Source organism: Aythya marila (assembly GCF_965140915.1).
Source record: "Aythya marila genome assembly, chromosome: 1".
In the NCBI taxonomy this organism is placed as follows: domain Eukaryota; kingdom Metazoa; phylum Chordata; class Aves; order Anseriformes; family Anatidae; genus Aythya; species Aythya marila.
Window position 1 is genome coordinate 164,915,815 of NC_139042.1, and position 144,179 is coordinate 165,059,993.

At 40.3% G+C, this 144,179-nt stretch overlaps 4 protein-coding genes and 1 long non-coding RNA gene across 15 annotated transcripts in view; 2 read left to right on the forward strand and 3 right to left on the reverse strand.

Moving 5' to 3' along the window:
- Positions 1-35,227: 35,227 nt before the first annotated feature.
- LIN7A (lin-7 homolog A, crumbs cell polarity complex component) lies at positions 35,228-86,122 on the forward strand. Of its 2 annotated transcripts, none has more exons than XM_082751434.1 (6): positions 35,228-35,634; positions 52,707-52,825; positions 71,189-71,260; positions 73,623-73,832; positions 79,557-79,769; positions 81,964-86,122. In XM_082751434.1, exons 1-5 carry the CDS (start codon positions 35,316-35,318, stop codon positions 79,767-79,769), a joined length of 933 nt encoding a protein of 310 aa, XP_082607560.1. In that variant the 5' UTR covers positions 35,228-35,315; the 3' UTR covers positions 81,964-86,122. The 2 variants fall into 2 exon arrangements, with proteins under 2 accessions (XP_082607560.1, XP_082607559.1); XM_082751433.1 differs by having other exon boundaries at positions 79,557-79,765.
- Positions 86,123-106,349: 20,227 nt separating this feature from the next.
- Positions 106,350-107,596, reverse strand: MYF5 (myogenic factor 5). The gene is made up of 3 exons (XM_082752071.1): positions 107,072-107,596; positions 106,695-106,770; positions 106,350-106,574 (listed from the first exon to the last, which is right to left on the reverse strand). Exons 1-3 carry the CDS (start codon positions 107,576-107,578, stop codon positions 106,390-106,392), a joined length of 768 nt encoding a protein of 255 aa, XP_082608197.1. The 5' UTR covers positions 107,579-107,596; the 3' UTR covers positions 106,350-106,389.
- A 4,951-nt stretch (positions 107,597-112,547) lies between these two features.
- On the reverse strand, positions 112,548-113,862 carry MYF6 (myogenic factor 6). Its single transcript, XM_082784540.1, has 3 exons — positions 113,142-113,862; positions 112,904-112,988; positions 112,548-112,800 (listed from the first exon to the last, which is right to left on the reverse strand). The coding sequence occupies exons 1-3, from the start codon at positions 113,658-113,660 to the stop codon at positions 112,682-112,684; spliced, it is 723 nt and encodes a 240-aa protein (XP_082640666.1). The 5' UTR covers positions 113,661-113,862; the 3' UTR covers positions 112,548-112,681.
- Positions 113,863-114,368: 506 nt separating this feature from the next.
- On the forward strand, positions 114,369-118,370 carry LOC309891625. Its single transcript, XR_014319533.1, has 5 exons — positions 114,369-114,765; positions 115,608-115,664; positions 116,371-116,436; positions 116,948-117,112; positions 117,768-118,370. It is a non-coding gene; the product is annotated as an uncharacterized lncRNA (long non-coding RNA).
- Positions 118,371-134,663: 16,293 nt separating this feature from the next.
- PTPRQ (protein tyrosine phosphatase receptor type Q) overlaps positions 134,664-144,179 on the reverse strand; it is a 136,446-nt gene continuing 126,930 nt past the window's right edge. For all 10 annotated transcript variants that reach the window (XM_082778171.1, XM_082778174.1, XM_082778173.1 and 7 more), the window contains 6 exons: positions 143,383-143,517; positions 143,154-143,279; positions 141,100-141,248; positions 139,340-139,475; positions 136,975-137,098; positions 134,664-136,691 (listed from right to left, as the gene is read on the reverse strand). In XM_082778171.1, coding sequence (XP_082634297.1) covers positions 136,654-136,691; positions 136,975-137,098; positions 139,340-139,475; positions 141,100-141,248; positions 143,154-143,279; positions 143,383-143,517 — 708 coding nt within the window. In that variant the 3' untranslated portion in view covers positions 134,664-136,653. The remainder of the gene's footprint in view (positions 136,692-136,974; positions 137,099-139,339; positions 139,476-141,099; positions 141,249-143,153; positions 143,280-143,382; positions 143,518-144,179) is intronic.

Here is a 144,179-nt window from a genome sequence, read left to right on the forward strand (position 1 = left end):
CATAACCCTTACACATCTGAAGCTACAAAGAGAAAGCTCCATATGACAGACTTGTTCATGATCAAATTTCACCCCTTCAGTTATACAGAACCTATCCTTTTTTTTTTTTTTAATGTATTGCAAATGGTCACCATTGCAGTGCAGAGAAAAATGCATAAGCTTGAATATGCCTCTGAATGCTTTCCATATATTCAAAATGAACTGCCTATTTGACACACAAAAATATTGAATTTTAAATGTCAAGGTTATCTTAAACAGCAACATTCCATTCTGAATGCCTTCCATTTGAGGACCATAACCAACCTATAAACAATAATGAATTTATTTTCTCAGTAGCCCTATGAGTTAGGAAATATGCATTAGAACCATATTTATGCTAGGGTAAAATAAAATATGAAATACTGTGGTGTTATATGAATATAGCTTCACTGGGCATCATGATTTTTTCCCAATTTACAACCATCACAAACTAAATCAAATCAGGCACTTCTCCTTAGCTGAAATCAAACAGGAAGGATTATGTCTAAGAAAGCATTTATGTATGTATCCAAATAAATATTTAAGTGGAATCTCTGCATCTCAGCTCAAGAGATCAACCAAAGAAAACCCTGAAGGTCCATAAACTGTGCTGTCACATTGCCCAGCATGGTTACTAATGACACCATATGTATAGGAGACCTACACCCTTCTCAAAGGCTCTAGGTAACCTGTTCAGTTACTTGAAATACCTGCTGCACATGTTGATTTTGAAGACAGGATTTGAGGGTCAAAAAACAATGTCAGCATCAGCCTACAACCTTGACCTAGGTGTCTAAATTTCAAGAACAGGGAGGGAAAGGGATTTCAGGCATACTTTGCTACTCATTATTTCCTTTTGACTTTCTGTTGGAACCTATTTTGTTTTGGTGGTTGTCTGAAGAAAGGAAAGACATTAGGACAAAGGCAATTAAATAATTTCAATTAAAGAAGCCTGTTTTTCTGTAAATCAAAAATAAATAAGTCAGTCCCTTGGCACTCTGAAGTGGCTCCAGCCCATACCTCCTCTCTCCTAGGAGAGCACTCTGGTTGCTAATACTGACCTGCGCACTGCAGACGGGAGACATGACAGGAGGAAAAAGAACCCTGCTTTTGCTCTCCAAGGGTTGGATAACAAATATGATCTTTATATAAAAGCCACTACAGGCAGGAGGGACAAAGCCATTCCCCACCTACTCCCTTGTCCACAAAAGGCACACTCATGCTTGTGAGACACAGTGCTGGAGATGCATTGGTTTCCTTTGCAACTCTTCCTGTGTTTCCCCAGCTTTGAAGTGGAAGAAGTTAAGACTGCAGGTTTGGAATTAATTACCTCATCTGCCTAGATTCAGACGTCTGATTCAGACATCTCAACTTTTTATTATTATTATTATTATTTAAAACTTATATAGCCCACATATAGTTGCACTTAAGTCAGTTCAACTTAAGGACTTGTAAATAGAGGGGTGACTGTTGAGATGGTCTGTTGAACTGGAGCTCTCAGTAGACCTGTAAAAAGGCACACAACACTATCAGGTAAGAACGTGTCCTCATTATAAACAGTACAGCATTTGTACACCTACTTTGCATGGGTCTCTTGTGGTTAAATAAAGCACAAAGCAATAACAAATCAATCCTCTTTTCTTGTTGTTGTTGTTTCTGAGGGTGTGATATAGAGATGATTAATGTTCACCCACTGATCAGGAAATTCTTTATTTCACTCAATTCTAAGACTTATGTTCTAATAAATCCCTCACAACAAAAACACATACTGCTTATGTGATAGCTGTATGTGCTTGAGAGTGTGTTTGTGCTTTGTTGTTGCTTTTTAATCATCTTTATATTTGCTACTTCTTATCATGGACACTTGTGTATTTATAACAATATTCTGTTTACCCCTTAGATTATTCATGCCTGAGTGGCTAGCCTGCTGCAGAAAAAGGTTTAATGAGTTTCAAGGGGATAGCACTGTAAAAACAGGAAAAATATAAAACAAGTGTCTGAATGCTAATGTAAGCCACTTGCTAAAACCTATTTTCCAAGCATATGATAATGGATAGTCCTGCCATGATGTGCCTCATTTTTGAGTGAGATACTTTTATTCCTAATTCTACACAATCTCCTTACCTAATGTCTCTAAATGAACCATGCTGTAGCTAAACATTTCAATAAAACAAACCCCAAAACTGAAATGGTTGCCCCTACACTGCATCTTATATGTGTAACAGCTCCACGTATGGGCAGGTTTTTGACTTTCAGAAAATTCAGCTGTTTTGTCATGGTAACTCCTATGGACAACTGACATAATGAAACCCAATATTACCATATTTATTTCTGAATTGGATGCATAGTATCATAATTTGAATTGAATGAATCTCCTCCAACTGTTTTTATTCAAGGAAACACAGGTTTCTCTTGACTACTTATTTCTTTTGGTAAAATATGTTGATCATTTCTCCCAGTGCTAAATTTGTAATTCTTTTCTAATTTCTTCACAGCATTTTATCTAACTGTGTTTGCACAGAGATCAATAACTTTTTTTTTTTTTTTTTTTTTTTTTTTCACTAAAAAATGCAAAATGAGAATGTCCAGTCTGTCACAAAATTAAAATCTACATCCTCACACAGGTTGTTCAGACTTCATATTGAAGTCCTTCTCCCACTAACCTAAACAGATTTTGAGACAATGTCTTAGAGTTTTCTCTATTTCTACTCTCCTCTAGGATTCCTGAATTCCTCTCTGATCTGGCTTGTGCTATTGGCTTCTAAAGTAGGCTAAATATTTTATCAAAGCAAATTCCTCTGATTCTGCATTACTGAAAGTTCAAGAAAAAAAAAAACAAAACAAAAAACCCAACCACTTCCTCCACTGTTAATCTGGCCTCTCATCCTGCTGCCTTTGAAATTTATAGTTTATCTCTACTAACTAGACAAAAAGTTTCATTGTTCATGCTGTATCTTCAGCTTTTCTTAAATTTATTACAGCTTCTCCTGTTTCCTTTTGACACACAGTTTTGAAAATGATTGGAATGAAATCAACTATACAATATTCTGTCACCTACTCCTTTCATGGTCTACCTCTTCATATTGCTGAAGGGTCTTTCTCACATTCTCTAATCCTTCAGTAAACCGGTGTAAAACTGAAGCTATTCTGCCCCTTGTCCTGGGTTACTGAATACTTCTTTCTCCTTTGCACACTGAAGGCAGGTACTGTGCATCTGAATAAACAATGTTATGAAGGACAAATGGAAGCTTTGGATATTACTCAAGCCAGATGTAAGATCTAGTGTGCACCTTTCACTACATCCTTTCAGATCAATAACAAGGGTTTGCATATTTATGCATTTAGAGGCGGGAAAGAAAGACCTTTATTCCACATCATCCACACACTGATCCAACAAAAGTAGCTAACGTAAGTGAACAGAAAGAACAACTGAAACAATGACATACGTGTCATATAATGTCACCTTCTGTTTTATGTAGATAAAACTGGAATGGCTCATGTGTCTATGTAGACAAAAGGATAGCAGAGGCACCACAGCCTTAGAAAAGCACAACATGGAGAGTCCTCCATATCACCCCCATATCCTGGAGACCTTGTCAGGTTTTTGTAATTTACAAGCTGAAGGAGTGCCTACATTGCATGCAGAGCATGCAGGAAGGTTTTTAGCCCCAGAACACCTTACCATTGTTGGAAGTGGTTATGAAAAGACCTGTGTGCTATGCACAGGCTTTTCTTTACCAGGCCTATGTCATAATAACTGTCATGGCTTCCTGCACTGGGGTAAGCCTTGGGAGAGCTCCAGACAAGACACAGCAGTGTCAGTAGCATAACAAACAGACAATTGATAGGACTCAGGGGACCAATGTTTACCACAGAGATGCTTGTAAGTCATTTAAACTCTATGCTTTTGCTTCTTCCTCTATAAAATGCTGTCTTGACAGTAATTTCCCCTGAAAGTTTTTTTTTTCTTTTTTTTTTTTTTTTGTGGTTTTGTTTGTTTGTTTGTTTTTCAGAGCAACTGGTAAAATCTGAGTTATTAACTGTCAGCTCTATACAGCTGCATGGCAATAATTGTGCCCTCCATCTACAGGTTTCAAGCCATGATCCTGTTTCTTATCTTTCCCCTAGCTAAAAGTTACCAGGGGCCACTTATTTTAAGACTATGAAAAAGATAACACTACGAGCTGAGATACCTCTCTGTCTGCTTGGCTTTCTGTCTTCGTGCTGTTTTTACATTAATGGTGCTTTCTGATATACCATTTTCCCCTTCTTTCCGCCCTATTCGTACCAATGTAGCCAGACTCGGGGATAACCGTAATGACAAAAGGACTTCTCAGCTATCATATTAACTGGCTTTTGCTTCTGCAAGCATTTAGTACAATTGACAAATAATTGAAGCCAAGAAAATTCAGTCACAAACTAGATGACAGATCCATCATTTTCCCTAGAACCAGCTGCATTAAATAACATGAATTGAAAAAGCATCAAAATACATTGAGTATGACAGGAACCCAGCCTTCTGCTTACACAGCTGAGTATCCTCTACAGGAAGCTTGACTCCAAAATTATGTTCTATATCTTGTCTGGGATTCAGGAAGTTTTAATAGATATTACCAATATCTATATAAGTGAAGTGAGAAAATATAAACACAATCTGCAATTACAAATGTTTTAATTTTAGGAGCAAAAAGTTAAAAGATGTGTGCAGGGCAATGCATACAAGTATTCCAACATGTAATACATTATTAACAACGGTTATTAGGACAACCTGTCTCAGGCAATAGAGGCTTTACTTAAATCAGCAAGTCATAGGGCGTAATAGGACTGGATATATAGAAGGAAAAATTCAGCACTGAGAACATTAATGGCTAAAATATACAGAACTCTTATTTTGATTGTCTTTACACTGATCCAAATTGCTGTTAACAATTGAGATGTATTATGTACATGTACAGCTGTGACTGCTTCTTCTACTCCAGCACCACCTGAAGAATTCCACTTGCCTGTTCAAGGTCTACTCTGTTCTGTGCACTTCCAGGAACTGTTTGTCATGGAACAGGCTGCACTGAATTTCTTTATGAAAATGTTACAGGTGTTCTGAACTTCAGCTTGTGGCTTTGCAAAATACGTTAGAATAAGGTCTTGAAAGGTTTTGTGGTAGCAGCCTTCTTCTCTCTAACAGAACAGACATGCTGTCCAAGGCCAAGCACAATTGCTAAATACACTATTGACCTACTTGTGCTTAGTCACTGCTCAAGTGCGCAACATCAGAAGGCACACTGCCAAAATAGTTTAAGGACTTAAATGTACTGAATTGTTTTCTGGTTGATTAAGAAATACTCTTCTGGTTGTACAAAAAAAAAAACCAACAAAAACAAACAAACAAAAAAAAAACAAAAACAAGCAAAAAAAAGTTAAACAAAGCTATTAATTTTAGAGTTCGTTTTCTGTTCATGTGTTTAACATGAGCTATGATGTTAGTAAATAAATCTATTTCAGTGCAATTCTTTAAAAGGAGACTGATAACAAAAGGCAGTTTTTTTCCTGCAGTTTATTTTATCACCCACTTTCCTCACGTTTGTTAATACTGAGCTGGTTTTATATAAACCAGCAGCTGTATGTGGTAACGGAGCATTTATTTGATAGCTGCCCTAGTTTTGATACATTCTCTTTTAAACAGTGCAAAAACCAAGAGATACATTGATCCCTCTTAGTTCTGATGGAATAACAAAAGAAAGTGACAAAGAAGCAAGAACCAGAACTTTTTCTGACAATGCAGGCAGCTAAAGCTTGAGAAGTCATTAATTAAGAGAATGGATAATTGCATGTATTTAGTTGTACTGAAACAGAAGAAAAACTTAGTGAATCTTGTGTGGTTGCAAACAAGAGTACATCTGACTACCCTTCCAAAGAACAAAAAAAAAAAAAAAAAAGAAGAAATGAAATACTCATTTATCCACCCTTCAGCAAGTACCATAAAAATATGTCCAACCACAATGAAAATTAACACAATCAGAAATAGGCTTTTTCTTTTTCCTGAAACGCATTTTCAAATAGAAAGATAAACTTCAAAAGGCTTTTTGTAGAAATGACTTTTTTTTTTGTTGCAATCAATGACTTTAGTATCTAAACTGATGCAATTTGATTCCTATTTGTGAAGAAAATGCTTAACTGCAAAATTGAATGTTATATTAAGATAGCTTTATAGCCAATCATAGCAATTATTTCACTCACATTAAATCATCTGCTGCTGTTTTTTTATCCCTGACATTTTATAGGCTATATTTGAAGTATTTTTTATTCCTAAAAAAGTCCTGATGAAGTGATGTGACCAGGAGAATTCTTATCTAATCAGGCTTCCTTTGGCTAATATCTGCAAGATCTCACTTAATCCAAATGTAAGTAATGTGAAGCCTGTGCATCTACAAAAAGTAATCTCTCTCTCTCTTTTTTTTTTTTTTTTTTCCTCTCTTTAGATGTGACATTCAATTATAAGACAAATCCTTGTAGTGAGTAAACACAGGACTTCTGTGGAGCCCAAAGCTGCAAAAAGTACACATTTATATACAACATAAGGAATCAGATGTCATAATCTTTCCTCTCATATTTCAGGCCTGACTTAGAAGTTGGGCACTTTCCAAGGCACTAGCTCACTTCCCCAGCAAGACCTAGGGGGCACTATGCTAGCCAAAAGAGCTCAGCTTTCTAACACCCATTAATACTGGTCACAACTGTTTATGCATTCCAGCTAACTCTTTTATGGCCAAGACACTATCAGGATATAGGATACTGCTTTGTGGAGTTCAGCCAGTGCGAAAATGAGATGTTATTGTGCTTTTCTCACCAAATGAGGTCTCCCATAAATTCCTCACTGAGCACTCTGCGTCATTTCACAGCAATAAATTGCATTGTCTCAGTTACAAATTACTGATTCCCATGATACTGATATCACAATTGTGATCTGAGAACTTCAGAAGAATGTGATGAGCCTTTCTGAACAGCAAACCAAAAAAAAAAAAAAAGAAAAAAAAAGAAAAAAAAAGAAAAAAAAGAAAGAAAGAACATGCACAAATAATCATAAAATGCGTACATCCTATGCCAAAGGACTTAGGTAAGAAAATTCATGAGTTATCTATGAGCGAGTGAGGTCTTTAGTGCCCATCACTCTACTGAAGGTCAGAGCTGAGCAGTAGTGTCTCAGGGCAACCAGTGTCACATGTTGGATGCTCAGCTGGTTCACTTCCTCCTGCAGCTGGGGGTTCACAGGGTTCAGCAGCTTTCTAGTTATCACAGTGCTACTGGCAGTTACTGGAGCTGCATTTGATCTACATACGCAAGACACACAGAAGGGTCATCTGTGATTTTTGTGTTGCTCATGTAAATCAATGAATTTCTTGCCTGCAGAAGGAACATATGACCATCCCATACCAATGATGTTCCAAAGGGTCTGTTTTCAAATCAGCGAGCTATATTGGATTGGGTTTGGCACAAGAACAGGATGCACGCCTAGTGGACAGAGTGGAGTGGAAGAAACAGTCATGTTTTCTCTGCCAGAAACCCTTTAATCCTTGCTATTCAGGGTAGTCAGGATATAGGAACGGAACACTTTTAAAAGTGTAAGTTGTATGTTTGTAGTTCCCTAGAAAAAAAAAAAAAAAAGGAAAGAAAAATATACAAACTTCTATCAAAATTAATTTACATTTAGAATGATAGAAAAAACATACTTATCCTTTCCTATTTTAAACAGAATACTGTCATGTACTTTATGACAGTGTTGTTTATACTAAATCAATAGAAGAATAATCAACATGTTCCTTATGAAAAAAATGAAGGTTTCATAAAGACCAGGCATTATTTAAGACTTCCATTTAAAAATGGCATAAAATCTAACTTTGAAAAAAGTAGTGTCAACAAACCATACATCTTTAATTAGATTGTTCATGTATTTGCATTTAAAAAGAATAAAAACTTTTGAGATAGTGTTTTTCTCATTTGAAATTCTTGAAGTGTTTCTAAGGAAGGACTGGCCTGCTGCTTTGATAATGTTGTTACTTATTCAGAGAATAAAGCAAAGAACTCAAGCCGTAAAAACTTATTTTTTTCTAAAGTATAACAACTTTTTTTTTGAAAAATATTCTGATCTTAATTTAATGCAGCAGAAAATCTTTTAATATAGTAGAGCAATAAAGTAGAAAAATAAAAAAGTTAGACTTGCTTATTTTTAAAATATATTGTATTATCCATCAAGACATACAACAAGAATTAACATAGAAATGTATCTATTTTCTGAAATCATTAAAGAAAAGTCAAAGTAAACTGATTTCATAATACTGTACTTAATTTCTATTTAGTGGTATAGGACAATTTTGTATTTGTTTTCTTCTGATGTTTTTTCTAAGTCTTGTGTGTTATGTTTCACTGGTGACGTATTTGACTCAATTATAAATTTCCATGTTGCACTCTATGTTATTTTTACAAAGAAGTTTTATTTAAGGTCATCATAAAAATACCAATATGTTTTATTGTTTGTCACTTTCTAGATATTTTTGTTCTTTTCTTTGTTTTATAAATACAGCATAGCATAAATATTTCACAGACCTAAACCAGATTTTCTCTAAATATCCCTGGAATACAGATGCAGTTGTTCATGTCTTCTGATTCACTTGGGATGCCTAAACTCTCATGGACAAAAAATGACCCTGCTAACTTTTGTTAGTCTTATTTTCAAGTTTCCTTACAATTCTCTTGTTGATGTGGGGTTCTTTCAGTTTGGGTTTAGGTTGAGTTGGTTTTCTTTATTGTTGTTGTATGGGGTATTTTTTTGGGGCTTATTTTATTTATGGGGCTTCTCGTCCCTCCCTTGCCCCATGATGTTGTACCTTTTATTTTTTGTAACAAGCAAAACCACATTTCTTCTCCTGACAGGCTGCACTATGTTTTCCCTGTCACTATCCACCAAAGCACAGCACAGGATGGCACAGGGCCCTCAAGCATGTTCCTTTACAGCAGCTGCTCAAGGCTTCATCATGACTGCTCAAGCCTTAAAAACAAGGTCCATCTTTAACATGACCTCTTAAAGATCATCAGGTACTGTAATAAATAAATACATAAAAAATGCAATTTTGCAAAATTTTCACAAAATGTGTTTTTCTTTCCAGCAAATTCTGAACTACTCCAGAGAAGATAAGCATTACAGAAAAAAGTTGCAAAAAGTGTTTGTTCTTATTGGGTATATATTTGTGCATTAGCCATTGAGCTTCTGTTGTTTAAAAAGATGTCAAAAAACTTACACAAAAAGAAAATTGAAAAGCAGCATGTGCTATTCAATAACCAATTGCAATGTGAAATACAGAATGGATTAACAGGGTGGTTTTGTTTGTTTGTTTGTTTGTTTGTTTTTTGGTGTGCATGTGTGTGTGTGTGTTGCTTGAATCTAGTGGCAAGCATCCTACAAATTGCATCTTAACACATATTTAGCTGAATCAGGAAACAAGGTCAGCAAAATTACTGGTAGAGAAAGGGGATCAGCTCATTAAATTATGCATCAAGTAAGAGAATAAAAATGAGCTGTAGTAAGGAGACTCCTCAAAGAAAGGAACCTCACAATTCTCACCATCCTAGGACAGAGAGGCCATACCTGTGTATATACTTACAAAGTAAAGGGGGCTGGTACAATACCTTGACCTTAAGGCTAAGTGGCACAATCTGGCCAAGTCCACACTAAGCTCTTAGTTCTGGGATCCATGCGATATTTCTTTTGCTTCAAGAATTTTCTGTATGTGTCTTCTTGGCTCAATGTATGTGGGGGCTGTGTTACAGCCTATCAGAGTAATAAATTCATAGCATGAACCTTGGAGAATGTGTGGCAGGTCTTAGGATATGGGCAAAAGGGCATATTGGAGGATGAAAAACAGATACTGTGGGAGAGTGGGAAGGATGCAGGGAGGCACCTTGTACTTTCTACTTGCAAGGGTCAGTCCACAGCAGGGGTTATCCCCTGCACCATCCATGCCTGGGCATTACCTTGAAGATTGTTAGTTGGCAGAGGGAAAAAGTATATGGTGAACTTTGCCAACAATTTAGCAGTGAGGACTGCTCAGAGATAAAATTAATTCCCTGCTCCTATTATTTAGTGGCACAGACACAAATACTGGGACTTGTCAATTAATAGGCTAACTATTTGGATAACTATGGTATTAGCTGTCTGGAACTCGCACATGCTGTCTCACTTCTGTCTTGACAGAAGAGTCCTTGTCTTCCTTCAGAAGAGAAACAAGAATACCTGAGTTTCTTAATTTCTTAGGAAAAACAAATAAGTAATAAGAAAATGACAGAATTTCCAACAAATATTAACTCTAGTGTACAAGAAAATAATGATAGGTAAAATTTGATGTCAGCAAATCCATCATAATATCCACACAATATAAAATGAAAGAACACTTTTATGCATTGCAATTTTGTATTTAAAAAAAAATCACTAGGGCAATGTATAAGCATGTATATAGATAGAAAATACTAAGAAGAGCGTATAAGATAGTAAGAAAGAAATTACATTATATAAATTAAAATATATACTTTCACCTGCAATATCATCAGCATCAAAGGACACTAGAAATGGATGCAGTGTGCTATAAATAAATGTGAATTTTATAAGTCAAAGAGGAAAAAAAATGTTAGAAGTATAAAAGAGAATGGATATTGTAAGTAGGTTACTTAGATACTCCTATACATGCTTTCACACCATAAGTGTAAGTAATAGGTGTTGAAAATGAAAGAAAACAACTATCTTGTTAAGGATTCATTTTATTCTCACCCCCTTCACAAGAACTGTCTTTCCAGACAGAAAAACTCCTATGATGCATCAATTTTTCACATGCTCTTGCAAAGCCTTGATGCCTGGTCTCTGCTGTGCCTATCCACACACCTATACGTTGCCATTAGCTCCATGACTACAGTGAAAGATTTAGCAGTAAAAGGGCCTTGAAATGGCACAAGGAACCCTTTCATCCAGTTCTGTTGAGTAGCATGATCAGATTACAACTGGCCTGAGAACTTGGCATTTCACTGTTTATCCTGCTTCATGTACCTTTCAACCATAACATTCTTTAGGGGGGCATCTCCAGTTTTGTTAAAGAACTGCAAAAAGGTAACCCTCAAAGAAAGCTCTTTTCTGTATTTTTCAGCAGTGTCATCAACAGTTAACATCTTCACAATGTGATAGCACATTGGTCTCCCCAGGTAGCACCTGTTGAATGGTAGAAGGATTTTTATATTTGGGGACAGCATTTTTCCCTGCATGGTCTTGAGTCAAAAGTAATTGAGCTGCTTCAATGCAGACTGACAAGATTATTCTTTGGTCAGAAACCAGAAATAGAAAATTACAATCTGAATACTAATGAGTCACAAATTCATTATTTGAAATCATTTTTTTTTTAGCAAAATACACTTTGCAACCTCAGTATCACTACTGCTTGTGGAGTAGTACAATTTATTAAAATTAAAAGCACAAGAAAGAAAAACAGGACAAGCAAGACAGGTTGTTTTGAACCTAGGTATCTGTTGGTGGTAAACAACAGCACAAGTATTGTTAATAGATATTCTCAGCTGGAAAAAAAAATGAAATCGTTAACACAGATTTTCTCTCCTCAAAACACAGCAATACATGTTTCATTGTGGGGGATTTCTATGAACAGTTTTAGCTCTGTTTGAGCATGTAAGAATCAAAACCAGAGTTAGTGAAAGAGAACATTTAGACAGGAGCAGTAAGACAAACACACAAAAGGATTTTGGTACCTAACATGAGATGTAGGCTGAAGTGGGAGGCTAATGTATTTGCTGTTGTTAATATTATGTGGAATTTATGAGACAGACCGATCCATACAGACTGTCTACTTTTAAAAATAAAATAGTTTTTCAAATGAAAAGCACAGCCAGCTGAGTTCCATTATTCTGCTATTTCTATTTGGTCAGATCATCTTACTAACACCCAAACTTTTGAATCTCCTAAATATTTTTACAGTACTAAGATAACCCTTGGATAATTTCTGGCATTAGGATGATATTAGAAGGCTACCAGGACAACAAGTTCATGCAAACCAACCAACCACAACAAAACCAACCAAACATGAAAAAACAGTCATTCAGTCATTGAAAGAATTTCAGACATCTCAATATCCAGCCAAAAGAATCTCAGTCGCAGAAAGCAATATGTTGTGGTAATGATGTAAGGAGTGTTGAAAGGGGACCGACTAAATGACATTCATTTGTTTTGAAATTAAAAGAAAATGAAACCATTTCTCCCTAAGGATTGGTGTTTCCACTTCAAGAATCTAGAAGTAACATTAAATCTTCTTTTAAAGCACTCAAACCCTGCCACACAGATATGAAGTCACAAGGTTTTATAACACAATCTAGACCCTTCTGTTTTATCATTGAACCAAGAAAGGAAAAGGGAAGTATGTAGGTGAATAAAATATAAAAATGAAGATTTGAGGAGGCCACTGGGAAGAGTGTATACCATTTCCTAAAATTTCCATTACAAGCTTTTTTCAGCTTGAAGAGACTACTCTTGGAAAAACTCTCATCAAGCTCAGTTGTGCCTGCTTCTTCAGACTGCATGTGGAAGAGAAACATTTTAAGCAATTTAGAGCAGCAAAGTTTACCTTTCTCCAACTGTTCGGGGAATACTTTCAGTCTTGGCTATGGTTACAAGGTTTGTCAGCCTAGGCAGGAAGTATATTAATGATGAGCAAGAAGTCATACTCCTTGTTAATGTACTAATGGGTGAAGTCTCACTGCTGCTGACAGGTGCTAGATAACTCAGTACTTCACAGCACACACTTACTCATCCATTTGTCTAGACAAATCTACTGTGATACAGGCTGGAGAACTTTCCTGTGGCCATTAAAAATGTATAAATGCAGGAAATGTAAGATTTTTTTTTTTTTCACTACAATAACTTTTCATGATTTCCTTTCTAATTAAAAAAATAGAAATACAATCATGTTGTATGCAAACATGCCAGTGTTTGCCTCAGGTAGTGACCTTGTGCATGAAATATCTAATTGTTTGGGACCATTTTCAAGGATAGAAAATTACAAATTTGTTTTTAAGTCAATTATTAATACTTGTGCTGCTAGGTCAACTATGCCCACAATACTTTCAGAAAATGCTCTCTATCTTACTTTTCACTTCTGAGAACCATATGTGGTGACTTTCATTTTATTCCTCTGACTGCCAATATAGAAAACATTTAAAGATTTGTATCAGTGCAATGATTCCTGCATGACAACCTATCACTCTTTCAAAAAATTTCAAGCATTCAAAAATGTCCACTAAGCAAAGATTTGCCATATTCCTTGAGTGCAGAAATTTTTCAAATAATGCATTTCTTCCCTCTGTTTTGAGATCCTGGTTTGTATTTTCATAAGAATTTTGTGCCAGAGATTTTCTCTGTCTTATGTTAAAAAAAAATCACACCATTCTTTATCACCTCTTAGAAACTTCTAACTCTTCTTTGCCTTTTATTTTCAGGCACTTCCATATTAGTTTGAGTGCTGTTCTGTCTCATAAACCTAAAATCTTGTGTGAGACATGTCTTTAGCTGTTCCAGGTGACATAGCCAACATTATATTAGTGATCACATACATTACAGAAGGAACCTCTCTGTTCATAGAGAATAAACATGTAAAGGAGAGCACAGTATTATAACTTGAATAACATATAAAATAACATGGCGATTGACTGGACAAAAAGGCCCTTGCTATGTCTGAGCATCCCTGGAATGAATTTCTAGTAGAGAAAGAAATGCCTCTGGTCTCCCATTCAGAGAGCAGAGCAGAGATGTTAAGGGAAAGGAAAATGACACTTAAAGGCTAGAAAGAAGCTGTATTTTCTATTGATAGCCAAGGTAACACCATTTAGTGCAATGAACAGATAATATACTAAATTCTCTCTTTACTACCTTTTCCAAGTCAATACAAATGTAGTCAAACCTTGATTACTATTTCAGTGAACCATTAATAGGTTTCAGGCAATGTAAAACAAAAGCATGACTGACTGATAAAATGAGACAAGAAAGACATTGCAGATGCTGAACTTTGAGGGGGATGATGATGAGAACAATAATAATAATAATTTCATCTGGGATTTCTTCCATGATGAGAGTTTTAAAATTATCAGATAGATTTTAAAACTAATTGTGATTTGGAAGTAGAAACCCATCAAAAGAGAGATTGAATACACGCAAGATGAGAAATGACAACAGCTGACTGAACATGTTCCTTCCTCTTTCTCTTTCCTACACTTCTTCATTAAGTTTGGCACAAGGCCAATATGTTTAGTATCATCAGAGTGGTCTACAGTCTTATGATCAGCATCTGTTTATATAACAGTAGCATTTTATGTATGTATTTTGATTTTCGGTTACTGATTAGGACTGAGATTTTCACATTATGCTCATGAAACTTAAGCACGCAACAAAATGGTTCACAGTTCTACCCATGATTGATGCTAACCCTATCTTCCTTACTGCACAGGATAACAAAGCCAATTCACATGATTACACTATCAGAGGCAAGTGAGAGACCTGACCTGCAGGTAGCTACCATCTCCATGTGATTTTTTTTTTTTTAAATCTTTCCTTTAGAAACAAAAGGAAACACCACAGATAGAAAACTTGATTATCTGGAATTCAAAGGGATTGTGTGTCAAAGCAGCACTTCTGCTGAACTCTGGCTCCCTATGAACCTCTTTCATAGTTTACATTTGTAATTTCCAACTCAAGGCGCTCAGTTAAATTGTTTCAGCTGTTCATCTTAAGAGCCACCTACTCAGAAGTAAAAATGAGTACTACAGAAATAAAATACTGACAGGAAATTAATGAAATTCATAACTCCTAGAACAAAACTGGCGTTTTATTTTCAAGATTATCTTTTTTTAAATTTCATTTACTACTTGACGTTTTCTCCATTAAATAAATATTAATTATGGTATTTATTTATACAAGAACTTCATTCTGTATTACCCAGAAATTGCAAAGTTATCCTCAGATTTGTATGAAGAGGAGTGTTTTACACAGAATTCTATTTTCTTCCATATGACTTAACCATTATCGTATAGAAGATAACGAAGCAGGCAATAACCTAAATCTATTTAATTAAGTCTACCAATCTCTGAGTCCTACAGCATTCACCTTTAACTGCTTTCATTATATAGCTTGATTGTGTTTGACATAGTTAGGCTTCTAAACTTAGTGTGTGCTGTAAATGGTGTTGTCCATGGAACAGGTCTCGTACTATTCCAAATCAGCAGATTTGCAGTTGTTTTGCATCATAAAAGAAAAAGATATATTGAAAGCTAACCTTTCTAGACTATACAGATTTTCTAAATCTATTCAGAAGAGCTGATCAGATATAGCATGACAGTTGTGTCCCACAGGAAATTATTCACATCAAAAAACTGGTAACATGTACAAAATATCTTGATATGTTCAATCCTTTTTGGCGGTTAAAAAATGCAATGAAAAACCAAAGGCAGGATTTATTCCAATGCCTGTTAATGATATTTGCAAAGAGCATTTATGAGTCAGAATGCAAAGTTTGCTCCACAGTGACTTAATTTGCCAGCCAAGAAGCGCTCTCAAGCTCTGCTAATGAAAAGACTGAAATGCAGCCTTTGGGATCAGGCTGAGCCTATTACTCAGAAGCTGAGAGAACTTAGAATTTTGTTGAGTTACCAGACCAGACTCAGGTTTTTGTTTTTTTTTTTTTTCAAAATACAGTTAAGTAGTTTTTATGTTTTGCCACTCTAGTACTGAAATCTCAGCACAGTGCAAGACAGATTAGACGTGCAAATGCCTATTAACAATAAAGACAGGTAGGAGTTTAAGAAGCATTTGGATTGTGCACTTAGTCATATGGTCTGAATTTTTGGGTAGACCTGTGTGGTGCCAGAAGTTGGACTCAGTGATCCTTACAGGACCATTCCAACTCAGGTTATTCTATGATTCTATGGTTTCAGCGAGAATTCAGGTCCTCACATCTGAAGTTTCTTCTGTATGGTGTTTCTTGTGAATATGATAATTTCATTTCCCTTTTGAAGACTTACAAGGATGTAGTAACAAAAACAAAGGCATAAAACAGTACCTGAGGCATAGGCTACTTTTCAGCCTGCAGCAGACTATAGGTATGATATCATTTCAGACAAATATGATCTATGTAATGTGAAGTGTTCCGGCATGCTTACAATCTGCCCAAGGCCAGAAAATGGGACCTTCATTTTAAGACTGTACAGAAAAGAAAGCAAAAACAACAACAACAGAGAAGGAACTTCTCCTTCCCCTAAATTTTATTATTATTTTGCAACTCCTTCTTTGAGGCTTGGAATATACTTGGCATTCATATCCTACAGAACTACAGACTTTTTTTTAAAGGAAATTAAGCAAATACTGAGGTGCAATTATGAAACTGTTAGGAAAAGTATTTCACTTTCATTAATTCTGTAATGAGAAAAAAAATCTGAATGATCAGATAGCTATTTTGTGGGAACAGGATACCAGTCTACTCATATAAATCACTAAGTTTGATCATGGGATAGATTTAACTGAGACATGAACTAGGAAAACAGAAGGAAGTGGCAAATTCCTGCAAAAATGGTTCATCCTAGACCATCCTAGGTGTGAAAATAAGGACTCTCATCAATTTGGCAACCTGTTTTAAGTGTTTTGCCATTCTTCTGATGTGGGGAGTATATCATCAAACGCACTACAATCCAGTTAGCTGCTGAAGCACCTGAAAAGCCAGACTGGAAATTGACTATGTCCTTGTCACAATTTTATCCATAAGAGATGGAACTGTGGGGTGATCTGTTCCTCCAAAAAGTAAAATTCTGTTTTATGCTCTGTACCAATTAACCTTAACTTGAATTTCCTCACAGGAGAGTAATTAGCTCAGAATGTGCCATGAATTTGCTGTGAATTTGACAAGCATTGTCTATTTCCATCTTTCATACTGCTTCTAGATTTTTCATTTATAAGGGTCCACAGGAAGGTACGGCTAGGACAGACTTCAAGAAATGCTGTAGTTCAGTCCTCTCTGAAACCCTTCCACTCTCCCTTCTCGCCAGAACCTACTGGGTAACTTGGTTGTTACTCTTATAAAGCAGATCCTATTAGCACAGTGATTGGTTTTCCTTTGTACTTTGCCTGGCATCTTTGTTCCAGAACAGCAAACCAGAGAAAAAAGGGGGAATAAGACTGCATACAACCATTTCTCTGCCTTCTGAAATAGCTCCAGACTAAACTTATGATTCAGACCGTAGCATCAATTAAAATGAAATTATATATCACTCACTTTTAAAGAAATGAGCTTTACAACTTGTAAATCATTCTGTTTTGAAACTTCTTAATTGGATATAAAATTCCTTACTGAAGATATTTAGACCTCATGCTTTTGGGATTTTTGTGGTGTAGTTGTCTGTATTATAGCTCCTTCTGTGATAGAAAAGCAGTATAACAAAATCGAATTTTCTGTACTTTTTTTTTTCAGAGAAGAATGTCAAGGGAGCTAGAGGTGGCATGAGGATCTAGAGCTGATTCTCATTTGTAAAGCTTTTTTATAATACTGAACAAAGGTGTCTGCAGTTTTATTCTCCTTATTAATATAACAACTACTGGGAGACTGAGCAAAATACTTATTTAAAGTTTAGTTTCTTGGCCTTTGTCTTTAAATGCAGCTAGCCAAAAAGTGAACAGCTGTGCAAAGAAGAAGCAGGTAGCTTTGATTTCATCAAAAGAACCATTTTTCTTTTTCTATTTCTTTTTTTTTTTTTTTTTGCTGTTGCTGAGCAAGTCTTACATAAATTACATACATACTAGGTGACTTTTTTCCAGCTAGCCAACTTTGAGGCCTCATGTTGCCAATGTTAACTGCACTGATGTCTTACCAAAATTGTGCAAAACACTTGGTTTAATTAAGTTTCTCCTATATATTCATTAGTAAATCAATTTCATTGAGTAATGATTACCATTTGTGACAAAACTAGCATTAATACTGCTAATTAATTATCAGAGAAACATTTCTCCATGTCTTTCAGTAATCTGAAGTTTAAACATGTTAAATAGGTGAGAAAATTTATCCTTCCATGGTTTTGGTGAGCTTCTCTACCTTGTATGTATTTGGAAAGAATATATTCAATTCTTTTAGTTTTAATAACTGATTTTAAAATAAATGTTCTCTGTAAGCCATGCTGATCTTTCTATAGAGATGTTCTGCTGTCTTGTTAGGCTTCCTATGCCAAATAATGAGGAGCTTTGGTATATTAAAGTACAAAATGACTTGTACTGCTTCTTAATGTACTATGTTCTACAAAGTTTCATATTTATCTAGCATCCAATCAAAGTGTGAGGCGAACTCAATCATTTGAGGTCTGAATACCTCTACTTTGATAACTCTCCTTGCTGCATAAACCCTCTGAGTTTATGTTCTGTAATCATTAACTGTCTCAACATTTCTACTTTTTTTTTTTTTTATATTATTATTATTATTATTGGCAGGAAAATAAATCTGGAGATTTATAAATTTATCCATATTTATCTGGAGATTTATAAATTATTTATTAATAAATATGGACACAGTACTCCAGGTGTGGTCTCACCATTGCTAAGTAGAGAAGTGGGCCACTCTACAGTATTTTGCACTTTAAGCATATACCAGCATCTTCTTCAGAGCAGATGTGGTATAGATAAGAAACTGATTTGTTGCTTCTGGATCTTAGGACCAGTGTTTTAAAATTTCTCTTTCAATCTTTATTTATTTATTATTTACTGTACTCGATACGCTGACAGCAATAGTTTTAATAAAATAGATTGTGTGGTATATTCACCCGTCACCTGTAATTTTATACATATCTATATGTACAAAATGTATGTACATATCTATATTTCATACAGAAAAGAGATAGTCAGAAGACCCCAGTTAGGCTGAATTTAGTGTCATTTTATGCAGTGTCAGCATGCTCTGTGCTACCATTGGGTTTAAGCTTTTGCTGAATAATTCAATACTATATTTTTCACTGCTGGAACTTTCATTTATGCTTCTGTAAGGTTCTAATCTGGACAGCTATGGTCCTTGTAAGTCTCTTCCTATCAGAAAAAGTAATTTTATTTTCTTACCTATTGGTCATGCCAACCATTCCTATCATTTCCCTTGTCTCTCCTTCTGTAAAGACATTTTTTCCAGACATTTACCTCTTGGATTTCCTTATTTTATAGAAGATTCACGTCAATGACTACTTCAATCATCTTCAGGTATATAAATTCTCCAGCAACTGTTTCTACTTAGCCTTTTGAACTCTGAGAAATGGTCTATGTGAAACCTGTAATTTTTTTTTTTTTTCCTTTTCTTCTTTTTTTTTTCTGCTTATCCAGAAAATTGTGTACTTACTTGAGTTTAACTAGCTCCTGGTTCACGCTTGCGCATCACAGCAGAGAACTCTTATTCTTGGACACAATTAAAAAAGGGTTGCAAAATTAACATGTAAATAAACAAGTAAGATACATCTTGTGTACAAAGAAATCTTAACCCTTTCCATTAAAAGCCACCAAATGAAGCCCTATGAGTATTATGCAACTCTCAGGAAACAAGTGATCTGAAAAACAAACCATAGTGGAATTTTCTTCTTTGAGGACTGCTGTTGGGCATCTATGTCATTTAATAAATGCCTAGGCAAACGGCCATGATATGTGCTTACAGGAAATCATCCTCAAATGATTTGTCAAGGTTTCAGTAATCTCCTGCCAGCTGTGAATACCTAATCTGCCTTGTACCCCACGAATGCTCAATAATGCCTAGCTGATTTTTATCACATTTAGATCACTGAGACAAAACTTTGTCAGCAATGTGTCAGTAAATATAGCAATGAGTGAAACTGGAATTTCATGCATTTCAGATTAGATCTGTCAATGTTTTATGTTTAAATACCTACTGCATCAACCTATCTGTGGTGAAGCGATATTCTTTATTACATCAATTTTATGAGAGAAATATTTGCTACAACAATAAATTTGGATATGTTTGAGACAAGCTTAGTAGCAGTTTATTCATATTGATTTCAGGGCCATGTAAACATACATCAGACTCATCCTCTTACCAGAAAACTCCCTGCTATCAGAAAGTTTTCTTCAGATGTTTGCTACACTGCTTTGACTATATTAAAACAAAAAAACTCACTCATTTTTAGTGTTATAATAAATTCTGTCAGGAAAGGATCAAGCAGGATTTGAATCTTAAGCAGAGGCAGCACACAGGTTTTATATTTCAAGTTCTCTCACTTTTAAAAATTAAATACTTTGATAATGGAATAGTTCAATGAAATACCCAAGACTAAAAACACCACAATAATTAATACAGCTACGTGTTATGAGGAAATAATATAAACAGGACCAATAAGGAAATGATATTTTGTTCTCTTCTAACAAGAACTGAAGAACAAGTCCTGTGGGTCAGGACTTAGAGAGACCTATATTCAGTGAGCATAGAGAAGGTAAACCTACCAAGCTTCTAATTCCAATAACTTTGACCCCCAAAGTAAATCATATTGAAAGCTGAGTAAAAGTTATCAAGCAGTAAAAAAATTAAATATCTCAGCAATAACAACTTATTGATCATATATATATATATTAGTGAAATGGCATGGCATCTGGAAGAAAATTAGAACCAATTCCAGACCTTTGCTTTACTAGACAAGTTTGCTTTACTAGTTGCTATCTGCACAACCACGGCCACTGACCTTCTATTTTAAACCCCATACAAGATCTGCATTAAACTATGAAATAATAACACAATCCATTGTGGAAGAGATCAAGTTGCTACACACACACATATATATATATACATATATAACATTTATTTATCTTGGCATTTTTGAATAGCTGTGATCTTTGTTATTAAAAACTTCCACAATAAGGGAAGAGTTTTACAAAAGGCATATTAAACAAGACTTAAAATTATGCAGGAACTGGGTATCCAATATTTTAACACAGAGAGATCTATACAATCCGTCCTCCCCAAATCCCAAACTGCACATTCTCACCTGTCTTTGGCCCAACACTCAGCCTGGTAGATATTCTCAAAATATGTGCACAGCTGAACCCCTAAAGGTCAGCCCACATCTGACCTGGGAGACTTGTTCAGCCTAAGATGTGTTCTAAGAAGCAATGCAGTACCAGCACAGTTGTGGCTGATGTCAGGATGACCAGCAGAGCCTTGGGCACCTGCAAGGTTCAACAGAGCTGGGACTTTGAGCATTTCACAGTGCTAAAATACACCTTTGAACGTCCTGGAGTAGGACATGACATCTAGTGACTCTGTTCTCGATCTCCTGCTACAGATCTGCAACCTTGCAGTCCAGAAGATATGGGGTGTCCCTGCTTATAGCAGATCAGAAGGCACCACACAGCTACCAACACAGATCTCAGGTCTTATGAGGATTTGTCTGGTCTTGTCCAGGCCTGTATGGACCTATGGTTTACTTTGTTTCTGTAGCAGCAATTATTGAATAACCATGTGGCTACTATTCTCTTAGTTTTTGCTAGGATTTAGACAGCTGTGAGGTGAAACACATATGGGGTAAACTACTTTTTATACTAAAACAATGTAGCATGGAAGAGTGCAAGAGTGAGATGACAGCACAGGTTAACACTGGAGTAACAGGGCTATGAACAACTCACCAACAGTCAATTTCTGGTTATCCAAGGAATGCAGCCTTGGGAACTGCATAAAACCAGTGTTAGGCTTAACCAAACACATGCATATCGAGCATATGTAACACAACATATATAGCAAATCCAGATGTAATAATGCATTGCAGATCAGTGAAGTAAAACAAAGTGTAGCATGTGTTAGCAAACATGAAAACAAGCCCAGGAGTTAGGAGAAAGATGCCATTAACATCTGATATGATATGCTGTTAGCATCATATTTATCCTAGGAAAAGACTTGGGATGCTGATACCTTGCTGATGAGACTGATTAGACTGTTAGGACTTCAATTAGATTAACCATAAATTCTTGGCTTTGCCTATGTGGTCCTTCCTTTTTCCCATAACAAGATTTTGAGTGTAACAAACTGGTGGGACTTCAAGCCACCTATTCTGTAACTCAGATGCAACAGATTGGGAACAGATTGAGACAGTCTGAGATTGGAAAGGGGTGAGTGGCTGGAAGAAAGATAAATTGCATCAATGCACTGCCACAGAGTTACAGGAAGAAAGTAGAGCTGCCATTTTCAAATGCAAAATACTAACTTTTGTTGCTCATTTTAATATGTAAAAATATTTGTATATATATACACCTATATTAAGGAGGAATGTGTTATACACTGTGCCAAAGTAACAAGTACTGAAGAAAATGTACCTTTTCCTCCAGGAACTGTAGAGAAGAAAAACATCAGACCTAATAACAACATTAAAAACTAAGAGATAAACTATGAAGGGGTCTGTAAGAAAGAGAGAGGTGATAACATAATTTGCGTCATTTTGCTGACAGTCAGCTTCACAGCCTGCTCTGCCAATAACCAAGAATAGCAGCACTTGCCCAGCAAGGAGAGCTGATTACAGGCAGTGAAAGGTAAGGACAAAGAGTTTGTTCCTTCCCTGAGATTCCTGGCTCCTCAAATGCTGCATATTTATGCTAAATTATCATTGCAGTTCACATACTTTGACTGCAATGCATAAATTATTCTGGGCGCTACTGAAAAATAAATGGCATTTTCTTTATAACCAGCTACTCTGGACACAATCAAGTAAATTGCGGTTAAATAACTGATGTCTTTGTTGGTGTCTTTTCTAATCCCGTGAGTGGTTGGTGAGAGCAGTGACTTAGATTTCTAATTATGATGAACCTCTCTTGCCTGTGAGAGCAGAGCAGGGCATGAAAGAAAATACTCCAATTCGAGTAGCTGTTGTCACAAGCCACATGTAAGATGACATCATCCTCCGACAGCAGGTGACAAATGCAAAATCTGTTTTAAAGGTGCATATCCCCAATCAGTCTGCTATTGGCTGAAATTATGAACATGCATATGCTGCTAATAGACAGTCCAAAGATAATTAGAAAAAGCCCCACAACGATTTAATGATTTTTATTTATTTATTTATTTATTTTTTGCTATGACAGGTCACAAATGCTTTTTTTTTTTTTTTTTTCCCTGGGAAGCTTCAGAAATGACTCAGATCCTTTTGGGATGAACACCAAGTGATCCTTTTATTCCCTAAGTCTTTGCTCAATTTTGCCCCAATCTGTCCCACATTTTTGGAACCTAGTCAGACTGCTGACAGCATAAAACACATAGGAGTTCACATAGACTTTCCTCACTTCCCATAAGCTATGTGAAGACAGCAGTACAATTCATATATCTTGATGCTTCCCAAAATCTGACAACCTCAAATGTTACAGCAGTTGGCTAAAGCTTGAGCTCTGCAGTGTACAGAGGGAATCGTTCTGAACAGTTTGCTTCCTGTAAAACATCATCCACTATTGATGATCGCTCCTGTCATGTTTTAAGTCTGTCTGCACCCAAAGAATCCTTTTTGATTCATTCAGTGTTTCTCGATCCCCAAAGATCACTCAGAAGAAAAAAAAATATACATAATGAGCAAACAGAAGGTCACAAACACATGCGACCTGTACCTAAAACTGACCAGTCCAAAGGAGAAAGCAGTTGTTCATCATTTCTGAAATCTCTTGCCATCTGTTCTCTAAAGCTTTATGATATTTATATTCTGTACATGTCTAAACAAGGCCAGCTTTGTAGCTGACTCATAATCCCACTCTCTGAAATTGCTTCATTTATATTAGGAAAGTAGTCTTCCTAAAAATGGGGGTAGGATCCCTTTCCCTTTTAAATTGCTACATCTAACATCTGGAACATGCCCATCTTTGTTTACGGGGCTCTATATGACCAAACCCAAGTACTGGTGAATGCAGTTTAATGCCTGCAGTGTCCCAGGACTGCACTGGTAGAAACATTTACATTCCCACTTTTAAGATAGCTGAAGCTTGACTGAAACAGGCTCCAAAACAATCATTTTGGTCTGAACAAAACAATATTTTTTCTCTTTTTTAAATTCTCAGTGACACAAAGCTAAAATGCCTTCCAGTGCCTTACATTTTGCTTAGGGGTTAGTTAAAAATGAAGTAATCTCTTTAAAATGTCTAACAGCTGGTGATGGAGGCATCATCCAGGAGGCTCTGAACACCTGCAGTTCAGCTTTGCCCTAGAGAGCTGACCATCTCTGTATTGAAATGTTTTCTGAGCCACCAGTTGGCAAAACATGTCTCTCTGCTTTGCCCATTTCCTTGGATTTCCTCAGTTCTTCTGCTGTCCTTGTGGTGTTGACAATCCAACCTGTTACAATAATGACAGCCCTATACACTAATGAATGCAATTGATAAATTATCTCAGAGAGTGCTTGCTATGCTCAGCATAACACTTGACTGTTCTTCTTAGCTTGTCCACAATGTTGTTTTGTTTAGCTAGCCTGTAGAATAATGCCTGTTGTGTTGTCTTTAGTTGCACTCCATGTCATCTGTATTTGCATGGGGGCAGAGGGGAGTGGCTTTGAATAAAGCAAAGTCAAAAGCCTGGGACTTTTCCACAGTATTCCCCTGCTCAACTTTCCAGGGAATTAGCACAGCTCAATATCTTGCAGCACTGTATCCTAAAATAGCCTTCATGCCTCACTGCAGTTCATTGGGTGATTATACATATATGCAGAGACTCTGTTCCTGTACGTATCAGTGAAACTGGTTTTAGACCATTTCTCAGGGTTTCAATGCCATAGAAACATAGTTAAAAAGCATTTTCTGCATTATTATTAACAAACTCCCTTAGCATGCCAGTCTCACAGTACAAAATTCACTTAAATACTCTATTGAATACACTGTAGTTGATTCATGGATGTAAATACCCTTAAGCTGTTATCAGAAATACTAACACAGGCATGAAGAGCTGTAGTGTTGGGACCTCTTGGTACATCAAACACAGTATTTTAACAGAAAGGGGAGGGAGGGAGCAAGGAATAATAGCATGACTATCATGAAACTGGAGGAGGGAATCAAGCTTTTAGAGTCTGTCTGCAGTGATACAGTCTTACTGTGTCAAGTTGTCAGACCTGACAGAAATAGCCAAGTGATATTAATTGTGACAAATAATAATAATAATAATAATAATAATACAAAGGCTTAATGGCTTTTTTAATAAGAAGCATTTCTTTTTAAGCTCACTGGTTATTGCCAGACTTTTTGAGCCATAGCTACATTCCAGCCGCCAAATGTTTCAAGTTTCACACCTGTTTTATCAACCCTTGTATCAAACACCAAGAGCAACCGTAAACCATCTCACTCCTCAGCCCTGAAAGGTGGTTCAGCAGAAACAGGAGAAAGCTAATAGCTCTTTTCCTTCCCTGTGGGAATCCCATTTAGAGGGGAAGGCCAGTCAGCACATCCATTTTGAGCATTATGCTCCCAGGAAATGAAAATGTGGAATCTCACAGAGCAAAGAGGCTATTACTGCTTCTCAGGCTCCACAGCTGGGTCCTGGCTGAGGGGCCTCTGTGGCCTATAACAGAGCGTTTCTTCTTGCTTCATTACCCCTGAAAGCTCTTCCAAAACCTTGTAGACATTCTCCTTTAATTTTAGGATGTTCCTAGTGAGAACCACAAGCAAGGAGTCCCACTGCAGCTCAGCTCTGCCCCCTTGTGCATACAGCCCTACAGCCTGACCATACCATGGCACACTAGATCAACCCGTTACCTTCAGTGCAGGGCTTGCTGACAGCTGAAAACGTTTGAATTTTGATGTCTCCGGCCCTCAGCGTTGCAACAAAATTCAGTTTTACAGCAGAGCAGCAGCTGTTGAAGTGGAGGGGCCCAGCACAGGTCCAAGTGGCCAGGAACATTTCTGGGGGCTGTGGGTAGGTGGTGATGCCCACACCTCCTCCTGTTCCGAAATGCAGGAACAGTCTATCTACCCTGCCAGCAGACAACACTTTGTCGTGTAGCAAAGCCATGGGCAGGCAGAGCTCCCCCAGCACTGCTGTCTCTTGCCATGAGGCAGTGCTCCCTGCAAGCAGGGAGTGCTCACCTCTGGCCTGGCAGCGGAGCTCAGGAGGGCAGCCCTGGGGCAGTGACACACCGCGATGCTCTCGGTGTGTTGCTCCCCACGTTGCTTGTGACTGAAGCCAGCTCTGCTTGTATATTATCAGCCCTGAAGGATGAATGCTGTGCTGTGGGAAAAGCTTCTTGTTTAGCAGCTGCACTGGGTGAAAATGTAAAGCACACGTAATTGGTGGGGGATGGTTTTGTAAGGTTTGGATGCAGAGGGGAAATCCTTCCAGCTCCATATCTACTGGCTCTAATCACCATACTAGAAGATGAACGTGAACTGAGATCCTGAAATTCTCTGCTCTTCTGAAATTGTTATCTATTCATAATAATAGTTCTTTTTCCTGGAAATGCCCAGGTGTACAGCCAGGTTCAGCAGTTTTACATAAAGAGAGTTCCTAAATCCCTCAAAAGCAAGGAAAACAGACACAGCTTTTCTTTCACAGGGGTAATAAGAACCTACAGGTATCTCTAGAGGGAAAAAAGAAAACAGCCTTTAAATCTCTTACTGGCACATCTGTGAGATAAAGAGTTTCCCTTCTTGCTGCCAGAGAACTCAAGCTCAAAATAGTCTCTTCAGTCTCATTGCAGGAGGAGAAAAAAAAATATGCAAAATTGAGACCTTTTGAGGACAGAGAGCAAAAGAAAAAATGATAAGTTGAGCAAATTCCCATCCCACAGCCTGCCGATAGCAGTGCCCTTCTCTTGCTATTGTTCTTGCTTAGTTTCTGGACTGTCCAGTGTTGCGACTGAAATCCAAGGACATTATCTTAGTCATGCATAATCAAATAAAGCTCTAGCTGCCCATGCAGGTTTCACACAGCACTGGGGCGTGCAACACAGAGACATTCGGCCCTGTAAAGTGCACTGCGTTTTGCAACATTTATTATTTCTGTCTTGGTAAATCACTGACATTGTGCAGGGCTCATGCTCCATGCCGGTTAGTAACATGGGCTGGTAGGGAAGGTCAGAGGACTCTCCCCAGCTGGCAAGGCAGAACTGGGTCTGGAAGGGCTGGCTTTTAGCCAGGATGTAGAGCTGCTGAACCCAAACGTCTTCTCATTACCCAAACTTCTCATATTCTTCCTTCTTTCCCAGCACATGAGATATCATCAGGTGATGAAAAGAGGAGCTCACAGGACAACAGCAACATTGCAGTAATAAGCTGTAGGGGAAGCTATTGTCTTCCAGATGCATTTAATTTAAATGGTTTCATTCTGCCACATTTCAGTGTTGTGCTACAGTATATCCAGTACTCACTGGAGGGCAGCAGATTGGGTCAATCGTTGTTATAAAAAATGATTATGTAAGTCAAAGGACACAGCTGGATTCAACAAAAATAGGCAGAGCAGAATCAAACCAGGGCATGATTTCTCTCCCCTACCCTGCCACCTCCATCTCTGACAAAGCAGAAGGTCTTGGTTAGGGATAATCTTATGGTCCACTGTCCCGTACTACTGTAGTGATCAGACCATGAGGTCTTTACCAGGTCTGTCCCTAGGCCTGCACTTGAGTCCACTGCAGTTCCCCAACTCAAGTAAGAATCACCTAGTTGGCTGGGAGTGACTGGCTGGTCTCATACACCTCTACACAGCGCATGTCCATAATCTAGCCTCACAGCGTATCTCAGCAGAAGGGCATTACTGGAAAGATGCTAAAGAGGCCTGTGAATCGCTGACACACTGAGCTTGTTCCTGGGGGAGGCACAAGCAGGGTGCTGTCTGGGGTTCCTTCACATGAATTATTGTCAGGCACAGTCTGGCAGCTGTACAGTGGTCACTGTGATCACAGCCACTGTCTCCAAGGGCTGCTAGTAGAGCACAACTACATTTCCATAAGGGAGTTTGTCTGACTAAGCAAAGGGATGCAACAAGAAATGGTTTCTGGTGCCAACACTGGGAGATGGCACCAGAGAACAGAGCTTCAGCATGAACAGAGAGAACTCTCTGTGCTTACAAGCCCACTGGAGTCACTGACTAGATGAGATGGTCCTGACTGTCACTGCAGAAACTAACACAGGCTTACAGAAAAATTGGAGGCTCATGGTTGCTTGATGATAGCTGTTAATGGCGCCTGGAGTGCTGCTTCAGGGGGCATTGATCATCATCAGTGGCCAGGGACAAAGCAGGTCACAAGACCCCTACGGCCTGGTGTTAATCCCTGCAGTTAATCCCAGCTGTTATCTGTCTATTTAAAGAAAAAGTTAGATATAAAGTGTTGACAGTGCTGCAGTCATTAGTGTGGAAAAAAATGAGAATTTGTTCTCTGGCCTGGAATGGAACATGGGTCAACTTGAAGGCAAATTTGATGGCTCTAAATGTGAATGAAGAGCAAATTTACCAGAATGGTGTCATCTGAGGGCTCTGAGCAGATGGACAACAGCATGTGTTGGAAAATGCTGTTCCTGTAGCGCCAAGAGGAAATGTTCCTCTGACTATTAAAAATAAGTTATCCAGAAATCAGCCAGGAACCTTTAATCTGTACATTTCAGGTTTCCCTGAAGGCCTTCCACAAAGTAAATATTGTATACGCCATTTAATTAGATTCTGAACTGACTCAGTCACTTGTTCTCACAAGCTAACAGCACTGAAGCAAGTAAGTTTACCATGACAGCAGAGAGACTTATGTCCAGATGCTTGCAGGATTAGTTCTGCAGACTCTCCAGCTCAGGAAGCAGGACTTCAAACTGCCTGTAGAAAAGAAAGTTTACTGAAATACTGGGACTATGCACCGACACACCAGCATTTGCACACGTACCCTGAAGCTGGTTTTGCCACTGGGATGCACAAGGAAAGAGAATAACTTGGCAAATGAGCGTGACTGCATTGCAGTGACCAGATGTGATTTAATTGTTCGCAGTGTCATGCAGATCAGCCCTGAAGTGACATTGATTGGAGATGTAGAGACAACTATTAAACTGCTTCTTCGCCCAAGACAACTTAATCATATTTCCCATTGTCTCTCTCTCCTTCTGAAGACGAAGTATTATTTACAACAATCATTAAGCACTCCTCATATTCTGGCCCACATCAGTGCATTTATTGTGAGCATGTCAATAAAAAAGCAGGGGAAAGCTTCAGTACCATCACAACCTGCCTTCTGAAAACTATTTATTTATTTATTTATTTATTTATTTATTTAAAGTAAGCAGGCCTGAAACAGAAATACTGCTGAGTTTCATTTCAGTCACAACACCTTTTCTCCAAATGGTGAAGTTTTTTATTCTTCACTGGCTTGTTTCCACTTTTTGATGCTTAGACTGACAAAACTGGTTATCTGTGTAGCCCCATCATGTCATTGATGATTTCAGATCAGACTTAAGCTTAACTTCAACCTCATATGTCTCACATTAGCTTAATAAACACATTTGCTTAGTAAACAGCTTGCTTTTCTCAACTTCCTAATTAAAATTTGAAAATGCACTTTAGATTCCAAAAGGGCTTTTCAATCATATTTTAATTTTTAGGGCTCAGAAAGATACTTACAGAGTATACTAAAATCAGAGTTAATTACAATAACTCCTTGTAATCAAGGTCCCACCCATTTTCAGATGCATATCATAATGTCACTGATCTCACCTGAAAATGAACACAGGGCTAACAGCTTCAGTAAATATAAGGTTGAAGCCAGTGTTATCTGTTGCACTGTTCACATCCCCAAATTAATTAGCTGTTGCAATTTTATGGAATCATGATTTGCCCTTGCACTTTTTTTTTTTCTCTACGCCTACGCATTTGACTATGCACCATTGCATAGTCACTGCATATTAGCTCACCACTGATAATTCTGGAACAATTTAAAATATGTTCTGCTGTTTTAACATCCTTTAAGGTCAAGTTTGTCTATTTCATGACAACACATTATTTCTCCTCCTTTATTTTGTATAGGAATCTTTTGATGTAAACAGTGAGAAACCCAGTAAAGCATAATCAATAAACATGTTTCCACAGAAAAGTCTACATTTTTCCTCTTTTTTCTTTTCATTCATAGAGTTCTAAAATAAATCATGTTGATCCAAAAATTCAATCTAAAGTATATATTAATACACTGGACAAAGAAGGTAGGTGGATAATGCTTTTGTTCAGTTCTTCAAATAACTAAAAACACTAGCTATGATCTGTGTGACTTCATGTATTGTCAATATGCTGATGTTACCGATATGGTGCTTGTAGATGAAACCTGAACTGGCACTGAATTAGCCAGATGAAGTTGCTTGTGGCCTTACAGAGGGCAATTTGCCCTCTTCTCAAAGAGCCTCTGTACAGACAAAACTTCAATAGAGACTCAGTCCTTAAAGCAGCCACAATAAGTCACGGCAACAAAGGGAACGAGATTCAAGTTTCAGATACCAAGGATATCCAAAGGTGATCAAGGATAAAAGGTCTGATTTGTAGGTGCTTTTAAACTGCCTCCAGGCCTAAAAGAAGGGGTGGGCCCTGCCCAGCAGGCTTGCTCTTCTTTTGCAGCAGTTATTTTTAGAGAGTACATAGACTTACAGGCTGCTATAGACCACATGTTGAAACTCACTGCACTGAGGAATAGACCCTACATCTGAAGTTCAGCGAGGTCCATACAGAATCTTTCAGCAAAGCTTGATCCTGTTATCCCTGTTGTCAACTGGAGTTGAGTCTTAAACAACAAATGAAAAAGAAAAAAAAAATCAGTGTTAGGTCAGAGGTTGGACTTGATGATCTTGAGGTCTCTTCCAACCTAGAAATTCTGTGATTCTGTGTGATTCTGTGAAGTATTTTTAAAGGCCAGATTAGTTTCAGTGTCTGGGAAAACAGCCACTGTGTTATCTACAAAAAGTAATCCATTACATGATATTAGAATGTGCATGTGAGTAATGCTTATAATTCTCAGAAAGCACTAAATTACACTTCTTATGGGAAACTTATGCAGTTTTTTGCCCAATAAACAAACTGCTGTTAAACCATTAGATGTCTCATATAGCAAGTTCTGCCATGGAAACTGCATGGAAATAACTGATGGGTTTTAAAAAAGGAAGGATTCTTTCCCCCATAGAGGCAAAACGCCACTCAAAAAGCAAATTTGAATGATGAAAAAAATCCTCAGTCTTTTGAGAATTCACAGTCCATATTACATTACTGGAATCTGCTTTTAGTTGTACTGAAGTGCAATGTACAAGTGAAACCACTGGTCAGCACAGAAAAAGAGAAAAGGCTATTGCTATTGCAATTGCATTTGTGTGTTGTGACTCAGTTCTAAGGTGTGATCTATAATTTTGAAAGCTTCTTGTACCTGGGATCTTCACTGAAATAACCCGGAGTTTCATGCAATATGCAAATATAATCAAACTATGTTTGATGGGGGAATGCCTGATACAGCTGATCATCCTGCAAATAGAGCGTGCAGCATTCCCCAGTGCTGTCAAGTCGATAACAAGAGATGGAGTAACATATTGCTTTAAGAAAAAGGGGTATAAGCAGGATAAAACTATATTATAAAATAAAAATAATCATTTTTGTAGCCTCTGGTGAAATAAAGCAGCTGCCCAACAAATTTTCCAATGTAAACTTGGATGTGAAGAGTCCTGCAGCAAGCTGAAATTTCATGGGAGAGGTAGGTAGGAACCCATGTGCAAGTACCCAAGGTGAAATTCAGTCATGACAAGACATTTAATCCAGTGACTAACATGTAGAACTTGGCTAGAAGGCATAATACAGTGCTGTAGAACCCAAACAGATTTAACTATGCCAGTGTGGTATGGCCTCTGTCGCCACCAGAAAGCAGGGATTCTATCTGTTAGAGGTGGCTCTGGCATTGAAGCAAATAGCTGCACTTACTGCAGTATTCCAGTCATGCAGCAGCATCTTAGTTCCAGGGAGTTAATTATCCCACGCAAAGCTTAGGACAGGTGGAGGTGGAGGCAGCCAGCAAGCCTATTTGGAGCTGTGCTGTATTTTTTTTTCCATGTTCCATTGCACCATGCTGTGTAGAAATAATTTTCTAGCCCTTGCAACACCAACTCATGAGGGAAGGCAAAAGGTCATAAAAGTCCTGAGAGTAATAGATCACTATCATTATCTCATCTAACCTCCTGAATACCTCAGCCATTCTACTTTTCTTTAGAAGTTAGATCAAAGCAAGCCTTTTAGAAAGACACCTAATTTTGTTCAGATTACGAGCAACAGTGAGTAATTGGTCCCTATGTTATCCTTACTGCCAGAATAGTACATCTTATTCAAGGTTGAATTTGTTAAACTTCCAGCCATGGGGCCACCTTATGTCATAAAACAATAAATTTTAAGGCTATAAATCCCTCCACCATTACGCCTCTTCCATATATATTGGCCTACCTACACACAGTGATTTAGTTCCTTCTTACCCTTTTCTTCAGTAAGCTTGGACTGAGTTCCTTAAATTTCATGTCAAAGCTGATTTCCCACCTTGAAAGACAAACACCAGGTCTGGACACAGCATTCCAGTAAGGTGCTTTCTCAGTGCTCATTTCCCTAGTTCTATGTGCCACTCCTTTTTCTATACATTCAAGGATCACACGAGCCCTCTAGGCAACATCACACCAAGAACGTATGTTGAGACTGCTACGTGAGAACACCCCTCCCCAAGACAATCTCCAGTCCTGCAAGTATCCATTGCATTCTTCATTACTTGCTCGCAGCGGCATTAAAACACACTACTTTGGGAATGTAATAATTCAGTACAGTTATTCAGATAATTCTTACCAGCAATTCAGACACTTGATTACAAAATCATACAATAATCATCCCTGGGGGTGTTCAAGGAAAGGCTTAGGGACATGGTTTAGTGGGTGACATTGGTAGTAGGGTGATGGTTGGACCAGATGATCTCGAAGGTCTTTTCCAACCTTAATTTTTCTATGATCCTATGATTCTAATGATTTTGGTTGAAAAGGACTTGAAATACATCCAGTCTGACCTCTTGCTCAAAGCAGGGCTAACTTTGCAGCAAAAGCAGGTTCCCCAAGCCCTTGCCCAATCAGGTTGGAAAATCTTGAAGGGCAGAGATTCCTTCTTTCAAGGACAACTTCTTTTAATATTTACTCAGTCACAGTGATCCTTTTTTAAAAAACAAAACAAAACTTGTGTCATCTAAATGCATAGTAACCAAAGCCTCTATATCTACATTTTAGATCTTTGAATAAAATACTAAATTGACAAAGTTGTCAAGCATCCTATTAGAAATAGTCTTGTTTGCTGGCATCTGACTGCTGACTACATGTTGAAAGTCTGGCACTAAGCCAGTTTGCAGTCCATACAACCTAGTTTCTGTTAATTCAGTCTAGTTTTGATGGTTCAGTAAACATCACACATTACTGAATTAAAAGGTCCAGCGTAGCCCAAGGAATCAGCAAGCAGGCTGGGAGGCAGACCCATCGCTTCTTCCTAAAATGATCCACCTTCTAAGAAAGTGGTTCCACTTCTCTTTGCTAACTTGTGCTGTTATAGTCTGCTATTTCTACTGGGAATTGCCACTGGAAAGTGAGAGACATTTCACAAATCCCTGATTCATTCCACCTCCCCTTCTGCAATAGAAGAATTCTGCTGGACAATTTCTGAAATTTTCCCAGTTCAGTTGCTTAAAGTATTCTTCGGCTAATTCTTTAATGTCCTTGAGCATTAGCTGTGCAGCTATGCTGATTAGGAAATGTTTAATTTCAGCAAATACTGCTTTTCATCTTCCTTGAATGCAGATAATACTCACATTCAAGTCTCTCCTCCAAGTGCCAATTAGCCCCTGTGGCAGAGCACATGAAATCTGACCAGCGGTAGATAAAAAAGGATAAAGTCAGAATAAGCTTATTGCTTTCCACAGGCACCCAGCTCAAGCCCAAACATTGCAATTTCTAAAGTTGGATATTTCTGAGAAGCTATATATTTGGCATTAACATTACATAGATATTAATAGAAAAGTTATTGTCATAACTGCACTTTGCTTCAAGATGTCGGTTTGCAATATGGCAGTTTAAAAGAGCAAGCCTGAGGCTTACGAAGTCCTCTATGAAAAACAACCCGATTGGCTCATTAACTAGGCGCCATGCTTTTTCTATTATTTAAACATACTTTAATATCTGTAGTAGATTCTTTAAAGTGTCATAACAGTTTGAGAGTTGTCACATTCGGTTGTTATAGCTCCAAATGCGTACTTCTTCCCTGATCAGGACTGAATCCAATATACAGTAATGTGACTACTTTAGAGGCGCTGTTACGCTTTATGTCAATCCAGCTGCTCTGCAAGTACGTAAAATCTGCATAATAAAAATCCTTACGTTAATTTCACTTTTAAAAACTGACTGCTCGCCAGGAACTGATTTCTCGACTTCAGCGTTTTAGCCAAACGAAACATTTTCTTGTCAAGATATCTGGATGGTCCACTGTTTATTGTTTACTAATTAGAGAAATTTGTGCTGATTTGAGTTCATCAGAAGTGGGTGGCTGGTATTTATTATTTAAGCTTCTTTAGCTTTAAAACCGCTGAATGCATTTTTAATCTCCTCTTAAAACTTTTAATGACAGAATTTCCACAGCTCCCCTAATTATCCATACCAGTGCTTAAATAGCCTCGCCGTTAAGGCTTTTGCTGAGGTGCAGCCTGCTGCTGCTGCACTTTCTCATCCTGTTTTGCCAGCTCCCCTGTGGGTATGGGGAAGGAAGACAGCACCGTGGTCCCCCGTAACATCCCCCCAGTTTCAGCGCTTCTTGGCCAAACACAGAAATGCCGGTACTGCACATGGCAGCAGCCGGAGAAGGCACAGCTTCCACCCAGCCGTTTCCCTGCACCGCTGCCCACAGAGGGGAAGGCGGCAGCCACCGCAGCGCCCTGCCAGGCCACGTCCCCCCCCCGTTTCTGACAGGCACCCGGGCTCCTCGCCCCCAGCCCCAGCCGAGGCCGGCCGGGCCCGTCCTGCCCACCCCGTGGCGCTGCGGAGCTGCCCGGCCCCGGCCCCGTCCTCGCCCCGCTCCCTCCCTCCCTCCCTCCCTCTGCTGCGGCACCCCCGGGCGGCGGGGCCAGAGCCGGCCCGCCCCTCCGCCTCCCCTCCGCCGCCCCCGGCCCGCAGGGCCCCGGCACTCAGCCCCGAGGCGAGCCCGGCGCGGCTGCAGCCCCCCGGCAGCCCCGGGCCCGGCGGCGCAGCCATGCCGGCAGCCCGCGCCGGGCCCCGCCGGGCCGCCCTGCGCCCGCTGCATCGCGGCGCCCCGGCTGCAGCCAGCCGCGCTCCCCTGGGCACCCTGTCCGCCTCCTCCTCCTCTTCCTCCTCCTCCTCCACCTTCTCCTCCTCCTCCTCCTCCTCCTCCCACGGAGCCACCCTCGTCCTCCGCCCCCTCTCCCTGCCAGCCTCCTCCCCGCCCTTCCCCGCTCCCCACGCCGCTGCCGGAGCCGCGCGTCACTCGGGCTCCAGCCCCGCCGCAGACATGGCGACGCTGGCCGCCGTGCAGCCGCTCACGCTGGACAGAGGTAAGCGCGGCTCGGCGCGGCACGGCCCCGCGGCGGGCGGGAGGAGCGGGGCTGCCAGGCGGCCGAGAAAACTTTGTCCGCCGGCGGCGAGCGGCTGAGCGGCCACCGGCAGCGCCGGCAGCCCCCGGGCTGGGGCTCCGCGGCCGTGCCGCCGCCGCCTCCGCCCGGCTCGCCCCCGCCGCCTGGCCCCGAGCCCGGCCTGGCTGCTGCTGCGGGTGTCGGGGTGCTGCCTGCCTCGCGGAGCCCTGTCACCCCGCCGGCTGCTTCGACTTGGTGTCGGCAGCCTCGCCGAGGGGGTGCCGGTGTCTGGAAGTTGGGTTTCAATTCGTCCTTCGCCCGCGGGATGGAAAAATTGGACCTCTCCCTCGCCGCGCGTTTGTGCCCCTGGCAAGGCTCAGCCGCTGGGTTTCTGTGGGTTGCCGGGGAGAATAACTTACCTGGTGCCGGAGTTGTGTTGCTTCGTGGGCTCCGTGAGCTAAAGAGGTCAAACAGTTCCCAAAACAGCATTTTGAGTTGCTGATGTATTTTTCTTCCTGACTTGCATCGAGGAGCTCTGAGAGGCTCCCGGCATGTGAAGATGGATCTTCTACCCTTGAAGGAGTGATTTAGGCCAGTGTTGTTTGTTTTCTTTTTTTCTTGCCTTGTTTTTTTTTTTTAACATGTTCTTTCTAGAGGGTTAAGATGTGCTTTCAAAGCAAGATAGAGAGCACCTTCTGTAAATCTTGGGCAAAAGGAGCCTGATGAGCACGGTTTCAAAATGATAAAGGTGATGTGGGCAGCTTTCCTGGAACTCAACTGAGAGCAGAACAGCCCACAAAATATCATAGAATCACAGAATATCCTGAGCTGGACGGGACCCACAAGGATCAACTAGTCCAACTTCTGGCTCCACACAGGACCACTCAAAAATCAGACCTTATGTCCAAGAGCATTGTCCAAACGCTTTTTGGACTCCAGTAGGCTCAGTGCTGTGACCACTTCCCTGGGGAGCCTGTCCTAGTGCCCAACAACCCTTTTGGTGAACAGCATTTTCCTAATATCCAAAGTACTCTAAATACACTTTGCTAGATGGCTTAAATTCAAACATCGGTAGAAAAGGAGAATCTAAAATTATTCTTACTGAAATAACAAAGTGCTAGCACGCACTTTAAATTAAACTGCTCAGAAATCCACTGTGTAATCTACAGTTTCACCCTAATACTGTTTTCAGTAAGCAGGACAAATCTATTTCCTGGCAAAGGGCTGAACAGATGGCAATCCATTAGCAAACCTGGCTTTTCTGAGGCAAGTATTACTATTTCAGAATTACACATTCCTCTTCATCACGAAAAAAACACTTTAAAAAATCCACAGTACACAAAAAATGCAAATTAGTCCCAATTTAAATATAATATATATCTGTTTGCTGTGTCCTGGATATGCCTAACCATTTGGCAGAGGTGCCAATGTTACGGTCTCCCTGGTCGTCAGCCAGGGCTGACAGTAGTGTGAGGGAGATGCAACATCATGGAATGATAGGATGTGATGTGCAAAAGGAAAATACAGACAAGGAGAAATAGATTTAAATACTGCACCTGGCCTGAGAAGGCTGTTTCGTCAGTGAGGTGTGCTTCATCACCCGTAACAGGTTGCTGCTACGTCAAGTGGAGCGGGTGGGCTGACACTCCAGAAGCAACTCCAACCCTAGTGCTTCCAGATACTTCCTCTGTAGTCTTTCTCTCTCAGCCGCGGAAGAAGGAAAGTGCTATGTAGTGAGATTTTGCACATTTCTGTTGCTTTTATTAAAGCAGACACGGCTATGTTTACTGTCACTGTGCTTTGCGCAGCTCTGCTGTGATCTAGACATAGCCCAGGAGAGCCTTGTAGACTTGTAACCACTTTTCCATGTCCCACAGAGAGCGCAGCGCAGCGGAAAAATAAAGAGCATTCCATGAGCGGCAGCACTAATAACATTGCACTGCGGAGCCTTGAATGGCTGCTTGATCTCTGGTCAGGGAGTGTTTGCGTTTCCTCCTGCTAAGGGGCACAGAAATGGTAAAACACCATACGGATGCATACATCAGAAATCTAAGTTACGCTCTGACGTAGTCTGCTCCTGGACAAAACATGTACTGTGTTCCAGTATGACGATGGAGCTTTCCTAAAGCCTGACACAAACGGAATTCAAAATCTGTATGGTAAAATGAATTACCATTTAAAGGTGAAGGGCATGTTGTGTGTGAATGATTGAAAGCCAATTACATTCTGGAAGATTACTTCAGTCCAAAGCACAGGAATTAATTTCCTTAATTCCTGTCATCATGTGCCTTTCTACCTGCACAAATGTGTGCAAGTTCCATTAGGGCTTTTTAATATGTGGAACAAGTTCACAAAATAATGGAAATTTTAATCACTTACAATTTAATCTCCAAGGCTTTTGCCTGACCTTTGCGTGGTGCTCTGCTGGGAGGAGGGGAAGGAATCAGCAACTGCTGCAGGGTAGAAGCATATAGCAGTGGAGCTACATGTGGGGGCTGCTGCGGGCACACGGGCCCAGTGGTTGAGAGCTTTGTGAGGGGGAAGAGCCTTCTGCCAGGCACCTTCTAACAGCCATGTAAGTCTCTTACTTAAAAAGAAAAAAAAAAAAGAAAACGTGCACCTTCCTGTCTTTTCAGCACGTATTGGAAGCACCCCATCAGTAATCCCCAGTGCCCATCAGAACACACTGTGGGAATATTTTAGGCCGATTCAGGGATGATGTTAGAAACTTTGAAAGCATTACTTGGTTCCATGTTGAGATGAACGGCTACAATGCTGTGTTTCATAAACGGACAAACAAAAAGAGTAAGGTTGGGATTTTTTTTTTTCATTTTGTGTTCCAGGTTATGGATTTTAAATTATGCTCCCAGTTTAATTTGCCTCCATTTAAAAGAACAAAACAGGCAGTCCAAACCAAAAGGGAAATGCTTAACAATGCCCATACTATTATTTTTATTTTTATTTTTTTTAACTGTGTACCACTTGTCGCACCTTGTGCCTCGCTGTTCTCTGTGTTGGGCCAGCAGCACTGCATGTGCCTCTCCTTACAATGCCAGTTGTGTTGCACAGTGATAAGAAGCTCCTCATCGGTGTGAAGCACGCAAAGGGTGCATTAGCACAGTCTGGTGGAAGCATTTTTTGCAAATGGCACTGTGCTCCCAGATACATGCCGGGAGGAGTAGGTTTCTGTGCTTCCCTCAGCACTCATTTTAGGAGCGGCCCTATGAAGGCATGCAGTTTGTAGCAGGCATTGTCCTGGTAAGGCTTAACAGATGTTCTCCATCTGAACTTTTTGGTTTTGCTAAAAGTCTGGCAAGTTTTTCATAAAGCTTGTTTTACATAAAATTTTACCCGTGCTCTTCCTTCCAAGATGAAAATCTGCTCGGACAGGAAACTGACCATTTATTTTCTTGGAGTTCTGTGAAACTTCAGTCCCTCTTCCTTTTCTCCATGGGAAGAGTAGCTTTAAAAGAGCACTTCTTGATTGTTCTTCTTGCTTTTGAAGATATTATACAATTAGCCTGTGCAAAGACCATCTCATGATCAAGAGCATGGAAATATCTTTTAATGTGAAGGGGGACTTCTTATTAATAATCCAGGTCCCGCTACATTTTTCCTTATATAGCTACCACTCATGCCACTGATGGTTGCACTTCTTCATGTGATTAAGGATGAAAGAAGAAATTTGAATAGACTGAATATCCAGTGCTGATATTTTAATCCCTGTGAAGTTTCACAACAAGGTCATAGCTATTGGCTGTTGACAACCAAATTTCTCCTTCTTTCAAATATATCCTTGGCAACTGGAGAGACTTCTTGCTCTTGAGCTGTAACACATAGCTAATCTCTATTGTCTTTTTAACAATTCAATCAGATATTTTTCTAGTGGAGTAGGTGTCCCATAACTTCCAGAAAATCCTTTATAAAACACTGTGTTTAGTGACAATGAATAAGAATTCAAACAGGCTTGGTATCGCCATCAGCTGATAGCAGTGGTAGACATACTCTATGAAATGTGATACTGAATGGTGTTTGACCATTAGTATGCATTGTTGCTTGCTGGAGTGCTCTTCCTTCCTTCTCTCATCTTGTCATTTCTCTTTTCATTTTCAAAGCCTACATAAATAGGGATTTTTCCCCATCGGTGCCCATTCATTTGTATGTAATAGAAATTGTTTTGAATAGAAGTTTCTGTATATTATCTTTGGAGAAAAAAATGCAGCATACTCATCAGGAAGAGAAAATCAGAGTCATAAAGTGTGAAATACACTCCTTGGCAGAGGTGCAACATAAGGCCAGATATCTTTTACGCTGCGGTTAAGCCCTTCAAAACAGTGTTAAGCGGTTATGCTGCTCCCTGCATGGCTTTCAACAAAGCGTTTCTATCTGTCATAGAGATTTCTTGTAGAGCTCTTCAGCCTAGCATGTTAAAGCAGAAAAATATTTCTGCAAGTGCCACACGCTTTAAGTCTAATATTACTCTATTTGGTATGCCAGATGATGACATATAAATAACCAAATTCATTCTTCCAAGGGAAAAAAAGGGGGCCTGTTATGTGTAGGACCAGAAACAATTGACAATTCTGGTGACAGATCAAAATGTATTTTTTTTTTCTTTTGTTTTACATCAGTGTGTCAACATTTATTTGATTTTTTTCCTAATGTATTTATATGAAGGGATGGTTTCAGGTAAGCAGACTGCACCAGCGATTGATGTTTTACATATAAGGATGTTTTCTGAAGATCCGAGCAGTTTAAGAGTTTTTTTTTTAGCTAAGTATGCATTTCAGTTGTGTCTCCTGGAGCTCTGTAGCAAGAACAAGAGGAAGTCCCAACCTGAATGTCATCTTTGATTTCAGTCAGGGATGCAAAAATAGACAGTTTGAAAAGTTAAAAGCTGACGTCCGACTTAAACACCTCTGGCAGTAGAAGCCTGAACTGGAAGAGGTGCCAGGGTTCGCTGTGGCAAGGGGGGCTCTGCCTCACGAGGTGGCTTGGGTTCAGCCGGCCGCGTGCTGAGGGACAAGGCTCTGTCCTCGGGTCTGAAACAGCTTGTGATGATGTGGCCATTGAAACTGAGCATGGTCTCGGGGGGTGGAAACGAATCCAAGTTCATTGCATCATCTTCTGTGTGCACCAGGCACGGCGGGCCCTCCAGCACTGCCTTTCTTCAGAGAAATGCGCCTTCATGGCTGGCGCTACGTGGACACAGAAACGTCTTCCAAAAAGTAGTGGCGTTTTTAACGCTAGGCCACCTTTGTGGGGCATAGAGGGGGAATATCTTAAATTTCCAGCTGTGTTTACTTCTGAAAGATGTAACTGATCAGAAGCTGTGTTCAAAGTCAGGGGATTTTTGAGAGACACCTCTGTGAGAGCAGCTGTTCCTACCATTCCCTCTGGTCTGTCAGGCTGAAAAAAAATTTCTGAGATGGTGGTAGCAATGAAATAATCATTGTAATCTACCTGAATTTACCCTACATAGAACAAAGTGGTAAACACAACTAATGTGTGTACATTCGTCTGCTTGTTCTCCAGAAGGGGCTTGCTCCTGAAACTTGGTGAAGTGGATGGAGCCTGTGACAAGCCCCTGGGCAGGTGCAGAATTCACCATTTGCAGCAGGTTGCAATATGAGAGTGTTAATGATCAGAAAGAACATGGGATGATATATATTTTTTTTTTCCTGTGTGTGTGTGTAGCAAACGTATGCCCTCTGTCTATAGATAATGTTGAAAAGGAAAGATTAGTTTTTGTAAATAATATCCCTATGCTGGTTTGTACACACTTCAGTTGCATGCTGATGTCCAAGAGACATTTGTGTAACTAATGAAAAAAGGATTAACCTCTTAATGTAATTGTAAGTAAACAATTTGCTTAATTCTATCCTGAAGCTCCAGTTGGACTCCCCTGATAATGTTATCACAGAGAAAAATTTAAAAAGTGACAAATTACTGAAGTTCTCAGCTTTGTGACGAGGATAATTTGTCCTTTTTGTTCCCCATTTCACAACACATATATTCACATCTCTCCTTAACATGGATGACAGTCATGCACATGCAAAAAAAGAAATACAAGCCTTTGGTGACTTGTGTCATTCTGATACAAAACGAGGTTCTTGTAGGTAAAGCTATAGAATTTAAAATATGAATTATGTAAAACTGTTGATTTTACTTACTCAGAAGCACAAATAATTAGAAGTTGAGGATTTAAGAGGAAACCAAGGAAAGGCAGATAGATAGCATTTTGAGAGCACTTAACTGTAAATTTGTAAATCTGCTTTCCATCATGCACAATTGTTTCACATGATGTATTTTTGACATTAAAAAATAATACTAATGTGCTGGAAACCGCACATATGTATAAATCCAAGGATTTTCAAAGTTAATCTAAGTCAGTTTAATCTTCTTTTGTGATATTTGCTGGAGAGTTACCCTCTGAATGACAAACATTTAATGGTTAATTCTCTATTCAGATAAGATGATTTGATTCAGAAATGCACATTTGCATACTAGCAGTTTTCTTTTAATAATGAGTATTTAAACCACAAGCTCAGGTCTCAGTTAAGTTAAATACAGAAGGAGATGTATGTATATATTTGAGAATGTGATTTTCTGAGGTCCAAAACAGAATGGTTAAATAAACCGTGAACTTTCCAAATGCAATTCCCCAAAGTCATGAGGAAATGCTTCTTATAATGAGTTATTACCTTAGTGCTACTTTACTAGTAATAGTTAAAATATATATATTAGAAAAGTTGATTTCCAGAAGGGATTGGAAAACTGTTACCATTTAAAAGATAGAACAATGAAGTATCCATGAATGCAAAGAGCATCAATGCATTGATTTTAATTGTTTCTGTGTAAACATGGGAAATCAAATAAGGAAGAATGTGGCCCAAAATAGACTCCTAATTTATTTCTTCTGAACCTAAATTACATTTTTACTGTTTCTTTTTAATGAGAGCCCAAGTTTAAGCACTAATCCTCCAATTTCACTAACTCTTTGATTTTCTTTTTCAACCATGTTTTCTGAAAAATAATAAATCTCCTAGACCGTAAGGTATCAGTCCCTCTGGAACCAGTTAAGTATTGGGGAAGAGTGTACTTGAAATAGCTTAGGTGGATCACTGTGGCCATCATCAGCAGTTTTAACCCTCAGAAATTTATTTAGCATCATCTCTTCACTTTTCAGTAGATTTGGCAGTAGTGTTTCTGTCAAATGCTATTTACTGAATCATCACAGGAATAAAAGGATAATGTATCTGTTCTTTGTTATACAGAGCCAGACCAGAGAAACTTTAAGAGGGCATGATGACTTTAAAATCCATGAGGCACTCTTTGGAAAAGAGGTGGTTTTACGTCTGGTCCCCTCTGTAGCCTGATAGACTTGTAATCCATTAGTGGAACTTATGCTCGTTTATACAGTGCCTTTTGCTTCCTAACAGTATGGCCATGTCAGAAGATGCCAGGTGTGCTCCTTGTATTTTAGGCAGATAACTTACCTTGTGAAATAAGGCTGCAACCTGAGATGAGTTCCAGTTCCCCCTGCTCCTGTTCTCAGCATTGTAGCACACATACAACACCAAGCAACGGCACAAAGGTGGCCGTGAGCTCTGTTTCTCACAGGGGTTTTCAGTTTCAAAGTTTTGTGTGTACCTTGCAGCAGCAATTCAGGAGTCAACAGCTTTCTTCTGAGGTCATAGCCATCTCAGAGCTGAAAGTTAGCAGCGAGCAGTTGTTGAGATCTATCAGCAGATATCTGTACCACCTAGTTGTACTGCCAAAGGATTTTATTTATACTGCCTTCTGCTGTTGTAGCTTTTCGCATACATGTCTTCAAAGAAAGTTGTTGTTTTTTTTCCCCTTTTCTGAGAAATGACTAGGATGTAGCCAGCTACCAGAGGGATTCGATCTGCAAGAAGTAATATCCTTAAATCCACTAAAATTGAAGAGAGAATATTAACTTTCTTCTTGTTACCTGACCCTACAGGGAAAAAGTTGTGTTAGATGTGTGTCTGTAATGACTGCATCACATCCATTGTATTGCGCAAATGTCATCTTTTCTCTGTCATCTCAAATCACCTAAGAAAACACACCAAGCAACAGAAGATAAAATCATAATGCTTGACTTCCAGTGATGATTTGCATTGCTGCTAGGTACAACTGCCAGTAGCCCACAGCCATCTTTCTGGTAATAACAGAAAAAGATTTAAGGTTAAGATTAGCTGGCGAGGTAAGAACTGAGGAGAGGCAGCAGGAGACTGGTAATGACACATGAGCAGGGAGGAGAAGGGGGAGCAACTGCCTTGGCTCCAACGCGCAGTGCCTGTTGTGACAGAGAATTAGCATCCCTAGGTTAACCTTGCCTCCCTTTGCGAGACACCTCTTGGTGCCTTTTTCACCTCTTCCTGTTGGCTTCCCTGCCAAGAAAAATCTCTCAGCTGCAAACTAAAGACAGGCTGCAAGCATCCGTGTGGGTAACGCATGAGGTGGCCCATATGGCCAATGCTTTTGTTTTGCAGTGCACATGTAGGACATGTAAATACATGCTTTTGCATAGGGAGGGGAGTGAAAGAATGGAATTCAGCTAAGAGAAAAGTATATGGCAATTAGAAATAGTGTTGTTTTTCATCCTGTTTTTTGTTGTTCGCACAAGCCTATTCATTGTAATTGTTTCTGTTTTCTGCTTCTCTAGGTTAGCCAAACATTTAATTCCTTCACTGATTGTAATGGTTTTCTCTGTATGCTTGCAGACTAAAACACAAAAGCAAGCATTCTATTAAGTTTCAATTAAGGACCCTTCCTTGCGGTATTTTAATGTAGCAGCCTTTTATTTTTTTTAATTTGGGATCAGAACCTGTAAAGCGTTTACATTTGCAGTTTCAGCTAGGTGTCCAGCATACTTCTGCCTGCCGTTTTAAACAGCTCCACTCCAGCATGAGAGTGGTTCTGCTGAACTGTTCTTGCAAAACCAAGCTATGTGATCAGGAGACAGCTGAGGCTGGAGGAGTTCTCGACATCTCTTTACAAGATACCAATGGCTACAGGAGAGAATATACAGTTTTCCTATTTCCACAGAGTTCAGCTTGCAAGAACTTATTTATTACAGCCAGGTCCTTACCCTACTGAATTTCACAATTTCTCAGGGGTTTATAGCTTAGCTTCAGAGGGCTCTTTTTTTGCCATTATTTCATAGTTTCAGGAAGCCAAGACGGAACGCTATTTTACACTTCTGGGTAGGCAAATAACTGTTTTAAATACTGTTACTTTTCTTTTTTATTTTAAAGAAATATGTACATATTATGCTTCCTGCAGGAAATGAGGATTTAATTATTTTACTTAATGAATTAATATGTACACATATATTCGAAATATATACAATATATATTTACTTGAATACATTTTTTTCAAAGTCTAACAAACCTTGTTCTTTTTGTGTCATATTCATAACTAACTGTCCCTACTCAGAAAAATCATCAGAATCATGTCTCATCTGTTCTATTCAGCAGTTAGTGGCTAGCTATAAATCATAGTTCTGATCACAAAGAGCAGGCATGATTGAACAATATAAAATTGAATCTATATGCAGAGAAAGAAGAAAAAAAAAAAAAAAAGAAATTTTACCCTCCCTTCTCTTTTCTCCATAGCTAATGCAGGGGAAAAAATGTCATTCTTGTTTAAGTAATGTGTTAGGAAATATCAGTGTCTTCAGTTCTTCTCTATTCTTTGCATTTTCAGCTTTATTTTTTAACCCTCTCTCTTGAAGGATAATGTGGGAACTTGTTTTCATACTGCTGCTGTGTTGAATGTCTTCTATACAAAAGTAGTGGGTGCTGTCAAATGTAAAGGGCTGGTGTTATCTTTAATGTCTTGCTTACTCACAGATGGTAAAATCATGTGGTGAAAATCTTCATACTCACATTTATGCACCTCGTCACCTGCCTTGCTTTAGAAATTGTAATGAAACTAATGGTTTGGAAGAATAAAAACTACTTCACTGTTTTAAAATCGTTTGGTTTTAAGGTTAGTTTTATATCCCCATCTTTGAAAATTCTGAATTGTATTATTGCTCTTCAGGCCTAGAGCTAAGCCAGTGAAACCCATCATCTTGAAACAATCTTGAATTACCTGTTAATTCAATTTCTTCTGTTTCATGATTTATTATTATTCCTTTAAAAAGCAGTAGTGGGAATGTGACAGTACCAAGCCACTCTCTCAAAGCATCTAACAATCTCAAACAGTTAGAGGAATGGCTTTGCCCTTATACAGCAATGAATAGGTTAAGAAGATTGACCAAGGTGAAGCAAATCCAGTTCTCCCAGGTGGCCTTCGTGGTAGGTTAAGGCTATGAAAAATGCCTAGCTGAAGAATGGAAATCACTAGATAAATCTTTGGAGTTTGAGAGTAGGGAAGATTACTTGGTCATTGTAGATGTTGTGAGGTTCAGAGAATATAAAGAGCATATTTTTTCATTTAAAGGAACCTTTTGAGTGCTCAATTTGAACAAGCTAAGCAGAGTTTTCAGGAGCAGCATGCCTGAAATGGCAGTGTTTAAGGCAGTATGCCTGCAACAGCAAAAGTGACTGAAATTGCTGAAGAGAACCTTAAGGGTCTTCTGTAGTGCCGAGGATGCTGGATGGAGAGATCTCCACACAGTTTCTGTCTGTATTTTGGATTAAAGGTGACTGTGCTTTCCCTGCAAATAAACTCTGTCCTTTCTATAAGTTATTTAGCAAAACATTTCAGACCTTTACTGTCATATTCCGGTTCTCCTGCCAAAGCTGCTGGGAAGTCTCGTGGTGCTTAGCACTGCCTTGGGGTGTGCAGCAGCTGGGTCACAGGCTTTACTTCTGGGAGACCAAGTGAAGCTGAGGATTTTGTGTGGCTGTGGTGTGTCCGAGAAGCTAGAGCCAGATAAAGCCTGAGTGTAGCACAAACATGCAGAAATAGATCAGTTTAAACCCAAACAGAGTCTGATGAGTGGCCACAAAAAATGAATGTGCTAGACTGGCGCTTGGACTTGATGATCTTAGAGGTCTTTTCCAACCTGAATGATTCTATGCTTCTGTGACCGAGGCAGTGGAGGAATGTATGTAGGAACCTTCAGGGAAATTGCACCATTGTCCCTGGGAGCAGTCACATCACGTCAGGCAAAATGAGACACATGCAAGTGTGCTCAATCTTATTTCATGGTTGATACATCAAGAAAAGAAATCAATAAAATCTTTGATTAAGACATTTTTAAAAGCCTTAACTAAAATGCATATTGGCCTGCCTGCTGACAACACTGTTCTTATCAAATGTGGTGTCACCTGGACCACACGGAGGTAAATTTGCTTGAGTCATTCACAATGTATCTGGACAATAAGAGTGGGTTTCATCATACCATTTAATATGTAGGATGTAGGCATGTACATCTGAGTTAATCATCTATTCTCCCTTTGTAGTCAACAAAGAGAACAGGCACTCCCAGAGCATGATTCATCTCATCTAAATTAGGCCAGATGAATTGTAGCCTGAAAGTGTCTGTTTTTCTTCATCAAAAGTAGCGACAGTCTAGGGTGAGAAGCTGAGCTGTAGATGTCTGCATCAGAAGTGTGGTGAGTTGAAACCCTCACCACGAGATGAATCATGAGGGCTCTGTTTGGTTGCTCTTTGTTACATTTATTTGTGCATTCATAGTGATGTTTAACCACAGGAGTATGAAGTGACACTGCAGTAAATCTCTAACTGCTACCCATGTCATCTAAACTTGAGTATGAATGCACTGATATTATTATTCTTGCTATAATTATTTTGAGCAGACCTCACAGATATACACGATCAAGTTCTGAATAGTATTGCTGTATCCTAACAGCTTGGCTTGTTGCTCCCTGCACATCAAGTCTGATTTACCATGGTGAAGTACACCTTTACGCTTACTGATTGCCATGAAATTCTGGGCAAGACAAACACAGCAACTCAAATTGGCAAAAAAGTCTGCTTTCTGCCTCAATTTTCCTGAACTCTCTAGGTTAGATGAAATGTTTTAAGTTGTATTTCAGGAGAGCACTGTGCCGTTAGCAAGGAACCAAAGAGCTGAATGAAGGGACATGGGACACTCTGCTCTTTGATACCAGGGTGGGAATTGTTATGTTATGCAAAGCAGCAGCTGACAGCAGAGCTCTAGTAATTCAGAAAATTTTCAAAAGATACACACTGAAAATCTTCTACAGCTTGTGCTTTAACGAAGAAGTCACAGAGAGAGTCTGATATAATGCATTAGGGCTACTGGCTATGAATCATGAATGAACTTTGCTAATCACTATGGAATTCTAATTGCCTGACCGTTGATCACCTACTGTCATTTGATGGTATTCGAAGAAGTTTGCTAAGTAAGCATCCTGCATAGGCTTTGGAAGTGATGATAAAAAATTGACAGAATAACAGAATTCGGGAATATGTTTTCATGAGCTGTAAAGGAACAACTAAACCTTAACAAAAGTATTGGAGAAACAAAAGCTGACAATTATAAAGACCTGTTATGTCATGCAAATTCTTCACCCTCAGCCTAATTAAAGGTCTTTGGACACAATGGTATATAGCTTGTAAATTGCCAGGATTATTTTTTTGTAATGCCACAGTGAAGTTAGTGAATGTATCAGAGGTTTACTGAGTGTCCTTGCTATCAATTTGTGAGGTACCAAAGCATGGTGTTTATTCAGCACATTTACTTTTCTTAATAACTGGCATACTAAGTCATTGAAGTTCTCCACAATTAACATGAATGAGGCAGCAGAATGACCTTGAGAATGTGAGAAGTCTGTTTCCTCATGTCTTGTTAAAAAGCAAGTGATCACCATATTTTTGCTTCAGGAGCAACCCAACAATATGATTCTAGAATATTTACCAGAGTATAGAAATACTATGTTTCTGAGTAATTACTGTTTGAACCCAAGCTAGTATTACAGAGCATACTATTTTCTGCTTAATTGTCTCTTAAGTCAGAGGATAATATATTTATTTTAAGGGCTGCATACTGACGTTTGACTTGCTCACAGAGGAGGAGCACGACAGGAAGGATGAACGCTGGTAGATACACACCAGTTTCCATATTTTGCATTACAAAGCATGCAAGTACGTTCTTTTTGAAGTCACTCTGGTATTAGATGGGGAGCATTTAACAAGCTAAAATCATTTTCTATGTTTTTTTCCTAGTAATGTGTAACGTATCTGACTAAATTAAGGTTGGACTAGATGATCTTAGAGGTCTTTTCCAACCTGAATGATTCTATGATTTTATGATTCGGTGAAATTGAAACAAACTTAGCCTGGACAAAATATACCAGCATGAAACCACACTCAACTTTCACAGAATGCTGGATCTCATCTCCCCAAAGCTAACAGTCCTGTGGAAGGACCACTGAGTGGAGACCAGCCAGGATTCTTTCTGTAATGCATGGATTCGTAATTATCAAGTCGTAAAAGCTGGATTGCAAAACATTGGAAATAACGTTTACTTTTCAAAACATCCAGCTAATTAAACAGATCAGTCTACATTGTTTATTGCTTAGCTATGTGAACAAAATCAGCTAGTGAAAACAGCTTGTAATACCAGAACAAAAGCATGAAGAAAAAAGTGGTAACTAGGCAGGAAGACCTTTTTATCAGTTGCGCTGTGATATATTTCTACGTCTACAGAATTCATTTAGTATTCCATGGAAATGTTCCTCTTATATCACAGTAGATATCTTGCTGGTTCTGTGTTCTAGTGATACTTCTCTTTCATAATGTCTATATAGTAACCTCCTGCTTCTGTCCCACTAGCATTGCAGATGAAAATTCATTCAAATGAAAACAGAAAGAACACTTGGAATGAGATTTTTTTTTTCTCTGAGAGCCATGCTTTTCTTTTGATGAGCACACTTGATAAAATGTGTTCCACCCACAGCCCCCTGCCTTCTCTGTGTTTCACTGATAACGTGACCCACCACACTGAAACGTTCTTATTTCCTGAAAGGCTGTAGGCAAGCATCACGATGAGAAGACAAAAAGGGAAGTGAATGTTAAGGAGAATGGGAAAGAAAGGAGTTTTGTGTACGTAGGAGGAAGTAAGAAGAAAGAGATAAAAAATAAAAAAAAAGAGCATTGGATAATAAAAAGAGGGCAAATAAGTGCATAGTCCTTTCAAAGTGTACGCATCATAGAATGCAGAGGAATAATTCTACCCACATCATTACTCAAAATTCCTGATAATTTATGAGGGATGTAAATATGGGAAATGAGGATGGATCTCAGTGACATTACCATCAGCTTAATGTTAATATAATGGAGTTCATATTTTATAATGTAGTAGGCAAGAGATTATTTTCTGTTGTGTTTCAAAAATACCTTTGATTAAAGAAAGGACAAATCAGAAATGAAAAGCAAGAGTATTTTATTTACATAAAATTTAACTGGTTTTAACATAATTCCTGGAGTATTTCTTACACCCACACTTTTCATAAATTTGTGCTTTCCACAAGTATGTAAGAAAATGGTATTTAAGAACAATTACTTGATGATAACTTTTGCAAGCAAAGCTGATTACATTTGTAATCAAAGGAGGGTTTGAGACAAGAAAAATATCCCAGCAGGTGAATACCAGTACTTCTGAAACGTATGGCAGTGACGTATCTGACTTCACCAGGGGTGGATTCCGTGCTATATGCTTTTCCTTCAATGTGACTTTGAAATCTGCTTCATTGCCAGTGACATCACTTTTTTGAATAAGCACTTTCTTCGGTTTTAGCTGGAATTCACCTTGTATAAAGGATCGGCAAAAAGCCTTTGCTGCTTTTAAGTTCCTGTGCTTTGAGCAATTTCAATTTTTAAGTGTACCTTAAGCTTCTCGTTAGGGTTATTAAAGGAAGGAAATACAACCTATTTCCCATCACACCAAGGTCTCGGGGGTCTCAGATGACCCCTTATGGATGACACTGGCTACTAGCAGATAGTGTGCAGTGGAACAATGGGCAGATCAGCGAAGTAGGGCAGGTGGTGCTGAGGACCTCATGCCCACATCGTGTGTGTTGTATGGAGAGGTTATTTCAGACTGGCCGTGACCTAGTGACATGGACTGGATACCCACTAGCAGTTGAAGCACAGCTTGGAGTAAATGCATGGGTGCAGTCTTTGAGCATGGGTTTAGGTTTAGTTTCATCTGAAATTTCATGTACACTTGGTAGAGTGTGCATGAAAGACTGCTCTGCAATGTAAACTGAAGCCTGGTAAGGGGAAACTTCCTTCTTAAATAAACACTGCATGCTTTCTGCCATGTTTCCTCTCATATTTGGGTCTGTAAAAGAGCTTGGGAATTATTTGGGTGTTGGTGCTGTGGCATAACCTACCACACTAACCGGTTGCTTACCTCCTGTGTAAATCACCTTACTTGTAAATTCTTTGAGGCATCATCTTCTCTTTTCCTAACACCGATGCAGATGGATAATAATTATTGTGTTACAAATGCAAATACGTTATTATAGTTTTATTCCCATTACAGCTCATCTACTGTTATCTCTTTTCTATTTCCAGAAAATTTCTCACGTCTTTTATGTCTAAGATATCTGGTCAGTATAGCTCAGCTACAAGCCAAGGATTGTAAGAACTCTCTCAATTAGCATAATCTCCCAGTCACAAACAGTAAAATCCTTGTCATCAGCTGGGAGAATTATACAGGGATGCATCTAGTCATTGTAGATGTTTTGGAGTGGTGTGGCAAGGGGGAGGGAGCTTATTTCTTTATAGCGCAGTTAACGCACAGAATTAAAATACTTCAATTATTCATTTATCATTTAGTACTATAAATTCATTTAATTGCTAGGATACAGACCTATTTTTAGTAGAGTAGTGCAGTTCACCAATAGTGGCTGTGGTAGCTATGCAAAATACACCAGAAGATGTGAGAGTGACCACACAGTCAAGGCAACAGCATTGCCAGGTTCAGCTATATCTGCAAATGTACAGGATGAGCCTCAAGGCAGCATTAAATGGCACAGGAGGAGAAAAACGTCTATTAAGCTCTACCATTTTGAAGGCTGACTGGGATGTGTATTGCTCAGCTCACTCCTCCAAATGAGTCAATGTCTCTTTCTTTATAAGGCTAGCCTCTGTCAGACAGGCTAGTATTTCTTCTGCTCCTGTGTCCCCAGCCATAAAGGATTGTTGGGCATCTCATGGACAGTTTTGTTTTTTTTTTGTGTGTGTGTTTTTTTTTTTTTTTAAAGTATCTTAGTAATTAGTGTGTGAATTAGGAACTTGTGTTAAAGATGAAAAATGTTATGAGTGAGGTTATGGGCTGGTTCAGCTGGACCAGAGTCCTGCTCACCACTCTGAATGGCTACTCACTTAAGCCCTCTGGACTGCTCTTCAGAAACACCTAGATTTTGCCCTTGATGATACACACAGGTTTAAGAAGGATTTAGGCCACCAAAAGCACTTCTGTTGGTAATATGGATTTTTACATGGCAAATCAGCAAACTTAGCATAGGTCTTTGGAGACTTAGATAAGAGCCTTACCCATATACTCTCATTTACTCTTCATTAGCAGGCTTCTCATTCTTCACTAGCAGACTCTTACTTGTCTCTAGAAGATTTTCTTTATCCATAATTTATGTTTAGATTTAAGAGAAGGGAAGATAAAATACTTTTCTTGCACATTGTTGTTAGTGTACTTTCAGCCTCATTCTTTCAGACTTCGTGAAATTAAACCCCAGTGTTTCAGTGCTGCTTTCTTGTATGCAGAAAAGTAAGAAATATTTAAGGTCTGCTGATGTGGATTAGCTGCTTTGAACTGTTAGCTTTGTTCCAGAAAAGTTTTGCAATTGAGAATGTAGCATTGTGTGTGCGTGTTTGTTGGATTTGGATCTTGGTGCTGGTACCTATCTGAGGCTGGTATAACGCGAGATTAGTACAATAGTTATTGCTAAAGTGGATTTAAATTCACCATCACTGTGCCCTGGTTTAGTCACTTACTAGTTGCTGTTCCATTTACAACCTCTGTTTATACTGACTTGTACTCCTTTTCTTTTTCCACTCAGATGTTGCAAGAGCAATTGAGCTACTGGAGAAACTGCAAGAATCTGGAGAAGTACCGGTACACAAGCTACAGTCTCTAAAGAAGGTGCTGCAGAGTGAGTTTTGTACAGCTATCAGAGAGGTATGGAAGTGAGATTTTCAGTTATTTCTCAGAGTAACATTCCTATCATAAAAATAAAAGTCCACTTGCCTTTCAGTGCTGGGGAAGCAGGAGTACCTTATATATAAGACAATGGATCTGAGATGTGTCTGTAGCTGCCTGTAGTGTGCAGGAAGCTGAAGTTACTGAAGAGCAGACACGGAACAGTTGCCAGTTGCGTCAGCATCAAGCCTGAGGCAATTAGCCTTGCTGAGGAGAAAGGGTGATTAACTAGTACTTTAGTATTCTGCTGATGCTGTTTCAGTGTCTACACTAACCTGTACAGCACATGGGGACAAGCCAAGTTGGGTCAGTGCAAGCTTAAATGCCTTTTCTTTGAACTCAGGTGTGAGATATAATCAGAGCATGGAAGATAACTGGAGCTAACAGGAATCTTGCATTTGAAGTCAGTGGTCAGGTCCCAGTGGATTTTGCTCCACATGTCAGAAATATTTGTTAGATTGCTAAGAACTGTGATCATTACACTGCAAGGCATGGTCAGGGTCCTTCCTAAGCTCTGCCTAGCAGTAGATAAATGATGATTTCTTCAAGGCAAGATAAAGAAGAAGCACCTCCCTTCCTACACACATACTAGTAGTATCTTTAAAGCAGTTACATTATAAATACTTCTAAAAGAAGTTTCTTAGACAAAAAAAAACTAAATTTCGTGTCACATTTCTTACCTACTAAACTGGATGTTTTTAGTCTGCCTGTCCGAAGCAGCTCTAAATGCCCTGATGAAGGCAATATTTTTTTTTTTCTTCCAGAAAATCTGTAAGAAATTGTGTTTCAGTTTGTCTATCTACTGCCTGGAACCAGTCCTCCCGCACTGAATCAATGGGAAATCTAATGTTACCTCAGTGGCAGCAGGATTGAATTCCTGATAACTAGGCAACAGCAGCACATTGATTGAGTGGACTGCTGGGTGGCTGGAAGGAAGAAAGAGAAGAACAGACATCAGTTTAATAAGCAGAACGCAATCACGCTCTTTGTTTTATGGAATATATTCTTCAATGTGAGAAACAGAGAGAGGTTTCCACTAAAATGAATGGCTGTTTTCAAGGCTTTTTAATGCGAATAGTGTTCAAAGACAATAAATAATGTCACTATGTACCCTGAAAAGCTGATACTCTGACTAGTCCTTTCATTTAACTAACTAAATGCTTCCTTAATTGACCACAGAGCATTGAAAAGTTAGTTTTCTTCATATAGCAGAGTTTGGCACTACAATTGTTACAGGAATTTTCAATCTCTCATCATCAGTTAAATCTTACCAAATTTACATTCATCTCTGGAAAATATTTGTAACAGAAACAGACAAGAAGCTTTTTGGAATGGATACAGAGCCTAGGAGGTTGGAAAGTGGCTTAGACAAATGCACTGTCAGTTCAGCAAACTGAAAGTGAATTTTGACAAAACCATCTCAATGGCATGAAAGGTCTTTATAGAGTGTCCTGTAAAGACAATCTGCAAATGGCAGGCAATCTGATTGCTATTAGAGTCTTACTGGCCAGGTAATGGCTGATTTGATAAGCCTGCAGCTAGGTGTTATACAAGAGTTGAGTATGATGAATGAGCAGTTAGGTCATTGTTACCAACTTCGTAAACAAAATAGTTTATTTCTTTTTAAATATTTAGCATATATTACATACATATAGACTATCTATCTAATATATCACTATTGGAGAACAAAATTCTACAAGAAAAAAATATTAAAGCCAGTCAGAATGACATATAAAAATATTTTCTTAGAGGAAAAAATTCAATATAAAATGTCCAGTAGCAAAACCTTTTATCCAAGGAGGGCAGAGGAATTGACATATATGTATTGGCAATACTTATGGTTGTACAAAATGTGACTCTTCTTTTCAGTTACTTACCTTTGGCAAAAGTTTATACTGTAGCTCTTTTTTTTCGCCAGATGAAAAGATGTTGGAAAATTCCAGCAAAATAATTTCTTCCATTTAAAAAATAATAGTTTAAAAGCATGGAGTGTTTTGGCCTTGTTGAATTGTTAGACATCTCCAAGCTCTGCAGCAAGGGCTTGCAGAATATTTGTCCTTTGCCTTGCAATTAATCAGGGATGTCCTTCTTGCATGTCCTTTGTGTGCACTGGAGTTCATGAGAGACTGGTAGCTATTTTATTGAGAAGTCTTCCCCAAGCATATTTGAGCCTGAGATAGCTGAGGATGGACAGAAATTCCCCTGCAAATGCTCCTTCCCATTGTTTATCTTCTCTTAGCCTGAGTGCAAGCTGTGAGAGTGTGGAGACTAGCTTTTTATTCCCTCTCTTACCCACCTACAAAAATAAAGGGAGAAGAGTTGTTGAGCATACAAGAGAAAGTATGACAGGAAGTAATGTGAAAAGTTGTGAGGAGCACGGAAGCCTTCCCGGTGAAAGCAGTGCAGTAGGCAGGGTGTCAGCAGTAGGTAGGAGTAATTGAAATGGAATGAGGAGCAGTGGCAGGCTGTGTATTAGTATGCAAATTCTGGAAGAGGCTGCTTATTAAATATATGCAGAGATTCAGATTTGCATTGTGGTGTGTACATTATATAATGCAAGGTCTGAGCCTAACTTTCTTTCATCAGAAAATCTAATAAAGCAGGTTAACGCAGATGCCTATAGTCCTATAAATTCCATAATGAGGGAGCTTAGGAAAATAACATTTTCTTTTCCAGTCTAAGAAATTATGGAAACTTAACTATCCAGTGAGTTTGACTGTTAAAGGGTGTCCAAGAGACTTAATATTGTGCTGAGAGCAGATGAAATGATTGAAGATAAATTATAATCCACGCAATATTGATTGGCTGTGACTCGTCCCTCTGTAACTAGGAATTATTTAACTACAGAAGCAGTAGGTCACCTTTATGATCAATTAGCCTTTAAAAGTATGAGATACTTTATTAATGATATACATTCCAGTCTAATATGTGGGAATCTATTAAATAGCTCTAATGAATTATATTTATGGGAACTTATTTGGTAAATCAACCCACAAATTCAAATCCCCAAACTGATATTCCACAGAAATAAAATATTTTTAAAGCGTCTGAGTGAATGAAATTTAAATAGAAGTACTTTGGCATTTTTCTAGGATACTATGTCAGGAAATGGTGATTAATGGTTCTCAATTAGCTAAATATAAGTACCAGCAGCTGAAATATTCTGTCTGGCACTAGGAAGGAATTCGTATTAGCTCTGAAAATAATGGAAATAACTGAAGTATGTAATGGCCTTAGTATTTCCTTTTTTGTCTGAAGACCCCTAGCTGTACCACATAGTCCAGAAGACAAGGTAACCCAAATTTGGTCACAGGCAAATTGATTTTTTTTAAAAAGTAATTGCATTTTAAAATTATTTGTTTCAAAAGCTCTCCAGCTTTATGAAAATTAATTAAGCTTCTATAGCCTTGTCACCCAGCAAAAGATGCATGAATCTCGTCCACTATACTATTAAGTCCTTTCTTCTATGTGTTTTTGCTATTTATTCAAAGTCGTTGCTGTGTTGTATTCTTCTGATTCCTGGGGGATTACTGAAAGAGATGAACTGCAAGGCACAAAGAGTGAATACATAACCGAAATACTAAGAAGGTATATTCATGTAGAACAACAACAACAAAACAACAACAGAAAAAAACAACCAACCAAAAAAAAAACAACAAAACAAACAAACAAACAAAAACTAGGCAACCTGAATTGATAAAGTGTCTTTAATTGTTGTAAGTCAGTGAAAAGGATGTTGGGCGAACTGTAAAATATGATGAACTTCTGGTATGGCAATAAACCATGAAGAGAGCTGTAGGCACAGAAGTTAGACTGAACAACGGAGCAAAACACACTAAATCATCAACAGAAAATATGGCATGCCTTAAGAGATTATGAGAATTTTATTTACTGTTAACACTTGGTAATCAGTACTGAAATGCCAGGAGAGTAATGATACAGGTTGATAAGCCCATGCGTCTCCTTATGAGCTGAAGTTTTCTTTCAGGTTGTTTCTGAAGTTTCTATTTCTGTATGTTCAATAGTAGTGTAACGTTCAGGAGTATCCGGCTTTCCTGCTACCCATCCTTCTCTTCTCCATTTTCATTTCAAGATTAAATCAAATGTATTTCTCTGTGGATATTATTTAAAATAAATCTGACTGATATATCCCAATAGTGAAACATTTATCAATACCAAACATAATCTGTTCAGAAGGCCTTTATAAGATGCTGTGTGGCAGCCAGAAGCACAACAGTCGCCATTATTTTACTCTGTTATCTTATGACTCCCACCAAAATATCAGGTCATTGCACATCAGCACTTCTGCAAGATTAGGTCAACGACAATCGTTTCTTAAAAGGAGGAACAGTCAAGACAAAATACTGTTGTGTGTTTTGTATGAAAACAGTCTGTGGAACAGCATGTTGTTTTTGAAGACAGTTTGGTTTATACTTTGGTAATTTAAACCTTTTATACTTACTATAAAATTATCTTAAGGATGGAGCATCCTAAAAATTTGGAGACCACTAGTGACTTCCAGGCAAAAACATGGCAGTGGCAGAACTCTAACCCATTTCTGAGGAGATCTGGATACTCCCCCCCACAATTACTTCTGAGATACATTTGATTACATTTTATGATATTAAAAACATAGCTTCACTATATGCTAGGTAATACAGTTCTGCAAGCCAAGTTGGCATGATTTTCTTTAATGATTTTCTTTAATTAATGATTGTCATTTTCATGCTTTAGCAATCTGAATGACTGGAATCCCACAATGTGTTACTATCTGGTCATTTTCTCAAGCTGTGTGTGCTTTTTGTAACTAACCCTGATACGCATTTTTTCAAGTATTAAAGAACCAGAAGAAGAGTGCTAGTTGGTGAAAGCTGAGTCTAGCAATACTATCATAGAATCATTAGGGTTGGAAAAGATCTTCAAGATCACCTAGTCCAACCATCTGCCTGCCACCAGTATCACCCATTAAACCATGTCCCTAAGTACCACGTCCAACCTTTCCTTGAACAGCCCCAGGGACAGTGACTCCGCCACCTCCCTGGGCAACCCGTGGCAACACCTGACTACTCTTTCTGAGAAGAAATTTCTCCTAATTTCCAACCTAAACATCCTATGTTTATTACTTTACTATTTATGACACCCAGAAGCCTTGGCTGTTCACTTCAGGTAATCCAGCATGCTGGTTTACTCCATTTTAAAGGGCTGTACTAAATGTAACAGTAATGCTGTCAGCGGGACTCAGGCAAAACTTTTCATTCATGCTTTTATTAAAATTACCCATTTAGAATTTTAATGTAGAACTACAGGTGCCATTGAAAGTCTTTGTTTTGTTGTGTTTCAAGAATTCCGAGATTGGTTTATTCTATTTATAACACAATGCATTTCCTCTACCTCCCAAACCTAGCCTCTGAAAGCAGAGTTTAATTGTTTTCTGCCTGATGGATCCCACTCCCAGTAAAAATAGAGGTTCCTTAGGCCAAACCCTTGGCTGGCAGTGAGGGCAGCCCTGGAGTAGAAGTCCTGCCCTCTGTTACTCTTTCTTTTTATTGGGAGATGAGTATTTGTTACAGGAGGAGGAACAGAATTCTTGCAGTCTCTCACCTCCACAGGGCAAGCACAGCTTTAAAAAATATGTTTTTAAATAGAAAGTGAAACTTCTACACATATATATTGAAAAGACTTACCTCTAGAGATGCTATCATTCACAGCACAGAACTGTGACATAGGTCCAGTATGAAACCTGACGTCCAAGGTCCCCTACTGTCACATTTACCCATGCAAATGGTGGTATTTATTAGTCAGGATTAAGCAAAAGTGCTATATTGGACTTACTAATAAGGCAATTAGTAAGCAAAAGGCCAATAGGACAACTCATAGGAGTGAAGCAAGTGATATTTGTCAGCTCAGATTTGTAACTCAGGTCACAACAGCAGTATAGTTAGATTAGCATGATGCCCTATTAGACTGGCAGGGAAGCAAAGTTCTCCTTAGGCTAATCTGATACCTGGTTTTGGTATTACAGATAGTTTACTTAGAATTGCTGCACTGATAATTTAGCAGTAGCATTTATGCAGTAGGAAATACGGATTTGTCCAAATAGACCAAATTCACTCAGATTTTCACATGCTTAAACATTGATAGATTTGTGCTTTTCATTAAAAACAGCATTCCTGGTTGCTAATTGTCAAGTTTTAGTGTTTTACTTTTTAAAAATACTGAGGTAGGTTCAAATGTCAGCTGAACCAGTCCAGTTTACCTGAATTCTGGGGCTGGGTAACATTTGCAAGAATCTTCTGCTGCACCATTGTGTCCTTTTTGCATGACCAGCATCCCAGCAATGAAAAGCCACATAAAATAATGATAAAAATAATTTAAATACATCCATCCCTGTTTGGAAAGGTTATTACTTAGTTTCATTCAAAGGTGATGGTATGGCAAAATAGTAACACTTCCATGTTTTGCCAAGTTTTGCTTTCCCTCTCCTGGTTACAAGTGTTATATCTATAATGATGAGTTGAGGAAGAGATTTGTAAAGTATATAAATTAGGGCAGAAAAAAACTTCAAGGCCTGACTGTTTTTTGTCATGTCGCCATGCTGTATTTAGGCATTTAGAAAGTTCAGCAGTTTGAAAAGCTGAAGTTAGCAATAAGTACAGAAAATATATTTTTATATAAAATTACCCCACTGTGTTCAAATATGTGCTTTTTTTTTAAACTATGAATGTAACCAGAAATTACACAAATTTTGAAAAACAATGAAGTTGCAATTACCACTTTGCCATAAATGATTGAAGCTTTACTCAGTTGCTTGCAAGCCCTGGATGGCATGAATGAGAACTTTTGGAATAATTACCTTGTCACTCAGCAGATGGCCTTCATTAATGGCAATTATATGAATTTACCAGGCAGCCCAAGCATTATCTGAGAGAAGGCATTATTAAGTCTCTATGCAATTACTAAGTCCCTATGAGTTCCATGACTTCACTGCAGGAGATTTAAAACAGCTGCTGTTGTCACTTTTTCTTTTAGCCGCCTAGAGCTAAGTACATTGATTTCACAGATGTAGTACCCCAGAATCTGGGTCCATACCATAGCACTAATCTTTAATCAGTGCTTTCTCCCATTGGCTTTGATTAAAGATCAATTTTCCGAGTCAGCTGATGGCTGTGTATCTACTTGGATTTGCACTCTGCTTGCTTAGTTGTGCTTTTCACAAAAGAGGAGTGTTTGAGTGCAACAAGAGTCCTGCAATAGATAAAATCAAAGCAATGACATATCTTGTCCATGTTCTAGTTTATCTGGGTTGCTGGTTCATGTTTACTAAACCTCTTAGATGAGTGGTGCCGATGAGTGGTTCTTAGAACCGTACAGAGCAGTGGTCATATGTCTTGCAGAAGGTCACTCTCATGGCTCGATGGCGATGCATCTCAGCATCTTTTTTGTTTTCTTCGCATTGTCATTTTAGTTTATTTTTGCAGTATTGAATTTCATTACATAACGCTCTTAGAGCTAAACAGCATAGCCTCTGCTGCAGTTCATCTGAAGCCTGCTTCTTCCTCTTGAGAGAAATCAGCAGCTAGGTGAACTACCGAGGAATATTTATGCTGACAGTTTGTTGGAAGCCCCTGTAGCATCTGCATAAGCTCTCATTTCTGCCTTGATGGAGCCTCAGCATCCCCCCACTTCTACTTAACAGAAGTTGTTGACGAGGCTCCAGAGTAATGCTCCTCAATCTCTGTTTTTCATTATGCCTTCAGAAAAGAAAAGATACTATAAAACTATTTGAAAACTCCATTTAGGTACATTTTTGTTAGTATTTAAAACAAGAAACATCAGCAGTTTCCTTCATTCTCCTTGCCTTCTCAGCTCAACAGGAACATTTGGGATAAACTTGCACGAGTGGCTCACGTTATGTCATCTTTTGTCCAGGTGCTGATTTTGACATGGCTTTGCCAAAGCCCTTAATTTTGGGAATATGGCTATTGCATACTGCATACCCAACAACATATGCAAACTTATGGATAAAGTGAAGGAAATGAGTGTTTATTGTTGCTTGGCATATTTTTGAGCTCGAAGGTAACTGCCAGTAAGGTCTAAAATAGAGATTTAAATGATGACCCATCACTTCCAAGTAGCCTTATGGGAATTATCTAATGACACACGTTGTTATTTCCTTTGATCCCAGTGCAGTAGAAGTAGAAGCAGCAAAAAAGACTTTCATGACAGTAGTTCAGTGACTGTGAAGCTTACAGCTTCAAAGACACATATAGCATTGTCTTCAAAGGTGTCAGATCATAGCTGTCCCAGACTTCGAGCCAGTACAGTGTGTAAAGGACATAAAATAAACTATATGACCCAACCATATTTTTATTGCTCCTAGAATTTCCTGTTTGTGTATGAAATTCCATTTTTCATTATTCTGAAGAGGATGCCAAGCAAATTCCTATAGACTTCACGGTGTCAGAATGGCATTTTCAGACAGAACTAACGTTGGAGGGAAAGCGAGAGGGCACAGAGAGGTCTTGTGTGTCCTAACAGCAGCACTGGGAATGTGTCAGCGGGATGATCCACTACGTGTCAGTGCTTACACCAGAGCAGAGGATGTGACAGCATGCGTTTCCTGCTGGTACATCTGCTGTGTTCTTCTGCTAGCACTGAAGGGAGGAAAGGGATTCTGGCCCTAGCCCGTAACCCCTGTTGGGTTGTTCCTTGGACAGGCACAGCACTCATATGGCCAGAACTCACGGACCAAAACTGTGTTCAGCTTTCAGAGAGCTACACAGACAAAAAAAGAAAAGGAGAAAAGCTGGAGCAAGTAGTATTCTGGCTTTTCAGATAGAGCCTCCATACAGTGTTCTACTCTAAGTTAAAATACTATACCCTTACAGTGATTATTCTTCATTTATTTTTTACAGTGTTCCAGCCCTGGTTTTTTTTTTTTTTTTTTTTTTTTTTCCTGTTAGGCCTAAGGACAGCTTAATAATGCATCAAGATCCGGATTGGTGTTTTTTTTGTTTGTTTTGTTTTGTTTTGTTTTTTACTTTAATAAAACTGACCTAGTTTTCTCCATAACCCTGCACCCCAAACAAAGAAAATTTTAAATAAAATATCCTCTATGAAAATGTAAAAGCCAACATTTCCAATATTTCTCCCACACATTCTGAAATTAAAACTGTCCCATCTCCTCAGTTTGTTAAACGAGACTGAGCTCATTTACAATTTTGAGCTTTCTAAAGCATATCTTCCCTACTGCCTGTGGCGTGTGCACATAGTGTTACTTCATGGAGAAGGATTGTTATGACAATTGTGAAAATGATACAGATACTTAATTTTGAAAATGAACACCAGGTTTTCCTGATGAAAACATCTAACTGCTTATAGGCTAATGAAAGCTTGTAATGTCACCATGTTCAAAATGCCAACAACCTTGAATGACCGTGCTCTATCAGACATAAATAGCTCATGAATACAGACAAATTGTCACAAAGTGTTTTTTTTCTGCAAGTTGTCCAAATGAGGTAGCTGCAGGAGATAACTTACATAATACAGACTTTTTGGTACTTCCAGTAAGCCTTGTAATATATCAAGTCTTCCCTTCAAAGGTATTTGTCAACCTTTTCAACATCACAGTGCTCACAGTCACCCATTTGCTTGTCCATCGTTAAGAGGACCTTTTGTCAGAATGAAGATGACGTAAACTGTACAGTGTAAATATGTGTGTGTCTAATTCTTCAAACGTGTGGCATAAGCCTATAGCAAAATGGGCCCTTGTGATTCATTTGCTCAAATAATTGTGCTTAAGAAGAATCTAAGTTTATTGTTACCCAGATGTCCCATGTGTACATGGCATCCACAGCCAGTGGTTCTGTGAGATTACCAATAATATGTCAAATTCTCATTCTTTTCAATTACCCAGAATACTCACTTCCCCATTTTTTTATTAACTACTAAAGATAAAAGTAACTATCAGCAGCAAATAAGCCACTATAAACAAATTTGGTTTGGGTCAACTTGGTAGCTGAAAAAGAAAGTAAGCCTGCATTAAACCTTCAGATGGAACTGCTGTGTTCTGCACTGTGGTGTGTGACCGTGCTTAGTACAGCATCGTAGCAAGAGGCTGCAGCTCTCATGAAGAAATACACTTCTAAGACGTAGTCATGCTTTCCTGAGCATGCTTATCATATGCGGTAATTTAAAGAAGCAAAACACATGCAAAAACTAGGAATTCCATATGGTACTCAGAGAGAAAACTATAAAGTAACACGCCATCATTAGAGATTTTCCATTTTCGTTGAGCTATCACAGTTTTATGGCTGAATGGCAGTGCTCCATTACATTAGTGTTGAGCTTAGGTAAGGTTACAGAGGTAAAAAGTCATTATCAGAGTGGAAGAGTAGTCTGGTAAGCTGCTTACTTCCACATTGCTTGCATACTCTTCTGGCTGTGTTTGATTTTTCTCTTTTGTCATTATTTTATGTGTTCATCTGTTCAGGCATCAACTTAAATGGATAGTTAGATGGGTTTGTGGTTTTTCTGTAAAAGAAAATGTTATTTGAAGTCCTGACAAGCCTGTCATAAAGCATATAGATACAAGATGAGACTAATACCCTCAAACACTTCTGGTGGAGAAGGAAAGGTTATTGAAAGAGATGAAAGTGACCTAAGTATGTCCAACAATTATAACTTGAAATTGGACAAATTTAGTTTAGAAATCAGCCATTTTAATGGTAACGCTGTCAACTAGAAGACCAGTTTCCTAAACAAGCAGGAGGCTTTGAATTCACAGGCCTTTCTAATGACTCTGTAGTTCAACCAAAAGTTACAAATTGTTGAAGAAATTACCAAATGAGGTTCCATGGTTTATGGAACAAGAGGTTTAAGGGAGACCAGAGTCTCTCCTGGTCTTTGTAGTGTTTAAAACATCTTTTTCCATTTCTGTGGTAGGCTTACACTCTGAATTGAGTGCTAATGTACAGCTCTAGAGGTGTCTGTTCAGGTAGAACTAATGCATCCACCTCCGCAGACATACAAATATATTGGGTTAAGAATGGAAAATATGAGGAAGAGGTTATGGGGAAAGAAAAATATACACAGAATAGAACCCGAAGAGGTAAAAACTAAAACCAAGTAGAGCGGAAAAAAGACAGGATGGTTTTAACTGCAGGTGGAAGTTTTCTGTCAGAAGCAAGGCATTCACAGGCACTGCAGTGGAAGTCAGCAACTCCCCTGTGCAGCTTTGCACTGCAACTTCTCCCTGTCACAAAAGCAGCTAGCCTTCTGCCCCAAGGACTGGCCTACACCCATCAGGTGATATATGGGTATATGGCAGAAGCATCATACTGAGGTGTAAGTAGGTAATAATTTCTCTTGTATAGCTTACCTTCAGTTCTGCAAGGGTGCACAGGTATACCGTTCCATTGACGTGACTACATAAATGCAGTGAAACTAATTAGGTCTTCCTTGCACTCGTTATTTTCATGCTATTTCTCACATCTATGCAGTCTGTCAGGCTCCTGTATTCCCTTCCTTGAAAGACCTCTTCCAAAAAAATATGTGAAATTCCCTTCCACACTGAAGCAATAACAAAAATGGCAGACAAACTAAAGAAACTAAATACAAACAATGTCGATCTATGTGCTAAACATCACTCACCAATCTTTTTTGCAGGTTTTTTCATTCCACCCTTTACCCTGCTTACATATGGCACACACTTAGGTTGTGACTTCTTGAAGGAAGGCTTTTGCGTCTTTATTTATATAGCATGATACTTCAGGCATTATAGAAACAGAGCTGATTTCAACCTCCTACACTTACGTTACCTTATGTGCTGAGAAAGCCCCAGCGTTTTCAAAGAGGTTATTTCCTCACTTGCAAATCTCAGCAAAGTTTATCTGGGCCTGCTACTTCACAGATCTAAATTACAATTTACTCTGTCTTGGGTTGTTTTGTTTTGGTTTGTTTTGGTTTGTTTGAATATTTGTTCATTGCTGCAGAATGATTTCTGCCTCTTGCCTTTACCTTCCTGTTTAGACCAGGTTGTCCTAAAATCTGTTGAGCATTATCACTGTAGGTACAGTTGAACACAGAATTATATAATATTGCATAAGGAGAGGAAACACTGAATACCTCTTACAGAAGTTAGTGGAATAGAATCTCTTTAATTGAATTGTAACTTCTAGAATCCAGCAGAAAATATGCTGCATCATGCAGGTTTTTTCAGAATGCTTCCTCTAGCCACCTTTATAAAGCAGGCTGCTAAGTGCCCTGTTACCCCTGAACCTCTTACTAAAGCTTCGCATCGCTGTAAATAGGCCAGCCCAGAACACGCTGTTTTGTTATGAGTCCATATGGAGTAATTTCTGTTAAGAAGCCAGCTCCTAAAGTACCTGTAAAGCAGCCCCCGTTCTTGTGCTTCAGTAACGCTAAACCAGCTGCTTTGCCTCCCAGCTGAATGCGTGGGGATGAGGACCATCGTCATGACAATAATACCTGCTGCATCTGACTCGCTACAGCGCCTGCTGGGAGAAGTAATAAAAAGTACGCTTCTCTGTGCCAGCACAAGCTGCCACAGCACAAGGAGAATTCATTTCCAACTTCAATTTTTCTAGTTTTAATTTTCCTCCCTCGGTCCTCTTGTATTTTTTTAGTACCGGGGGAGAGGAACTTTAGATTATGGTCTCTGAGAAGATGACCTGCAGCAGCTGAAAAATTCTGAGATCTATATGTGTGCTTTCAGTATTGATGAGAGGGCTGTAATCTCAGTGCTTCATGAGGGAAAACAGTGATGAGAATTTCTAGCTCCACAGCACAAATCAGAGCTGTACAAACAAACCCCCATATGCAGCATGCTTTTACCTAATGAACATACAGCATACAGAAGCTGACAGTCTGAGTACAATGTGCTGTGAGGGAAAATTATTCGAAAAGTCACTATTTACCTTAGCGTTGCAGCTTTTCATCTTGAAACGTTGGCGTTTCACCTGTAATTTCATCTCTGTTATTAACAAATTGTGGAAACTCTTCTCTCTAAGCACTAGACAGTCAGACTATGTATTATCAGCAAATGTTGCTAAACACTCATGTAGACTTTCAGACACTGTAAAAAGTGTCAAAATTAGATCTGTAACTCTTTTCTAAATTAGTGACATATATGTTACTTTTCTTTCTTCAACTCATTAATATTACATGATGATGTCTTTCCGAATGATCCATCTTTCATGGTCAACAGAGGTCACTGTTTTCAGTCTTCTGTAGTAAATATCCTAAAGGAGTTTTTCCAAAGGAGTAGATTCTGCACCTTTATCATCTTCCATGCTGAGTGATATTTGTCCAAATAAGCAAATCTACAGATGTGACAGGACATAAGGAAGACATCAAGTGTACAGGTAATAGTAGGCACCAAAATAAGAGATTTTATAAAACCATGTGTATTAGTTGTCAGGTACTATGGATTGAACAACAAGCTGTACTCATGCCAGGAGAATTCAAACACCACCTCATTTAGTTGGAGAACAAAGAGCACTTTCAGTTTATCTGTTCTGTGTACATACCAAGGGAACAGAATGGATTCTTCGTGCACAAAACATACCTAAGGTGTCACTGAGAACACCCTGGATAAGGGGGTCAGTCAGTGGGACTACAGGTGTGCTATGAGTGCTCTCACTCCCAGTGGTGGCGATGGCAGCAGTAAGCACCACACGCCAGGCAGAACACAAAGCTGGTGAGGTCCCAGGGCTGTCTGAGGGTTTCTGAGCCCCAACTCCCTGGGGCTGTGTGTGTGGAGGCACAGAAGGCAAGAAGGCCTGCCAAGTGTTGTGTGGAGGTGGCTGAGGACGTGTCCAGTTCAAAATGGTGGGAAGCCACATGGTGCCTGCCCTCAGGGAGTGCCACAGAGCAGGGGCAGCCACAGACAGGGCCAGGGCCAGGGCTGTTTGTGCATCAGTTGGTGTGGAAGGGTGTGCGAGGAGGGCAGCATGCTTTGTCAGTGGGCAGCCTGCTCTGCATGCCTGCTTTGCTCTCCAGCAGGTGTGGGTTGCAGCCCTGATGGAAGTTACTGCATGGAACCAAGAGAGGAGCACCTGTCTGTCTGCTCACCTTCCACTGGGTAGGTACAAAGCCTTGGCTGTGGCAGGTGAGGGATGTGAAAAGAGGGAAAAAGGCATCCATGCAAGTTCTCCATCCAAGGTCAAGTCATCTGAGGCCTTGTAGCAAGGGCAACATCAAGACCACTACTGTGATAAAACAGTGTTGAGTTGTATTCAAAGTTGACTCCTTCTCAAGGGAATGGAGGCTCTCATCTGCAGACCAGAGCTTTATCACAGAGGTTTGCTGCCTCCCTTGGTCACAGATGAGGGATGTTACCAGGAAGCTTTCAAGCATAATGCCTATAGACCATTATGTGTTCCTCCTCTTTCAAATGGGTACCAACAACGTGGCTACAGAAAGCCTGAAATCAATCAAGAAAGATTTAATGGCCCTAGGGAGGCAACTAAAAGACTCTGGAGCACACACTGTTTTCTTCAATCCTCACAGTAATGGGGAGAGACAGGGAAAGAAACAGGTAAGCCCTGGTCATCAGTGCCTGGCTCCAAGCCTGGTTCTTCTACCAGAATTTTGGGTTTTGTAATTATGGACAGGACCCATCTATCTCGATGGGGGAAATGTTTCTTGGCCCATAACCTGCTGAAACTGATTTGAGATGGCTTTATAGCTAGGATTGACTGGGGTGGGCGATGCCATTAGGAATGCTGAAGTTATGCCAAAGGATGGTGCTGTCTGAGGGAGACAAGGCTAATGGGAACATATGCCACTCCAGGGAGTGCAATGGATTCAGGAGCACCTCTAAGATGTTTGTATACCAGTGCACACAGTATGAGGAACAAACGGGATGACTTCCTTCTATGATGAGGTCACTGGCGTGGTGGATGAAGGGAAGGCAGTGGATGTAATCTTTCTGAATTTCAGTAGAGCCTTTGATACTATCTGTCTTGGCATATTTATGAACAAATTGTCCAGCCATGTGGCAAACAGGTTCATGCTACACTAGGTAATGAACTGGTTTGATGGTAGAGCTCAAAATAGTGAATGGTGTTTCATCTGGCTGGCAGACAGTCACCAGTAGTGTTCCCTGGGACTCAAGTCTAGAGCCAGTCCTGCTGAACATTTTTATCAGTGATCTGGAGTGTAATGCATCCTCAGGAAGTTTGCTGATGATGAACTGGGAGGTGCTGCTGACTCCCTGCAGGGATGAGAGGTCTTGCAGAGGGATCTAGATGGATTGGAGCATTGGGCAATCATCAGCAGCATGAAGTTCAGCGAAGGAAAATGCTGGGTTCTGCACCTGGGACAGAGTAATGCCATACACAAGCACAGAGAGGGAGACGAGTGGCTGGAGAGCAGCTCAGCATAGAGGGACGTGGGGGTGCCGGTCAGCAGCAGGCTCAGCAGAAGCCAGCAGTGTGCCCTGGCAGCCAAGAGGGTAAACTACATTTTGGGTGTGCTGAACAGCATAGTCAGCTGGTCAAAAGAGGTGATTCTCCCACTACATTTAGTGTTGGTGCATCCTTACTTTGAATATTGCTTGCAGTTCTGGTCTCCACAATATGAAAAGGATGTTAAGGTCCTTGAAAACATCCTGAGGACAGCAAAGCTGGTAAAAGGGCTGGCAGGCGTGTCTTACGAGGAACAGCTGAGAGTTGACCTCATTGCTCTCTGCAACTTCTCGAGGAGAGGAAGCAGTGACAAAGGTGCTGGTCTCTTCTCCCTGATAACCAATGTCAGGACAGGTGGAAATGGCATAAAGCTGCACCAGGGGAGGTTCAGACTGGATATAAGGAAAGATTTCTTTACCATGAGCAGTAAAACAGTGGAAGAGGTTTTCTAGAGGTGGTTGTTACTTCATGCCTGCCAATGTTCAATGTGTCTTTGGATAATGTCCTCAATAACATGCTTTAACTTTTGGTTAGCACTGAGCAGGTCAGGTCAACTTGATGATCTTTGAAGGTCCCTTCCAACTGATCTGTTCTAAATATTATTTGTAGGCTTCAGTATGCTTTTTGTGCATTGCTAGAATGAGCAATATGAACCTTAGCAGAAATTTAAGGGACTTGGCGGAATAACCAGTCTGTGCTTGGTTGTTAAACACAGTTAATAAAAAAAAGTAATTAGGTGTATGTTTTATGCTTATTTATCTCAAATTATATTAAGCATTATGCAACAATCATTATGTAGGAGAGTTAGGTTAGCTATATTCTCAAGCAGATATTCGAGACTGGTAGCACCTGTAGTCTTATAGAGAGTGAGATTTAACATGGAAGGTTTATTTTTTTAAGAGCAATAATGAGTTTGTTCTTTCACCAGAACACAAGTTATCTACCAGGATATTGGGTGTTATGAAGCCTGTTAGTTACCTACTAGTAGGATGTAGGCAATATGTAGTTACATGACATCAAACCTAGCTAATAATCACATAAAGTATCATCAGCTCGCCTTTGTGTAAGCTTCTACGTAGTAATGAATATCTTGTCAGTAACTGTTCCTATATATGAAATGTTGTGACCTGTTTTCAAAACAATTTAAGGTCATAATTATTCGATAATTAAATACATGCTTTTGGACATTCTAGCCAGCCACAACATTTATGGCTGTGCAAGAAAAAATGATGTGGACAGCCTACTCTCGTGATTTAAGATAAAGGGGAACCTGCAAGTATTGATAAAATAGAGCATTACCAATGGTTCAATGCAGTATGGGTTTTGAAGCAACAAGTATTTAATGATTCATAACTGCAGTTGCACAGTAGTTGTTTTATATAATGAATTATTTGTTCCTAAACCATAATACTTACAATAAATGTTGAACTAATCTTTGCAAGGTTATACTGAGAATGTAGACTCAACCCATTTTATGATGGCATAACCCAGTAAAAAGCTAAAGCAAACCAGAGACCCTTTAGAAGCTGTACAATATCTTTTTCCATATTTTTAATTAAGGGCAAAATCCTGGCCTCAACTGAAAGCAAGGTCAATTCTACCAATGCAAGAAAAATTTCATTTCAAATATAGAAATGGGGAGAGATTCATAAATATGATAGTGTATGACACATCATCAGACTAGTGTGATGGGGAAGTTTTGCCTATCAGTGGGACAAGCTGTTGCTTATAGGTCAATTCAATACAGGATCTGACACCCTGTCTGCCAAAGTAACACTGACATTACCAAATAGGGATGTTTTGGAATTCCTGCTAAAGTATCACCAGACCAGTGAAAGGTAAATATAGTGTGTAAAGTACAATTGAATCTGCAGTCCTCAAGGACCCCAAACAAGAGATTGCTGTAAATGCTAACATACTTTACCTGCAAAGGTTCTCTCTGAGGAATAAAACCTATGACATACAACACATGAAAAGGTGAAATTCCTGATGAAGTAGGTCAAGACAATGCCCAGAGTAAATCAATGACATACAGTTTGCTGGTTTTATGGGAAGATTAAATAAGAGATTTTGTTTGTATGCATTCACCTTTGTCTTTCAAAAAATTGTCCATATGTCTTATATAAATATTATTATTTTTAAGGCTGATTTCAAAACAACTAGTATCAAGCTAGTATCAAGGCACTTTTTTATATTTTTCATCTAAGGATGAGACAAATCTATAGAACAATACCAGTTTTCCTGCCTGCAGAGAGACTTTTCATTTTTCCTTACTGAAAATGTTTAAAAGGGAGAGTTAAGGACCGGAGATAGTAGGCCAAAAGTGTATACCAGAAAAGACAACACAGGGAAAGTTATATATGTTGGCAGTGTTGGCTTTATGCCCTTTATATGAGTGTACAATTTTGTTGTAAAGGATTATGTTACCATTTTCCATGTCTGACCTACCAGACTGCCAGCACTTTTGCCTATTCACAGCTGTGGTTGATGAAAACTGGTACCTCTGTATTTCACCAGAAAGGTGACAGAACAAAGAAGCCAGGGGTGGAGGGTAAGATACAGCTCTGACCAATTCAGATCATTTGAATTTGGATCAGTTGCAGGGAGACCCTGGTTTCTGGATAACACCGAACTCAATTGTCTCAGTTTTGTGAAATGGTGTGCTAGAGAAGTGAAGGGAAAAGCATTGGAAGATGAACAGTTAAGACTGAAAAGTGTCTTGAGAAATATAGATTGATGTTTTCTGTAAACTTAAGCATGAAACATGTTTAGCAGACATTCAACTATGTGATTGCATGAATTCAGCATTAACATTGTCTTATGAGGGAAAGGGACTGTCCTGTCTCAGTTAATATAAAGTCCTTGTTTTGTTTCTATAATTAATTTCATTTTGTTTTCATGAACATTTTAGGTGTATCAATACATGCATGAAACCATAACTGTTAATGGCTGCCCCGAGTTCCGAGCCAGGGCCACTGCAAAGGTAGGATACGTGCAACTGTTGAAGTACGTGGTACCAAAGTGACCTAGTAATTGACTGTGCGCGTGTGTGTTTCAGGTATTCGTGTGTACACTGTAAGAAAATTTAGACATCAGTGGCAGCCCAGAGTCTAGAACCAGTGCTACTTCCCAGGTAACAATCATAATGGAAAATTTAAACCTTTATGCTGCTTCTGTAGCTTAAGAAAAGAGAATGATTTTATGGAATTTGATGTTTTTTGAAAAGCCGCTTTGCAAAAGCAAATCTACTGGTTCGTTCTATAGAAGTCTGCCTGCAACAACCTATATTTTAATGGACTATTTTCCCATACAGCTCATCCAGTGAGAACACAATGATTTAGGAGGTAGCAAGTATGCAGTCAAAATTCCACTTCAACTAACAGGAGCTATAGGTGCTGAGAAAGTAGTGAGGATGAATGTTGACAGAAATGACCAGATCAAGAGAATCCACAGCCAAAAGCAAGCCCACTTCTTCTAATGCATTGCCTGTTTTAATAAAGTATTTTGTCTCTCTATCCATATGAATCTGCCTTTCTCATATCCTTAGACCATGACAGCTACCTTGTTGCAACTATTAAAATGATAATCTTCTAAGGAAATTCACACAACTATGGAGGAATACGTTCTGTGTGCTGGCATGTAGTGTGCTCTGTATTTTCATAACATGCACAAAGATAGATGCTTTCAAACAGGGACGTCCACCCACCATGGCTTTCTTTTTCCCATTATCATTTTGTGCTCAAGACTATCTTCTGGATGGTAAAGCAGGTACTATGCAAAACAGTTAAACCTGCAAAAGCCATAAATCCGTATTAGAAATATTTCATGTTGGTCCCAATCATGTGAATTTAGTGACAAAACTGCCAGAAATCTTAATGGAACTAAGATCTTACCATTATGTATTTGCATTAGGGATTTTCATTTAAAGCTGTATCGGAAGATGAAGATCGGGAGTATGTTATAAAAAGATTTCTACAGTATTTCATAGAAGCAAGCCCAATAGGAGCCAGCAAATAACCTATTACACACAAAATTGCAGTATGTTTTCCTTACTAAGTAGAACATTCCTTTCTGAAGGCTGTACTGATTTTAACCTTGTTCTGAGAGAAGCTTAATGGACAATGTAAATTTTTAGATCTATGCTACTATACAGAGAAATGTGTATAGGAGATCCTGATTTGTCTACACTGCAGGTAAACATAGAAATTATTACTATGTTGTATAGTAAATGGGGAAATATCCAATTAGTGTTTGCCATTCTCATTTCTTATTCATATAGAACAGCAGGGTTACAGAGCAATGTTTCAATATCGCAATTTCCTGGTTATTTCTGGGCTGTCTGCATTGCATTCTCCTAGTGCCTTCATGTCTGACATAAAATGTGTGCATGATGACAAGGTCTGCATGTGCAAAAACATGTAACTGAGAATGATCCATTATGTCACATCATCCACTAGCTTCTATTAAGCATAAGCATTATTAGGATGCTCAGAAAGTATTAGCGTAATGCAGAATTGTACTAGCAGGTTGGGCTACAAACACATGTTGAAAAGGATAAAAGAATTTCCTGATGTTTATTTAATGATTTACTGAGATCTATAATTAAAGTAGGAAAACACAGTGAAAAATGAAATACAATGTGTCATAATTTTCTGAGTGCAAGCTTTACAGTTGTATGTTTTTTTTTTCCATAATAACAATCTGTTTTTAAAATTGATTTATAAATCTATTGTCTTAAGGTGTAATTTTTCAATAAAAGTTTTGATCTGATTATATTATAAAAAATCATATTCCTGTTCCAGGAGTTATTTAGTTACTGAGATTTCATGAAGATTAAAATTAAACTTTAAAAAAATAATACTCTTTCAGGATTTTTTCTGTTCTCACAGAATAAAGTAACCAATTACGCACCTCCAAAAGCAGAGCAGAGAATAAAGAATTCAGTTCATCCACTTGATATTTCAACTAGGAATACAGTACAGATCACATCATCTTATCCAACAGTAACACTTTTTCCGTGTGAAAAGGCAAAGAAGCAGCTCACTAGTGATCATAAATGCTCACCACCGCGCAGTCAGGCTTCCTGGTGTCTCCTTCTGGCTCTGCTGCTAACTTTCTGCGTTATCTTTGATAAGTCACTTAAACTCTCTGTTCCTCTGCTTATTCCTTTATTTCAAAAGCATTGGCATGGAACTTAATTTTTGCAAAGTGCTTTCAGACAATCAGAAAAAAGGCAGAATAAGATACTTGAATGTTTTCACTGGACTTAATTCTTCCTGCAAAATGATCAACAGAGTGTATAAGTGTTCTCTCTGCATAGCCAAATGGCTCTTTTTTTCTTCCAGGCAACAGTTGCTGCTTTTGCTGCAAGTGAAGGCCATTCACACCCGCGAGTGGTGGAGCTGCCAAAGACTGATGAAGGCCTGGGATTTAATGTGATGGGAGGAAAGGAACAAAATTCACCTATTTATATTTCTCGCATCATTCCTGGAGGAGTGGCAGAAAGGCATGGAGGGCTCAAACGAGGGGACCAGCTGCTTTCAGTTAATGGAGTGGTATGTTGAAGTTTGATAGACATTTCATTTTCATCTGGATTTTAATTTTTCACAATTGTTCTGATACCATGATAGAAAACGCAATACATGAAATAAAAAGAAATAGCTCTGTGAGAGACCTTCAGTGTGCATTTGTGGTGTAGTGAGGCAAAGCTACATGGACAACTTTGTGCCATTACAATTTCTGTTGGAGTGGAGGTTGCTTGAAGAACTTTATTTTAAATTCACACCACATGCTGAATTTACAGGGAAGCTATGTCTTTCTAATTGTTAATTCTGCAAATTTCTTCTGTGGTAAGAGCATTAAAACTGGCTTTGTCATTTTTGCACTCCATATCCTCTGAGGCACACAGATCTTTCTAAGTACAATGATGCCTCAGTGGCAGTAGTCTTGTGACCTTCAGAGAATTCGAAAACATAAAATAAAAGAAATTTGATATGCACATTTGCTGCTGATTTCCTGTGGAAAGTACATTCTGGATTTCTTTCAATGACATTCATCCATCTATAAAACCTTTATAAGAGAATGAGCTGTACAGATGAACACATACAGGGAGCCTGTATGGTCAGTAAAAAGGTAAATTTTTACATAGTCATTCTGCACTTAAGTCAGTACTGCAAGATGGAGTGTTTTGCTGTAGTTTCACTACAATGAAATGAATGTCAGTATGGAGGTAAAAATAAAAAGGCTGCTGGAACAGAGGAAAAGCAAGTTCCACCTATATAATGTGGGTCAAATTTTACCTTTTACTTTGCCTTTTATTCCCTTTTACAAGGGAACGTAAACTACTAAAAATGTAAGCATGTTCATTCATATAACCCCACAATTGTCTTAATGAAAACATAATAGTTTTTCATGCAAAACCTACATCTAAACCTCGTATTTAAATACACCAAGGGGAGTTATGAGCAATTTCCAAATCCAGTCATAAATATAAGACTTTCCAACTTAAATTTTCTGCTTCTTGAAAGCTTGTAAAGAATGAAGAAAATGCTGTATTTTATATGCTTTCATGTTGTCATCTGTTTCTTTCAAACAATAGGTATTCCCCTTATCTTGAAACAGTATCAGAGCAACACTTCAGACAGACTTTCTACCATTTCATTATCAACAATCTTATTCTCAAAAAAGAAACAATAATTCTGCAAGCTTGCTAGCCCCAGTACGCAATGAGAAGGAGAAGACAGAAAACTAACAAAGACAAGTCACTACAAAGATTATTTAGTCTCAGGGAAAAAGAAATCAAGTGAACATTTAATAAGTAAATTGCCTGAACTTCACTTTCTGGAAGTAGATCAAATAATTTCGTGATTGTTCAGCTTTCTGTAGGTGACTAAAGATGCAGGTGAAAAGAGTTTATATACTCTAACTGATATATGATTCTCAAAAAGCCCTTTTACTTTCAACAACATGTAGGCAGATACTGGGCAGGAAAGTGGTGAACCTTCCAACATCTAGATATATTGACTTTGACTCTATTGTCACCTCTATTCCATGATAAGCTTCAAAAAAATTCACAAATGTGCTCTACAATACGGATTAAGCTAATATAGTGGAAAACACCATAAAATTTCTTGTTGCATGTAGGCATGCAAGAAAGTCAATTCTGAGTTACAACAGAGCTATTTTTGTGTTTGGAGTCTAAACAACAGAATTTGAAGTTTGAATTACAATTGCATACTTGAAATAATGCCTACGAGCAACTGTTCATAAACCAATCTTAGGCTTATTTAAGCCCATACAAGATAAAAGACAAAAATTATAGAAGTAACAATTTGTTTGCAGACAGCTTGAGACAGGAGGAAAAAGGTCTAAATTTAACATTGTTCAGTGGGACTAGTTCACTCTGTGCTTCTCTCAATTTAACTGGAGAAAAGCAAATAATATACAGTATGTACAATACAACAGACGGCTCAGCAGTGGAACATGGAATGAAAATGAAATATCTGTAACTTGTTTACACTCAGAAGTTGGTGGTTATCCAACTTTATAATTATCAACGTAAAATTAGAGCTGTGTGTTCAGAATCCAGATTTGATATCCCAGCATGACTGGGACGACTGTTCCTTGAGCTGTTTCACCGGATATTAAAAAAAATGATTTCTCATTACACTGGGGATTTTGTTGCATACTTTTGTCCCACACCCCCTAAAAGTAAAGGAAATTGAAAGCAGTAAGCCCTGCAGATGGCTCAGCAAAGGCTCTTGCTGGTGACTGTTCATACCTGGCAAAGATTCTATGTTTATCAAATACCTGGTGAGAGTCAGATATAGACAGGGACGCAAAATAGATTTGTAATGGCAAATTTCTCACCCAAGCATTTTCTTGCAGTTACCTGCAAGAAAAATATATAATAGAAAATTCTTCTCTGTTTCTCAACTTTTGGATAACAACCAGATTTCTCTTTTTTGTCTGCAAAGGAATGGGTTTTTGTTTTGTTTATGTCTATGACAGATATGCGTGCCTGGATACTTTAAAGATTGGTGCTTTCCTGCACCATGTCTGCAGTTCTTTTAGCTCTTCCTGTCTCTGAAGCCGTTTGTCATTCCTTTTGATGCAATCTGCCAATGCAGTAAGGGAAAAGAAATACATGAATAACATGAACGTAAATAAATATATATATAACCAAAAATTATGTATTAAAATATATATTCTGAAACAAATGTATTAAATCCCATGTTTGGTGGGCAGGTCTAGAGTAACACGAGAGTCATATCCTTGCCATGTCCCCAGCCACTGTAATCCAGGCAGCAAAATCCCTTGTGCAGCTGTGACTGAACCCAGCAGGAGTCCTTTGTCAGCAGAGTTTGCAGAGGTGGGAAAAGTCAAGAAGCAAAACAACTTTCTTTGCTGGTATAAGCTCTTTTCCCTACTCCAAGGCACTCTTTTAGTTGTGCAGCTACAGCTACGCACGTAAAGCATTTCAGAGGCCTTGAAAATATGAGTAGAAGCAAAGGTGAAGATGCTAATAGCAAGTACAGCAACGATATTTAAAAGCAGCTGAAAAATGTCTGTTAAGATCTGAGCTGGGTAAGTTTGGTAAGTAGGATTCATATTTAGCAGCACAATCTTTTACTTTGGCTTTGTTAGTTTCCCCATTTGCGTTATGGTTCAGAGCTTTAGGCTCAATTCTTTATCATTACTGTTCAAATCAATGGGAGTTTTCCATTGACCTGAATAGCAACAAAATCAAATCCTTCATTTCTAATTAAAAAGTACTGCCTGTAAACTGGAAGAACAAGGCTGGAGGCGAATGGAAAATAAAACAGGCAATCAGGAATTAAATTAAATACAGATTACTAATTTGGATGAAGTGTTAAAGTACACCATCTTGTAATTCCTTTAAAGAGCAGACACAATCACAGTTGCTTATTGATGTCAGTTAAAACCATCCAAATCTTTGAAAGCCAATGAATATTTTAGCTTCTCTGCCTAGCTTGGAGAACTTATTTTTTTGTCATAGCCTGTTGTAAGTCCATATTGTTTCACAACAAAACTGATCACATTGAATAGTGTCTTTTCCTTTGAATGTCCATGCCACATCATACTGATTTACAAGAGAAAAATGAAATGCAGAATAATGCAGTTTTATACAGTTCTTTTAATGGTGAGAAGTGGGTTTACAAAAGCCAGTATTACCATGTCACAAAGCAACGAGTTGTGCATCTATAACTTCCTATTTCTGCTCTTTTTGGAGCATCAGATACACTCACTGTTTCTTATGCAGCAACAATTAATTCTTCAAATATTTTTGACAAAATTGTTTTTTCACCAAATTAGTTATGGGTGGCAGTGTTTGTTGAGCAGATTTATCCCAATCACATTTTGTAACACATCGGGTTATCACAAATAATGAATTCTCTTGAAGATCTTTTAATAGGAGACCTACTGGAGGAATTTCGTGAGCATACAGTTGAAAGACATAAAGCCATTTATTTCTCTCAGTGATCAATGGATATTTATTTCAGGGTTTCCTCTGTTTCTGGTAGTCATTTCGGCACTTAAAATAACATTCATTATCATAGAATCACAGATTATCTGAAATTCAGAGGGACCTTTGGAGATCATCTAGTACAACCTCCCTTTTCAAGAAGGGTCCCCTAGAGCACTTTGCCTAAGACTATTTCTCTAAGTTGAGTTGTTCTTAAAGCATCTTACATTTCTGTAGAAACGTGGTTCCAGTGAGTTGACCAACATATGAAATAATTATTTGGATGAGTATGTTGAAGGACATTTAACAAGGGCCAGGAAGATAAACAGCAAAGTGATAAGCTTGAATGGTGTTGTTTATATTATTTATGTAGAAGTGCATTGTGTCTGTTTTTTGAAACTTTTAAATCATTATTGCTAGCTCATAATGTCCCACAGCAGAAGTAATTTTTATTCATTCTGTTCTTGCACAATGTTACTCAGTCAAATAGGTGAGATGAAAATAGAATTTTCTTCTAACATCTGACAGTTGCTATAACAATGCTAAGTTATTCTTTTAGCATGAATTGAGCATCAAATATTTTGAACGCTGCTGCTTCTCTTTGGAGGCTTATGGGTATAGTTTCACTTTAAATAGCATGGTATACATAGAAGTTTTAAAACAGCATGCAGTAAAACTTTGATTTCTTATTTTATGTGGGAAGAAATTGGCTTATTTTTTAAATGGTCTAAAATCCATTTGAAGATCTCTGTTGTGCAGGCTTTTTTCTGTGCAGAGATACTTTTGTTTGTTGGAATACATCCTACGACACGTGGGCAATCACAGACCACTAGAAAATGTCACCCTTGCTCCTAAGGTGTGGAACAATCAGCATGCCTGAAAAGCACTCCAGTCAATCCATTTAATGGTAGAAATTATATATTCTTTTCACAGCCAAATCACCTCCCCCTTTTGGAAATTTACTGTTTCAAACAATGCTGGCACAGAAATCAGAGCTTGTGCCCCTTTGGGTGTAGGTTTGACTTCACAGCAGATACCGTTGCTACAAAACATGTTCCAGCAAGGGAGGGAAAATATATATGTTCCTTAAGCAAGGACTTGAAATGTTTCAGTTGTTAGTGTTTGATTGCATACAACTAACTAGATAAAGACTGGTTTATTTCCAGCAGAACCAGTGTTATATCTATGTTGAATGTGTGAGCAGTCCCATTAACTTTCTAGCACATGGGACGTCCCTAGGAGCGGTGGCCGTGCTCCTTTTCCTGCAGCTATGTGACTGCCAAATCACCACGTGCAATTCACAGCAGGATCCAGGCAGGACCAGGATGTGAGAAAGACATCCTAATTTCAGACTTGCAATTTCTTCATTTCTTACCAACATGTAAATAAGATTCCATGTTCGCTCTATTACATTTTATTTTTCTACCTTGCAAATAAATTGGTTGGGGTTTTACTGCAGGGGTTGTTGTTTTGGTTTGGTTTGGTTTTTGACATTGTTTGCATAAAACATGCAGAGTATTTACCCTCCTTTTCACATAGATCATAGGTTAGGTTTGTAAAGCAACCTAAAACAGATTTGGGTTATTTAATGTTTGAAAATGAATACATTTCACAATAGCACAGAAATCTTACTTAATTCCACACTTTGCCTTAATGGCTCCTTGAAAACTGTATGGTCTGTAAATTTTCTAAAACACTGGCAGTCTTTCCATGGCACCATGTATAAAATAAAGGGCAGAGCTATAGATCAAAGCAGCATTTTCGCTGTTAAATCTGTGCTCCTTGCCTCCAGAGCGTGGAAGGGGAGCACCACGAGAAGGCAGTGGAGCTGCTGAAGGCGGCTAAGGACAGCGTCAAGCTGGTGGTGCGCTACACTCCCAAGGTGCTGGAGGAGATGGAGGCTCGTTTCGAAAAACTGAGAACAGCGCGGCGCCGGCAACAGCAGCAATTGCTCATTCAGCAGCAGCAACAGCAGCAAACTACACAGCAAAATCACATGTCGTAGGTGAGAGTATTCATTGTCTTCCTTAAGGCCCCCTGGCAGGGCAGGGCCTCACACCAGGGCCTGTCCCACGACCAGCCAGGGGCACCAGGGTAGCCCCAGCCTGGGCACCGGGCATCTCTCTGGGGACAGGAACAGGCCAAGGCCAGACAGGGCCATGGCCCGTGGGTGGGCCCAGATGAGCAGAGCCCATGGCCTGGCAAGGCAGGGGCTGGCAGCCCTGGGGGTGACGAGGGGTCCTGGGCATGGGGCGGGTGGGTGAGCCATGGGGGTGGACTGGGGCAGGGCTGGTTGTGCCTTTGGGGCCCCGCAAGCACTTAGCACAGTGACAATGAGAAGAGGTTGATCTTTGGTACATTTCCACGTGGTCTGTCCCATTAGAAATGTATTTTGAAAACAACAAATTCTGGAGCCAATTTCCTATTAATAACCCATAGATCAATACCCACTATGCAGCATGGGCTTCTGTGCAAGGAAGACTGCATACAAAATCTGTGTTTCTGGGGAACATTTGTGACAAGTAAGAAAATGCTACCAGATTTAGACATAGTTTAACATATTTTCAATTGTTCCTTTACTACTGGGCAACAGAGCACCAGTATTTTCTGCTGATATGTGAAGAAAAGTCTTTCTAATCCTTATCCTGCTGCAGGAACCCCAAACTTGAGTCCATGGTTCCTCTGCAGGGAACCTACAAGTGTTTACTTCTGTACAGTTTGGTGAGAAGTATTTATTCATGACTGACGTTCAGTATTACAGTAGCTTCCAAAAGGCTTGCACGTTTTCCAGGGTAGTCAAAACAGGTAGCTTGTGAGGTTCAGACACATCAAAACCCAGATTCTCCATAGATGCATGGTTTCTGAAATCAGTGAGAGCTTGTGTCATGAACACATTTACAGATCTGCTCAGTTTTCCCAAATGAAATCAAATAGGAAGCACGTGGTAAAGCAAGGACTTAAATCCTAATCTTCCACATCTTATACCAGCTGTTCCCTAAACAGGACATTTGTATCAGTTGTGTCAGCAGTAGTCTACAGGTAACTCATAAAATCCCTAAACTGCTTGTTAATGAAAAGCTCAACATGTGTTCTTGCTAATGTGTGCTTGCAGCCCAGAAAGCCAGTTGTATCCTGGGCTGCATCAAAAGAATTGCGGCCAGCAGGTCAAGGGAAGTGATTCTCTCCATCTGCTCTGCTCTCATGAAATATCACCTGGAGTACTACATTCAGCTCTGGGGCTCCCAGCACAAGAAGGACATGGACATACTAGAAAGACTCTAGAGGAGGGCCACAAGAATGATCAAAGGGCTGGAGCACCTCACCTGTGAAGACAGGCTGAGGGAGCTGGGATTGTTTGGCGTGAAGAAAAGAAGGCTCCAGAGAGACCTTATAGCGGCCTTCCAGTACCTAAAGGAGGCCTACGGGAAAGCTGGGGAGGGATTCTGTCAGGGAGTGTAGTGATAGGACAGGGAGTAATGTCTTTAAACTAAAGAAAGGTAGATTTAATTAGATATTAGGAAGAAATTCTTTATTCTGAAGGTGATAAGGCGTGGGAGCAGGTTGCCTAGAGAAGTTGTGGATACCCCATCCTGAGAAGTATTCAAGGCCAGATTGGATACAGGTTTGAGTAACCTGGTCTAGTGGAAAGTGTCCATGGCAAGGGGGTTAAAATTGAATGATATTTAAGGTACCTTCCAACCCAAACCATTCTATGATTAAATGATGAGAAACTGAAGCTCGAAGAGATGGTGGTGGTGTTACTCATGGTGACACTGACCTCTGCTGATATTTAGGGGGGAAAACAAACAACCATGTAGACAGGCTGTTCTGTGACTGTTAGAATTCGTTTTGTTGATGCAAACAGACGCTGAAGTGTCTATGAAGATTCTGAGTGGGATCTCAATACTACTTCAGGGCCCTAACTCAGGAAGGAGCTATAAATAGTAGCGTTTAGTGATGTAAATTTTGGGTTTCTGTATAAAATAGGCCCATTGCAGGAGCCAAAACTGCACAGTCTCACATAAAGTGTGAGATTTCCAATTACTTAAATATTTTTTTAGCAAGTAAGATATTTTTACTGATTTTACATTTTTTTTTTTTTTTTAACTGAAAGGGAAGGAAGGCAGGCAGAAACAGCCAGCAATTTAATTCCTCAATTCCTTGTGCTTGCTCTGAGAAATGTGTTTCTTTAATTCTAGGTTATTCTCAAGAAAAAAAAAGCCTCGATCAAGAGTGCAGTAATCAAGCAACCAGAGCTGTACTTCAGTATTCCAGCAAAAGGGAACAACTACAGGAACACAAAACAGAATTCATCTGGAGAATGTACAGTTCAAGAATAATGTAGTTAAGACAGCCATATAGAGGGTACTTTCATTATAAGGCTTTTCAGAACATGGCAGTCACAGGTACATACTACTTCTGTGACTCTATGCCTAATGAGAACAGCATGGTAAGTAAACAATATGAGACAGAGAAGTCCAGGGCTTCCAAATAATTCTGTTTATTCTAATCTTGCACTCCTTACTCTTACAAATTGGCCAGTTGGCTTTCTCTAGTCAGTGAAAGTTTTGGTTTAAGGAGATCAAGATTGGCTGCTTTGGGGGACAAAATCTTTCTTTACAGTTATCTCCAGAAATAAACTACATCATTTCAGAATTTTGCCACAGACATCAAACTCACACGTTGCGCTTCATAGCCACTTTGTAATTTATATTGTAGAGCAGTTTTAACCTAACTTCCTGTTTATAATTTTCAATTTTCCCTCTGAAAATAGCAATTTACTATATTTATAAAGTATTCCATTTGTAGAAGCAATTAGCTTTTTACTCTTGGTGTTTCCATATATTTTATTATGCATCAACAGAGTGAGAAAGTTTTAGGTCAATTTTAATTTTATTAGTAGTAAAGTTAGGGAATCCTAGAACTGTATTTTTAAATGTAGGCATTGCTTGTATCTATTATAGCTACTATTCAGAAATCTATAACTGGATATATTATATATTTATTCCATAAAATATATATTGTCTGAATGTACCTGTTAGAGAAGTAGGGTCTTTGCTTAGCATGTATTGCAAATGTAGTAAGCTAATGTTAGCAAAAGACCAAGCTTTGTTTGGCAGATATTCCTGTGATAGCATAATCTAAGCTTTTTTTGTATTATTTAATTTATTTTCCAGTCTAATGTTAATATATTTTAGAGAGGAGGAAGTGTAAGTTGTTTCTTTTAAAACCTTCACGTTATTGTTTAAATCAATTTGAAGTTAATGGTTCTGACTTTTTTTTTTTTAATCAAACCAAATTGGAATGCACAAACAAAACACATAATTAAGTTCTTAAGTTTACATGTCTGCTTTTCCAAAGAAAATAGTCAAAGCTGGAAGGCTTTAAATGTCATCTACTTTCAAGAAATTAAGAAAGTGGAATCCCCATATTCTAATAAATGATCATTCAAAGCATGCCTTCTGTGCTACATTAGGAAATGCAAGGGGAAGAAAAAGAGCTTAGGGCAGAGCCCTACAGCCCTTGCATATTGAAAACTCTAGCTGATGTTAGTGAAATTTTAGCAATGCAAGGAAAGTAGAAATAGTCTGAACAAGTGTTTTTGTTCTAAACTTGGAAAAAAGTCAGCAACAGATTTTATTTTGAAGGATCTACTCTCAGAGGGAGGCAAAGCAAAGCAGGGGTAATGGGCAGTATCATATGTATGTTAAAAAACAGATGGAGGCTGGCCACCAGTCTTGACAGTGTTTTATTAGTGTAAGTAGCAATTGAAAAGAAATTACTGTATTTTTAAAGCCAGACATCATGAAGACATGCAGAAAAAGCTCATTTTATACAGAAAAGTAATTCTATCCAGTGGCTGTTGGTGACAATATGAATTAAGACAGTGGAGCTTGAGCACTGCCAGAATTAAAGATGAAATATATTGTATTGTGCTCTGCCCAGTGTCTTTTTATACTTAATAAAATTGTATGTACCTATTTTAAAGCTGTTTTCTCAAACAGACATTGCTGTTAATATTGGCGGTATATAACTTGTCATTATGACTACATAAAACTGTTATCTCATCAGTATGATTTGAGTTACACTGATATTTGTGCGTTTTCAGAGACCAAATACTATTCAGATTTAGTCAGCCCACTGTACTGCATTTTTCCAGACTGCCTCTCCACCTCCTCCCCTCCTCTTCCTCAAAAAATTTAGGTTTGCTGGAGTGGAATGTGCTGATTAATAAATTTCAATAATAGAATGTCATTCATATAGAGAAGCATATCAAATTCATTTTCATATATTATTATTCAATAAATTATTTATGCACACTAATATTAACACTCCAGTCTTTGCCAGCATTTAAAAATAAGATGAAAGACAAATACAAGTAAAATATAACCGTTAACAAATGTGAAGTAGAAGCAGGGAGAAAAAACTCCTTAAGGGTTACTTTTCATGCCCCCTACTGATCAATAAAACATATAGCCACTTCATCACAGAGTAATCTGTGTCTCTTAAAACTATCGTTGCATTTTTTTATAAACAGTCTTACTGTTTGTGATTTCAATGCCTTTGGTCCTGATATGCAGTAAGGCATTTCCACATCGGCACTGCTGAATTAGGCCCTAAAAGTAGTGCAGGAAGGACAACATTTATTTACCACATGCAGGTCTGAAGGTACTTGTGCATCACATTTTAACTGACTGGTCTTCTGACATTTGCTGTTTCACTACATGGAGTTTACTGTTTCATGACACAGGCTGACATTCCTTCAGGCAACTTAGTGACTTTTATTGCTCACATTTACCCTTGGGGCTTTCCCTGTGCTTCCCTGCACTGGCAGCAAATCAAACTAGGAGATCCAAGAAGTCTTTTCTGTCTCCGTACTACAGTAACCAAAGGGGTGTTGTGATTTTTACAAGCTGTTGCATTATGTTCACCTATGCCAAAGATTCAGATGTAAAAACTGATGATAATAGACATTGAGGGTCAGTGTCATTTACTTACGGAAGTTGATGGATCTGCTGTTCTAGCCATAGTTTTTCTATTTGTGCCATTTGATCTGACTGGCAGTTTATTGGGGATTTAATGATTTTATATCCCTTGACAAAGTGAAAAGCTCACCAGGTTGCATTTTCCTCTTCTCCTTCTACAGTGAGAAATCATAGATGAAAGGTCAGTGAACGCACATGAGTGGAAGCAATGACATAAAAACCTGTCTGCAGTTCCTTGGTGAATAATACTGCAGACCTCTTAGTCCTATGTGTTGTACCTTTTGTACAGATTTGTCACAGCCAATGTGACAAACCTGACCTTTGGGAACTCTTGCAGAAGGTACAAAAATATATGCCACATTTGCTGGATAAGAAACTGTTTATTCAGCTACTGATTTTAGAGATTTTAGAGTTCTATATGAAATCTAAGATCTTATAAGCAAACAAGGTTTTTAGAATAAAAAATTCCACACAAGAAGAAGGTTGTTTTTGCCTGTGCTTGAAATAATACAGGATTTTAAGTATAATTACAGAATTAAAAATAGTTATTGTGTGCATACAAGATGTATTTCATTACAAGATGAGAGACTGTTTCAGAAAGTAGCAGCTATGTTAAAAAGTATGAGATTGAAAAAAAAAAAAAGGTGGGACCAAGCAGTCTTCTAATGCAGAATTGTGTCTAGAAGAGCTAAGGGAATTTGTGCATATATAAGCAGAGGATTATCAGCTAGAAGTAGTACTGTCCCTGCATAAGCATTAGTAAAACCATTTCTGTGTCTAGCGTTAAAGAAAACAAAACTACAGGTTTCAAAAGAAGAGAGCATTCAGGAATGGTTTGCAAGAATGTAAGAATGTGCTGCATGCTATGATACATGTCTTGTGAGAAACACAATCCATTACGCTTAACCAGGAGAAGGTCAAGATGAATTAGGGATGCGTTCAGACAGTCTTGCCAGCAGGCCCAAGCTCACCCCACTTCTCCATGAAGGAAATGTAATCTGGTGCTCTGAACCAGCAAAAAGATTTAGATATATGCTTGATGGATTCATTGCCTCTACCTCCAGCTGTCTAAAAGCAATCTGCAGAGCTTAAGCCGACTGTTTCTTTGGTCAGTGGTGAGTTAGAGGCATCCCTAGAATGTGATTCATTCCACCTGTCTCTGACATCTATCTTAAAACAGGATAATGCGCCCTGTGAAAGGGCTTACAAGCAGAGCCCCTGACTGAACAGAGAGCCTAAATGACTGACTAGGTTGGAGTAAGCAGTATCTTTTGTTTTCTTGCTGCTCTGCTCATGCACAGCTTCATGTAATAAATAAATAAATAAATAAGCAAGCAAGCTGCCTGTGTTGAATTCCCTAGTCTAAAATTTCTACCTGCGTAGCTGAGATGACTAATACGCCTTACACATGATCTGATTTGCAGGAAGGTTCCTGTTGATGCAGTTGTCTGTTCTGAAACATTCGGAAACGTTTCATGTAATTCCCAACATAACAATATGCAATAATTCTAAAAGAAATTTGAGAGCTCAGGGCTATCCTTAGCAATTGTTTTAGTCTGTGTTATATCCAAGAGCAGACTACCGAAATCCAGTCTGTGAGTGTTAATAACAGAAGTCTATGCTGCCACCAGTAGCACTGGGCTAGTATTTTAAAATAGCTGTAGTCCGGAAGATGAACAATTGCTTTTGATTTTTGGTTACAGACAGAGATGCACAAAAATAAATCCATCAATCTTCCAATGTAGGAATTTGTGATACCAAAATTCATAGCAAAACGTAACCAGTTTTGAAATTTAGAAACCTGCATTAATTTGGGGTAAATTAAAAAGGTGACAAAAGGAAAGATGTCTATAAGGAGCAGCCAACAAACAAACAATCAAAAAACAAAACTATAGGAATTTAATCCCCATTCTGCTTTAATTTGTTTTCTTACAGTTAGTTTTATTATTATCAACTCATGTGACTGAAAGGCTCAGCAGTTGCACTTACTTTTGGCTAAACTATAAACAGCTGAGTAGATGAGTAAAGAGTAGATGAATACCTCTTCTCTTCCTTCCTCCTGTCTTTCTCTGAGACTTACATCAGGTTGGGTTCTGTCTGCAAGAAAGTAACACCCAAACACGTCCCAGTGCTAGAGAAAGTTTCTTCGTTAGTCAAATTTACAGTTCACCAGTGAACTGAGTGGCTGAGGCTGGCAGGGCCTCTGGGGCCCGCCAGGCCCAAGCCCTGCACAAGCAGGGCCACACAGAGCAGGCTGCCCAGGGCCATGTCCTGGAGGGTTTTGAAGGTCTCCAAGAAGGAGACTCCACAGCCTCTCCGGGCAGCCTGTGCCACTGCTCTGTCACCTGCACAGAAAAGACGTGCTGCGTGGTGTTGAGGAAAAGGGAACCTTCTGTGTTCCAGTTTGTGGCCATTGCCTCTTGGCCTGGCACTGGGCACCACTGATAAGAGCCAGGCTCTGTCCTTTTTGCACCCTCCCCTCAGGTATTTATACACATTGACAAGATCCCTTGTGAGACTCCTTCAGGCTCAATAGTCCCAGCTCTCTCATCCTCTCCTCATAGGAGAAGTGCTCCAGTCCCTTTGTCACCTTGGCGGCCCTCTGCTGGACTCTCTCCAGTATGTCCAAATCTCTCTTGTATTGGGGGACCCAGAACTGGGCACAGCACTCCAGGTGTGGCCTCACCAGTGCTGAGCAGAGCAGAAGGATCACCTCTCCTGACCTGCTGCTGCTACTTTCTCTACTGTAGCCACTGTTAGCAGTGCCTCCACACCTGCATTTCTCAACAAGTTTCAACAAAGTGGGTATGTTTTATAGATCTGCAGGCTCCTGATTATTTCAAGGAAACTCTGTGTTAAGCGTGAAGTCTTTCCCAGCCTTTTTGTTTTGACAGACCAACTATTGCACTTGTAATAGTCTAGCTGGGAGACTAGGATTTGTTTTTAAACTGATCCAAGTAAAAACTTTATTCCAGGAGTCACTTCTCAAATAGTTCTGTCACGATGAAAGAAATGAAAAAGACAAACACAAAGTGTAACTTCTGAATTACTGAGAGCAGCCAGTGCAATGCTACAGAAAGGGGAGTCGTATTTATGACTTTTCTCACATTTCATTAAATCTTCTCCAGTAATACTTTTTTTCTATATATAAGTAAATTATTTTGCAATGTTGGGAGGACAATCCACTTGTCTAGTAGCAGGTTTTGGTAGAAACAAGGCAAGAGGCCTAGCAAAAAAAAAAAAAAAAAAAGGAACAGTGTGGGAAGAGCCCCACACTGTATGGTAAGGTAGCTGTGGACAATTTAGTGCTAAGGGTGAATGCACCTCAAATCAGAATACTCTTAGAAAAACTCCCATTGTTTCTCATATCCCAAATCTACTCCTGATTTCCCCAGTTTTGCCACCTAATTTTCCTCTGACTAGCCCCACACTATCACCATGCTATTACAACTCTACCATGGGAGAAATACACTCTACTTCCTTCACATGAGTTTTCTTTCAGCTGAGCACTGACACTTGCCCACATACATTTCCTGCATGTACAATCTCCTCAGCCAGCTGCAGCATTCAAACTTAGCCAGGTCCACCTCTTGGAGCACTTTTACAGGAAGGGGACCTGAGCATCAATTAACTCAGACTAACAGGTGGGTGCTGGCAACTTCTTATGTAGCAGTATTTATCTCCACTGTTTTGTTTTGCACCAAATATTGCAATATCATTAATTCGATCCCAGACACATTACATTTGATTCATCTATATGCACAGCAAGCTCGGAAGTTTGTTGAATGGACACATCTAGTTATTGTTACACATATTTTGCATAGATTTACGAACTGGCTTGCACAACTGCTCCATTTCCTTTGCACCGTGACACCCTACAGTTCCGAGCTGAATACATACACCAAGGGAGACGCCTAGTGTTTAACGATGTGCGTAGCATCTTTGGCTGTCCCTACCACTGCTAGAGTTGGCTTTCTGCTAGCATTAAAAATGCAGATGTGCACAGACGTATGTGATGCTTATTCAGAACATTTCCACACATTTCACAGTGAATGGACAGTTCAAAAAAGGCTCTATTTGCCATTACACCAATAAGCAAACCCTCTGTGCCCTCCAAATGGTGAATAGCAGCAGCAATATTCTTACCTGGTTAAGAATTCTCTGGTAATATAAGAATTGCTTAGTATGATCAGTGGGCTGCACACAGTCAATGTCTGATCATACCTCACCAGCTGCTCCTCAGTTCATACTTGTGCTGATGAGCAATACCGCAAAGGAGTGCTAAACACTAGAAGTAAATGAAACATTAAGCACGAACCTTTGTGCCTTGCTGAAAGGAGCCACGTGAACCAGGTGTAGTTGCAGTTTGATGCAAGTAAGGACTTTCACACTGCAGCAGCTGCTCTGCTTTCAGGGGGAAAGTTGCCAAAAACAGGCATCAAAGTGGGTTTCCCTGTAGCTGTGATTTTCTCAGTGATGCTCGTGGTCTCTACCACTGCCTGGTACTGCCTTCCTCAGAGTGACACCCAGACAGTCACAGATCATTAGATTTAGCTGCTGCATCTACTAGCTGTAGAGACATTTTATTTCTCCATTTCTGGACAGTCAATAAATATACATATATATATTTATATATAGGGCCAAGTGACTTTCATGAGATGCTGAAGAGTTTCCAATCAGATTCTTTGCTGAATTAAGGAACCTTTAGCAGCTATCTGCATAACGATGAGTACACCTCAGAGCCATGGTTTTGAAGCACTCATCTTGCTGTTAGTTAATTATGTAGCTCACTCAGCTTATTATTCAGCTACTCAGGGGTAATACTGATCTGTCTTACTATGGAGAGTAGTGCAATCAACACAAATTTGCTCTGTAAGCCAGGAATCAAAGATAGCAATCCTTAAAGCTGGAGTAACAAGAGGAAAAAAAGGACGCTTCCAAATGTCAGGCTAGATGAAGATTTGTCAGATTTCTCTGACTGTAACAGTAACTATTGAAGTGGCTGAAGTGACTCAGGAGTCAGTCAGAACACCTGACTTTGTTTTCAGAGGCCAGTGTCAGTGAAAGTGAAACTCATCACAGCTAACATTAGCTGTCCGAAATTGAGGTTTCTGGTCTAATCCAAGTGTAAACCTCTGCAGTTAATGGAGAGACAATTATCTCCAAAGGGTGATTCATCTCATCTGTGTAAAGGTTAGTGATGCAATATAATAGTTTCTTTTTTTTTTTTTTTTTTTCAGTGAAGACACTAGAAGAATTTTCTAATCATCCTCCTCCACCCTTCTCCCCTCTGTAATGCCAGGCTTTATTCCTACCCCAGCTTTGCAGATTTTCTGCTAGGTCCATGGAAGCAGCATAAAAATTTTCACCTTCCCCATAGGAAGTACCACGGTTTCTTCTTTCCTTTGTAGGAATGTACTGTTCCCAACTTGTCACTGAAGAAAATATATTGGGTTATTACATCTCCCCTGCCTCAGAATAAAGTTGTTTGTGGGAAATGACTATTTTTTTTTTTTATTATTATTATTCACTACAGAAGGAACCTAGATGAATAGGCCAGATAAGAAGCCTACATTTTAAATGCTGCATAATGCAACAATCTAGCTGACAAATAGCACAAAAAATGCTTATTGCCAAAGTAGTAACTGCCAGGGATTAGAGCACAGAAGCCAAGGAAACTGATAGACTGTGTGAAGCCAATGGGCAATAACTAAGACAAAGAACTATGTCTGCACATTTTCTGTAACACGGAGACATTATTGAATCAACAACTGCTATGGATATAATTCTAAGAAATAGCATGCTACCTGGCCATAAAAACATCCAGTGATAGGTCTTCCGTTGGTTTCAAGAGAACAGAACATAAAGAGAGAAAGAGGGAGCACACAGGGTGCAACCAGAGGGCTGGGGAGACCTGTAATCCACCTCTGAAGAGCAAACAATGGGGCAAGCATTGCACTGAGGTCCCTCCGCAACGCTCTTCCAGCTTCCAGCAACTTGGAGATTCCTCAGAAGCTTCTTGAACCAAAAATTGGTGTCACTATATTTGGGAGCCCTTGATGAGTTTCTCTTTTGTTAATTTTTCTAGAGTTTTTTTGAAGCCAGTTCTTTTCAGCGTCCACCTGTCCTGCAGCAGAGTTACACAGTATATTCAGAACAGAAGGGAATTGCTCATTAAGTGTAAAAAGCTTGAACTTACGTTTTTTTTTTTTTATTATTTATTAAATAATTAATTTGGTGCCCTCTGGTTGTCCTACTAGAGCAGACATTAAACAATCCTTCCCTCTATACCTTCCTGTGCCATTCTAGACACTTTATCTTTTATCTAGGGCTTTTGATGTAGAACCACATTTTCCTTGAGTTATCACTCTTCTGATGTTAGAAAAATGGTAAGAATTAAAAATTAAACAAAAGTTCTAGGTTACCCTGCAAGCTACCTTGCTTGTAGTAGAGTAAGCCGTTTGGGAATCTTTGATCACATTTTGTTGCCTTTCCATGAATCTTTTCCCATTCTGCTACATAAGTTTTCAGATGGGATTACTGGAGGTGCCTATGCAGTTTGATGGCACACTGGGATTTGCATAATAGCATAATGATATTTTCTGACTCTTCATTATCTCCTGCTTTATAATACATAAAATCTAATTTGCCTTTCTGACCACTCTGAGAATTGAGCTGAATTTTGCAGAAAACCATTTATTACAACTCTCAGATCTCTTCCCCAAGTGGTAAATGGTAAGACAACCCATGATTTTATGTGTGAAGTTAGGGGTGCTTTTTCCCTGTGTGCCTCATTTTCCATTTATCAAAACCGACTTCCATCTGCCATTGTAACACACAGTCACTGAGTCTCATGAAATCTTCCTGCAATTCGTACAGCCAGGCCTTATTTTTACTATCCTTATTTGTTAACATCAATAAATACTGTTTCTTTGCCGGTACAGATCACTTGTGAATAAGTTATACTGTGCAGGTGCCTGCAGGGCTTCTCTAGTGAAGCTTCCAGAGGCACTGAGGCTTGGCCGAAGATCTGAACACCCCAGGAGATGTGCAGGACATTGAATTCCTCCCGCTTTTATGTGGGGAGAATGGCTTGTACCTCCCAGCTTGGTACTCTCATCTTGCTCTGCTTCAAGTGGGAGGCTGGGCTTCAGTCTCCAATTCAGAATCATACAATCACAGAAATGCTTGGGTTGGAAGGGACCTAAAAAAACATCTGGTTCCAACCCTCTGCCAGGCAGCGATGCCACCCACTAGACCAGTTTGCCCTTGTCCAACCTGGTCATCGACACCTCCAGGGAGGTGTTCTTCTCCTCAGGCCTTATTCCTAATTAAGATACCAACTGCTTAATGTCAAATTAATTCTGCTTTTGAAGAAGCTGGGAAAATACCTCCTTTGCTCACTTACTGGGCAGAACAATTATTGCCCCCTCTGGCAGGCACTGCCGCTGTGCTCCTGCTCCTTCTTCAGAGGCCCCTGCGTGTCACTGGGCTACCTGGCAGTTTCCCAAACAATATGGAAAGGAAGATTTGTTAAAACAAAGGCAACCTCTGTAGTAAACAAAATAGCTCTCTGCATTTTACATGTGTTTTGCTTTGTGTAATGGGCATTTCCCTCTGTTATTTGCAACACAGCAACACAACACAAACACAACAAGCAGTGCTTAGTCTTACTAACAGACTGAAATCAGAGACATATGGCCAAAAGAAATAAGAAATTCTTTCATTAAAACTTCAGCAAAACAAATGTTTTTATTGCCAAAAATACTTGATTTACTTTAAACACTTGTGTGGTGCCTTCCAGCAGCTGCTTGGAGAAGAACCGACAGGAAGGATGAAAAACGGCAACCAGCACAAGCAGCGCGAGACCACAGCACACTGTCATCAATGTGTTGCTGCACCCGGTGTCTCTCAGGGCTGCACGTGCCTTTGTTCCCTGTCACTGTGTCACCTGGGAGCCTGGGAGCACCCTTGCTGCCATGTCCCAATCCCCTGGAAGGTGTCCCCTTGGCAGCCACCAAAGCAGTGCTGCCCCCAGGGTGACCTATGTGCTGCGCACACATACCTACCTACAGCATGTGCACATGTGCTGCCTGGTACTGCTGCAGCATCAGCCTCCTCCTTTCTGTCCCACAGACTCACCCCGATGCCACTGCAACAGGCAGAGGGCACTGCTTCCTCTCCAGGACACCTGCAGTCACCATACATTGTATTTTTAAGCTGAGGAATTTGTGATGTTTCTAAGAAAATCACAGGTGAGTAGGGTTTGTGCCTGGAGAACTATTTGTTCATGAAATGGCAACCTGTTATATGTTGCAACTAAATCCTGAAATCCTCTAAAGACATCCCTATCTGAAATCCACTACCTGGATGGTAGAAGCACCACCTGCCTCTTGTTAGAAGAAAGCACTCCAGAAACCAACTTCATACAGAAGACAATATCCATAACTAGGCAGAATAAATTAATTTTATGACAGCTTACAGCAGATGGCACATAGCGTCATAAATTATTCTGCTGAAAGTTTACCAGCATAAAACCAGATACAATAGCAAATTATCACAGAAATCCTTATGTACAGATTTTAAGATACTCTAAAAAAGGTAGCAAAATTACACTTATGCAACCAGCATATGACTAACTGTGCTTTTTAGCACTTTTAAAATGCTCTTATTTATTAGGTGCTGATTATCTCTTAAAGGCACAATCACAGACCAAATCTTCATTACAATGATCAGCACAAAAAATAGAAGAAATGATTGCCATCTGTAGCCCAAAACACACAACCACGCACCTGGATGTATAATGCAAGCTTCACCAGGGAGTGCATGCCAATAGAAGCTGACCATGATATCTTATTGAGCTGAGGTCTTACAGATTTTCTAAGACATTCATCTGTCTGTAAGTAGAGGCAAGATCCAAGGACTAAATCCCTACAGGAGATAGGAAAATCCTTCCTTTGAATAATCTAAGACCCAAAATTAGATTTTTCAGAATAACAATCCAGCTGCTGATAACCCTGAGGGCACCAGCATTTACCAGTATCTCAGTTTCCACAAGGACACTCCTGAAAGCCTGCTCTCCTAACAGCACAGTGTCTCATCTCAACATTGCTGCACTCTCTCTGGTGACCCTGAATGCCAACCACAGAAACCCCCACATCACCCACCTCCCTGAAAGAAACAAGTGGCCACTTCAGCCTGTGTTCATATCCACTTTGTGTGGCCCTTTTACCCTTTGGGCAACAGTGTCACCTGTAAAAGTGTGGCATGATTTACCTTGTGCTACTACTACACAGTCCAGGAAAAGGTTGGCTAAAAGAGCTCTTATTTAGGCAATTTTATTGTGGATAACTGCTCTATCTGTTACCAAGATGATGATTTAATAGCCTGGCATGAAATCAGTAAATGTAAAGGGCATGGGAAAAGACAATTTTTGGAAGTTTGGGTGCAAAGTCAAGTTGTGGATGACGATATCAGAAGAACTGGCCAGAGATTTACCAAGGCAATGATTGAAATTGCAAATATGAATTCTCAAATTGGTCAGTTATAGTTCAATGGGCCAGAGCAAGCCAGATGGTTAGAACAATCTGGAGATGGGATTGGACTCCAAATGCCCTTTAATTCACCAGTCAAAAAAAACCTGTGACTTTAGTTCCCTGAAAAGTGTCCCTTATTAACTGTTTTCCTTTTTGTAGTGTATATATATATAAACAGCCAAGGTTGGTGAGATTTTTGTTGTTGTTGGTTGTTCTTTCAAATATTCCTGTCATCTGGGGGGTTGACTGTTATTTGTAGATGCTGACATTTCCTAATGAGAATGGATCCATGTAATGAACTTGGTTCTGCCCTTCTTTACTCCAGTGTAATTCCTAATGCTTGCAGAACAAAGTCCTGGAAAATGTGAGAATGAGATAAAGGGACATTTCCACCCAATGAGATCCAAAATTTCAAAATAAGACCGTGAATGGAACCATAATTTGGAGAGATGGCGCCATTTGGCGTATCAGTATTATTCATAATTGAGAAGACAGAACAGCAGAAATAAGGGCTCAGTTAAAACACGAGGATAGCATCCACATTCATTAAACTGTTTCCTCAGTGACTCAGACAGAAAATTGTTCTGGGCATTTTGCTGCCACTCCACATCACAACAGCTTCTGAAAGGTATGAACAGAAGCCTGGCTTTTTATCAGGAGTTAGTAATGGAAGATGGATTTATTAAGGCAGCGTACACTTTTCAAACAGTTTTTCCTCCAAGGAGATAGATATGCAGGTAGAAACAGGGTAGGCAGTTACAAGCATCTGAAGCATCCTGTGTACTGCAAGAGGAACCACGCTGCGTTAGCATCCTTGAGCATGCCAGGAATCTGATGTGGGTGACTGCCATTGCTTTGAGTCTCTTCATCATTGCATCACAGGATTTTAAAGGATACAGGCTAAATAAATAATAATAATAATAATAATAATAAGACAACTTCTGGCACCAGGAAAATACAGGCATACAGGGAATCATGCCAAATTATCTGTGTGGTGCAGAGAGAGGACAAACGCTCTGCCTGGACATTGCTGTTCCCTTCAGCTATACCCTGTGAACAGCTGCCCACACATGTTTATCCTGAGGGTGTTCAAAGCAGCTTGAACACTGGGAAAAGACTGATGCATGCTGTGCTCTGCTTCAGGATCACAGGGCACACCCCAGTCCTTACAGCAAGCCCCAGCAGCACTCCAGCCTGCAGCTGCATTCTCCCAGTGGTGTAGCAGACATAACACAATGTGCTCCAGCGTGTCTGCCCGAGCCAACCACTGATACCACTTTACCCTCAGTTCATTGATCTGCTTCTCATATAGCCACAATTTGATTCAACAGCAGACACTACAAATACCTGGAAGTAACACAGATTTTTCTGTCTGCATTTCTCATTCAGTGGTCTGGGCTGCAGCAGCAAATGCTACGTGTAATAGGCAAACACCACTGGTCACTGTTGGAAAGATACCTCCTCCAATACTAGGCAAAGGCAGAGAATAAGTTGTCATGCATCGCTGTTCCAGTATATATGCTTGATATTTATCAGGCCACGGTCATCCTAGAACTCCAGCTTGCCCCAGGGGAATCAGGTCTGGCAAGGAGACCTCCTCTACAAAGCAAGGAGGCCAAAGTCACTGGAAGGCAGCAGTGCTGGTTTGAGATCTCCCTGTCACTGCTGTTGACACCCTCTCCCCTCCTAATTAAAGCACTACATCTGATACAGGCAGGAAAGGGCCATGACTTGTTTTACGTACCACGGGTGAGAGCTGTTAAGTAGTAACCTGTTTAAAAGAAGGGGAGAAACTACACACACACACCTTTTGCTGGTCACATGAAATATTGATTCCTGCCTAGACCATGAAATGAAGGGCTCAGGCAGATGAAAGAAATACAAATCTTGACTGGGGGAAGACATTGTATTCCAGCCAGATTAAGACGTTTAAGTTAAGACATGTGCTTCATCGTGTTCTTGTACTTAGGCAGAGTCCTGCTTTACATAATGTGTTCCCAGACACTACACGGGGAGATCAGGAGCCTCTGTGTACACTCTAAATTTCCCTTATTTACAATGTTCTGTAAAGTTATGCAACACACTCGGCATTGGGGATCTCTAAATCCCCATTGTGGATCTAGAGTCTGATTCTCAAATATATTTGAACATATAATCCCACTGGAGGGTTGGAAACTTTGCCTGCTGTAGGATTTTGAAAAGTGTGCCAGTCTGATAGATTTCAAGGCTTTAAATAACACGGTTGGTTTAAAAAAAAATAAAAACTAAAAGTCACATATTGAAAATTCTGTGCTGCAACATTTTGAAAAATAGGATTTTCCAAATAATCTGATGTAGAGCATCTGCTGCTCTAATTCTCTCACATAACCCACATAACCCATGTTTTCAACTGGGTTGTGGACTGCTTTTCTCCTTTTTTCTCAAGGAAACAAGAAACAGGAACCTAAAATCATCCATAAAACACAAAATATTCACCAGGCATATTTCTTTCTGGAATTAGCCAAAGAGCTGTAGGTGTTGCCCACAGCTTTAGGCCAAGCAACTTTCAAGATACAAATCAAATGGAGCCCTTCATGTGCCTAAAACATACAGAACATCTCCTAGCTCAGGGGCCTGCCATGTGCCCCTAGCTCCTCCAGTGAGCTTTCCAAGACAATTGCCCACAGCAGTATGATAAGGTTGCTGCTGTATGAAGGTTTTGCCAGAGGTGCTCTGGTCGTTGGCTCCCGACATGCCAGGATTATTTATCATAATAATGAATTGGGCATTGAAGAGTCAGTCAGGCATAGAGTGACCAATCTCCACCAGAGGTGTCCTATGTCAGTTCATATAAATAATCTGGTGATCCCTATATACTGCTTTTCTTCCTCCTCCAAATCACTGTAGTCATAAAGAAAGACCTCTCCTCTATTTTTAAGCCTTGAACTTGCTAAAACTTGCATGTATAAATATGCCCGTGCATAGGTGTTTCATCTAATCATAGAATCACAGAATGCTTTGAGTTGGAAGAGACCTTAAAAACCACTCAGTTCCAACCCCTCTGCCATGGGCAAGGACACCTAGTTCTGGTTGGAAGGAAAAGCTTGACACGAGCCCAGGAGGCCAACTGCATCATGCGCTGCATCAACAGAGGAGTGGCCAGCAGGCTGAGGGAGGTGATTGTCCCCCTCTGCTCTGCCCTTTTGAGGTCCCGCTTGGAGTGCTGCATCTAGGTCTAGAGCCCCCAGCACAAGAAGGATGTGAATCTGATAAAGCATGTCCAGAGGAGGGCCAAAAAGACAGTCAGAAGGCTGAAGCACCTCTCCTATGAAGAAAGGCTGAAAGAGCTGGGGGCGTTCAGCTTGGAGAATGAGAAGAGAAGGCTCCAGGGAGACCTAATTGCAACTTAAAGGGGGCTTATAAAAAAGATGAAGAGCAAGCTTTTGCTCAGGCAGATAATAACAGGACAAGAAGGAATGGTTTTAAAGTAAAAGAGGGGAGATTTAGATTAGATATTAGGAGGAAATTATTCCCTCAGAGGGTGGGACATCCACTGCTTCTCTGGGAAACCTCTGCCAGTGCACTGAAACAGGTTGCCCAGAGAAGTTGTGGAGGTGTTCAAGGCTAGGTTGGACAATGTCTTGGTCAGCCTGAGCTAGTGGGTGGCATCCCTGCCCATAAGGGAGCTGAATGCAGGACTCCAGCTTCATTGTTTCAAAAGGACAAAGAAAATGAGGCTTGTCTACATCTTCCTTTAAGATCTCATACGCTGATTTCTTTTTAATGGTTCTAAAAAGTCTTTTAAAAAAGTGAATGGTTTTATCATACATTCCGCAAAACTTTCCCTCTGACTACACTCTGTTCTTACCTACACAGAGGGATGGAATTAAACAAACAAACAACAACAACAACAAAAAAACTAGTCTCCAAAACAAGAGTTTTTCATGAATTCTTTGCATTTTCTACCTGTCCTGGTACTCAGTAGGGGCTGCCTGACATTGAAGACCATTCAAAAATTACTGCAGTTATTGCGAGTGCAGTTTCAAGCTTGTACTTGTGGAAAGCCTAGCCAAATAAAACAGCAAACATGACTGTACTTGGTATTCCAGCATATGTGAACCAAGAGCAGGCCCTGGCTCTCAAGTGCACCAGCTTGTTGTGTGAACTACTGCAATTGCAGTGAAAAACAATTTTCCACATCACTTGTCATTTCAAGCAAGATTCAGGTGCTCAGGCCAGGTTTTGGGGTGGCTGTGTGAGGGGCAGTGGAGCAGGGAGGCCAAGCCTGCCAAGCCCACCAAGCCGGGCGGCAGGCGCCAGCAGGCCGCGCCAGCCAGCGCTGCCCATGGCTGGGCCGTGCTCTGCCCTCGCTTGCCCTCGGCAGCCGAACCCCCTCCTTTTGGAAGGAAAGGAACAGTTTTGGATACCAGAGGATTTGGAGCGGGGGATCTGGATATTTTAATGTTGTTCGGGCTTCAGTCATCATGGATATCACTTTACAGCTTGGCACATAAACAGTCCATTTCTGAGGCATGAGAAAATGAATATATTGTAACTATATTCTAGGCCTTCTGGCCTGAATCTGTTCCTGGTGAAACTCCAGGGGTTTCAGTAGAGTTACGTCAGAAATAAACTTACTGCCTAGCTGTACTTTATAATGCACTATTTCTGATTAAAAGGGGATATACACAAAGATAAGGATTTGTTTCCATAAATATGAAACCAAAACGGCATTCGATCTTTTTCATGTAACTGACTTCATCATTTATGAACAATTAAGGCATTTTATAGATTGAAAAATATGAGAATAAAGAGTTATAACAGTTATAACAATAGTACTATTTATTTTGTAAATGTAAATGTTAGGATGTATGTTATTAGTGTAACAATGCATTAAAGCAAGACTGTACAGCAAAATACATACATATTTTTCTCAGAATTCTTATCTTCCACTGTAAATGTGGAATTTAGCCACTTCCACACATGCAGTTTAACCACTAAAAGCCAGTGCTATAAACTGCAGAATAGACATGTGTACCCTTAGGATGAATGTTAAGCAAGAGAGAGTGCAGAGATTTTTTTCTTCTGGAATTTTCTCTCCCCCACAACACCCAGCTCTTTCTGTTTTGCTGCAGAAATGCTCCCACAGAAGCTGGTTCTGCCTTTGGTCTTTCAAAACCCCTGCCTGGGAAGAGAGGGACTGTGCAGGTGGGCTGCAAGGCTGTGGCCACCACCGTCGCCAAGGGCCGGAGTTGCTGCAGGCATTGCTGCAGCTGGCGAGGGATTCGGCACATTCCCCCCTCCAAATTTTGGCAGTAGCAGTGCTGAAATTTGGGCTGAGAACACACCAGCAGCAAGTTGGAGCAACATTTGTGGGAGGATATAGAAAGTGGGGACATAGAACAGGCATCCTGTGGGAGTGGGAGTACAGGAGGAGGAAGGAGGCTTGTTGTCAGGAGGTGGGAGAGTAAAGGTGTGCATCCCATCCCTCTGTCTGGCAGGTGAGATAAGCCCTGTGAGAGGTGGGGACATGGGCTGTGACAAGCAGATGTGATCAGGAGAGCCCCTAGAGCAGACTGCTTCTGCTGGAGAAGATCTACTTCATGCGCAGTTTCCTAAAACAAGGTTTCGCTGCCCTACTTATTAGGAATTTCAGAAATAATAAGTTTCATATTTCAGAGTTCAGTCATTTTTGGATTTCACCCGGGCGATAACCATGTGAGAAATTTGTACCCTGTGAAAAATGTGCATTTCAGACACCAGTAGGATACAGCTGTCTTTGCCCTTGTTTACTTGGTTTCTCCTCTACTTCATGCTCAGCATGGGGGATTTTAGAGTTATTAAACTTTTTCCCAGTTGCCTGGGGTCACAAGTCCTTTACACCCTATGAGCAGCCATGTATCTGACAACAGCCCTCTCAGCTTTCAGTGCTTACCTTTCCATCTTTTGCAGAAGCCCTTTTTCTTGTCACCAGGCACATCTTCCAAAGGTAATTCCCAAGTTATGAGACAGTCACTGAGTGTTAAGCCACCTACATTTCCAGCAGTCAAAAAGCTTCAGACAACTGAGGTGCCTCCTTTCCCAGCACATGAGACACCATCCCAGCCATGGGTTGTGTCTTCCTTGGCTACTCCTATGGGAGGGACAAGCTCCTGCCTTCTGCTGTGACCAGGTAGACAGGCTCTTAGTGTTTTGCAAGGAAACAAGAGTGAATGCTTAAAGTTCAGGATGAAGCCCCCCAAAACACTATGTTTTCATGCATGGATTATGAACTCATCTTACTCCTTAGATACTGCTCACCCCTGCAGGTGCCTGAGAGGATGGTCCTCACCCATTTGCAGAAGCTTTGCAGATAAGCCATTTCCTGCACTTTAGGGAATGCACAACATTACACATGCCTGAAAAGAAGGACCCTAGCTGCTTAAGACACACCTTTAATGAAATGTGGGAGTCATATGACCAGAAAGACAATCTTTGAGAGGCATACACAAGGGTGAATGGAGCCTGGTGGTCTGCTCCTAACAGCAAGTCAATATTATCCAAAAAGAGAGAATCAGATGAGTGAGGACCAGAGCAGAGGCACCCACCTCCCAGGTGCCTGACTGGCTCACTCCAGCTATCTCTACAGGCCTGTGATGTTTTTAAAGCTACTTTTTCAAGGAAATAACAGCTAAATGTAAGAATTTTTGCTATGGTCATTGCTGTCTGTATTTGCCACAGCTCTATACGTAAGCCTTGCATTTGTGGAAGGGATTTCAGATATATACTTTTTATATACCTTCACCATGTTCAGCAGAGACATTTCCCCCTCTGCTTTTCAACATACTCAGATAGCAAGATTCAGAATTGTACTATAAGCTCAACTGGAAGATGCTCCAAAAGAACAGCTGTAGAAAGAAATACTCTTGAAATTCAATAATACTGTTTGTCTATTTCCTCAAAACATTATGAAGTGGAAAGGAAAACAAACAAACAATATTTTCCCATGCTAAAACAAACAAACAAACAAAAACAATGCATGACCACAGATTGCATATATGGTTAGTTAAAAGGTGGAAATGAGGGGAGTAGGGCAGGTTTTCTTGCTGGAGCAGTGGTGCGTTTGCTAATGAGGTCTTTGCACTGAACCATACCCAGGTATAATTGAAGCTATAATCATTGTTTGCTTACCATTAATTACAGAGTTATTCATTTTTTAATTTAATAAATTGTGTGAAATCAAACAATTAAAGCCAAGAGGCTGGATTCAGACTTGATTAAATCCACATTTTGTCTCCCTGTAATGTATGACAGGCACACCAGCTTGAGCTTTTGCTGGGTACTGGAGTCTCTGCTAGGTGGTTGAGTCCCAGTGCAAGCAGTAGAATTTGGCACTATTAAAAAAAAAAATAAAAAAATCAGAGCTTGAGATTTTAGTGCTTCTTTTCTGTTTTTACCTTTTGCTCAGCATACATTTTGTATGGATTTTTAAAGCAGAAAATAATATCAGCTAAAAAGTTTACACTAATAGAGGAAGGTCAGAGAAATAAAGAGAAAAACTGCACAGTTATTTTCTGCTGCTGCTCCAGTTTTGAAGGCCTCTCGGAGAGTCTAAGAGAGTCTATGATTCAGATGCACTTGATTTAATGCAGACATTGAGCTACCTTTGTGATCTCTCACTGGGCTTGCTGACCCTTGTATATCATGCCCGCTATCACCTTCTTCAAACATAGCTCAGCAATGCCTTTGGCATCATAGCCACTAACATCTTCCAGCAGATTGCCAGGCAGTCCATAAATGTTACTAATGCTCAAAACACATCCAGCCTCCAGCACTAGATGGTCCTGGTCAGCTGGCCCAGGCAGCAGAAAGCAAAAGACCTTTCAGAAAGTATCTGGACTCTTTGGTATAGTGGGTTTGGCATGAGATCCATGAGCATCTGGGATGTGTAAACTCCTGGAGTAAGAAAAGTGGGACACCAGCAGACTGAAGGGAAAACTTATCACGCTGTATCTGGGAAGGGGAATAATTCCTGCAGTCCTGTCCTGTCCTGGTAGATGGATGTCTCTCCTGGACTGAATGGTGAGAAGACTGTGAAGTGAGGGAGGGAAAAGAAGGCCACTACTGAAACCTAAACTAATACCCAAGGGAAAACTCAGATCACAAGAAAAACAGCTCTGAAGTCCTTGTTTTACTTGTCCATTTTTTTCACTCATCCAGTTGGCTGCAGGAGGAGCCTAGCACGTGCCCGGATGCATTGCTCGACCCCTCCACGGCTGGGGGTGAGCTCTTCCATTCCTCACACAAGGTGCAATTAGCCAGCAGGATCCCAGCCCAAGCTCCATCTGGCCATGCTCATTAGGGCTCTGGTTGCCAGGAAGGCAGTTGTGGCCAGCTGTAAGGCTGATACCCCAGGCAGAGCCTGCCAAAGGTCAGCAGTCATCAGCTGGCCAGCTGCAGGTCCTCCTGGGGCACACCAAGGTCCAGCTGAAAGGAGTAAGGAGAAGTGATGAGCGAGCCAGGGGCTCTGTAAAGGAGGAGAAAGGGAGGGAGCAGGCCTGGGGTGGGAAGAGCAGAGCTGCCTGCTGCTGTGAGTTCAGGGTATTCCTGGAAAATATGCAGTTCCATAAAAATATGCATTTTAACAAATATTATAAATTAAGATCCTTTCATCCTTTTCCTTAATTACTAAAAGTTAATCACTTTCAAGCCTCATCACAGAAGGAGAAGATTTGATCTTTTCTTTCAAAAATACAAGCATAGAGCAAGCAGGATTTTTCCCACTTGGAGACAAGCATGAAATGCATAAACTCAAGTGATCTGCATTTTAAAAAGATGCAAGTGACTAAAAACATCGTGATGACACTTGTTTTTCAACCTTTGCTATAAGAAGCTCTGCAAGAGCTCATTACAGAACAGACAGACGCACAGAATGGATTCTCACAAATACACCGACACATGCCTCAGATGGAAAAACATTCATAGAAAAACAAATATTTATATCAGGTAGAAAAGATTTCCAGAAATAGGCACACAGATACACAATCAGCAGCTAGAAATTCTGGGAGGCATGCACAAGCACTTCTGACACCCAGTGATTCACACACTCATAACACATAAGGTATAAAAAGCACAAGCAGATTATCAGCCATCTACGCACAAGTAACACATGGACATCACACAGAAAACAAAACAAAAACAAACAAACAAAACCAATAACAACAACAAAAATCTTCCAGAAACATGCAAGCACACTAAAGAGAGGGAAGAGGGCCTGAATACACAGGCCCTGCAAGCCAGGGTTTCCTAACACTAAGCATAAAGCTCAGTTTTACATCTTTTCTGATGTTAGAAAAGTAATATATGATGATTTGATTTGTTGGATATCTGTAATTTCATATGAGGAGATCTTCACATGAAGTGGATTCACACTCAGTGCTCCTTACATCTCTCACTCCCTTGAGCCAAAATTTTCCTGAGTTATATTTAGGAGATCTTTGCTAGGTTCCTGTAGTAGCTTTGTAGTGTACAGCAGGCCTTTTGATCTGAGATTACAATAAGTATTTCTCTGAAGACCTCTGCTTGGTTTCTTAATGAAAGATACAAGAAACTCATCACCAAATATAAACCCAGCTGCCTCCTTCAGTCAGAATATAATCCAAGAAAACATGACTTTCAGAGGTAAAGTTAAAATATAACATTAATTTTATTTAAAAAAAAAAATATGCACAGAATTATGCCTTTCATTGCAGTAAGTGACAGACAGAAAACTTCTAACTTCTGTGTTACATTAACCCAAGGCCATGAGGCATCACTCCACCTGCCTGCCTGTGGGTGAGGTTGCTGCATGCCTTCCCCAAGGCTGCAACACTCAGCTGGCAGCAGGAGCTGGGAGAGATGGAGCTTAGGTTCTCGAGACCATCATCTTCTTAAGTATTTGTGGGGACAGCCTTCCTTCCTTAAGTGAGCCTGATTCACATAGAACATTAATCTTTCTTTTCATTTGCACTTGTCATTATTATTGACCACACAAAATTTGACCACAACAGCCTATCTCCCAAGACAGCAGCCTTTTACACCTTGTTTTTCCCAATCCACAGGCCAAAGGTGTTTTCACAGTGCTAACTTCCACTCCTTCCCAGGATTACCACATGGTTAGGTTCATAGGAACTTTGTTTATAGATGTCCTATAACCAAAAGGCGATCTTCTTGCTGTGTGTAACAACGTCTGAGATTGTAATCGAGTCTGGTGGGGCTGGGGAGGCTATGGACAAACATCCCACAGGCTGGATACTTCTGCTCACTCTCTTAAAAGCCAGTTCTCAGAAGTATTGACCTTTTTGCAACTCTCAAAATGTCTGCCAGCCAAAGAGAGGTGTACATTACCAACATGTGATTTGCTGGTGTTGCTCTGCATGCTTCACAGGAGATTGCTTGCCAAGGTCAGCACTGCGCAGAATGAAATGCAGAAAGTTCCCCACTTGGCTCATTTTAAACCATCATTTAAAATGCTCTGCACTGTATCCTAGCCGCAAGATGAGTCCTTGAGACAGGATTTTGCTTGAAAGGAGCAAGCACCGCACCAATGCAGCAATGCGTGAGAGATTGTGAATAAAACCAGTGATGCTCAAGGTCTTGTGTAAGGATTTTTATGAACAGAGGGCTTGGGATGTTACCACCCATAACCAAGAAAGACTGCATGAGAGTTAGGCACTTGTGTACTCCTGATAACCAGTGTGCTAACGCCTTGGTTGTGCCTCTGCATAGCCTAAGTCCAGGGCTGTCAAACCACTTTCCCTGCTTGATGACTATTTGGGACCTACCCACACAGGCCGGAAGCCTATTCTGGAAAGAGCTCTTCCTGAATTACACTGCAGGAAAGGAAACACCTACCTCGAGGTGACATAGCACAGGCAAAAGGCCTTTCTGGGGGGAGCCGTGCTGGAGGGGCCCTGGCCAGCAGCCCAGCCACTTCAGTGGGGCAGGCAGGTGCCACCTCGCCTCCTGCAGCCTGCCAGGGGTGTGCTGTGAGGACAGGGCCGTCCCAAGCTGCGCTCCCCTCACCCGTATTTTGCAGACGCTGCCAAAGAGCAGGCAGGTGGCAACTCTCGGTGACGTGGCTGAGCTGCGCTGGCTTCAAGTGGAAGGTTTATCAGAGGTGAATTACTGCTTCCAGGCCCCTTGGCCACCCATTGATAGCAGCATAAACACAAATGGCAAACACGCAAGTGTACGTCCCTTCCCCCTCAGAGTATTTATCGGAGAAGACATTTCTGGATGCACCGAAGGAGTCTGTTTCTCCCTCCCATCCCTGGCTGTTTTGTGGGAGTTACAAAAGTTTTTGATTTCAGATGTAAAAAGTGTAAAAGTTTGGATTTATTTTTGTGGTAGAAATAGTTAGCCATAGTGTCTGGAAGGAAGTATTTGTTAACCTGAAACTCACAAATACTTGACCTGGTTGTTTCTAGATCCACACAACTGCAAATACTAAGTCATGAGTTTTCATCCTGCACAATGAGACCAAGAGGCGTTAGGAACAAATACTTCTACATTGCTTTCTGAATATTGTGAAATGTACTTTGCGGGTTGTGAAAGAGATACAAGTGTTCTTACCAAATCTACTAAATTTGTCTCTGCAAGAGCACCGAGAGTGACTGGGATCAAAATTCCCCTACAGGGTATCAGACCTGGATCGTGCAGTTCTTTTACAGAGCGGAGTGACCGGGCAATATTAGGGCCAAATCTTGACGTACTTATTTGGTCTTTGTGTTCATGGAAAGAAACGAGGGCTTTGCAAGAAATAGTAATAGTAGTAGTAGAAGTAGTAGTAGTAGGGGTGGTTGTAGTAGTAGTAGTAGTAGTAGTAATAATGATAATAATACAGATGATGACTAGGAAATGTTATTTTCACTCCCACAGGAGACAAAGGAAAGTGCCCGCAGCTGGAGGGGAGCGGGGGCAGATTTGGGCCACCCCGCACAGCCCCCGCAGCCCGGCAGGATGCGGCCCCGTCCCCGCGCAGGCTGCGGGCCCCCCGCCGCCCCCCGTAACGCCGGGGGATGCGTTCAAAGAAGCACCAGGCGAGCCGGCCGTGTTGTAGCACGCTTTATTTGCAGCGGGGTTTGCAGGATAGCGCTGGCGTCCCTCATAGCGCTTGGTAGGTCCGTCGGGGCGGCGGCGTCCCGGGCGTCCCGGGCCCCGAGTCGATGCTGGCGCCCGGCGAGAGGGAGCCGGGGTGTCGGAGGGGCTCCCCCCCCGGGGAGAGGCGGTCCACGATGCTGGAGAGGCAGTCCAGGCTGGACAGGGTGCTGCTGGGCTCCGCGCCGTACCCTGTGGCCGGGGCGAGGCGAGGGGCCCGTTACCGGAGCCCCCCGCTCCGCGACCCCGGCCCGACAGGGCCCCCGGTCCGCCCCTGCCCGCTGCCCCCCCGCCCGCCGCTGCCGGCCTTACCGTGGGGCATCTCGGAGCAGTAACCGGCCTCGAAGCTGCTGCCTCTCGCCGGCCACACCGGGCTGCCGCAGTCAGCCTGCAAGACAGCGAGGGGCGAGTGCCGGCCCCGCCGCGCTCCCCCCGGCCGCCCCCCGTCCCCAAACCCCATGCACGGCCCCCTGGCTGCAGTGAGCGGGGAGGGGGGACACACAGGACAGCCCCAGGGGCTTGGGGAGCTGGCGGGGCGGTGGCCCCCTCTCTGCCCCGACGGCCCCCGGGCACACTCGGCGCTAGCTCCGAGGAAAGGGCCTGTTTTAACTCAAAGCAGCCACCTTTTCCTGACGTCCTGCTGCCGAGGGGGCCCTGCCTGCGGCCCCAAGCTCCTGCCCCTCTCTTACCATGCCGTCGGAGCAGCTGGAGGTGGGGCTGGTCGGCTCGGAGCAGCTCTGTCCCGGCAGGTGATAGTAGTTTTCTACCTGCTCCCTCAAGAGCTCCTGGAGGCTCTCGATGTATCTGATGGCGTTCCTCAGGATCTCTACTTTGGGGAGTCTTTGGTTGGGGTTGGCCGTGGTGCACCTCTTCAGGGTCTCAAACGCCTGGTTCACTTTCTTCAGCCTCCTCCTCTCTCTCATGGTGGCCGCCTTCCGCCGGTCCATCGTGGTGGACTTTCTCTTGCAGGCTTTGCAAGCCCACATCAGGCAGTGGCCGGCCTGGTGGTGGCCGCTGGGGGCTCGGACGTGCTCCTCTTCCTCGGAGCAGGCGGGCTCGGCGGGCTGGTGGGCGCCGAAGGGAGGCAGGTCCCTGGGCTCGAAGTCCTCGGGGAACTCGCCCTCCGGAGAGGAGAGGCAGGAGCTGTCGTAGAAGAGCTCGGACGGGGAGAACTGGCAGCTGTCCATCACCTCCATCCCTGCAGCCCGGGGCGGCAGCCACCGAGCTCGGGCAAGCGAGCTGGCCGGGGAGGTTTCCTGCCTAATTAGCGACCTAAGCCGAAGTGTCCTTTCCCCGATGCGGGGGGCCCTTATATCTCCACGTTCCGGGGGGCTGGTCCGCGGCGGCCGGCCGGCATTAGCATATCCCCCCGCATCCCCTGCCGCGGCTGGCTGGGCAAGCCCCCTCCAGCCCCCAAGGGACAAATTCGCTCCGCACCGCGCCTCTGGCCGCCGGCTGGGCCGGCCGCTTATGGGAGGGGGGGGGGGGGGGGGAAGTGAAGCTGCTGGCGACGTTTCGGCCAAGTCTTGGGGGCGTGCGGTTTGGGGGTGAAAAGGGGAAAATGGTCCCAGCAGACCTGTACTAAGCCGAAAGGGTTTGCTCCTCTCTTTGGCCCTCGGGTGCTTTGTCCTGTAGTTAAAGTGGTGTCACTAACTGTTTAAGTTCGCCAAGGGGGACAAAAATGCATGACTGCGTGAGGCGAGGTGGGGGGAACATAGATTTGGGTGTTCTGGGATCGGGTCACACGGAAAAGTACTCACAAAGGAAAATGTACGCGTTTTCCCCGAGACAAATCCCCTTCCCATTCCTTCTCCTACTCGTGTGACCCGGTGCTGCAAGAGACACAACAGTCGAGCAGCGCCCTGAGCTTGCTAATTTTCTGCTTTCAGGCAATCTTGTACCGTTACAGATGCGTCCCAGCTGCCAGCGCAACAAACCCCTCCTGGAAGTGTAAAATTTCTAACCCCGCAATCCCTAAGTAACTTTACACAAGTCAGGGACAAAAGCTTTGCAGAGACCCAGCCGCAGCAGTAGCCGAGTGGAGCTGTGCAAGGGTCATTAGAGTGGTAATGAAGCCATTTAACAGGCATTTGCTAACGCGCAGGAATCCTTTGGTTTCATCCAGGTGGCTTTTGTAGCTGAGGAAAACACTACGAGAGGGCAAAGGAAACTTTCCCTACCTGGGAATAAAACCCTGCACCCTGGGTTAACTCAAACGGAGAGGGAGCGTGACCCAGAGATGGTTCAAAAGCCCGGTGTGCGCCCAGGGAAAGGCGTCTGGGACTGGGAGGAGGTGATGCGGGGCATTTCCAGCCCTGGGAAATTCAGCTCAAGGACCCTTGCAGAGAGCAGCGCGATTGGGGGGACCTCCCCAGAGGGGATCACGCCGCCGAGAAGCCCTCGCATCAACTCGGGCAGCCTGAAGGAAAATGCAAGCGGCAGCACACCCTGCTTCGGCAGAAAGGATGCCTGATTATCTGAAGGGTTGGGAAAGCTACATCTGCGCTGCTTTGGTTTATTTGGGGCCATAAACGGGGGGAGCCCCCTTTGAAATGAATACTGTAGGAAAAGCAGAAAGTTGATAAAAGGAGTAAAGTTACAGAAAGGGGAAAGCTCAGAATGTCAGGCTTCTGCCGCTCCGAGGTGCAGGTTGATGCCGAGCTGGGCCACATCTGAAACACGGCGGTGCCCTATTGTTTTCCCAAGAAGCCGCCAGTCAGGAGGGCTCTGCTCGGCGGTAACTTGAACTCTTTACTGGGCTGTGCCACACGCACACACACACTTTGATTTACCACGTTTGCTCCGGCTAAAATAGACCTGTTTACAGATTTATGCTTTGTGCACAAATAAACTTGCTCTTTACCGTGCCGGTTGCAGAGTTCCGATCACCTTTCAGCGGTTTCTTTCCAGGCTTGCCCCGTGGAGCACAATGCCAGCCGCTGAGCTCTCCTTGCGGGCAGGGCTTTAGCTCGTAGTTTAACGCTTAATCCCGCGGGGCTGGGGCTGGGAAGAAACGTGCCTTTTCCCCAAAGTCCTGGAGGACCCAGGAAAATTGGTTTCCTTTTCCTTGAGTATATGGGGGTGGGGGAGAGAAGAAGAAAGGATGGAACAGCCTGTCACTCAGGAAGAAAAAAAAAATCTGCAATTAGTATCCCTGAAGAGCCCCCAGCTCCTCTGGTAAAGTGATCTCAAAACAAATTTGCAAAAGTGCTGTAGGCGAGCGGAACTGAAGACAGGGGAGAGAAAACAGCAGCTAAGAGGCTGCTGGTCGTGGTGTGTGTGTGTGGGGGGGGGGAGTGCGGGTGTGTGACACCGCTGCATTTTAGGAGACGGGAGCCTCAAGCCTGCAAGGCAGGAGCAACCGGGCACCGCCGGGGAGGAAATGGTGCCCAGGAGCTCTTCGGGAGGTTTTCCTCCCCGCTGCCGCGCTGCACGCATTTCTGCATGGATTCGGCCCGTTTGCAGCGCTTCCAATCCTTTTTCACACCCAGAGAGTTGCTACTGGAACAAACCGAGCCGAAACCGGAGCATCCGACCCGGAGCACGGGCACGGTGCCGGGGGGCTGGGGCGCACCGGGGGCCCGCACGGCCGGGGCTCGGCGCTGCGGGGGCGATTTTTGTGCCCTGAGCCTGCGGGAACCGCAGCGCTGGGGCCGGGGGCGGCGGGGACCCCTCGGGGCTCCCCGCAAAGCGGTTTCCCAGTTGGGCTCGTGTGGACGGGCGCTTGCAGGCGGGTGCGAAACGTTTGGTTCCCCCCAGCGCTGGGAACGGCGCACACCTAAGTAAACACATTAGTACCTGCCAGAGGGATTTGTATGGAAGACAGCTGAAGAAGGCATTGGCCTCTGCTGGCACTCTGGGACTCCCAGGAGAGATCAAAGGGACGCGAAGGGGATTTTTAGCAGCCTTGAGACTGGGAAAAGTTGCTAGTTCCTGCTACCGAAGGGGCGGCCCGGCGAGCACATGGCTCAATTACTCACCCCCCTCTCTCCCCTGCCCCCCGCTCCCGTTCCCGCAGCTCGTTTTCTGCAGGAAGGTGAAAGCTCTGGAAAAAAACACATGCGGGTTCCCCTCGGGAGAGGGCAGTGGCAGCTCCGTGCGAGTCCCCCGGGTGCGTGAGCAGGTGGCTGGCTGCGGGGAGGGCTGGCGAGGGGCGCGGGGCAGGTGGCGAGCTGCGGGAGCGCCCCGCAGTGCCCGCCGGCACCCCGTGTCCGCCCCGCTGGCTCCCTGCGGGGCGCCTGGGGAGAAAGGCTGGGTTAAATCCCTAGCCTCCCCCGGTGGCTGGCCTCTGGTTCTGTGATTCCACGGCCCTGTTTGCTTTGGCTTCGGATTTAGGCGAAGATTATCGTTATTAATATCAAACGCAAACAGTTTAATTGCAAACACACCGAGAAGTTCGCCGGGAAGCCTGGCACGCCGGCCGCACGGCGGTCACGGAGCGTCTCTTCGGGAGGTATTTTCAAGGAAAGTACTTCCTTGGGGCAAATCTATTCCCAGGAACCGCTCGAGTTGCCCGGCCGACGAAGGAGGCGCTGCGGGGGGGTCCTGCCGGGGTCCTGCCCCGCCGGGCCGCGGTGCTGGGCGCTGGGACGGGACCCCGGGACCTCGGCTCGTCGATCTTCCTCCAGAGCTCCAAATAACGCGCAGAAAGGAGCCCGAGCTCCCCGAGGCGCCGCTTTCTTAGCAGGCCGTGAGTTCCCCAAAGCAAAGGGTTTATTTGGAACCAGAAAAGGGGGGCAAGCGTGTGTCCTCTGTCACTACATGCCCATCGCACCGTACCTCCGCAATGAGTTGTTACCAACGGATACAACTCATTTCGCTGTCAGCGGAGAGCAATTACTTAACAGGTTTAAAACCAGGCTGTCCACGGCGAACAAAAAGGGAGGAAGGACGGCACCGGCATCGCGCGTCTCCTTCAAGGGCTTCCCCTTCGGGCGAGCGCAGCCGTGCCAGTGTGGCCGGGAAGGGTGAGACCTTCCAGAAACGTGGCTGTGACCTTTCAAAAACAAAAACAAAAAATAAATCAGGGGTTAGAGCTGCCGAGGAGAGCGCCCACGGGCAAAGAGTTGCAGCAGAGCCTTTGAGCTGAAGCCGGTGCCTCTGTCAGCTGTCTCGCAGCGCGCTGTGTGTGTGCGCGCAGGGCAGGGCGCGCTGGTTTCCCGGTGGTCGCCCCTTCCTGGGATTACAAACAATCCCTTACAAACCGGAACGTCCTGGCCGCGAGGAGCTGCCGCTCCGCCATCCTCGGACAGGCTGTGTTGTGTTTTTTTTTTTTGTTGTTGTTTTTTTTTTTTACATCACTGAGTGAAAGGCTTCGTCTGCTGCTGCCCCCCTCCTCTCGCCGCTTAACTCCTTCCTCCCCGAGGGACCCCTCTCTCTTCTCCCTCAAATAGTAGGGAAGCCAAGGGGAGTCGCCTTTCCTCGGGAGAAATCACGGCCCTCCGGCCCCGCGGGGAGCCGGGTACCGTCACAGCCTGCCGCTGCCCCTCGGGGCCCATAAAGCGTGCTGCAGACCCCCATTTCTTAGCCAGCGGTGCCCTCTCCCTGGCTGTTTAGGGGCACACGGCGCGGCTGGGGGGTTCCTTCTCCCCGGCTCCCAGCGCCCGACCCAGCTTCCCCGGGGAGACGGCAGGGGAGGAGGGGGTAATTAGCACCGCCGGGGCGGGCCTGGGCGAGGAGAGACGGTCCTTAGAGGAGGGAGCAGAGGGAAATGTGTCCCCGCAGCTGCCTCCGCCACACGGGTCCGGCTCTGCGGGGTCGTCCGGCTGAGGGCACGGCGGGCTCGGGCTCCAGGCTCGGGTTAGTACTGACTGACCGGGGGGAGAGACACTGTAACACAAAGGGCTTTATTTTACAACCCGGGAGATCCGTCCGTCCTTATATACAATATCACATCCCACCATTTAAATATATATATATTCTTTTTTTTTTTTTTCCTTTTTTTTTTTTTTCGTGTTTACAAAAGAAAAGACAGTACTAAAAGTATTTACAGAAACGCAACGAGGCGGGACCTCTCTGAACGCCGCTAACACGGAAGGCAGCCGGCAGCTCCACTCAGACAGGAATGGACGTTTCGGTGAGCCTCGGGCAAAGCGGATCACCGGCACGCGAGTAAGTCTCTTAAATTAAAAACGGAAAACTGGGGGGGGGAGGCTGGTCTATGCGACGAGGCGTAAAGAAAACAAAACTCAGGGTGAAAAGGGGGGCAGGAGGAGTCCTTCGGGCTCGGGTCGGCGGGGGCCGCTCCGTCAGGCTTGGGGGGGCCGCGGTACCTCGGCCCGAGCCCCGCCGGCCCTGCCTCATTTCTCCACCGCTTCCTCCACGCCGGGCAGCTTGGGCTCGTCGGAGGAAATACTGTCCACTATGGAGGAGAGGCAGCGCAGGCTGCTGGAAGCCGACGACTCGACGGCGGAGCCTCCTGCCAGGCGAGAGAAAAAGAGAGACGGGGGGGGTGCCTCGTGGGGACGGCGGCTACGGCCGGTGGGGCTGGGGGCGGGGGGGGACACACAGTGGGGTGTTACCTGCTCTGGGGCTGGCTCCCAGCGCCCGGGAATGGTCGGAGAGGTTTCTCCAGTCGGAGCCGCAGGTGCCGAGGAAGTCCGAGCCCTGCGGCAGGGGGGGACGCGGGGAGAGGGGAAGGTGCCTGCGTTAGCGGGGGGCAGCCCCCCCGTGCCCCGGGGCTGCGGGGGAAGGAGGGAGGCGGGCGGGGAGGGAGGGGAGCGGCGGCCCCGCAGCCGGGTGCCGGGCGGCCGTGCTTACATTTGCCTGCTTGGGGCTGAAGCTGAAGGCGTCCCCCCCGACCTCCTGCATTTTCTCTTGCTGATCCAGCCTGTGCAGGAGGTCCTGCAGCCTCTCGATGTAGCTGATGGCGCTCCTCAGGATCTCCACCTTGGGCAGCCGCTGGTTGGGGTTGGCCACAGTCCTCCTTTTCAGCGCCTCGAAGGCTTCGTTGATCTTCTTCAGCCGCCTCCTCTCCCGCAGGGTGGCCGCTTTCCGCCTGTCCGTGGGGGCCGACTTTCTCTTGCAGGTTTTACAAGCCCAGATCAAACACTGGCCGGGGCAGTGAGGGGGCTGCAGGCCCGGGGGGGCCAGCACATGCTCCTCGCCGCTGCTGTCGCTGCCGGCCTCTGGCGGCATTTGGTCCTGACAGGGGGACAAAGTGCCGTCGCTGCCTGGGTACAGCGGGGAACCCTCCGCCATCTCCAGTTGCTGCAGGGCTCCATTCTCCCCGTCCAAGTAGAAGAAATAGGAGCCAGTTTCGAAAAGGTCCATCATCATGCTGTCCCTCGGCCCTTCTGCCTGCTCGAGTTGGGTGGCAGGCTCGAAAACACCCCGAGGAACAACCCAGATGGAATTTAATTAGTGCAGTGACATAAGTCCCCCCTGCTTTATATATAGGAGCTGCTGAAACCCTATCCAACTTTTAGCTGTCGCGGTGCATCACCCTCCAAAACTGATTCCAGCCAGTCTCCTGGGCGCTGTCCTGAGAACATCTCCAATTTAGAAGGGGGGAGGAAAGGGGGCAGAACAAGGGGACACAGGAAAAAAAAATATTTTTTTTTTTTAAAGAAAAACAAATGAAATAGAAAAATACACCCCGAAAACGGTGAGTGTGGGATGTGTGAGGGAACATGTGGAGGGGGCTCGTGGAGCCGTGTCTGGGTGCAGCGGGAGGCCCGGCTGTGGAGCTCAAGGGGCTCGGCCGCAGGACAAAGGCGGGGGGCTGCGGGTGGAGCCCGCCCCCAGCCCTCCCTGGCTCACACACACTCATGCACACACACACACACATGCACACACAGATATGCACTGCACGCTTCTTACCCAGTGCTAAGTATAGGTCTACAAGGAGAGGTTTCAAAGGCAGCCACAGCTCTCCAAATAGAAGGGTTAATATTTTGAGAAGAAGCCCTTGCTATTCCCCCTCCTCTCTCTCCCCCCCCCCCCCCCCCCCGCCTTGAGGCATGCCATTCCTGTGACCCACGCTGCCCGGGCCAGCCCAAGGTTAGGAGCCAAGCTCGCTATTCCTCCACACACAGAGTGCCTCTGCCAAGGCAGAGCCTTGCTGCGGTGTCGAAGCACCCAGTTAGTGCACCTCAGTGTGGCGTTTTCATTTGAACTTTCCCATGTTGCCCATGAGGTGACAGAAGTGACTCCAGGTGACTGGGTTACGGTCCGATGTGGCTCTCCGGACAGCCCCTGTCCTTGACAGTGTTTAGGGCAATCGAAGCTCAGGCATCTGTTCTAATTGCAGTTTAATCCCCAGGGCCTGGCAAGACTTCCAGGGCTTCCTGGCCCTGGAGACACAAACGCAGCTTGTGATCACTCTCTGTTAGCATATACTGTAATGTCACATCATGTCTAGGCCTCTCTCACCTCACGGAAGGTAAGCTATGGGAAAATGTCCTGTCTGCTTCTTTCCCTGAGCTGCCTTGCTTTCTTTAATCACATGCAATTTCTCACTGCTTATACAAATATATATATATAGAATATATATATATATATATAATATATAGAATATATATATATATATATATATATATATATATATATATATAAATAAAACATATATAGCCCTGGAATACCAGGGTATCTCTCAAAGCTAGCTTTTGACTTCTTTCTGAAAGGAACTGTGGCATTCTTGTTCCATTCTTAAAAGCTGCAGTTACCTTGATTATTGGCATGACTTTCTCCAAAACTGATTGCAAACCAGTTTTTATGAGTACAAATATATTATGGAGTAGCTGCAGTTTTGTTTTGACCAAATCAATATTGCTGAAATGGATCTCATTTCAGTTTTAATTAGGCAGAACACAACCCATTTTTGAATGAGACAGAGAAATTCAACCTGTTTTCAGTGAAACTAATTTTGATATTAATATTCCAACACTGAGGTATTTTTTTCACTTTGTAGTAGCCTTACAGTTAAGGAGCTGAACATAAGACAGAGTTTCCTCTCTCTGTACTTAGTTTGCTGTTTGACCTTTGACCAGTCATTTAATTTCCATGTGATTTAATTTTCTACCTTTAAAAAGGGATATGTCAGCCTTTACCCATCCTTTGCATTTCTCATATTGCCCCTTGCCATTATGTGCTTTTCAGTACCAAAGGGAATTTTTCCCCATACCGGTAATGACAGTGGTAATAAAAAAATAATAATGTCTGCTGATTGCTTAAAACTTTCCACCTTTACTACAGTTATTATTTTTTTTTTCTTTTAATCATTAGTTTTTTTGCTGCTGCTCTGGTGGTGTTTTGAACAAGACAGAAAAGATCAATCTACTGGTGAAGTGCACAAATAAAAACTTAGTTCTTTATTGAGCAGAACTTTCATCAACTGCAACTGATTTTTAGTTTGATGAAGTTGTCCCTTCCCCCTCCACACAAGCAACTTTGATTGTGCTATAGCCATCACAGTGTGTGACCTGTTTCTGCTCCTTGGTCATAACCAATGTCATAAAATAATACACTTAGCAAGCAACCAGAACATATGTGAAGAAAATGCTGTTAGTAATGTTCTCCATTACAATAGTGGGCCAAGTGGAGGATTCATAAGTTGATGCTTGTCTTTTTCTCTTCACACCTTACATGCCAGATCTTGCTTGATATAAACACAAGATCTAAAAGGAAGTAAAAACAAGAAAAAAGTGGACATGGAATTGGAAGGGGGACCACTGCAAAACTCTACCTGTAATCAATTTGCTTTTACGTCACAGCTGATCTCTAGAACTTCAATCACCCTTTCCTCCAAATTAATTCTAAAATATTCTGTATAATTAGGGTTGAATAGTGAGTTCATAACTGATCAGGTCACTCTTGACATCTTATGGCTTGAGCAGAAGTTTATAGTCTGGAATTACAGAGAAATATTTTATTATCTTGGACCCACAGGGCCCTGCGTACCACTCCAAATGCTTCCTTTTTCTTCTTCACTTACTTCAGCCACAGGCATGATGGAATTTTAACCTTTTATCCCTTTGACTCTTCACAGCGGTATCGATAACCAGTGGGGATCAGGCATATCTGATCCTGTTTAGCACTCTGAATGGGCACCTAGGTAAGGATGATTTTTTTTTTTTTTACTTTTATTTTTTAGTGTGAATTGTATCACCTCCTGTTTCAATTTTACAATTTTTAATCTAGCTTCTCAACAGGAAAATTCATACACTGTCCTCATTATAGTCTCAAGGCAACCACTTAGAGTAATTTTGCCACAAACTCTAAGCTCGTTCTCCTGTCCTGTTCTCAGTCACTTCCCATTCACATAGACCTTCTCACCTGAGTTTTTTAGCATATTCAGATTGGGCTCAACAGCATATCTGGGGATACCAGTTAACATCCTTTTTTTTTTTTTTTTTTGTCTGTTATTACCTGTATGTTGTATAATTACGACACCAGTCAAAGTTTTTCTAGGGTTAATTTTTTGCCTTTCCTCCTGAAGTGTAAAGAGGTGCACTCAAATACCCATATAGGGTGTGTTTACATTCTCATTTTCATTTGTAAGGAATGCCCTTATGGAGCCAATCTCTGAATAGCCCACACTTACTGCATTTTGATACTCATTACAGGGTGCTCTCAGCATGTGTCATCTGGATTTTGTTCCAAGGAAACTAAGCGGGAAGGTACCCTAAAAAGTGAAGTGGATGCTAGGTCATCAGCACTACTAATTTCTACAGATCTGATCCTGATGTACCTATACTATCTGCTAATCTGCTGATAGTCACAGTTCACTGGTAAGAACTACAGAAAAATTTGATGTGTTGCTGCACTATGAAATTCACTGCTGAAATAGTACATTATGCCAAGGATTGCAAAAGCCTAAAAGAATGAAACATGGAAAGAAGTTTTAAGCAGGTGAGAAGGACTAAGACATTTTTCTTTTCTAGAGATGTTTCAAATGTCTCAGTGATGTGGACATCATAAGGGCAAAGCTAGTGCACAAAAGGCATGCAATCTGGTAAAGAACATGTATTTATCCCAAATCTACAATTTGCCAGATAAATGTTTGTTGAAGAGAGATTAGATAATTTCCATGAATTTTCTTGAAAGTCTGAGCAATGGTGACCCTATGGGAGACCAGATTTTATTATGCTGACAATGGCCTGTGCGAAATTTAAGCAAAGGAACTTAACTGTCATTCATGGAAAAATAACTCCTGCTGCTGGAATGAAGCATGCCAGACTCCATGGCCTGTGGTATGTAGGGACACTGCTTTTCTGAACTCAATTATCTAAGTTATATGAACTCCAGATTGGTCTGCAGGAGCATGGAACATGGAGCAGCTTTAAGTCCTGATTTTCATTTATATATGTTGTTATACTTCCAGCTGACTTTTGCTTACTTAGATTCTATTATTTACTGTACTCTCTTCAAATTCTATTTTTCCAGGGAAATTATATTATTTGGATATCCACAATGTCACGTGCACTCACTGCAAATTTGGGAACTGAATAGAGGAAGTGCGTGTAGTCTGCATGCTGGTGCTTGTGTGTAAGTATATGGCCATTTCAGAGAACATGTAAACAAGCATCCCTGAAATGCAAGTTTGGCAAGTGGAGTAGTGAATCATAATGCATGCTGTGGGGCTAGAAAGTCAGTAAGGCAGAGATATGAAAAAGACTACTTCATATAATTATACAGTCTCTGTAGGGGAAGATTTAAAAAAAAAAAAAAAAGTCTTATTCACAGTGGCCTTGGCTCTATTGCTGTTCCAAATCACTGCTGTTTTCCTTTGATTGGATATGGACTTTAGTGTTCATATCAGTTACAGTCCTGTTAGTATCTGAGAGGTGCAACCTTGCTAACTAAACAGACTCCTCTGGTTCAAGATGGTAAGGTAGGATTTCATTACAGCTCTCATGTTGGGCAGTTATGAGACACAGTTCTAAATGGCAGATGCTTTAATGCCTGTGTCAGGGTCTACAGTGACAAATAGTCACCACTGCACAAACACATTTATTTTACTACAAGACGTTTTCCTGGGGAGGAGGCATTGCCAATCAGAAACCAGAAGCCCATTGCACTGTTGCTGGCTGGGACAGGCATTTTCCGTGGTTCTATCCTGGGATTCTTTGCAGGAAAGAAAGCAATAAAAATTATAGTCATCTTCTACTTTTGATTAGGAAGAAAAAAAAAAAAAAAAAAGGAGGGGAGGGGGGGGACTTGAAATTTGACAAGAGTCCAAGACACATCATGTGCTTCATAATCATATTTTTTGCTATCACATTTTTTTTTGTAAGTACAGGAAAGATCATTTTATAGTTATATACTTATTTATTTGTTTAGACTATAAGCAGAAAGTGCATTTTCACACTATACAGTTTCAGAATGTAATGACAATGATATCTAAACCCGACTCAGTCAAAAGGACAATAATTAAACCATAGCTGCTACTACTAATTAAAATAAATACAATTTTTAATTCTGTAAGTGAAAGTAAAGAAAAGCTTGTAGGAGAATCAGTGTCTGCAGTCCAGCACTTAGACTAATCATATCCCTGCTGCCTATGGACAGAAAGAGAGCTCAGTGTTCAGGCAGTGGAAAAAAGCAGCTTTCTTTTCTGAAGCTCATAAGAGATTTTGGCAGAACCACAACACTTCATGGAAAAATGGGATGACAATGCCCTGGAGTCTGGAAACCATGAAGGTACAATGGAAGTTATGGATGTACAGAGCTCTCTTCCCAGCAATAACATAGGGATTGTTTTAAACAGTACATCACAAAGCCACCAAGTGTTTATGCTGAATGATCACCTTCTATACACGAATTGCATTAAACAGTTTCATTATCCATCGCCAAATTTTTTTTTTGGGTTCCTGATATGAACCCTTTGACATATGGATGTACCAGTACAATGAGCCATTTGATTAGAGATACATAGCACTGGATAACTAAGATAAAGTTAGTAAGCTGTAGTCACATGTAGGCATTACTGGGTCTTGACTTATTTCCTGGTGCTACATTAATATACTCAGTTATTCCATGCACTTGTGGATTTAAAATGCAGAAACAACTGATATGAGAATCTCCTGAGATCCCTTTCTAAAATGTAAATAATGTATTGGAAGTAATGCAATCCTTTCATTGTCCCATAGATTTCCTTGTTCATCATAGAATCATAGAATATCCCGAGTTAGAAGGGACCCATAAGGATCATCAAGTCCAACTCCTACAGTATACATTTTCTCTGTTGTCTATAATTTCAATTTTTTTTTTCATTATATTTTCAACATTGTTCTGCTTTTGTGGACAAACAATTTAGCTCATAATTTGGAAGAAGTGTTGATTTATCCATGATTTGTATTTTGAACATTGTGCATGATTTATACTTTGAGATTTTTTCTCTGTGAATCATCATTATCTCTTTTTCTTTCCACTACCAGCCAACTGAACAAATAAAGCTTGTCTCATATACATTGTTATGGCTTGCTTGAGATCCTTTGGGTGACATGTCATCAATCTTTCCATAATATATGGTAAATATAGAATGATGTTTTTCTGTCCTGCCATGTTTTCAGCCTTAGCAGACATAAATGCTACATCTCAAGTGTTCTCTTCCCAGTTCTTGCTTAGGTACAATTGGCTTTGCTAAGTCAGACTCAACTTTGAATATATGTTGAGGGATTTTTGGATGTTCTTCCTGCAACAAATATACATGTATATTCATGTATTCTTAGGTATAAAATGTTTTTCTAGGACTGGAATTTTGTCCCTCTAGGTGATTTCAATTTTACCTTTGAATCCTTCTGTGAACCAGTCAATTTCAAGGCATAGCTATTGTTCTCTTTAACCCTTTAATGTAGACATTTGAATTACTTTTGTTCTTTGTATTTATAAAGAGCTCTTTCCCACCATCAGAGGAATGAAGTTTTAGTTTACATCTTTGTTTATTTATCATTTAGATATTTAGTACTTTTTTTTTTTTTAACTCATATTTGGTGCTGGATATTTTTATACTCCTGCTACTGTCATAGTACTGCCATCATCTGAATTTCCATATGTTTTCCAATATGTTGCTGACTGATTTGAATGTAATGTTCACAACATGAACTTGGGGTAGTCTGATGTGACCATTCCTTTCTATGCACTGGTCAGATTTTGTTCTCTGTGTAGCTTTTCACAAGTCTTTTGCTTCCTGCATATCCAAAATCCTTGGGCTTTACTGGGCTTTAATCCAAAAATAAAACAACTGGGTTTGTATATTCATTCTTAAATATATATATATATATATATATCACTTTCTCCCTCTCTTTCTGTAGTATAGAAAAAAAAATGTTTTCACAGACCTACCTTTATCTCTGAAGAATATACAGATCTTCAAACATTTTAACTATTCATTCTAATGTCTTCTTACTGTCTCCACTAGGATGGAGCTGATACATTAGTTGGTGTATTTTGGGGCCGTTTTGTGTCACTCACAGTATCCTGCATCTGCTGGTTTCTTTTACTCATTAAAAGACAAATATATGCCTGTCCCTTCCTGGCTATAACCTAGTCAGTAGTCTACCTGGAAAATACCTCAAAAGTCCTTAAAGTTTTGTCTCCCACCAAATATAGGGAAGATGTGTTCAAGGTGCCAGGAATGACTTGTCTCACTGCTGTCCACCGAATCTGTCATCTGTATTTTCTGAGAAAGATGTGTATCAGATGCTTCAGCTGAAGATATAGCAAGCTCTGTTGGTTTCAACAGGAAATTTTATTCCTAATTCCTGTAGTTACTGTGATATCCATCCTCAAACGTGATAGATGGAATCTCTTGCAAACTTAAATTCTGTATAACACATCCGGGACTTGAGAAGATGTTGATGCAGAATCCCCATGTATCTTATCTACACCAGTTTTCAAAAGGAAAATATCTGCTTCTTTTGGAAAATAGAAGCCATTAAGAGAAAGGCTTCTGAAAATAATTTTGCTCTGAATTAAATAGCAATAATGACCTTGAATCTAGCATATATTGTATCATGTTGTTATCAGAACCTGTTGCACAGATGCAAAACTCTTTTAGGCTGTGAAGGTCATTATGTTATTTGACTGTATGTCATTTAAGGTACATGCTTTGTAAATAAGGTTACCTGTGATCTGTCAGTGTAAGAAATACAACAGTCTATCTCATATTCCTTCATCTGTTCTGTTCATTTCATGTCACTTCATAACTTCTGCATGTTTATATGCAAGGTTACACTTGCTTTGAGATTCCTTAGGCTCAGAAATGTATTTTTTTAAGTAGAACAGGACCTAGGGGTTGCAACAGTCTCTTGAACGTGCTGTGGGTTTGTGGCACAAAGAAAATCTGCAGTTTTTTCATGTGAGATTTTTGAAATAAGTAACTGTCCCTGGCCACTTTTTCTGTACCATGTTAAGTCACCTCTGTGATGCTCCAACAGTACAGAGGAGTCTTATGGTCACCCTAAAAGAAAACATGACATTTCTCAAAGTCAGGAAGAACCTTGTCTTAGTTGACATTCTTTCTTCCCCATGAAGTTCATCTCACATGTAGGAAACAATACAGGAGTGAAAAAGGATCAGTATTTAGAAATTCTACCTGACAAAATGATTCTTACCCTTTTCGTTCTAGTCACACTTTACACAATCATACTCAAAAAATTTCTGTATTTCACCAGACCAGGCTGGAGAACATTTCAGAGAAACTGCGTAGACTAAAATATTGCCAGAAGTGCACTCTGCCTGAAAGAAAAAAAATCTCCAAAATATGGCTTAAACTGATTCGATAGAAATGTTTGGATTTTTATAGAAGTTATACTAATTATGTTTCTTAGAAAATAAATATTGATAATTAAACATTGAGGAAAATCTTAGAAGAAAGAAATAACTTAAGAATGTATTCTGATTATATAGAGAATCCCTGGAAGACCAATCCCAGATCTGCATTCTGAAATTTGTATCTAGACAACATATAGCTATGTTTAGACTTAAAGAAAATAGTGAGGAAATATTTTTCTTGTGAAGTGTGAAACAGCTGGCTTATAACAGAATCTGTTGACCTGCAGTGCCAGTATTTTTAAACAACATTTGTGCATTACAGCAGGCTAACAGAAATGTTTGGCTGGAAGTGCTAAGCAGTGTAATTATCATTTTGTAGTATTATTGACTACTATAATAGCTGAAAAATAGACAGAACAGAAGTAACTGTGCACCATGAATAATAAGCAGATGCTATGTACGCTGCAAGCTCCAAGTGACAAATAATCAATCTATTTTAGATATGTCCACATGTAGTAGCCTAGTCACATTATGTTCAGTGGGAGCTACTGAGTACTTTTTATTTCTAAAAAGCCTATTGCTTGAATTAGATGACTAATTATATATTATAAATGCCATTTTATGAGAATACACTTTCTTTTAAAAGCTTTGTACTGGAACTACTGTCTTCAGCTTGGGACAGCAACATTGGAGCAGCACTAAAAAGCAACTAGCAATGTCTGCAGGCAGTTTCTGAAAAGGGATGGTAGTGTAAGGGACAGGTAAGTTCACAGCATGGCACTTGCCAGTTCATGTTAGAGCACCTATCTTTCTTTTCCTTCAGAATTGGTTACTTGCAGCCATGTTAATTAGCAAGTTGCAAATTCAATAGTGAGTGGAGATAATGAGAGCAGTTGTGTGTACAGCAGGAAAGCAGTCTTCAGGGTACAAGTCCAATCACAGAATACTTTCATCTTGCACTCACTTTGGTGTCATCAGTAAGAGATGTCTTGGTTTGAGGGATCAGGATCACTAGAAATAAATAATAGCTACACAGGACAGAACCTGTATTTCAGAAATGAATACCAATCTGTAAACTGTGTTTGTGGAGGACAGCATTAGCATTTTTCAAAACAAATTAAAGATTCATAGTAGTGTTCCAAAAAATCAGTTAAGCACATAGTATGTATGTGTATGTATATATTACTATTATATTATACATTATGAACTAAAATAATGTAACAATATAAAAGAGAACAACCTAACAAAGATATGTAGGCATCAAACAAGTATTTAACAACAGGGTAAAGAAAGTTTGTTATATTTAGAGGGTTCCCAGTGAAGAATATAAGGGCTTTGAAATGTTTACAAGATTGATCATTAACAGTGACGTGGGTAAGGCAGAAGTTGTCTGTGATATTGATTGTCCATGAACAGTCAAGATTTTCTTTTTGTGTTTCTTTCAAGATGAAAAATCCATCCTGCACAGTCTACTAACAGTCAAGGTCATTATGGTAAAGAAATTGACAGTGTGAGAAACCTTACGTGGACTTCTACAGTTCTTATCAAGGAGATCAGTTTTCATTATTATAAGAGAATTAGGTATCAGCATTCAAAGTATTAATGTCATCAGTGTCATTAGTGAAGAATGAACAAGAAGGATTGCCAACTAATTAAGAACTAATTAATTGAACTTGTTTCTGGAGAAGAGAGGTCCCTGAAGGTTCTGGATCATCAGTGTTGCTCCATTTGGATCCAAAAGTGAAGTTAATAGTAAATTGACTAGGTATGTATGTATCTTTTGGCAACAGATGCTAAGGCTTCATGTTTTCTGGAACAAGCGATCACATGACTGACATTCTTTGCCAACTATATCATTCATTATACAAGCTGAAAAGTAATGTATGAGCAAAATCAAGCAACATCAATGACCAATGGCTTCTTATAATTAGTTGTCTCTTGGTCAGAGGATGTGTCTGCAGAATTTGATTTTACACAGGCAGCAGCAACAGTTTATAAACAAGAGTCTGCAGAAGCTCAGATTATCACATCTTATTGGGAGCTTTCTCAGGCAAGCATCTCAAATTTGAGGTTTCCATGGTTCCAGGAATTTAGTAACACTTTATGTAAACTATTTTTCAGAATTCTAACCATTCAATACTGTGATTATGTCCTGATGTTGGGTTAAAACAGAGATCTTGCTGAGTGTTTTGGGGAAGTTTTAAGCTGTTCTTAAAGTCATGTTGCTGAAGTAAGAAGAGGAAAAAAAAACAACCAACCAAACCAAACAGAACCAAAGAAAACCAAACCTAACCAAAGCAAACAAACAAAAACCAGAAGACAGACCTCAGGCTGCGAAAGAAAAAATGGCATAGTCATCTTAAGACAAAATCAGAAAGGCAAAGGACAAATTAAAAAAACAACTATCAAATGACACAAAAAGTAAGAAGAAACTTTCAACAAATATTATAGTAGCAAGAAAACTAAGGGATCCTGAATAGAGAGAAAGACTTTAACTGATGAAGCTGTGCTTAATGCCCCTGTCAATTCAAATTACAACAAGAAGTTAAGTGGGTTTAACTAGTTAACACAATTAACATTAGTGACAAAAAGATAAGGGGTCAAGACAGGAAAACCAAGAGGTAAAAGTAATTAGATTATTGTATCTATTAAAACTGGTTCAGCCTCAGCATACTTAGAAAATTGACTGAATTTATCTCAGTGCCATTTCCTGATATCTTTGAGAGATCACGGATGATGAGATTGCAGAATATTATAGATGAGCAAATGGAAAGCATATTCTTAAACAGAAAAAAAAAAAAAAAAAAAAAAAAAAAAGGTTCTTTTAGGTGAGTAGTTCAACCTAGGTTTCTCTAAAAATGCTGGGAAAATAATAGAATATTTATATGTTCCTGGAAGAATACAAAGGAGTAAATAACGCTAACTTGGAGCAGTCTTATTCTCATTACAAAATCTTCAAGAAGGAGCTGTGCCAAATCAATTTAATCATCTGTAGTAAGTCAACAATTCTTGTGGTTATAGGATCATGAGAAACCACTTATCTTGATTTTAATGTAGTTTTTTATAGCTTCACTTGACATTTTCATATGAAAAACAGGAAAACGAACCCCCTTTGTGTATTCAACTGTTTGGAAACTGCTCAAAGAAGAACTCTTAAACGGTTCTGCTCTGGGAACTCATGTCTTAATTAATATCTCAGATGAAGGTATAGAGCCCATCAAATTTGCAGGTATCCCAAACAGTATGAATTCTGAGCTTGTTGGAGGGCAAGCTTAGATTTTAAGCTGATTGTGAAAAATCAGAAATATGGTCTTTAATAGATTCCATTTTGATGGGAGCAAGGACAAAACTGAGCATGTTGGAAAGCCTAATGAACTATAGGCTAACTAGGTAAAAGGTAATTCTTCAAAAGAAGGAAGGGACTGGGACTCACAAGCAGGCAGGAGGCACATGAGGTTATCCTTCTGTTCTGTTCTAGGCTAATAAGGCTTTAGCTGCAATCCTGTGCCCATTTTCAGGCATTGTATCTCAAAACAGATACAACTGGTACAACTAGAGAAAATGTAGAATGCTAAAAAGAGCAACTGGGAGGCTTAGAAACATTAGCTGAATAAATGCTGAATGAATGTTGTATAGATTAGAGAACAGAGGTGTTAATAGTAATACTGTAATACTGTCTGTGATTGAGTATGTAGTAAACTGATGCTCGTGGTTATGTGAACTGAAAATAAATTATACAATTAGTTATAACAAGGCAGTTTTGTCTGTCTTCTGATGGAAGGATAAATACTAGACTGGTTTGCCTGTGGAGCAATAGCTATATAGACCTCTGCCAGTAACGATGTCGCCTTCAAGCAGAATATGATAGAATCTGGAACTTTCTAAGATTTGTTTTTTGCCTTATTTTCCTATGATCTATGCTATCATTATTTCCTATTAGAATGGATTCTACAATATTAACTAAGGAAAATTAAGATGGAAAAAAGGAAGATGGTCTAGGTATCAGAACTCTTGTAAGATGGGACGAGATCCAGCCAGGCTCACGACAGTTTTTTTGAATACTGTACTTGGGTGTGTGAACTGTGCCTTCCATATTTCATGTGAGAGCCTGCCCCCCTCAGGCTACATCACTTTCTGAATGGACATTCAAATATTGTTGAAAATTGCACTACTGGAGTATGGCAGATAGACAGTGATTCCTCAGCAGCCTTAGCCCAGAGACCAGCATATTTGATGTGATAAACGCAGATAAACAGATCCCTGTTCTGAACCAAGCAGAGGATGAAAATAAATCAGTGTCTCCTGTGTATTATTTAAATGTTTAAAATACAAGCCTAGAGATGTAGTTCTGGATCCTTTTTAGAGGGTAAATCAAAACTGGCAATTCCCTATTTTTTGACAACAATGATAATGAGATGATAACTCCCAAGCCAGTGCAAGCTACAGTCAGAGCTATGTGGGCATGTGTAATTTGCTGGTTTTTGTCTCCATTGTCAATGCTTGCTGTCTCCCAGATTCCACTCATAATTTCTGAGACTTCCTTTCCTTAGTGACAGTTTTTCTGTGTGCTTTGAGGTTGGGCACTTGCCAACTAAGGATTCTGCTGCACAGCAGGATGTCCCAGAGTTAAGCATTGTAATGCTTAAATGTCCTTGAGATCCTTGAGCACAAGCCAACTCCTGTTCAGTGTCATTACTCCTTTCTCAATGCCTCTCCCTCTTTGACCTTCAGGAAAGAAGAAGAAAAAACCCACCAATAGCAACAAAAAACAACAGAATTTCACACACTTCCAGCTTCATGGAACACGGGGTGGATGGTAATCAGTGTGGTCTATTTACTGAAAAGTTAATATGCCCAAGAGCCACAAGTGCTTTGAGTATGCAGACAAGCCAGAGAGAAGCTTACATTTGGAAAGGCTCGCATGCAGGATATGGCAATGGTTGCCCTAATATCTCACTGCCCCTTTGTGACCAGGACTGGGCTGAGCGTCCAGGCTATTTTGAAGGTGTTGGCCTCAACAACTTCCACTGGCTCACTTCCTCCCAAAGTCAGGGGTTTGGATTACGCAGCCATGCCAGCAGACCAGCCATGTGATACATCTTTGGCAAGGAAACTTTATTTGAATTGTGTGCAAGCCATGTGCAACACAAGGTTAGCCTCTGCTGAAATATAAAGCCTAAAATTATTTTTGCAGTCCTCTGAGATGAATTATAAATAGTTCTACAGTATATACAATTGATTTCCTAAATGTGATTGAGACTATTCTATATAGATCATAAAGAACTGTTTTAAAATGGTAGCAGAAAATCTTGTTTCATTTGATATGTAATCTTAATTTCATTATAAATGAAACGTTAAGAACTTTCTCATAGATTTGCCTTTTTGGAAAGATGAATTTCTTACCAAAATTTATCAATATACCAAGCTCTCACTTTATGTTTGGAATTTATTTTTTCAGGAAAAAGGATAACATTGTATAATGTTGAATATCAGTGGAATATAGTACTTAAGTATTTAATTAATGGACCATTCTTTTCTCCTAAGCACTTTAATAAAGGCTTTGTCAAATATGTTGTTTACAATGGATTTTTGTTAAGTACAAAGTTCTTTTCATACAGACATTGGCTCTGTTAACATGGTTTCTTCAAGCTTATGTCTAGGTTTTAAATCCTTCTGGAGCTGACACCAACTGTCCATTTTGACACTTGCTCATTAGTTTTCTCTCAATGGAATCATTCTCTGTCTTTCAGCTGTTGTAGCAATTTTATATTTTACAATGCCTCTTTACAAGACCTCACAACATTTTCCTGGTTTTGGAGAACCATATAATATGATGGCACAAAGTATTTCACAGCTCTATCAGAATAATTTTCCACTTGTTCCAGTGGTCATTCAAGAAAATGAAGCTTCATTCTAACCCCTTGCAATCTGTTAAAATCAAAATCAATTATTTCTGTAGACCAAAACTTAATGGTCATGACAACTATTAATCCAAGTCATATGTCCCTCTGTTAGCATGAAGGAAGATAGTTATACTTGACAAATTCAGATGTCCCTTTAAGAGCTTGAGTATGTGTTTATGTGTGTGCATGGGATAAACTACATGTGGATGTAGTATATCCTAATAGCGACCACAAGTTAGAAAAAATGTTGGCATCTCAAACAAGTTAATTCTTGACATTTTGCTATTATTCTAAACACAGAGACAAGAGATTTGTGTCCAGAGGTTGAGTAAGAAGCAAGGTGCTTTTTGTCACAAGTAGCCTGCTGTGCTCCAGGGGTACTCATTTGAACCTTTCCAGAAATGAAGCTCTTTGCAAATACTGTTTTAGCTAATACCCACTTTCGACACCAAGAGCTGCTGCTTACCACAAGTTCAAGATGCAAGAACTGACAGGATGATGAACACAAAGTAAAGCATGAGCACTGTGTGGCAGTGATACTGTCTACAGTATCTCTTGACAATATCTATGCCTTTTGTTTGTACTGGGATAACACTGACAGGAGAAAGAATTTATTCCTTGGACAACATCTTAGTTGTGATAGCAAGTGTACAAAGACATTTTGGAAGAAATCACTTTCCCCACAGAGATTCCAAATATGAACAGATAGGATGGATAAAAGTTGGGAAAACAGGTTTAATATTTCCCTCCCCAAGAAGCTGAGAGACACAGAAATTAAGTGATTTGTGCAAAGTCTCTGAAAACAGATTTTATCCCATGGTAGCACATGACCATCTTGCTAGACCACCTTTCTCTGACATTCAGCACTAGTAGTGATGTCAGGGATCCCTTCTTGTTTCAGAGAGCATGTCAGTATACAGGAGAGCAATGTTTGTCTCATTAAGTTTTGTACATAGTTAGTATAGCTCACACAATTAATCTCCATTAACCATCAACCTGATATGTCCCCTAATCTGTTTAGGGGTGCCGGAAAGGAAAAGGAAAAATGGGAAGGGCAAAAGAAGGGAAAATCAAGAAGTGATAAATGTATCCACCACCTTGACCATGCAGTCATGGTCTTTGTGTACTCTATATTTAGTAATGTTCCTACAACAACCACTTCACAGGAGTAGACATATTTTGAGGAACTACAGTAATATGGAATTCTAGAACATTTTTAATGAAAGCATCTTCCTTATAGCTGTTTTATCAGGACAGCTCTGTATTTTCCTATAATAATCTGTAACTATTCCAAGGTCAGTATTTCCAAATTTCCATTCTGAATGAGGGAAATATATATATATATAAATATATAAATATATATATATATATTTATATATTTATTTATATATATATATATATAAAGCAAAGAAATGTGTCAAAACTTTGAGTGTGAACCACAAGGAAGACAGTATGTCTTTACAAGTCTAAGGCACTGTTAATACCAAGGAAGTGAGAGGTTTTGCTGTTCAGTGTCATGAAGATGAGTTCCTGTGACTTAATCTTCTCTGCATAGGGCTTTGGATATGGAATTATGTGGTGTATTTGCATAGATGCTCCATTTCCTACTGAAGACCTTCCTAAAGTTAAACAAAACTGTACAGTTGGTATAAAGAGTACATTTTGTTTAGAAGTGCTCCTTTGATGAAATTTACTGAATATAGTATTTGGCAGATACCCAAGTTGGCTAAGCTCCTATAGCCAAAGGTGAGAGACACAAAGTAAATTTACTTCCGTCTAGGTGTGCCAGATCTGTTCTAGACCTGGCATGAACTGCCCTCTATGCATGCCCATGTCTCACCACTGACAATAGCAGAAGGTTAGCTTAAATTGTAACTACTATATGGGTGAAACTAGGCAAGATTAATTCAACTCTAACACAGAGGAAGATTAAAGTTCCGGCCTAGCCTTACCAAGGTATTACACCAAAGCAGAACATAAGACTAACCACAGGTAGTCAGTGGTCCTAAGAGTTCAAGGTATAATGTTCAGGTTGGAAATGTCCAGTGCATCTGTTTGCCTTATTGTACTGTTGTATAAGACTTCAGCTAATTGCAGAATGGTACATTTCACTGATAATGTTAATTCTGAATTTTCTTGTTTAGCAGAGAGATATCCAGACTAAATTCCACACATCCCAAAGTCAGTCTGCTTCAGGAATGTTTTCTGGATACCCCAGCTTGGACAGAACTGGACTGTCAGACAACTGTCTTGTTCTCAAAAGGGAGTAAGATTACATGCTGGAGAGCCAGGATCTCCTCAGGTCGATCCTTGCGCCTGCCTAGTGAGTAGTGCTGTGTTGTTGCAGCTCATTTAAGAATTCTGTGCCCAATACACAAGCTCAGATCCACACTATGTGCTTTGTCTTTGCAATACTTGCAGAGGAGTAGTAGATTTCTCTAAGAAAAATAGTTAAGAGGAACTATTGTGAATGCCAACGGAAAAGTGATAAACAAAAAGGCGCTGAACTGTTTTATAGTGGATTCTGAGAATGGGATTACTGATATATGGTTTGCATTAGAAGTGGATAAATTTCATCTATCTGCAGTTATTTCCAACTGGAGAGCACATGCAGACATCAGACTGAGGGAGAGAGATACATATACAGGCTTACTTTTATGCTTATGCCTTCATTAGAGGAATAAAACCCTCTCCTCTGTCTACACTCCGTCAGTCCAGGTTCTGCACTTGTGGAGAAAAAATATTTGTTTTTATATTTCAGATTAGTGAAAGCATTGACTGAACAGAGTCCCTTGGTTCCCAGTATTAACTCGAATCACAAAGGTTGTTATCAGCTGTCATAATATGTATTTCCCGTATTTGCGTTTTTCAAATGAGCTGGGGACATTTATAATAAAGCTTATTTAAGTGCATTCCTGCATGACTGACAAGAGTGTTCGGTATGTTGCAGAACTCAGCTCAAAGGTTGCATTATGTTGTCTCAAATATGCTCTGTGTTCCAGGACGCTTCCTGCTCAGCAGGCTTTGGGGAATGTAACTGTGAACGGTAAAGCTTTAGCTGTGTATTAGATTTCCATTATCCAAATATTCTTCTCTGATCATCCATAACTCCATCTCCTGCAAAATATTTTAGGAATATCCTTGTAAAATTTCCTTCAGCTTATTATTGACTATGAAGAGTACCAGGATGGTTTATTCATTATTACAGTGGATAGCTGTGTGCAGCTGTCATCCTACAAAAAGATCACCCTGGTAACACCAATCAACAAGCAGAGTAAGATGATCCAAATATAACTGAAACCTTCTAAATGTTGTCTTTCAACTCAAATATAGAGGCACAACTTCATCACAGACTTTCCCTGGTGAAGTGAGATCTGTGAAATGTGCCATGGACATTGTTATTCACTGCTAAAAAGCCATTGATTTGCAGTTTTCTTTACACAGTTGAATATGAGAAAGAATATGAGAAAGGGACTACAGGATAAGTGAGCTGGGAGAAAAAGGAATTAAAATCAGTAATTTGTTTGGCATTGTTTGGGAAAAGAGAATTGCTATGCAAAATACTAAACATTGGATCCATCTTGCTGTTTTCAACTGACTGAACAGTGAAAAGCACTAAAATTTATACCAGAATTTGTGATAGCAGTAGAGGGAACCTGGGGATAGGAAGCCAGTAATTTAGTTTATCCTTACAACTGTATGCAGTGCCTATGCTGCAAAGACATGCAACTGATACTGCTGTTCAGCTCTGAGGTCTGCACTATAGTAGGTCTGCACTTGTCTTATAGCTCATAACTGTAGCCACACACAGGACAGGAAAGAAAATGTATTCTGGGGAAGGGCCAGTGCAGAAATGCAGCTGATATTCTGTGATGTTATCTGCAAACCAACTTAGAGGGAAGGGAATAGAGAAAGTTTGAAGACCACTACACTCCTCACCTCAGAATGACATATGATTGAGCCTGTAGTATCTGACTTAGATGACCCGTATTTGTTTACAGTACCTTATGATATGTCACATATTGACAAACAACACAAAACAGAAACAAATACAGAAGCAATGAAAAATAGAAAACAGAACACATGAAGAACAATATTGGGAAGAATTGTCTTTTCAGTATCATGCATAGTGGTGACACAGCAGTTGTGGAAAATTGGGGGAACAGTGTACCAGTTTCAGTATATTTTCTTTGACCTAGTTCCTTACAATCAAAAATTGACAAATATATGCCCAAAACTACGTGTCAATGTTTTCCAACTGCAGGCTACTGCACTCAATGCATTGCAGTCTGCAGCAGTGAATGAACAGGCATCTTAATTATATACATGCACTGAATTCATTATTACCCTATGTGTATCTCCTAAAACTGACAGCTAAATGGATACTTTTCATATATTTTTATTTATTTATTTAAGGTAACTGAAGGAATATTTGTTTCACTTTGTTTCGGCACCTCTTTTGTTGCACCTGTTTTGTTTAAGATTCTGTTAAAAAAGTTGCGACTACCAGGTATGGTACATATTGATCAGCACTTTTTTGTCACTTTCTATCTTCAATTCCATCACTGTTTTTCCAGGTTTGGTTCTGAATGTGCTTTGAAAATTCCAAATAATTTACATTAAGGCACTTCTAAGGTTCATTTTGGTAAAGAAGACACTAACTGTGCAGTGTGATTTTGGTGTGGAAAAAGCAAGTACACACCACACCTATCCTATATTTCATGTTTACGAAGGTTTAATGTTAACTTCTCTGTCAAATTGAAGTCTTGGAGATTTTTGTTTCATTTCCAAATCTAGGACACTTTGTAGATTTCTGCAAGTAACTAGGAAAGCTCACTGTCACATGTTACTTTAATATGAAATACAATTAATTCATTGCTCTTTGCTGCTTTTTCTTATTAACCACATTTGAGCACTTTGTATTGTAGCAATACACAGATGGCACACCCTACTGATCTTTCACATAATGTTATGAAATTAAAGTGCTGAGTAGCTTCCACTATGTAGTAAAGGGAAAAGTTTGAATGTGCAATTATTTTATCTGCTCTTATAAAAGTTCAAAAACATGCTTTAAATTCAATACAAATGTAATGTGCTGCTGTTCTCTCTACTGCTTTTGTAAGCAGAACAGGTCACTGACAGTAGCCTCTTCTGCAGATATCCAACAGAGTTGGCTATAAATACGTATGGAGAGACTTCTGTGTATGTAGATGTCAGTTTTCATAGAATTGTACTGAGCAACATAATATAGTAAGGTAGGGTGGATTGAGAATTGTCTGGACAGCAGAGCTCAGAGGGCTGTGCTCAGTGGTGCAGTCTGGTTGGAGGCCTGCAGCTAGAAGTGTCCCCCAGGGGTCAGTACTGGGTCCAGTCCTGTTCAACTTCATCAGTGGCCAGGACTTTGGCACAGAGAGTAAGTTTGCTGATGACACAAAACTGTGAGGAGTGGCTGAAACCCCAGAGGGCTGTGTTGCCATTCAGAAGGATCTCCACAGCCTGGAGAGCTGGGAAGTGAGGAACTTCATGAAGTTCAACAAGGGCATGTGCAGGGCCCTGCACCTAGGGAGGAATAACCCCAAGCACCAGTACAGGCTGAAGGCAGATTCTCCTTCTTTCGAGATATTTAAAACCTGCCTGGAATGTGCAACGTGCACCCTACTTGAGCAGGGGACTTGGACCAGATGATCTCCAGACGGCCCTTCCAACCTCAGCCATTCTGTAATTCTGTGTGACCAAATTTCAAAGTAATTGTAATGAGGTGAAACAAATTCTGGTATCCTTCTCTGGTTCTTGTTCATTCAGTTTCTGCTTTGGATAGACTCTTGCTACATTAGTAGCTCCTAGAATCTGTATAAAATTGAGTGGCAAAGTTAAGAATGAAAATGGCGTGCTGTTTTATGTATATACATTCTTAAAATAGCAATCGGATAAATCCTGCCCACCTCCAGATCTCTAGTTATGTCAGCAGAACTAGCACAGGAGCTATTGCAAATGGGAAGGAGGGCTGGAAAACAAGAGACCATGTGGAAATTTTTTCTTCATGACTGGACAGAGGTCTGGGGGATCTCATGATATATAGATACTCTCCTCCCCCTGCAAATCACTGGTGGGCACATGAAGAGGTCAGTGAACTACTGCTCCACTTATACTGAAAAATATCTATTGCAGAGAATTGCTTGTAGATTTTTCTCCCCCTTGGTATATGTTCTATGAGTTGTGGCCAGTTTATGTTGAATATTGGCTTTTTATCCTAAATACAATGCAAAATGTTTCAAAGTAGCATATATCAGATTGCTTACACCAAAATTAACAATAATATATTTAAATTACTATTCAGTTTTTCACTTTGACCCACAGAAAAGAGAGACAAATATTCTAGTGTCTTATTGAGATGTCAGGCAAGTATGCTACTGAATGTAGTTCAACTACCGACAGGTCCTCTACAAGGAGATGTAGGAATCTTCATGCTAAATATTCTATAAACCAGAAAAACATTTAAACACATTTGGAACTTCTGGAGTTCATCTATAAGTTGCCTAAGGCTTCTTAGTTGTTTTCTACAGAGAAACGAGTAATGACACACACACATATATTCCACCATTATAGATGCAAGATTATAAAAGATTATGACTTTATAATATTCATTTATCACAGTGCTGCATGTACTGCTACCAAGTACAAATACAAATCATGAAAAACATCTGTAAGCCCCTATAAGTGATTTGTCAGAATACTTTAAAGTACATGTATAATAAATGAAGAACACATGTTTCATAAGAACCAAATGAAACAAGAGCTGTACCGAATGCTTTGCCAGAGACTTGAACAGCTGTGGACATCACCTCTCTCTCCCTCTATCCAGCTTTAAAAGGCATTGTTTTCCTTTTAGCTTGACAGGTGATGTTTACAATACCGTCAGTCTTCATGAAAGACAGATTGCCCAAAATATGTCTGCAGACCATTTCCATCTCCTTAAATGCTGCCTTTTAATTTTGATTTAGATATTTGGCACTTTCTGCTAATTTACAAAGGACCCTCACTGATTTGTAATCTGCACCACCCTTGCCAGATTCTAAAAAGATATCAAACACCTACTGCCATTTACTTATGAATAAATATCAGATTACATACTGTACAGTATTTTCTGCCTGGTAGCTACTGTTAAGGGATGGAAAATTTTTTTCGTTTACTGTTCTGTTCAGAGTGGATGCACATAAACACACCACCCACACTTGCATCTTTCTAGGAGAGTATCTTTCTAAATAGGCTCATCTGACTTTCCTGAGCTTGATGCCTCCAGAAGGCTATGGATTTCTTCTGTTGAACAGAATACAAGATGGCAACTCCAAAGTCTCCTTGCTACTGTGTTCTTCATTATAGATTAAGGTTACAACTTTAGTATTATTTAGAATGATACATTTCTTTATGCAGAGAAAAACTGAGCAATCGGTCCCCCCACCAAAAAATTCGATACTCCCATGTAAAAACAGGGTACACAGTTTAGTACTCTCTCTGAAGTCTTCCTATTCTTCCAGTTTTTGTTTTGCTTCTCAGATAAGAGCTTCCTGCTTCTCTCATTCCTGTTTCAGATCTAGCTCTGATAAAGATAACCAGTGGGAGATGTTTCCTTTCATTAAATCTCCCAATATTACTTCCTGTACTTTCTAATGTCTACAGTGATTCAACAAACCAGAGAAAGGAGCAACATTTTTCTTACTTGACAACACTATGTTATAAAAAATACTGTTATTAAATTTTGAGTATCCTTTTAAAATACTGAACAGTGCCATATACAAGAAACGTGAATGAATTATAAACTTTCTATTACTGAAGTCAACATAATATGCATCATAACAGGTAATAAATGTATAAACTTATTATTATTATTATTTTATATGTTTTAAAAAGTAGCAGGAACATTAAATACTTTCTTCAGCACTGAACATATGTAATCACCATTGCATATTTAAAAAAAAACAACATCTCTGATTATAGGATAGCTTAAATAGCCCCAAGTGTCCCTGAAGAGCTACTGTGTGTTGTGTAAAAGCTGAATAATCCTCCCCATGTCAGAAGGTGACTCTTCAGCTGTTCAGGATCACAAGCTGATATGCTACTACTCATAAAAAAAGATTCAAAACACAAGAACATACATTTAGGTAAAGATCACTGTGATGGTAATCTGCAAGAACTGACAGCAACATTAAAACCAATCTAGCAAGAATGGTTCCAGAAACTGTAGCTTTTACTTAAAACCAAAACACACTGAACACAGCAAATTCACACAAAAATAAGTTCACTGGGAATAAGAACTTTTTACATCTTATTTGGCTCATTGTTCCTCTTCACAAAGATAAATGGGAAAAAGGAGCATGTTCAAACACACTTTATATTTAAATACATACTGAATGCAGTGTTCATATAATATCAGAAATGCAGTCTGTGCAAAAGTACTTCATATCATTATTGCTTTGTGATCTGAATAAAATACTTTAACATATTTACGAAGGCACATTGATAGAAGAAAAGTTGTTTCAATCATCACTGTATGTTTTAATCATCAAAATAAGGGAGTTCGCTTTGGCCCTTTTGCTTAGAAAAATATGACTGATTTTCAAAACCTGATTATTTTTAATATCTAGTCTTAATGTTTACATTGTAGTTTCTTCCCATTCAAGCTCCACATCACCTACAAAAGAAAAACAGATATATAACATTAACCTCCTTTGCCATTAAATAGTAACTAATGGCAGATAACTGTATAGGCTGAAGTTAAAAGTTCTCACAGGGAAAAAAGTGGAAAGCTTGAGCAATGACTGTTACCGTGAGGGAGACAAAAGGGGAGAAAAATGCTAAAATTTTACACTTCTGGAGCCAAAAAAAAAGCTTGTCAAAGTATTTGTTTATGTTTCTAACACTGGGCAAGTTGATGCACCTGCAATGAAAAAAAAATATAATCCGTATCTGTTTACCTTCCATGGCATCCAGAGAGTCCATCTTTTGAAGTGCTGAATAATTTACAAAACATATGGGTTGAGTACTTCCTTTGCTTGTCAATAGATCCAATACACACTGATGCAAAAATATATATTGTGCCTGTGAGATGTGAATTTGAAATGTTTGATTAGACAAAAAATATACTTCCAAAACAAAACAAACAAACAAACAAAAAAAACCTTTTTGAATTTTATATAACATCCAGATATTATCAAAGTAACTGCAGATTAACTCAGTAATCTCAGGACTTTGGTGATATTATACATGCCTGACCTGATTTCATTCATTACAAAGCATAAAGCATTAAAATTTGTCAAAAGATGTTATTTCATATAGCTAGTAAAATATATGAAATTATTATTATAATTACTGAGAATTACAGGATGAATCACATTTTTCTGTAAAGTTTTGTTTTATGAAGAGATGAATGACTACTTTTTGTTACTAGTAAGACTGAACAAACTGAACGTGAATTTAATATTTCGGTGAGAAAATTTCCCTCCTTATAGCATAGAGAAAACCAGCAGGGTGCACTCAAATGCAAAAGTTCAAGGAGGATGCAAAATGTTCTGGGAGGATGCACCATGCTAAGATAAAAAACAAAACAAAACAAAACCACATTATTTTTAGTGATACTTCTTGTACTGTGGCATCATTTTTAGCAGACTATAATGTGAAGAGCAGAAAACTAAAGTTACTTTGACATTTCCAAGGGTATAAAGTAACTCTGGGTAATAGTCACTGAAAAGAGAAAAATAAAAAAGGGCAATGTCAGGATGAAATAAATAATGAAATAAAAGAATGAAAGCAGACAGAAAAATGGATTAAATCTTCACACAGAAGTAGATGCAGAAAATGAGCAAGATCACAGAGGCACAGATTCATTTAGGCTAGAAGGGACCTTTTGAGATGAGCTAGTGTAACATGCTGAGTCAGCTAGATCATGTTGCCCAGGTTCTTGTTCAGATGGGTTTTGAATATCTCCATTGATGAAGATGGCCAAAATAAGGTTAGCTTCCTTCATTTTTGCATGGGTAAATATATTAGTGTAATTTCTCTGCTCAATAATTGCTAATTGTTAAGTTTCAGTGGAGTTTAGAATTCAGAGTTTAGAACTCTGAAAGCTTCATAATTTCTCACATTCATACAGTTAGCTTTGGGCATGTAGCAATGAAAATCTTTCTAGGTTTGCCAGGGGAGAGCGAAGCAGGATATGAGAATATATGGTATTTCCCAGTTATGACGTTTTTAATTATTTGGAGGTATTTTTATGGTTGGAAGTGAGAGAGACCAAAAAAATCACTAAAGATTAGTTTATGAGCTGGAGTCCAAAGGCAGACCTTTGTAATGTACAGGCCATCAGGCAAAATACCCTGATACTTAGATTATACCTATACTAGTGAATTAAACACTGCCTGGGTACATTGTCAGATGGTGGAATTTGATCAACCAAACTCCTTGAAAATGTTTGAATAGCCTTTCACGTAGTTTTGATCCACACCAACCACCACTATCCCAAATAATTCCCAGGTATGTTTCAGGAATTATAACAGACTATGGGTCAATCCCTGTAGAGAGCTTGCATGCAGCCAGTTTTTGGGGGGGAGTGTGGTAACTGCAGAGATGTTTAATTGTACAAATATGGGCCATTCTGTGCCTGTTGGTAACAGACAATGATTGCTGGCAAAATGAAAACAATTTTGAAGTTATAAGAAGGAAAAAAATAGGTCTGACAGCAACTGATTTTTAAACTTATTTTAATCCTACGGTTTCACTGAGGGATCTCTAAACTGAGTTCTGGAAAGAAATTGCTCCTCTCCTCACACCTTCTGCGCTGATCACATAAAATCTTATTTGTAGACTACTAAGTAGTGGTTTGTAACTGAGTTTTCAGAATAGCTTGATTACTGAATCTGCCATAAAACTTAACAAGGTTCAGTTCACTTTGGTCAACTTTTAGCACTGATCTGCATTTTGTAGGCTTTCAGACATGAGGTAGAAATGATCTGGATGGAGAACAACCTGTCTCAGGATTTTGAAACTAGTATACAGATCTATATTTGTTTTGTTTGGAAATCAGAATTATGAAAGCATCTTCTATTACATTTTGGTAGGCCTTTTCATAGCATCTGCCTAAATATGCAAATGCAGAGAAAAGAAAAACTGATTCAAGTTTTAAAAATGTACACTGATCGTACCAAATTTGTAATCCAAATATTGGTAGGAGTTAATAGGAAATATATTAGGTAGCTGAATGCCATTAGCTTTCTAGTCTAGTTTTGTAGATCTGATGACTTACTTTTTAACAGCAGAAGAACAGAATTCAAATACTCGTCTTACCAGATTCTGTACCATACACATTCTTTCACTTCTTAACTCAGCTACAAGGCCATAGATATCCACAAAATCGTGGTCATTTACATGTTGCGTTAAATGGTCTAGTGCAATATAAACACCTGTTCTTCCAACACCAGCACTGCAAACATAATACACAAGATAAAATTAAGTTTGTTTTTGTTTTCTCATTACAGAATATTTTCTCAGAACATTTTGGTTAAAGTAAGCTGATTGTGAGAAGAAAACTTGAAAATTTGAACTCGTTTGCACTACTTTTGTTTGTGTGTCTCCTTAGTGAATGGGATAAAGTGTAATCTGGATTTGAGCTATCTTCTGATTTTGACTTTACAAGATGTAGTATAGGACTAGTGAGATTTAACTAAATGAAACCCTTGTAAATGAAAAAAACACCCTACAACTTTTATGTGAATTTTCTAGTGTTCACTGATTCAAAGAATTCACAAGATTTTTTGAAATCACACCCTATCCTGATTTTGTGATGCTTCTTTTATTTGAGACAACTTGGTATCTAGCAAAACATTTAAAAGAAAATACTTTTAAAAGGAAGACAGGTGTGTAGCACACACTGGTAGCTAGTATTGTTTAAATTAAGGGTTTGAAAATGAATAGTATTTTCTTCAAATCATTATCAGCCTTTTCTGCAATTAGTGTAATAAATACAAGAAATACCACTACAGATAATCAGGTAATGTATAGCAAGGCTGTTTTGAACCTGCAGAATCTAATGAGCAGAATATAAAGGATGAGTTTTCTGGATATGAGAATACATGCTGCTGCTTTACAATCACTGGGACAGTGGGCAGTTTATCTGGCCCATGCTGAACCCTTCATGTATCTGTGTTGTGAAAATGGGATAGCATTCATTGCAGAAGGGCCCAAAAGTATATAAATGTCCTCAAAACACGAAGACTCTGTAGTTATCTCCTGTAGAAGTTTCTATGACCCCTTCTGTAGAGGAAAATGTCAAGCTATCAATGATAACAACGTCAAATAAAATAAGGAAGTTTTATCTCACATTGTGGATGGCACCTGTAGGACATTGAGGACAAATAAAAAGAACCACAGCGCATGATAAACTCACTGGACAGAGAAGGAATTTGTAGCAAAAAGTTTAGCTTTTTCTTCCACATATTTCCAGACTCACACTAAGTGAGAATGAGGCAAAGAATCAAGCCTAGACATCTCAGTTCATATCACTTGGACCAAATAAGCACCAGACCATTTATTTAAAAGTCTAAGTTTAGATCTTAGCTGTTTTCAGGCATACAAACTTGAAATTTAGCATATGCAAACCCCTACACATATTTGTCATTCTCTGTGGCTCACAAATAGTTTCTTCCTCATAATAATGACATACACATTTTAAACAGAATTTTAGGGAATTAATTCTTAAGAAAAGCTATAACTATAATAGAAGTCATTAAAAGCATGTCAATTGTTGCTATTCCTCTTCTTAAGATAAAGAGAAAACTTGAGATACATCTAGCAGTACATTATGGTAACTTTGAAATAACTCTTTCAAAGACGTCACCTCAATGGGGTTTCTGAGAATGGAAGAACAGGCCTACTTCGGTATTTTGCCTCCTATAAAGGACTAAGGAGCCCTGATGGAGAAAACTTCACAGCTATCCATATGAAAGCCATACCTGGGCATTCACTATTGTTCTTTGTCAACTTCCCTGAGCATTAATATGCACTTGGAATGATAAGATACTACATCATGACCTGGTGAATACACTTACCTGCAGTGAACCACCATTGGTGTGTTATCACCTGCTCGACTTGCACGGATAAGTTTTACAAAATGGATAATTGGTGCAGTAGTTTCAGGGACTCCATGTTCTGGCCAAGAAGTAAAGTTACACTGGCGCACCATCATGCAATCTCCATGCTGTAAAATATAAAATAAGGCAGTTTTTACAAAACAAATGTGAAAGATTATCCAGTAAGCTACTTGTAAACTTCTCAGCAATTTCATTTAACAAAGAAAGTCAGAATAGCATAACCATAGGATGGTACTTGTATCAAGGGATAATTTGTTGAGCACAGGTCTAATTGCAAGTTTTTTGGGGGGAGAAATGGCATCAAATTAATTTTTCATGAAGTATTAATGACTTCAGCAATCACTCTACCTTTGACTTCAGTCACTGTACCAGTGTAATTAGTAGATTATGTGTCGACATTTCTATAGCTTTTCTAGAAGTTCAGTGAACTGGTCTGGCAAATTTATTTAGGGGAAGGCAACTGTTCTAGTATAGTTAAGGCAAACAAATATGTTGGTCAATACAAATATGTTTTCTATGTATTTGGTGCCCTCTCAATCAGAGCAGCAGTAACAGTAACTCAACACAAACAGCTGATTATGTTCTGATATCTAAATTAACTACGAAGGACATAACAATAAAAGCACTGGGTCAGGCCAAAGGTCTGTCTAGCTCAATATTATGCTTCCAACAGTAGTCGGTGAAAAATATTAATGAAAATTATAATACAAGACAACAATGTATCCGTAGTTCCATAGTATATCCCTTCCATTCTAACTGTTTGCAAGCCACGAACCTCCTCAGTCAGAGATGGTATCTAAAAATTTGATAGCACTCAACAGACTTTTATTCCATTAATTTCTTCAGATTTTTTGAAGTCCTGAACATTTTCAGCATTCACAATACCTTGCAGCAAGGAGTTCTGCAGCTTAATCAGCCCTTGTGCAATGAATTAATTTCTATTGTCTTTGTTTTGAACCAACCACTAGCTCTTTTCATATTGCAAGAAACATGGAGCAACTGTGAACAATTATGTGCTACTACTTAAGGTCTATAGTACTAAAACTGATCAACATAAAAACAAAAGAGAAGTGATTTTGGATGCAATATGGTAAAAATTGTGAATGATTTAGTGTATACATGCCTTTTACCTGCACAGGAAGATCATCAAGAATCCATCCATTTGGATGGAAGGTGAAGTGCAATCTTAAAGACAGCAATATGGCACACACCTTGGGATGGTAGTGCATCTTTGTATTTGGATAGCTGAGTCCAGGTCCTCAGAAGTGGCTTTACTACATATAACACAGGTCAATGTTGGGAATGCAAAAGAAAGCTGACTTCATCTTGGGTCATTATGTCCAGATTCCTTTCCAAGACCACTTTCTGGTCTGACTTAATGTTGAGTGCTAATTTTTCCAAAGCGTGGAAACTACAGAGGTGGATCATGGCAAAGATGAACATCTATGCTGTACCCCCCACACCTCCATTCCCAGCACAGAGTGGGAGTAATACATGTACTGATGATTCTCATTTATATTGGGTGAATTTCCTGGGGGTGGAGGCCAATACAGCTGGTAGTACAATGCAAAACAGCTGCGCTACACCAGAGAATCTTGCCCTTTAATCTGAGAGGGATACATTCAAAGGGCTTTGTCTGATAACAGAATGGTTAGGATTACTCCTTTTTAGAAGAGACAACTGAGGTGTCCAAATAGAAACTTCACCTCCCACCAGATCAGAGATGTTCAGTAACCTTGATTGGTCCTTCATAGCATGTCGGCCATATATCTGAGTTCTTTGTGACAGAAACTGGAGAAAATTTTCAGGAAAAATGAAAACAACAACAAAACCACGACCACCATGAAAAACAACCAGGAATGAAAACAAAATGCTCAGAAAAAACAGCCTGTAGAGTACATACATATTAAAAGATTAAAAGAACACTGAGAGGTAGTTGGGTGGGATGGAGAACATCTGATGTTTGAGTTGTTGGATAGATTTTGTTCAACCAGTTTCGATTTCTGACTTACCCTTTCAATTTTTAGATCTCTGATGGTCCAGTCTATTTGAGTATCTTCCATCAATTTAGTAATTACTATATCCCCAAACACAGTCACTGGTTTATTATCTTCTGGCCAGTATTGATGGCATCTTATCTGCAGGGAGATGATTACTAATTAGCAATAATTATATTATAAATTTGACAAAAACTACATACAGAGTTTTCAATTATAGCAATGTTATACACTGGTAACTTACCCGTCCTTTTTCAAAACACTGTGTAAGCATCACAAGGGTTTTTGCTCTAGTCTCCCACACCATTCTCCAGAAATCACCTACTGTTCCTGGTAATGGTCCCTGAGTTGCGATAAATTCATTTGGACACAAATAGCCCTAAGAAAGAGAAAATGTTTAATGCATAATGGTTGGTAAGGAGAAAAGAGTTTGAATGTGACTCATAGCTGTGCCTGTAGTTAACATGCCTAAGGCTAGAACCTTGTCAGACATGTTAAAATAATTGGTGTAGGCCTGACTAATCATTGCATGGCAGATGGCCATGGAGACCTAAGGATGTAAGGCATTTTCTCCACTGTATAGATTAGATATGAACCAATGCCCTAACAAAGTTTTGGAAATACCATCCTAACAGAAATGCTTTTAGCAGAAATATTAAAAGGATATCAGGCTAGTAGTTCCCTTTAAAAAATACCTAAGTCTTCATATTAACCTTACTGCAGATCCAGTCACAAAGACAGGTGTTAGGAGAAGGCCAGCACAGCAGAATTAAAACAGTGCAAAGGAGCAGCAAAGCCAGAGAAAAAAACTGAGGAGCTACGTGAGAGCTAGTGCAAGCTATACACAACACTGATGTTTTTCCAATGATCATCAAGAACCACAGAATCATTTAGGTTGGAAAAGACCTTTAAAATCATCAAGTCTAACCATCAATCTAATTCTACAAGTCCACTGCTAAACCATGTCCGTAAGTGCCATGCCCATACATCTCTTAAATATCTCCAGGGATGGGGATGCCACCACCTCCCTGAGCAGCCCAT

What these genes read in the sequence shown, in the direction of transcription:
- MYF6 (XM_082784540.1), bottom strand. Translation starts at nt 113,660, where the DNA reads ATGATGATGGACCTTTTCGAAACTGGCTCCTATTTCTTCTACTTGGAC. An exon ending in TCAGCCCCAAGCAGGCAAAT is followed by an intron (nt 112,989 to 113,141) that starts GTAAGCACGGCC and finishes CCCCTGCCGCAG; the next exon opens with GGCTCGGACTTCCTCGGCAC. An exon ending in GGGAGCCAGCCCCAGAGCAG is followed by an intron (nt 112,801 to 112,903) that starts GTAACACCCCAC and finishes CTCGCCTGGCAG; the next exon opens with GAGGCTCCGCCGTCGAGTCG.
- LIN7A (XM_082751433.1), top strand. Translation starts at nt 35,316, where the DNA reads ATGCCGGCAGCCCGCGCCGGGCCCCGCCGGGCCGCCCTGCGCCCGCTG. An exon ending in GCCGCTCACGCTGGACAGAG is followed by an intron (nt 35,635 to 52,706) that starts GTAAGCGCGGCT and finishes TTTTCCACTCAG; the next exon opens with ATGTTGCAAGAGCAATTGAG. An exon ending in TGCTTTCAGTTAATGGAGTG is followed by an intron (nt 73,833 to 79,556) that starts GTATGTTGAAGT and finishes CCTTGCCTCCAG; the next exon opens with AGCGTGGAAGGGGAGCACCA.
- MYF5 (XM_082752071.1), bottom strand. Translation starts at nt 107,578, where the DNA reads ATGGAGGTGATGGACAGCTGCCAGTTCTCCCCGTCCGAGCTCTTCTAC. An exon ending in CCAGCTGCTCCGACGGCATG is followed by an intron (nt 106,771 to 107,071) that starts GTAAGAGAGGGG and finishes GCTGTCTTGCAG; the next exon opens with GCTGACTGCGGCAGCCCGGT. An exon ending in CTGCTCCGAGATGCCCCACG is followed by an intron (nt 106,575 to 106,694) that starts GTAAGGCCGGCA and finishes CCCCGGCCACAG; the next exon opens with GGTACGGCGCGGAGCCCAGC.